The sequence below is a fragment of the Hemicordylus capensis genome, chromosome 4, assembly GCF_027244095.1.
Source record: "Hemicordylus capensis ecotype Gifberg chromosome 4, rHemCap1.1.pri, whole genome shotgun sequence".
Lineage (NCBI taxonomy): Eukaryota > Metazoa > Chordata > Lepidosauria > Squamata > Cordylidae > Hemicordylus > Hemicordylus capensis.
Window position 1 is genome coordinate 3,775,151 of NC_069660.1, and position 104,138 is coordinate 3,879,288.

At 47.9% G+C, this 104,138-nt stretch overlaps 1 protein-coding gene across 2 annotated transcripts; it reads right to left on the bottom strand.

Moving 5' to 3' along the window:
- Nucleotides 1-44,080: 44,080 nt before the first annotated feature.
- On the bottom strand, nt 44,081-99,115 carry EFCAB8 (EF-hand calcium binding domain 8). Of its 2 annotated transcripts, none has more exons than XM_053242955.1 (27): nt 98,988-99,115; nt 95,019-95,085; nt 89,433-89,625; nt 85,472-85,590; nt 84,755-84,858; nt 83,697-83,871; nt 82,031-82,136; nt 80,263-80,347; nt 78,904-79,016; nt 78,624-78,697; nt 75,798-75,928; nt 71,879-71,946; nt 71,460-71,608; nt 70,391-70,528; nt 67,335-67,430; nt 65,537-65,764; nt 64,775-64,845; nt 63,113-63,320; nt 62,063-62,284; nt 57,663-57,788; nt 56,173-56,394; nt 53,637-53,798; nt 50,474-50,642; nt 48,372-48,504; nt 47,614-47,818; nt 46,320-46,418; nt 44,081-44,523 (listed from the first exon to the last, which is right to left on the bottom strand). In XM_053242955.1, exons 1-27 carry the CDS (start codon nt 99,089-99,091, stop codon nt 44,317-44,319), a joined length of 3,774 nt encoding a protein of 1,257 aa, XP_053098930.1. In that variant the 5' UTR covers nt 99,092-99,115; the 3' UTR covers nt 44,081-44,316. The 2 variants fall into 2 exon arrangements, with proteins under 2 accessions (XP_053098930.1, XP_053098931.1); XM_053242956.1 differs by lacking the exon at nt 98,988-99,115 and adding an exon at nt 96,696-96,734.
- Between the last annotated feature and the right edge of the window lie 5,023 nt (nt 99,116-104,138).

Genomic DNA, 104,138 nt, shown 5'->3' on the forward strand with positions numbered 1-104,138 from the left:
GTGCTCTCCCACCTTCCTTTGTTACCTGCTTGCCCCGTCTCTCTAGAAGCAGATAGGCTGGCTGCTACTGCTGCTGCCAGAGGTGGTTTTTGCACAGCAGTCAGGGCTGCTCCCTCCCCCAAGTCTGAACTTCCTGCACAAATGCAAGTGATCGCTGAATATTTGTGTTTGTTTATTGAAAATATTTACAGCCACACAGTGGGAAGCAGACAGGTAGGCTTGCATCATATCTTGCAAGGCAGATGTGGAACAGCTTGGAGCCAGCATGCATCCTCCAGGAGTGCAATTCCTGAAGGAGGCCAGGGTTTTAGTCCGCCAGGATGGCTGTGGAGGTTGCTGGGATCAACCTAGGTTGCCGGGCAAATGGGAGGGGCTCCCATCTCCTGCACCTGGAGCTTGACAGGTCACAGCTTGATGGCCATCTGTGACATGATTCACAGTTTCAAAATGAAACCAAGGGTTCTCTATCCTCCGGTTTCATGTTACATATGGACCGGGCCAATAACTCTGCTGAAGGCAGCCGCCCTATATTCTACTTCCCCCCTCCAAATTTTTTTCAGACAAACCAATCAAAACAAACCTCTCTTCCCTCCGGAATTAAAACAGTAAAATTCTTCTCCCTCCAAAACCAAACTGTAGAACAGGAGCTGTGAACTTTTGACCCCTGTGCAGCTTTTTAACATAGGGAGTAAGCAAAGCAATTGCACTACAGAAATCTTACATACAAAAAGAGGAGGTTCAGGCCTCAGACCTTCACAGATGCAAAGAACATGTTTTGCTTCTCTGCAATCTCCTTATCCTCCTTAATAATCCATTTCACACCCTCATCATCTAAGGCTCCAACCACCTCCCTGGCAGGTTTTCTGCTGCTGGTAAATTTAAAGAAGTTTTTGTTATTCCCCTTGACACTTCTAGTTATATGCTCCTCAAACTCTCTTTCAGCATTCCTTATTGTCTCCTTGCATTTCTTTTGCCAGAGTTTAAGGCAATTCTCATAATCGCCAAAAATCAGGTTACGGGACCCTCCACTGCTTTCTGGAGACCGTGAGAACCACCAGGCTTGCAGTCAAGCCCGGTGGCCGTCAAGCATGTAACCTGCTAACAGAGCCCTCCCCTAAGCCAAGGTTAGTGATCGTGTGTTGCTGTGCAGTGGCTCTGCGCCATGGCAACACACAAGGAGACCCCTGCTGGGAGGTTAAAAGCAGCCTCCAGGGCTTGGGGGTCTCTCCAGCAAGTGCGCGAGGCATCCTGGAACATCTGGGGGCCATGGAGCCGGCAGTCATGTGGGTGGCCGATCCGGCTGCCCAAGGCTGCAGCCTGCCCATGTGTGGGGAGAGCGGTCTAAGCCCACTCTCCCCGCTAACCCTCTTGAAGCGAGTCTCACTGATCGTGAGACTCAACTCAACGTGTTCCTTCCTGTTCTCTTCATTTAGGCAGGACTTCCATTTTCTGAAGGAAGTCTTCTTCCCTTTTATAGCTTCCCTGACTCTACTTGTTAGCCACGCTGGCGTCCTCCTGAACTTGGTGGTACCTTTCCTCTTCTTGGTATACATTCCAACTGAGCTTCTACTATTGTGAATAATATGTTCCATGCTTTCTGGAGTGATTTGACCCTCCTGACATTCCCTTTCCACTTCCTTCTTAACCAGCATTTGGAACTACATATCCCAGGCATCCTGGGGGTAACATGTGTGTGTCCAAGACTGATCTGCTAACAAACACAGACCCACAAGCAAATCTACATTCTGAATCTGAGCTCATCTACATTCTGAATCTGAGCTCATCTACACCCTGAACTGCAGAAAAACGTGCCTGGATATCACTCAACTGAGCATTACAACAAGCTGACAGTATTCATTTTCAGAGCAGGTAACCATACATTAGCAGCAGCATCGGTTGCAGGTACTCAAATGCCAACATCCAAGCAAGATTTAGGCAGTTTAGAGCTCTTAATTGCAGTGAGCTTGTCGATTCCCCAACTCTGTGTTGGGAAACTTTTGGGAAAGAAGTACAAAGAACAAAGACTGCAGGCATGGAGAAGTCAAGACATTTATTGAACAGGTGACTTGAGGAAGAATCCAATGGTAGAAACAGGAATTGGGGAGGGGTGTGGGGGCTTCCTTCCGGCCAGCCTCTCTTTCCTTTGTGCTACAGAGGTCTCCTGGTGCCGTGGATCCTTTTGCTTATACACACAGCACAAGGGAATCCTAGGCAGGGAGAGAAAGGGGCCAACTATTTATTTATTTAACATATTTCTACCCCATGCCTCCAGGACACTACTGCTCTGGGCAACTAACAACATTTATAAAATAGTTACAATGTAAAAGCAGACTAATACAATTAACTAAATTAAGCTAAACAAGTTAAAAATCCAAGCTAAAGTCACAGTCTCCTTCGGTGTTTTCTCCGAATACATGGTGCCCCAGGAAGGAGGGGAAAGAGGAGGGAGATTCTCCAGGACATTCTGCCCCTCACTGCTAATCGCATTAACCGGTATACCCTACTTGCTATTACTAGTGTGTCTGCATGCCTCATCTCATTCATGGATGAGAAAGGAGCAAGACATGGTATTCCGTTATTAATGTGTCACTGATGTGAATTCGGTTCTTCCCTGGGTCCACCTTTTAGCCAATCAAACAGACTCAGTGGGAATTCCTTAGAGGCATTTTATTGCTACTGCAGATTAGCAAGGTAAACAATGGGCTATCGCTCTGCATTGAATACAAATTGGTTATAGGTGCATCTTATATTTATACAGACAATCTGAATGATGTTGACACCCTAGACATAGTATACGTGGCAACAAAATGGTGGACTAAGTATCTAGTACGCATGCAAATGATTCATTGTTCATCTGGTGATCACTCCTTATTTGGTTACATCCTGTTTTCTTTAACTGTCAGCAAAGAACAGTGAGAACCCCATGAGAACCAAGTTTCTTAGATACAATTTAGTGGAGAGAGATAATGACGTTGATCATGAGAGGCCATGATGGCCCTGAGCTGGGCTGGGGTTACTTTAAGTCAGACTGAGGTTTTCGAAGTAAAATGGAGTTACTTTGGTTTTCTAAAAGACTTCGGCTGAAAATCCAAAGTTGGCTGATGCCAGCTAAGCCAGTTCCTGGCAGGGCACCTTCAATGGAATTGCCTGGGCTGCCTACACTGGGGTGCTCAGGATAGACCTTGGGGTGGGGAGGCAGATCAGTGATTGGTTCGTGAAGTGCAAGATATTGCTTTCTGGATCACCATGATATTAACATGCAGCCATCTGACAGCTCCCAATAGATTCTAATGTGTTGGAGTTTTTTTATGTGGTGATCACACCTTCTTCACCAACAAATGTAGTTGGTGGCTCACAGAATTTAGAAAACATTTACATAAAATAATAAAAGCAGTTTGAGATTTTAAAATAGCCAGCTTGGTGTAGTGGTTAGAGTGCCGGACTAGGACCAGGGAGACCCGAGTTCAAATCCCCATTCAGCCATGAAACTAGCTGGGTGACTCTGGGCCAGTCACTTCTCTCTCAGCCTAACCTACTTCACAGGGTTGTTGTGAAAGAGACACTCAAGTATGTAGTACACCGCTCTGGGCTCCTTGGAGGAAGAGCAGGATATAAATGTAAAAATAATAATAATGATAAGAAGAAGAAGAACAAGACAAGAACCGAGCAGAAAAATGGAAAAAGAAGCCCCTGCATGGTCAATATTTGCACAATATAAGTGGGAAATCAGACATCACCAAGACCTGGCAATGGCTTAAGAATGGCAACTTGAAGAAAGAAACAGACGGTTTAATACTGGCTGCACAAGAAGAGGCACTAAGAACAAATGCAATAAGAGCAAAAGTCGAAAAATCCACAACAAACAGCAAGTGCCGCCTTTGTAAAGAAGCAGATGAAACCGTGGACCACCTAATCAGCTGTTGTAAAAAGATCGCACAGACTGACTACAAACAGAGGCATGACAAAGTAACAGGGATGATACACTGGAACATCTGCAAAAAATACAAGCTACCTGTAGCCAAAAATTGGTGGGACCATCAAATTGAAAAAGTTGAAGAAAATGAAGGTGTAAAAATATTATGGGACTTCCGACTACAAACAGACAAACATCTGCCACACAATACACCAGATATAACTGTAGTCGAGAAGAAAGAAAAACAAGTCAAAATAATCGACATAGCAATACCAGGGGATAGCAGAATAGAAGAAAAAGAAATAGAAAAAAATCACCAAATACAAAGATCTACAAATTGAAATGGAAAGACTGTGGCAGAAAAAGACCAAAATAATCCCAGTGGTAATTGACGCCCTGGGTGCAGTCCCAAAAGACCTTGAAGAGCACCTCAACACCATAGGGGCCACAGAAATCACCATCAGCCAATTACAAAAAGCAGCTTTACTGGGAACAGCCTATATTCTGCGACGATATCTATAACAATTGACAATAAAATCCAGCCATCCCAGGCCCTTGGAAAGGACTCGATGTCTGGATAAAACAAACCAGTCAATAACACCTGTCGGGGTGTTTCAATTCAGATCCAAATCAAAACACCAAAAATCCGAATTGCACACCCCTATCCTCAAGGAAAAAATTGTAAAGCACATAGAAGAACAGGCACTGCTGGGAGTGGCTTCCGCAAAGGTAAATCTTGCCTGACCAAACTTTTGGAGTTCTTTAAGAGTGTCAACAAGTGTGTGGATCAAGGTGACATAGTATACCTGGACTTCCAAAAAGCTTTTGACAAAGTTCCTCATCAAAGACTCCTGAGGAAACTTAGTGGTCATGGGATAAGGAGACAAGTACATGCGTGGATTGCTAACTGGTTGAAAGACAGGAAACAGAGGATAGGTATAAATGGAGAGTTTTCGCAATGGAGGAAAGTAAGAAGTCGAGTCCCCCAGGGATCTGTACCGGGACCAGTGCTTTTTAATTTATTCATAAATGATCTAGAAGCAGGGGTAAGCAGCAAGGTGGCCAAATCCATAACTGATTGGGAAGAGCTCCAAAAGAATCTCTCCAAACTAGGTGAGTGGGCGACAAAGTGGCAAATGTGGTTAGTGTTGGCAAGTGTAAAGTGAAGTGTAAAGTGATTGGGACGAAGAACCCCAACTTCAAGTATATGCTGATGGGATCTGATCTGTCGGTGACTGATAAAGAGAGGGATCTTGGTGTCGTGGTGGACAGCTCGTTGAAAGTGTCAACTCAATGTGCAGCAGCTGTAAAAAAGGCCAATTCCATGCTAGGGATCATTAGGAAGGGGATTGAAAATAAACCTGCTAATATTCTAATGTCCTTATACAAAACTATGGTGCAGCCACACCTGGAGTACTGCGTACAATTCTGGTCACCACATCTAAAAAAGGACATTGTAGAACTGGAAAAGGTGCAGAAGAGGGCAACCACAAACCCGGGCTAAGGGGTGGGCTACTGGAGTGGGTTAGCCGCTCCAGGGCCACCGGGCTCGGCTGCAAGCCCGGTGGTTCTTATGATCACAAAAATCGGGCTAGGATTTTCCTAGCCCGATTTTTGTGATCGTAAGAATAGCCCCAATGAGGGAGTGAAAGGGATTATTAAGGAGGATATGGAGGTTGCAGAGAAGCTAAATGAGTTATTTGTGTCCGTCTTCACCGCAGAGGATACTGAGCATATACCTGTTCCTGAACCAGGCTTTTCAGGGATGGCGGCTAAAGAACTAAGCCAGATAGAAGTGACGAGAGATGATATTCTAAACTGTCTGGAAAAACTGAAAACTAACAAATCACCAGGGGCAGATGGCATCCATCCAAGAGTCCTCAAAGAACTCAAATGTGAAATTGTTGACCTCCTTGTGAAAATATATAACTTATCCCTGCAATCAGGTTCTGTACCAGAGGATGGGAGTGGAGAGTAGTAAATGTAACACCAATTTTCAAGAAGGGATCCAGGGGTGATCCAGGCAACTACAGGCCGGTTAGCTTAACATCTGTTCCAGGCAAATTGATGGAAAGCATCCTCAAGGATAAAATTGTAAAGCACATAGAAGAACAGGCCTTGTATTGTCACCCACAGGGTTTCTGTGGAGGACTCCAGTCCACCCAGGTTTTCTAGCTTGTTAGATTCTATGCCTTCTTTAACATACAATGCTACTCCACCTCCAAGGCGCCCCTCCCTGTCCTTTCTATAGAGTTTATATCCAGGGAGAACAGTGTCCCACTGGTTCTCACTCTTCCACCATGTTTCTGTTATGCCCACTGTATCTATTTCTGTGTTAGCCACCAAGCACTCCAGCTCACCCATTTTGGCTCAGAGGCTTCTGACATTCGCATATAAGCACTTATACACTGAATCTCTCACCTGATGTACGCTATCTTTCTTTTGACTCTTTGACCATCTGGCACAGTCTCACGTCTGCCCTTTATGCAGTACTGCTCTGTCCCCTTCTGTTTTATCTGAATCCTTCGCACTTTAAAAGATGGCTTTTGCCAAACAAGATACTCCCATACTCCCCAGGCATCATTTTAAAAGCTGCTCTGCAACCTTTTTGATTTTAAGTGACAGCAGTCTGGTTCCATTTTGGTTCAAGTGCAGCCCGTCCCTTTTGTACAGGCCTTGCTTACCCCAAAATGTATCCCAGTGCCTAACAAATCTAAACCCCTCCTCCCGGCACCAACGTCTCATCCACGCATTGAAACCCCTCAGCTCTACCTGTCTCACTGTACCTGTGCGTGGAACAGGTAGCATTTCTGAGAATGCTACCTTGGGGGTCCTGGACTTCAATACGCTACCTATCATCCTAAATTTGGCTTCCAGGACCTCCCGACTACATTTCCCCACATCGTTGGTGCTGACGTGCACCACGACAGCTGTCTCCTCCCCAGCACTGCCTAAGAGCCTATCTAGATGCTGCGTGATGTCCACAACCTTCGCACCAGGCAGGCAAGTCACCGTGCAGTCAACACGCAGGTCACAAACCCATCTCTCTATACCTCTAATGATTGAATCACCCACTACAAGGAGGCCCCCACCCCCCAGAGGAATATCCCCTGTTCAAGAGGATATGGGCTCATAATCCATGGAAGGGGTCCCTTCTAAAGGAGCATTTCCCTCTTCCTCAGACCGATGTCCTCCTTGCCCGAGACCCTCATTCTCCCTGACAGCAGAGGAGCTAGCAGCCCTGGAATGGGATGTGTCTATCACATCCCTGAAGGTCTCGTCCACATGCCTCTCTGTCTCTCTGAGCTTCTCCAGATCCGCCACCTTGATCTCAAGGGAACGGACTTGCTTCCTGAGAGCCAGGAGCTCCTTGCACCAAACACACACCCATGACTTCTGCCCATGGGGCAAATAGTCATACATGTGGCATTCTGTGCAATACACTGGGAAGTGCCCCCTCCCCTACTGGCCTTCTATCTTCATACTGTTTTTGTTGGCTGTTTACAGTATTTAGAGATAGCTTATTAGAAGGATAGGTCTCAGCTGTAATGGTCAGGTATTTACTGTCCAAGCAGCCTTCCCAAGAATATGAGGAAGGGATTTGTACTTACGTTCTCTTCTCCACCAGTCTCCTTGTGACCACTGGGGCTTGTTCCAGGCTGCCCGGCACACTTCCCACTAAACTCCTGCAAAACTCCTATGTCCCGTTTGCTATTCCTGTCCGCTATGCTCTTGGCCCTAAACCTATTATTATTATTATTATTTTATTCAATTTCTATACCACCCTTCCAAAAATGGCTGAGGGCAGTTTACAAAGAGAAATAAAACAAATAAGATGGCTCCCTGTCCCCAAAGGGCTCACATTCTAAAAAGAAACAGGGACAAACAAGAAACACCAGAGTTACCTAACCCTTTCAAATTTTAACCCTTGCAATTACAAACACAGAGAGAGAGAGACTAGGACTTATTCCTTAAAGAGAAACCAGCCCCTGAAAATCTCCCCTCCTATTAGTTGGTTTGAAGGGGGGAAGGGCTAGATGCTTAGAAAAGCTGGCTCACCTCCCCAAGATGTGTCTGTTCTTCATAGAGTAGTCTTCCAACTCATGTATGGTTTCCTCATGTCTTTCCTTCCAACTCATGTATGGTTTCCTTTACCATACAGGCCAAGCAAGATGCCTCATCCCATTCATGGATGAGAAGCAGCACATCATTGTAGTCCGTTATTAACGTGTTGCCTTTCAGAAAGACTTTAGCTCAAAACCCAAAGGTGACTGATGCAGGCCAAGCCAGCTCCCGGCGGGTCGCCTTTGCCAATTCAATGGAAATGCCTGGGCTGCCTACAGTGGGGTGCTCACAATAGACCTTGGGATGGGGAGGAAGATCAGCGATTGGTTAGTGAAGTGCCAAGTATTGTTTTCTGGATGATGATGATGATGATGATGATGATGATGATGATGATGATGGAGAAAACATATTTGTATACTGCCCAAAACTTGTGTTTCTGGGTGGTTTACCATAAAACAATACAAGTAACAGAAAAAGTTAAAACTTTACAACAATTTTAAAAAATTTAAACCATGTAAAACTATTTAAACAGTATTTGATTAAAAGCTTGGGTGAACAGATGTGTCTTTAAGGATTTTTATAAAGCTGTCAGATATGATCAGATATGATGAGCAGGGAGCGCATTCCAAAGCTTCGGGGCAGCAGCGGAGAAGTCCTGTCCCCGAGTAGCCACCAGACGAGCCCGATCACAGTGAAATTAAAGTGGAGCCATCTGGCCGCTTCCAATAGTCTAATGTTGTTGTTTTTAAATGTGGTAATCACATCTCTGTGTTTCAACAAATGCAGTTGGTGCCTCTAGAATTTAGAAAACACGTTTACATAAAGTATTAATAAAAGCAGTATCAGTTTTAAAAAGCTAAAAAAACAGCAAGGTCTTCAGTGCAGAAGCCAGCAGGAAGCAGCAATTGAATGAAATCACCAGCTGGCCTGCTGACTCACTAAGTGCGGAGGCTCTCATGTGAGCAGCAGCCAGCACCAGCCACCCTGCTTCCGTGCTGCACATGCAAAAGCACAAAGACGGTCTGGAGCTTCTACTCACTCCAGAAGCACTCCGGAGTTTGACTGGGGGAGGTGGGCATCTGGCCAGAATGCAGGCTAAGAAAATGAGGGCACAGAGTTAAGGAGAATGGACCGGCCATCGCTCAGTGGTCGAGAACTGGTTTTGCATGCAAAAGGAAGTTCTAGGTTTAATTTCTGGCATCCTGGGGAGCTGATGTCAATCAGTGCAGGCAGTACTGAGTTAAATCAACCAATAATCTGACTCAAAAGGCAGTGTACACAGGACAAGTAGTAGGGATGTGCAAGGTGGCTCAGTTCGAATTGGAGATCAAATTGAACCAGCCCCCAAAGGAGGGGGCTGGTCTGAGTTTGAACCAGTCCAAAACCAGTCCAAACCAGTGCAGGGCTGGTTTCCGGCAAGGATTTCCCTTTACCAGTATAGCCCCTAACCAGCCCACGAACCAGTTTGGTTCGATTCAATGGCCAAACCGAACTGGACATTATTTGGCTGAATCCAAACCAGACCAGGCCACGACAGTTCGAATCCAGTCTAGATTTGAACCAAACTGGCCAAACCAGTTCCATGCACACCCCTAACAAGAAGGGAAACAGCAAATGCAGAGCAGGGGGGAGTGATCATTTGAGAGAGAAGAGCTAGGTCAGAAAGCATTTCCTTCCTATGTCAGTAAGGTTCTGGAGCCTTCCGACCCAGTTCCTCTCTCCCAGATGATCCTCTTCTCTCAGATGATCCTCCTCCAGCCCATCTCCTCTCTCCCAGATGATCGCTCCCAGATGCTTCCACCTCCTCCAACTAGAGATGTGCATGGAACCAGGGGGGCAGGGGGTGGCCTGAAGGTGAGGGGCATACCTTTAAGGGAGGGGGAGGGTGCCCTTACCCCTCTGGCCGCGTTTCCCTTGACGGCACTCTGTCGTGGCAGCAGTGTACCTCCCTGCCGCCCCAAGTCCTCTTCGGCTGGAAGTAACAGGAAGTACCCAGCACGGGTGCACATGCTGGGCATGAGCGAGCAAAGCGTGCGCATGCACACACGCGCCGGGTGCTTCCCATTACTTCCAGCCGAAGAGGACACGAGGCAGCAGGGAGCTACACTGATGCGCCAACGGACACTTTTAAAATAGAACACCAGCAGGGGGAACGCAGCAGCAGGGGTAAGGGCACCCTCCCCGCCCTGCCCCCACCTTCAAACCAGCCAAACACTCATTCATTCGAACCAGTTCGGAGGCCCTTAAAAGGGCTTCCGAACAGGTTCAGGCACATCCCTGCCTCCAACCTTGCTCTTTCCCTTGCACACAATCACAAAATGGGAACACACCCAGCTCCCAAACAGGGGTAGGATACTTGTCCTACTCCAGTTACAATCGTGTGAATGGCCTTCATATAAGGCAGCTTTTGATGTACCTGCGTTACGCGTTAACTTTTTAAAACTTCAATAACACGACCAACACCAGAAAGTGCTGGGATCTTAATTCTGTATTCAGACAGTCCCACAGATTCACTGCACTGTTCCCTTACAGTTTCAGGATTTTAAAGAATATTATAAATTGCTTTGGGGACCAATTGGTTAAAATGAGATAAAATGACTTTTTAAATAAGGAAACCAACACAGCCTATTTCCTATCTGTTTTTGACTTTTTGAATGTTGTAAACTAGACATTTTCCACGCACTGAGCATATTTTCTAGGGCAATGATGCTCCATGCCCATGCTATCCCTTTGAAGTGTTGCATTCACATTGGCTGGCCTCAAGGCTTATGAAGTTCTCCTCTAGAATGTGCAGCAAAGCCGGCCGGACCTCATATGTAGCACGACACACCTTTCGACAGTGAGCCGGCCCGGGGCGATGATGGGGCTCCCCACCACCGCGGGGCTTTGCTCTTATCTCATCCCCTGCAGACAATTCCACACAGCAGTTTTCAGTCACCCCCTTCAGTCTTGTAAAAAGCCAAGACATTTTGTCCTAATGAAAGGGCAGGAAAGGAGAAAAAGAGTCCTCAGGAACTCATCTGGCAGGTTTTTCTAAGTGATCAAAGTGAATGTCGAACAAATTGCCAGCCCAGCACTAAAACTGCTGGACATAAATCAATCTCACAGACAGGCAGACCAAGAGGAGAAAAAGCAGCAGAATAAATAATCTAAATGACGGATGCAAAGGTTGGGGAGAGAGAGGAAGAGGGGATGCTGTACAGAGAGGCAATATGGTTTTGGCACCATATAATGTATTGGCACGTCTGCTGGTGTCCTTCCCTGGAATGGACTTTCAGAAGATTCAGACTGACTTCAGGAATTTTAATTGTCTTTTGAAGATCTTTCAGCCCTGACCGAGACAGCAGATTCAAGACCTTGATCAGAGAGAAATCTTTTTTATTTTACTACTAATAGTAGTAATATACTGTTTTTGATGAAAGTTCTCAATGAGAAAGAGAAGGGGAGGAGTAGATGGTGGTGGGTCACTGTCCCAAAAGGACTCATAGTGTAAGAAGAATGTTGGAGGTTGCAATTTTTACCCCCAGTTAATTAGCAGAGCACTCAAGAAGCTACCCACTCCAGTTACAGAGTAGAATGCAGAGTTCAGTTGTTGCAGCTATTTAGAGAAGACACATGGAGATTCTTGTAGAATAAAATACTAAGTAGATGTATTGGTGAAGTACACCTTTGGATAGGAAAGACCTAATCCTAATCTATAAAACTGCATAATGAATAGGTAGGGAGAGAGAGAAATGTTTCCATATGCTCTCTACGAGGAAAGGAAGGGAATCTGCCTCACTACAGGAAGTACCTGAGGAGTCAAGGCAGGGATCATAGAATAGAGACAGGTAGAACAGCTATGGAGACCCTCACTCACTCTCTGTGCTCCCAATGCCCCTAGTGGTCATCGGGATAGTCGGTGCAAAAGGTCGATGCACTGGAAGTCCATCTGCAACTAAGAAACTCAAAGGAGACACCAACAGCTGTCACTGGAGGCATGCTGGGCTGGAGTTAAACAGGGCCAGTTGTTCTCTCCTGCTAAAAAGGGCTGACGGAAGTGTGGGCTTAGAAGGGTTTAAAGGGCCCCCGTGCTGCATCCCTACAACTTGTCCTGCCCTAATTATAACTGGACAAGAAGCAACAGAGACACTTCTAATTCCAGCAGAACTGGAACAATATTGATCCATTCTTGGGGTCCCTGCACAAGCTAGAGCCCTTGTGGGATGGCTAAACTTTGTCAAGATTGACTGGCATGAAGTGTGTGTGTGTGTGTGTGTGTGTGTGTGTGTGTGTGTGTGTGTGTGTGTGTGTGTGATGGCTCCATTTTCTGTATATTTGCTTGTTCTCCACTTTGTGTCATAGCTGCTTTATGTCCCCCATTTTGTGTTGTAAAGGGTTCTAAGTTCAAGATTGCTTTCTGACTGTTCTGTCTAGAGTTCATGAATTTTTGTCTGATTTTTGTTGGCCCTGATTGGATAACTCCAAAAGAAATGGGAGGAGAGTCCAGTTACATGTCCCTGTCTCTTTTACCCAGCTTATCGGGACCGGCCTCAGAGCAGGGACAGAGGGAATTGAATGTCACCCTGTGCCCCAGACTGCTTGTTCCTTGTGCCTGCCCCTCTCCGGGGGGCCCTGACACTCTCCACCAGCCTGCTTCTCACCCCCCCCCCCCGGCCAGCTCCTTATATGCCTCCTCACAGGCTATGCATCGCCCATCCCCAATTATGGGGCCAAAGCCCCTCTTTATTACCCGTAATTGATTACCCCTTGCAGCTGCTGCCAATGCCTCTCCCCCTTCTCCCTCCTCCTGCTCAGACCCCCTCCCTTTGGGAGGCATGCTGCTGATGCTATCCTTGCATGCCTCCCCTTCGGTCTTATCAGGGCTCTTCTCCTCCTCCACTGGAGCGGAGTCCCTGCCCATTGGCAGTCTTTCCTCCGTCTCTCCCTGGCTGCCACCCATCCTTGTCACCTTGGGCCCTCTCACCACTCCGTCCTCGGAGATAAGGACAGCCAGCTTCGCCGGACAAGGAGGTATAACTATAAAAGGGGAAGAGTTTTAGCAGCTGGTGGAGAGATGTTGTCCTGGTGTGGCTGAAATCACTGTTGCTGCTGGAGAGCTGCTGAAGCCATCAAGAGCATTTCCAGCCTGTAGGCTTTACTGCGAGTTTGAATTTGCCCCCCACCAAGACACAAAAACTGGAATGTTTTTAGCCTGGGCATAAATCGAGCTATGCTCTAACACGCAAAGAAAAACCTGGATCATGTCTGGAGTGCTCCCCGATAGCTCGCAGCAACTTCAGACTAAACTTATTTTATTTATTTAAAATATTTATACCCCGCCACTCCAGTACACTACTGCTCAGGGCGGCTCACAACAATAAAATAGATCAGTCTGACTGATATGTGAACGCACACCCTCCATTCCGGAGAAGGAGAACTAAAAGCCCCATCTGGAAGTGCTCCAAGAGGAAGAGACCTGAGCTGAAATCACTCCAGGGCAAAAACACTCTCAGAAGAGGCTGAGAGGAACAGTCAGGCAGTGCTGGAAAGAGAGCAAGGCCTGCTGCCGTACATAGAGAACGACAGAGCTGACTGCAAGGATGCTTCTGGTGAGATCTTGATTAGGGCACAGTATAAGCTGCAGGATAGCTGGATGTGGTGGTTATTCCAAATTTTATGTGTTCCTTTGTTCTGATATGGTTGCTTTTTTCCTTATCGTGTTTTCCAAAAGCCTCTGGTTTGAACAGAGCTTTGGAGGGCTGTTTAGTGGAGACAGCTGAGAAAGATAAAGAATGCTACTTGGCAGCAGTGATGCAGCTTGTCAGATGACGGAGCTGGCTGAAACCAGACATGACACTATACAACAGTGATTCATTACAGGGTGTCTCGCAAACTATTCTCAGCCTGGGCCCTGTAAAAACCAGAGATGCACTTGCCACTAAATATAAGAGAATCACCACTTTGAAGTAGGGATGTGCGGACCGGTCCGGCAGTCCGGTCCAGGGGTTTGGGGTCGAACCGAACCACACACACACACACACACACTCAGAGTTCCGCCGGGTCCAGTCTGGCTGGTCCGCGAATTTTTGGGGTTTTTTGTTTTTAAAATTAAAGTAGATTTTAAGTACCTTTAGCCCCTTCAGGGAGCTTGCTGAGGCCACGCCGGGGGTGGGTCTGCACAGGTTCCCTCTCCCCCCGCCGGCCTTCCTCATCACCACCACAGCCCACCATGGCCAGGTAACTGAGCATTTTCGGCCCTTTTGGGCCTCCGTACGAGCGCACGGCCGCCATTTTGGCGACCGCCACGCATGCACCAAAGCCCTCTGAAAGGCAAGCCCCCCAAAGGGGCTAAAGGTACTTAAAATCTACTTTAATTTAGGACCAGGACAGGGGGGTGGTTCAAACGGGGGGCCGTGCCGAACTGGCCCGGTTCCGTTCAAGGCCGGTCCAGCCTCGAACCGAACCAGGCCAGACGGTTCCATGCACACCCCTACTTTGAAGGGAGCCCCTTTGCCTAGTTAGCAGAGGAGGTTGTGCTGATGATGGCTGTAATTAGCACCTGCCATTCAATCCAGACTGATTGCTCAGTGCTTTTTAGTATGCATAGATGTCTCTCTTGCAACACCTGGCCTCCTCTTTGCCCAAGTTATTTGCCCTTGCCCTATATACATATGCTGATGGTTAGCCCTGTGCCTAGGGTCAGTTCACATGTCTCCTAGAACGGCCCTCTTCAGGTGACCATCAGCAGCCAATGGCCGTCTCAGGGGGAGAAGCCCCACCCCGGCCATTCAAACCCATGTATATGATAGTCCCTGTACATACAGCTGGGAAGGGCTACTAAGAGCTGCAGGAAGGAACTGGACTCAGGGCTCATGCAGACGTTTCTCTTTGGAGGATGCTAAACAGAGAAGGCTGGGAAGCAATGGGGAGGTCGACATCCAGCACTTTCCAGCATCTCTTCGCCCCACACTCGGCAGACCTGCACAGCTGAAACGTCACAGTCCTTTTCAGACATTCATATGGGGCATGTCAGGGAGCTCCCGGCTGATGTTACAATGAAGGCCCTTTGGCAGCGAACAGAACCTGCCACCATAAGGCTGCTCTCCCCTCCCACATTCATTTCCCCCAAAACAAACCTTTGAAGAGGGTTGGAGAGAAGACCTTGGCATGGCCAGGTTAATGGCTGCTGCTTCTCAGCAGGAAACGGGTCTCCTTGTGGGGGGGATCCTGTTGGAGTTTCCCTTCAGGCCTCCCTCTTTTTGTTTGGTGTCAGAGGAAGCACAAAGCTCTTGTAGAGAACATGATTCTGCCTTTATTTGAGTGCTTCAATTTCTCTTTCCAAACGGCATATTCCCCCCTGCTGCGTACCTTTTGGCTTTTCTAATATCAGCATCCCAAATATCTCAGATATTGGGAATGAAAATACCCATGCACAAGGGAGGCAGAACAAGCAAACCTTTGTTAGAAGTTTTCCGCCAAAGAAGAAACCTGATTGTTTTCTTTGTCGCTTCAAATACCAAAAAAGAGCAGGAGAGAGAGAGAGGAAAGCAATTGCACAGCAGCTGCTTAATAAGACTCTCCATGAACCAAATCCCATTACTTTGTGGCAAAGGCTAATCAATCTGTTTGCAAAGAGAGACAGCACCTGCTGGGGCAGGCAGAGCCCTTCAGGGCCCCCTCCCTTCCACCTCCACTGGCTGGGCCTCTCAGACTGATTGCTTCTGATGGTCTGCCACAGGTGTCACCCAACTCACATCAGGGACCACAGAACCAACGGAGGAAGGTGACAGGCCGGACCGCTCAGGCAGGGAAATGAAAGACAGCAGACCCTGAACCAAATTAAACCACTAAAGCACATTCTGGGCAGGAGAAGCCAAAGTGGGAAGGTAAAAAATAATCCTAAGTACTTTTTGCATCATCCAAACGAGACCTTAAATGATGCAACCTGAGGGCCAGTTCACCATCAAGAATGGCAACAGCCCCACATTATTTGTTGTTCAAGTGTCAACAGGCTCAAAGGCAACACAGTCAAGCAAAAACTACCCAGTTGCAAAAATGCACGTTGATGCACTACATTGCTACAGTAATTTGCCAAAGGAAATTTCCTTTGTGGGTATTTCCAGATAGAGAAATACTCTGAAAATGGAAGTTGTTCTTGCTTTTTAGCTGAACATCCAGATGGCGTCTTTAGCTATTGCACAATTTCACAGCACTACCTGCTGGCCATTCTCTAGGAATCCGTGTTGAAAATCTGCTTCTAAGGCAGTCTCAAAAGATGTAATTCTCATCACAGATAGGCAGCAAATGGCCAGCAGACGGCACTGTGAAATTGCATGATGGCCAAAGACATCACCAGAAAGCACAGAAGAAAAGCAGAAACAACTTCTTTTTTCAAATTGAGCATTTCTCAATCAGAAACCCCCCCCCCCCAAGACCTGCAGCAGAGCACCTTCTTTGCATGTGCAAGGTCCCAAGCTCAGTTCTTGGCATCAAGCCCATAGCCAGGGGGCTAGGGCAGACCCAGCCCCATTTTTCTCTGCCCCTCCTAAAGTTTTTACAAAGAATTTTTAAATTGCTATATTGTAATATAATGGAAAGCCACTAAAACCTGCCCCCCCTACTTTTCTCTGCCCCTCCCGAACCTTTAGGCTGGCCATGGGCCTGCTTCAAGGATCTCAGGCAGCAGAGCTGAGGAAGTCTTCCTGTATGAGACTTTGCAGAGCTTCTGCCTGCAGTGCAGGGCTAGGTGTACCAATGGGCTGACTCAGTATAAGGCCCTTGTGCAGGACTGAACTGGAAAGAAGTAAACAAAAATACTGAAGATCTGTGGAACTCAGGACACAAGCTTTCCCAGGAGAGATGGAGAGGGACTGAAGCGACTTGGACATGAGGCATGCTCTCCCAGCACCTCATTGTGGTCCACAGTTGTGAAGATGGCTGCATATCACACTAGCTCAGCTGATGTCCCACTTCACTCCTCTTCTGACCCGCTGTGTTTATACAAAAAGCAGAACACTTGGCTTTCTTTGCATTGCAGCTGCAGGAACTATCTGAGTAACAATATAATTAACCTGAAGTACTGAAATGTAGACCAGCTGGGCACTAGGTAGGCTAGCTTTCTTCCAGTTAAATTTGCTTAAATTCAGTTTCTAGTTTTGCTGGGTTGCAATTTAGTGTAGCAGAGGTCTTGCCTTGGGTTTTACTGCAACCTAGTGGCAGCAAGCAGAAGTACAGCAGATGAGGGACAATTCAAGAGCAACTTAAGCCAGGAGGCTTTACAGACAGGGCTTCTACCCTGAATCTCCTTCAGAAGAGAGTGTGTGCGTTCACACACCAGTCAAACCTACCCCGAAGTCCCTTCGAGATCCTTGGACCCACTCCATACACAAAGCGGGCTTTGACTTCAGAATTCTAGCATATCTTGATGTATTTCTGGGTTTTTAAAATGCTGGTTCTAAGCTACTTTTTCTGAAAACGCCGGAGCAAATAGAGAGAGGCACAGGCGTAGAATCATTAGCATGTTCAGAGGGATACTCTCTTTACAAATGCGGATGTAGCTCTTTAGTCATCTCATTTTGGCCAAAACCGCCATCCAGGAACCTGCAAATAACAAGGCTCTCCTGCATTTTGCATGCAATCTTGGGCTTGCCTTCAGGAAAGAGGCAAAATGAAACAAGCCCTTCAGTTTTAAATAATGAACAGCTGTTCATTATTACTACCTCATCTGCTTCAAAATAACCATGGAATGCTCTCCCAGTGACTATCCACTCTTTGACATCTATCGCTCCTTTTAAAAAACAACTCAAGACCTTTTTATTTGTTCCAGCTTTTACCTCTTAGGGGCTGCCAGGTCTCTCAGCTCTCCTGCTTCTGTTTGTCTTTTTTATGGTGGTTGTTTTTTTGGTGTTTTATTATGGTTTTTACTGTTTAACTCATTCTGAGGTTTTAAATGTGATTTTTGTGGAGTTTTATTGTATTTTAACTTTTGTAAACTGCCTTGGGGTGCCTTATGAAAAGTGGTATAAAGGTTGATCTCTCAATCAATCAATAATGTTGGGCCCTAAACTATTATCTTGGAGGTTATTTGACTCCAAAAGGGCAGTTTCATCATAATCCTGATCTGATGAAGAAACTGTAGTGTTCCATCCAGTAATCTGTTATGTCTTGTTGTCTAGAAGTTGGTCACAGATCCTACAGAGAGTGCTGGGAGTGGAGTCAGAAAGTAAAAGGGGAGGAGAAACCGGAGTTGTTTCTGAATAAACTCTTAATCAAATCTACATAAACTTTCTTTGTGTCTATGAGGGAAGCAGCTATAAAACATTTGGCAACAAGATTCTGAACCAGCTAAGCATGTGAGCCTGCAAAGCTTGTGAATGTCCCGGCCACTTCATTCCATTCCATTACTGGGCCTACATTTCCACACTGCTTTCTACTGTCGCTGCTGCTGATTGCTTCTCCAGCTGCACAACCCCTGAAGGTGCTTTTCCCTTCTCATTCCTGGACTCTGTTGTTCACTGGATGCCCACTGCAGCATGGCTTAGATCCCACCACCACCATTTTTCTTGTCCACCTCAGCAGAACCTCCTCTCTGGAAACAATGGCGGTCCTTTTTCTGCAATTACCTCCTCACTATACAGATCCCAGATTTTACTTGAGCAAAACAGGCAGCTATATTTCTTCACTGCCTGGGCCCTGAAGGCCAAAGAATATATAGCCCTTTGCCCTTTCCTGCCAACTTGGAAGGAGATGCCAATTCTTATGCAACTGCTCTTCAAGCCTTGTACGTTCATGTCCTCTCCATTACTGATTCACTACATGAGAAGGATGAGGCAAATGAACCACTTCCTGACAGTGTTTTAAGTGTGACAGAATCAGAGCCTGCTTCTCCACATTGTCAAGTTAAACAATTGACAATTCAGATGAAGGCAAATGCAATACCTATACAACACAAAGTGAGGAGCATTCCCACAGCATTGCCCCAACTCCTTAGAGAGGAACTCTTAGATTACAGCATGCTGTCATCATAGATCCTGTTGGTTCATCAGAATGGGTCTCTCTCCTATTGTTCTATGTGGAAACCAAATGGTGCACTTTGAATGTGCCCAGATTTAAGAGATGTGAACTTCAACATGGTAGTAGATTGTCATCCATTACCCAGTATCAATGAAAGGCTGCTTACTCTGAAAGAGGCCTCAGTATTCACAATTTTGGCCTTGTCTTCAGCCGATCATCAAATTCCTCTGCTCAAGAGTCCTTGTAAATACACAGCCTTCATTACCTCAGAGGGTCTTTTTCAATTCAAAAGACTGCCCTTTGGATTCTCATCTGCAGCTTCAGTATTGCAACCAAATAGGGATGTGCCCGAAACGTTTCGGAGGCCATTGTAAAGGCCTCCGAAATGTTTCGGCTCTGAGGCGGGATTCGGTTCTTCGGCACTGGCGGGGGTAGCACTTTAAGGGCGGGGGAGAGTGTACTCACACACACACCCCGCCACGTTTCCCCCACTGGCGCTCTTCAAAGTCCAAGCCCCTCGGGGCAGCAGAGTTCCTCCCGGCCACCCCGTTCCCCCCGTCGGCCGGAAGTGGCCGAAATTTGCGAGCACGCGTGTGCAACTTTTGGCCACTTCCGGCCAACAGGGGGGACGGGGCGGCAGGGAGGAACGCTGCCGCCCCGAGGGGCTTGGACTTTGAAGAGCGCCGGCGGGGGAAATGCGGCGGGTGTGTGTGAGTACACTCTCCCCCGCCCTTAAAGTGCTACCCCCACCGGTGCCGAAGAGTCTTTGGGCACATCCTTACAACCAGATGCATGCCATTTTGGGGACTACAGATGGCATCACTTACTTTCAGGATCACATTATAGTGTATGGCAAAACTATTGAGGAGTATGATGCTAAACTGAGAAGTCTTAAGAAAACTCCTACAACACGGACTTACTATCTCTGCAGAGAAATGTCAGTTTTGCACACACTCTGTGACATATGTGTGACACACAATTGGGTTGTGGGGGTGGAGCCGGTTTGTGCGGTTAGATCCAAATTTGGACCACACCACAGTCTGTGAACCAGTTTGGTCAAACTGACCAGCTAGTCCGGTGTGTCCGAACGAACTCACTCAAACCGGTCTGCTGATTCAAGCACCTGTAAAGGGGAATCCGATGAGGCCCATGTGGTGCTTCCCCCAGCCCCAATCATTGGCAGTGGCAGCACACAAATGGCCTCTGTGCATGTGCAGAGGCCATTTGCATGGTCAGTGTTTGCTGATGTCCAGTGTGTTGTGTGGTCAGCATGTCGCTGATCACGCCTCTAATGGCCTCCATGCATGTGTGGTCTGACCCACAATCTAATCGGTCAAATCAGCCCAGTTTGCTGCGGACCAGTTCGGCACACCCCTACAGGCAATATCTCAGAGTGATGGAACTCCCCAAACAGACTTGGTGAAAGCTATTCGGGAGGCACCAGAGCCACACAACATGGATGCACTTTGATCATTTCTAGGTCTCTGTGAGTATCACTGGATTTGCTAGACAATTTGCCTCCAAAATTGCTCCATTGCATCTTCTTTTTAAAAAGCATGTCGCATTTAACTGGAAGACTAGTTTTCAGACTATCAAACTGGCCATTTCTGAAAGCCCTGCTCTCACTTCTTTTGACACCAACAGGCACACTACTGTAACCACTTATGCTTCTAAATATGGTTTGGGTGCTGTCCACTCTTCCCTCTAAGGTGTGCACAGGCGCACACATGCACCAACTTCCAGGCCCCCCACGCAGCAGTTTCTGGCGGGCGAGCAGTCTCTGCTGCTTCTGCCAGGGGCGCTCAACTGCCCGGCACCCGCTTCACCCTCTCCCCGGCTGGGTTGCCACCGCCACCTCCTCCCTCTCACGAGACCTGCAGCCAAAGGAGGATGGGAGGGAGGAGGACAGGAGGTGGCGGTGGCTCCCACCCCAGGCGGCTCAAAAAGGTTTTTTAAAATTGTGCACAATAGTCATTAACTGGTGCGAGAGAGAGAGAGAGAGAGAGAGAGAATGTGCGCACACTGCCTTGATGCTACCACCCAGGACAAAACTCTTTCTGTTCACTGATTATAAAAATTAGAGGGAACATTGGTGCTGTCTTGACCCAACAAGAAGGGGACAGGGAAGTTGCAGTTGCCTTTGCTTCCAGAGTGCTTACTTCTTCAGAAAAGATGTATTCTGTCATGGAAAAAGAAGCTCTAGCATGTTTCTGGGCAGTGAGACACTTCAACAACAACCTTGGAAAGAAGCAATCTGTGAAACTCTGTGTGCTTATCAAACTTCTCCTCATTCCACTACAGGAAAACCACCTCTTGGATTGCTGGGAGGATGCAAAGCTACCACCAAATGTAACCAATGGCAACAACTGATAGGGGTTTCTGTGCCATCTCACTCTGAGGATGCAAAGATTCGTGACTGGGTAAGGGAGAAGCAACAAAAATACAAATTGTATGTGGATCAGAAACGGGGTGTGAAGAGCAAACATTTCAGGTAGGGGACGTTGTTCAAGTACGACTGCCTTATGAAGTGAGAAAGGGATGTTCTCGATATTCTGGACCAAAACAAATAATCAAAATCAGAGGAGATTCTATCATATTGGATGATGGAAAGAAATGGAACAGTTTGAGACTTTCCAGCATGCATACTATGAGACAAGAGGGAAGAGAGTCTGATCTCAAGAGAAGAACTGAAGAGGACTTTGATCTTGCCTCCAATTTTGACCTCTCAGAGGATGCTGATGAAAGTGATGGACAATCCTCGGTACCAGGGGGAAAAAAACATCACTAACAGCTCCTGTGCCAGACAATCCAAGGCACAGAAGAAGTGTGTGTGACAGGAGACCACTTCGAGACTGTCAATGAATTTTAAATTAATTCAATTAAGTTTGTTATAAAAGGGAGGGATGTGTTTTATTGTGTCTAGTAATTTTTTATGTTTTGTTGTTGAGAAGTTTGTCCCAGTGGGGATCCAGTAGAGAGTGTGGGAAATGGAATCGGAAAGAAAAGGGAGGGAAAGGAGAAGGAGAAAATGGAGTTGTTGCTGAATAAACTCTTAGTGGAATCTGACTATTGAGTAATCTGAGGATTGCTCCGATTACTTTGTGTTTGTGAGGAAAGCAGCTATAAAACAGAAAAAGGATTGCCCCTTTGGCAAAAGGGTAGCAGCTTCTGTTGCTGATCAACAGCTCCATTCTCAGATGGAAAATCTACAGCTTTGTGCAGGATCTTTGAAAACAGATCTTCGCTGAAATTTGTGAAATAGAATGTCTACTCCTTTTTCTTACTATAAAGCCGGTGTTGGTTGATGTAGCCACACTTGTATGCAAGTCAGCTCTCCAAACTGCACATCACACTGGAGCACAAGCAAGAAGCTTTACTGAACAATCCAAAGAACATTTACCTCAGAATAGGCCCCACTGATCACAGGGGCACTTTCGAAACTAGCTGCTCAACAGCAGCAAAATGCCTCCATTCAGGCGAATCACATTCGAAACATAAACAGGGGGAACAGTCTCGCGGAAATGAACAACCTGAAAAAGCAGCAACTTCCTTACGCCGGATATATGACGTCCTAGCTCTATATCGCAGTGATTAAATTCGGGACAAGGCACTGGAAATGTGAACGGCATCCTGCTGTCCGCATAGGGACACAACACAGGAAGTGTGGAAGCACACACTTCCGAGATCCAATGTGTCCCCATTGCAGGGTCTAATCTGGAATGCGCCAGGGAGATTTAAACTTGCATAGCATTGAGCTGCAAGGGAACTGATATTGGAAAGGTAAAGGGAGGTCTGACACATCCCCCTCTCCTTCCCCCCCCCCCCGCCCCGCCACACCACACAGATCTGAGCTTCAGGTGGGGAATAAGAGCGAAAGTTTTGCTCTGTTTTCTGTAGCCTTAGATTTGAATCGAGGTCTCTGTCTTGGTTTTAGGCCCCCCATCACTCTGGTTTTGAACCCTCACTGAGGTACGGACTGGAGAAATAAGACTTTATGTTTTGCACCTCTCTGGGATCTCCTTCTGTTCTGCAGCCCTTCCTGATAAACCACGGAAGCACACTTGTCTGCCCCTCATTTCTTCTCGCCTCCAGCCCTTTAGCTCACAGCACCGCCATGCATTTGAGAGCTTTGAACACCGTCTCCCCAACATCAAAGTCTCCATCAGGCCTCAGAATTTGAGCAAAGAGGTTTTTCTAATGTGCTGTCTGGTAAGTTGGCATCAAAGGAAAGAGCAGCCTGCAGGGAACTGCCACTTAACAGAGTCAGTTGTATGAAAAGTGGAAGTGAGTGAGAACTCCTGCATTTGATTAAACGGCTCATTCATACGGCTAGCAGTTCAGTCTCCATCAGAGAACAGAGGAAATTCTAGCTCCACTGGCAGCCATCTCTTCTGGTTCATTTAAATCTTTCTCAGTCCAGGACTGAGATGGATAATGGCATTTGAAAGCAATAGAGATGAAAGACACAGGTGTAGATTGCCTTCGGTTGCCCCCTTCCTAGGGAGATCAATGTATACAGTCTGCCTGGTTATGGATAACCAACCTTTTGTAACCAAGTCAGTTGCTTAAGTTTGCATTTTTAGCTTTTGGGATTCATAAATAATTTACATCAAACTGTTCATGGGCATGGGCTGTTGTGTTTAGACTTTGAAAACAGACAAGCATCCCTAAGTGTAAGACTTTTTTATTTTTTTGAAGGGCAGCCATTCACTTCCATGAAGGGGAGGAAAGGAAACACATCCATTTAGGGACCCTGTTTCATAAAATATGGATAGTATTTGTGTTGTGCGGGTTTACGTTCCTCACCATTGCATTCCCTCCTATTTTACAGGTGGGGAACTGAGGCTGTGATACAGCTACTCAGCCAACAGTATTTGGGAGGACTCTCCAGGTAAGCCTTTGCAGTGTTTTGAATCTCCAAAGCACTGGAGATCCCTTGTGTCGCTGCTAATACTTCTAAAAGTCCTGTAAGGCAGGTCTTTTCATACCTTTATCGCAGGTGGAAGAATGAGTTGGATAGCAAAGAGTTGAAACCCAGGGAAGGAGAGCTGGTCTTATGGTAGCAAGCATGAACTGTTCCTTTGCTAAGCCAGCTCTGCCCTGGTTTGAATTTGAAGGGCAGATTACATGTGTGAGCACTGCAAGATAGTCCCCTTAGGGGACGGGGCTGTAGCTCAGGGGAAGAGCACCTGGGGGCTCAGTTCCCCTTCCTGGTGTCTCCAGGGGGCTTTACAGACAAGGCTTCTATCCCGAATCTCTTTCAGAAGATTCACACAACTGCCAAACTTACCCCGAAGTCCCTTCAAGATCCTTGGACCCACTCCACACACAAGTCAGGCTTTGTGGCGGGTCTCATGACTGGTGAGACCCGCTTTTGCCAGGTTTGCAGGGAGAGCGGGCTAAGCCCGCTCTCCTCGCACACGAGCAGGGCAGGAGCCCTGGGAGGCCGGATCAGCCACCCGCACGACTGCCAGCTCCGTGACGGAGCCTGCGGGGGCTGGGGAGTTCGGGGGCCACGCGGCCCCCGGAAGCTCCAGTATGCCCTGCGCAAGCACGCAGGGCATACTGGAGAGACCCCCAGAGCCAGGAGGCAGCTTTTTGCCTTCCCTCCAGGGGTCTACTCATGAGTAGCCATGGCACAGAGCCACGCCACGGCTACTCACGATTTTAAAAACTGAGTTTGCGGAGCGCTCGCTCTGCAAACCCGGTTGGGGTGGGGGGTGTTTGGCGGGTTAACTGCCAGGAGGCCACCGGGCTCGTCTGCAAGCCTGGTGGCTCCCACAATCAGCCAAAATTGGGCTAGGAATAGGGAATAGCCTCATTGTCTTGCAAATTCTAGCTTATCTGGAGGTATTTCCAGGTTTTTAAAATGCTGGTTTTAAGCTACTTTTTGTCAGAGCAAATAGGGAGAGGCACTGACTTAGAATCATTAGCATGATAAGATGGATACTGTCTTTGAAATGCATATTTAGCTCTTTAGTAATCTCGCCCCCCCCCCCGCCCCCAGCTCATTGGCTAGAAGGAAAACAAGGAGGCATGCCATGTGAACTTGCGTCAAAAGCAAACCCAAGAGCAGAAGGGAGGGGCTGCTTCCCTCAATGCCACGAGTGTGATTCGATGTGGCTTCACTCAACATTTACCCTGCAGCATGAAGCCCTGTGCAAATACGTCCCAGGTAGGTCTGGAAGATACTCCTGCCAGTAACCTTGGAGAAGCTGCTGCCAGTCTGTGTACTGGGAGGAGAGCAGGTCTGGTGGTAGCAAGTCCCCTTAGCTAAGCAGGGTCCACCCTGGTTGCATATGAATGGGAGACTAGATGTGTGAGCACTGTAAGATTTTCCCCTTCAGGGATGGAGCCACTCTGGGAAGAGCAGAAGGTTCCATATTCCCTCCCTGGCAGCATATCCAAGATAGGGCTGAGAGAGACTCCTGCCTGCAACCTTGGAGAAGCCGCTGCCAGTCTGTGTAGACAATACTGAGCTAGATGGACTAAGGGTCTGACTCCGTAGAAGGCAGCTTCCTATGTTCACACATGAACCCAAACCCAAAATCCAGCTGGGAGAGGTTTTTTCCAATGAACTAAACGTTCTAACTGAAATTGCCAGAAATCTCTTGCCTGCCTGGAATCAAAGCCAAGCCCCAAAGCAAAACAGTTTTCAAAATAAGTGGTTCGGTGATCAGGCATGCAGCTTGCAATGGGATGAGTAATGTTTTGTTTTCCTGAGTTTTTTATCCCATTGGATGTATTATGTCTGGAGAACATTGTTTTAAAATGTTCCCCCTCCGAATAGTGATTGGCTCACCCAGGCACTAGGCAGAAGCGTTCGTTCCCACAGCAGAGAGTTTCCTGAGCTCCACAGTGCTTATCACTCAAGGGAGGTTTTGCCAATCTCTCCTTCTGCTTGATCTGCCCCTGCACCACCCCAAAATATATTCCTGAGAGCTGCATGGCCCTCAGGGACATATTTTCAGGTGGTACCGGGCTCTTCCAGGAGAAGGAGTGATTAGCAATAATCACCTCCCCATGAGTGATAACTGCTGTGGAGGCAGCTCCGGAAGTTCACAGCAGCAAGGACGTTTCTTCCTGTTGCACAGACACACAATGGTGCACAATACTGGCAGGCATGGTCGAATTGTATAAAATTATGCCTGGAGTGGAGAGAGGAATTTTTCTCCCTCTCTCACAACACTAGAACTAGGGGGTCATCCCGTGAAACTGAAGGCCGGGAAATTTAAGACTGACAAAAAGACTGTCATTTTTCACACAAAACATAATTAATCTATGGAATTCTCTGCCACAGTATATGATGATGACCACTAGCTTGGATGGTTTTAAAGGGGTTTAGACAAATTCATGGAGGACAGGTCTATCAAAGGCTACTAGCTGGTGGCTAGAGGCCACCTCCAGCCTCAGAGGCAAGATGCCTCTAAATACCAGTTGCAGGAGAGTAACAGCAGGAAAGAGGGCATGCCCTCACCTCTTGTCCTACACTGAAGCTAACGTATTTACGCTGAAATGTATGTTCTTTGTTGCAACTTTCCCCTTTTTAATTTATGCAATAAAAAGGTCTGGAGAGAAATATTGTTATAGTTATATGTTGTGAACAGTGTTATTCTCATGGGTTTCTAAACCAATTTAAAGGATCTGAATAAACTATTGTTTTTTAAGTTAGTTATCTAAACTGGAACAGAACTAGAGAATTTTAAAAAAATTCTAAGGAACCTGAATTGGAATGGAACCCAGATGTTTAATGATTCAGTTCCTGGCTGAGAGAGCATAGGTCCACAAGGGAGATTAGGGTTGAGCGGAGAGTAAAAGAGAGTCTGCCAGTTCAGAGCTGAGAGCCCACACTTCTCTTCCAGCTCTACAAATTGTATTTCTAAAAAAAAAAAAAAAAAAGAGGGAAAGGTGCATCACCGCGATCCCAAAATCAGGACAGGAAACCATAGGTCCGTTACACCTGTACCTTATCTTTTATAATGCTGAATTTCTGATGGTGACATTATCTTGGCCTCCTATCCTGGCTTAAGCTCTGGAATCCTGACAGATCTCAACATCAGCTTTGTTCCCAGTGAACCAAATCAACAATCTATATTTCAAGGTTGCCAGTTGTTAGCTCAGCAACTGAGAAGGATGCCAGCTGTTCCCTGTACGATTTATGGAACTGACACCATCATATTGAGGAGCAGCTAGGTTCAGAGCACAGATCTGCCTATCTGTTGAAGCGCGAAGGATACACGTTTATGGCTCTGCTGAACGGCCGTAAATTCTAGCTTAAGCCATTAGATTTGCATCGGTTTGTTTCCTCCCTATTAAAACAATCCATGTGTTTAGAATGACAAAATGGAGTGGGGTGCTGCTGGCCATTTATGGCGATTACCTGACGCTAATGGAGAATTTTCACCATGAAATGGAATTGGAAACGGTGGCATGATAAATGGAAGTATCAGGTGCTAGTCAGAGAAAGCCACCAAGAGCTCAAAAGTGTCTGCTTAGAAAAGACGTATATACAAAATACAGATGAGAAATGCTCCTAGCTGTAAAGAATACAAAATCCAGAACTCTGCATGGTCCTGGATCCAATAAGTCAATGTTAATTTATTCAACAAAAGATGCCAGGAAATTAGAGTCTAGGGTTGAAGGGTGGGGGTATTTTGTTCCCCTCGCCCCTACTTTACGGTGATCTTTCTTTCTACCCCTCTCTCCAGTCACTGCAGAGCTCCCCCTGAGTTATGCAAACAAATAGAGGGAATTTGCACTGCTCAACTCAGCTCAACTACATTATTATCAGAGATGTGGGATCAAATGGCTGAGAAAAGTCTGCCTCTTCTGGATCCAGCATGAGCTCTGAGCAAGAAGCAAGAGCATCCGAAATGGGGCAGAAGCTACACAGAGGAGGAAGCGGCTACTGACAGCCGCTGGTGGGGCCCCGAGAAGCCTCCCTAGCCCTTGGCCAGTCTGCCCTGGCCTTTGGCGTTCTGACAAATGGGGCCCCAAGTCAAGTCTGAAGAGGGCAGCAGGAGGGCAACACTGAACACACTGGCGTGGGGAAGGGCTGGAAGTGGCCTTGTTTGGATTCTCCATAAAGAGTGAGTGAAGAGTGACATTTCTAGACTTAAATGCTAGCGGGGAAGCAACTGGTGTGCACACCACGGTCCTGGCCATGTGCGAATGCTTCGAGCAAGAAGGAACGAGTGGAGAAAACCAGAGGCCCGAAGCAGTGACATAGCCGCATTTGAACAAATGTCCCTGAACACCGGTGGTGGGGGGGTGGAGTTGAAGGGCTCCACCACCAAGCGTGCCCCCCATCTGCCAGGCACCCCAGGCACTTCTTCATCCCCCTCCAGTGCCACTGCTGCCTATGTCAATGGGTGCCACTGCCCCTGGTGGTGGTGGTGGTGGTGGGCAGCCTGTCTGTCCCTCCTTCCTCCTGCTGCTGCTGCCACCAGGAAACACAGCTACCCAACCCCCCATCTCCACTGCCACTGCCAAGCCCACCCCATTTCATTGCCACATCCAGCCCGCCAGTGCTTTTTTGGCTGGGTGCTTCCTCCCCCTCCCTCGCTTGTGAGGCAGCAGCATAAAGAAGCACCCCACCAGACTGGCAGAGAAAGCACTGGCAGCTGGACAGGCCATGGGTCAGTAGCCCGCACCGGCCACAGCCTCTCCATCAGCATGAATGGGCCTGGCTAGCTCAAGGTAGGACACCCGGTGAGGAAGGGGGCGGGTTTAGTGGTGGCAACAGCAAGTGGGGCAGGTGCAGCATCCCCCTGCCGTCTTGTTCCAGGGCCACAGCCAGGCTCCCTCCTGCACTCCTGTCCAGAAGGCCTCACACATTCTGGATCTGGAAATGCAGATGGAGGACCCTTTAATGAAGCATTTTTAGCCTGCTTTCCAGTAGACTTATGAGATTACCTCTGTGTGTGTGTGTGTGTGTGTGTGTGTGTGTGTGTGTGTGTGTGTGTGTGTGTTCCTATCAACTTTGCAACGCCTGGACCAATATGAACCAAATTGTTTACAGTTGTAGGGACACACAGGCACAACTTTTGAGGCGCAAGTGAGCTAACCTGTGAACCGCCTAACCAATTTGAACCAAATTTGGTACAGCTGTAGGGGCAAATAGGGATGCCCAAATGGCGTGGTGTGTGATGATATCATCCACTCCAATTCAAGATCGTGGCTGTGTGAACATCTGAGGCACAAGCGGGCTAATTTGTGGACTGCCTAACCCACTTAAACCAAATTGGGTACAGTTGCAATGAGGGACACATCAACGGTGTAGTTTGTGATGATGTCATCCACACTGATTGAAGATGGCAGACACATACACTTTTGAGGCACAAGTGGGCTAACTTGTAAACCGCTTAACCAATTTGAACCAAAATTGCTGCAGGTGTAGGGACACCGCAGTGGCGTAGTTTGTGATTATGTCATCCACCCCAATTCAAGATGGTGGACACATAAACTTTTGAGGCACAAGTGGGCTAACTTGGAAATCGCTTAACCGATTTGAACCAAATTTGGAACAGCTGTAGAGACACATAGGGACACCTCACTGGTGTAGTTTGTGATGATGTTAATTTCAGCCTGTTAATTTCTAAGATATTTGCTATGTGGGCTTCAAAGTCTCCCCCTTCCTGCAGTTTGCTTTCACATAGCCTTTTATACAGGAGAAGAGCTGCGTTTTCAGAGACTTGGCCACATTGCTTTTTCAGTCTATCCCACGCTTCTGAGGCTAAATCAGTATCCCCCACATAGATCAATAAATCATCGCTTATACCCAAAATTAAAAGGCCATACGCGTGTTGGTTTTTCTTGTCCCAAGAGGCTTGAACAGCTTCATCTTGGGCTGGCCGTCTCTCAGTGAGCACTTCAAAGATTCCTTTTGTCATGAAGATCGCTTTCATCTTGAGGGCCCAGGTTTCGTAGTTATTGCCATCCAGTTTGGGAAAAGAAAAAGGCTTCTCTCTCTCTGTCTCTCTCTCTCTCTCTCTCTCTCTCTCTCTCTCACCAAGCCTCCTGCCCCATCCTTGCCCTCTTTATTTCCCCCTTTCCCTTCTTATCAAAGTGTAATCTCATCCAAAATTATGAGGAAAACTTCTCTAATTCTTTTCCTTACCAGTGCTCCATGTTAAGTGTGATGAATTGGCAGAGGTGGAAAGGAAGAACAATGCATTTTATTATGTATTTTGTACAGAATGTTTTGTATTTATTTTATCAGAATGAATTTTAATTCAGTTTTATATTAATTTAAATTAACCTTGGCCTGCCAGAACTTCAACCATTAAATTTTGATTAAATTCATTTTAATTAATTTCACTTTCATTTGATTTAATTAATTGATTGATATTAAGTGTTACTTTAATAATCAGCACCCTAAAAATTGACCTCAGCCCCCACGAGCCAAGTCACAGTTGGTTTTGGTCCACCAGGTCATTTGAGTTGTGCACGCCTGCCCTAAGGCGTGAGGGTGAACATGTTTTGGATGAACCAGAAGGGGACAGAGTAGAGCCAGGAGTTGAGCAGAAGGAAACACAGAACTGCTTGCCAAATAGGTCAGATGATGGTAAAGGGGATAGCACACGCCAACACCAGGTGAGGGATTCGGCGTATAGGTGTCTATATACCAGTGCCAGAAGCCTCCGAGCCAAGATGAGTTAGCTGGAGTACTTGGTTACAAATGAATATATAGATATAGTGGGTGTAATGGAAACCTGGTAGAACGGTGAGAACCAGTGGGACATGATTATTCCTGGACATAAACTCTATAGAAAGGACGGAGAGGGGAGGTTTGGGGGAGGAGTGGCACTGTATGTCAAAGAAGAGATAGATTCCATAAGCTAGAAAACCTAGGTGGACTGGAGTCCTCCACAGAATCATCATGGGTAACATTATGAGGACTGAAAGGAAATGTGTTACTAGGGACGTACTATCGCCCTCCAGATCAAAGCACTTAGAGTGAACTGGAGTTGGAAAAACAAATAAGAAAGATGTCAAAGAGAGACAGGGCAGTAATAATGGGTGACTTCAACTACCCACACATAGACTGGGTAAATTCACATTCAGGTAATGACAGAGAGTCCAAATTTCTAGATGTGCTAAATGACTGTGCCTTAGAACAGTTAGTCGTGGAACCAACCAGAGAGATGGCAATCTTGGATTTAATCCTGAGTGGTGGCCAGGAGGACCTGGTGTGAGATGTCAGAGTTGTAGAAGCGTTGGATAGTGGTGACCATAGTGTGATCCAATTCAGCATATATGCAAGTGGAGAATTGTCAAGGAAGTCCAATACAGATGTGTTGGACTTCAGAAGAGGAAACTTCTCAAAAATGAGGGGAATGGTAAGAAGGAAGTTGAAAGGGAAAGTCAGGAGGGTCAAATCACTCCAGAGAGCATGGAACTTATTTAAAATCACAACACTAAAAGCACAATTGGAATGTATACCAAGAAGGAGGAAATGTACCACCAAGTTCAGGATGATGCTAGCATGACTAACAAGTAGAATCATGGAAGCTTCAAAAGGGAAAAAAGACTTCCTTCAGAAAATGGAAGTCCTGCCCAAATGAAGAGAACAGGAAAGAACATAAACTCTGACAAAAGAAATGCAAGGAGTCAATAAGAGATGCAAAAAGAGAGTTTGAGGAGCATATAGCTAGAAGTGTCAAGGGAAATAACAAAAACTTCTTTAAATATATCAGAAGTAGAAAACCTGCCAGGGAGGCAGTTGACCCGAAAGACAGACAGATTGATTGATTGATTGATTGATTGATCTGAATTTTCTTATATACTGCTTCCTCCAAAGGGTGTGAAAGGGATTATTGAGGAGGACAAGGAGATTGCAGAGAAGCTGAATGAGTTCTTTGCATCTGTCTTCATGGTGGGGGATACTGACCATATACCATCTCCAGAACTGAACTTTTCAGGTTTAGCAGCTGAAGAACTGGGCCAATTTGAGGTGACAAGGGAAGATGTTCTAAATGGTCTTGAAAAACTAAAAATTAACAAATCACCAGGACCAGATAGCATCCACCCTAGAGTTCTGAAGGAACTTGAATGTGAAATTGCCCATCTCCTAGCAAAAATATGTAACTTGTCCCTACAATCAAGCTTTGTACCAGAGGCCTGGAAAGTGGCCAATGTGACTCCAATTTTCAAAAAGGGATCCAAGCAGGGTCTGGGAAATTACAGGCCGGTCAACTTAATTTTGATGCAGGGTAAATTTATGGAAATCATACTTAAGGACAAAATGGTTGAACATATAGAAGAACAGGCCTTGCTGAAGGAGAACCAGCATGGCTTCTGCAAGGGAAAGTCTTGCCTCACTAACCTTTTGGAGTTCTTTGAGAGTGTCAACAGGCATGTGGATAAAGGTGACATAGTATTCCTAGACTTCCAACAGGCTTTTGACAAAGTTACCCACCAAAGGCTCTTGAGTAAACTTAGCAATCATGGGATAAGGGTATCTGGAAGCTGGGGTAAGCAGAAAAGTGGCCAAATTTACAGATGACACTAAACTGTTTAGGGTAGTCAAATCTTTTACTGGTCTATGACTGAAATAAATAAATAGTACTGGGTAGTCAAATCCACAACAGATTGTGAGGACCTGCAAAACGATCTCTCCACACGGGGTGAGTGGGCGACAAAATGGCAAATGCAGTTCAATGTAAGAAAGTGTAAATTTATGCACATTAGGGGCAAAAAAACCCCCAACTTCACATATATGCTGATAGGATCTGAGATGTCGATGTCTGACCAGAAGAGGGATCTTCGGATCATGGTGGACAGCTCATTGAAAGTGTGTCAGTGCACGGCAGCTGTGAAAAAGGCTAATTCCATGCTAGAAATCATTAGGAAGGGGATTGAAAATAAAAATGCTAATATTGTAATGCTCTTGTACAAATCTGTGGTGCAGCCACATCTGGAGTACTGAGTACAGCTTTGGTCACCGTATCTTAAGATGGATATTGTCGAACTGGAAAAGGTGCAGATGAGGGCAACCAAAATGATCATGGGCCTGGAGCACCTTCCTTATGAGGCTAGGCTACAGCATCTGGGGCTCTTTACCTTGGAAAAGAGGCAACTAAGGGGAGACATGATGGCGGTATATAAAATTATGCATCGAGTGCAGAGGGTGTACAGAGAATTTTTTTCCCCTCTCTCACAACACTAGAACCAAGGACCATCCCATGAAACTGAAGGTCAGGAATTTTAGGACCGACAAGAGGAAGTACTTTTTCACACAGTACATAATTAATCTATGGAATTCCTTGCCATGGGATGTGGTGATGGCCACCAGCTTGGATGGCTTTAAAAGGGGCTTAGACAGCTTCATGGTGGACCAGTCTATCAATGCCCACTAGTCTGGTGGCTGTGGGCCATCTCCAGCCTCCATTGCATGATACTTCTAAAGGTCAGTTGCAGGGGAACACCAGCAGGAGGGAGGGCTTGCCCTCACCTCTTGCCTGTGGGCTCCCCAGAGGCATCTGGTGGGTCACTGTGGGAAACAGGATGCTGGACTAGATGGGCCTTCTTGGGCCTGATCCAGCCAGCGTGGTGTAGTGGTTAGAGTGCTGGACTAGGACCAGGGAGACCTGAGTTCAAATCCCCACTCAGCCTCATGATACTAGCAGGGTGACTCTGGGCCAGTCACTTCTCTCTCAGCCTAGCCTAATTCACAGGATTATTGTGAAAGAGAAACTTAAGTATGTAGTACACCGCTCTGGGCTCCTTGGAGGAAGAGAGAGATATAAATGTAGTAGTAGTAGTAGTAATAATAATAATAATAATAATCGAATCAGAGACGTTTCTACCAAAGCATAGAAGGAGAAACTGTAAGAAACCTAGAAACACCAAATAAAGAAGAAACAGTGCAATTCTGGCGGAAATTTTGGGACAATCCAATAGATTATAATAAAAAAGCAGGCTGGATGAAAGAGGTCAAAAAATTCTGCAAGTCCATCAAACAGCAGAGGAGGAGAAAAGAGGCCTTGAAGAATACATGAAGGACAGTGAAGAAGATGCACTTCCAATGGTCAATAACGAGAAACTATTCAACACCAATGAAAGAAAGCAGGCCTACAAGAAAGAACAAGTCAAGAACTGAGCAGAAAAATGGAGAAATAAGCCCCTGCATGGTCAATATTTACACAATATAAGTGGAAAATCAAACATCACCAAGACCTGGCAATGGCTTAAGAATGGCAACTTGAAGAAAGAAACAGAGGGTTTAATACTGGCTGCACAAGAACAGGCACTAAGAACAAATGCAATAAGAGCAAAAGTAGAAAAGTCAACAACAAACAGCAAGTGCCGTCTTTGTAAAGAAGCAGATGAAACCGTGGACCACCTAATCAGCTGTTGTAAAAAGATCGCACAGACTGACTACAAAGAAAGGCATGACAAGGTAGCAGGGATGATACACTGGAACATCTGCAAAAAATACAAGCTACCTGTAGCCAAGAATTGGTGGGACCATAAAATTGAAAAAGTTGAAGAAAATGAAGGTGTAAAAATATTATGGGACTTCCGACTACAAACAGACAAACATCTGCCACACAATACACCAGATATCACTGTAGTAGAGAAGAAAGAAAAACAAGTTAAAATAATCGACATAACAATACCAAGGGATAGCAGAATAGAAGAAAAAGAAATAGAAAAAAATCACCAAATACAAAGATCTACAAATTGAAATTGAAAGGCTGTGGCAGAAGAAGACCAAAATAATCCCAGTGGTAATTGGCGCCCTGGGTGCAGTTCCAAAAGACCTTGAAGAGCACCTCAACGCCATAGGGGCCACAGAAACCACCATCAGCCAATTACAAAAAGCAGCTTTACTGGGAACAGCCTATATTCTGCGACGATATCTATAACAACAGCAACAACACTGACAATAAAATTCTGGCATCCCAGGTCCTTGGGAAGGACTTGATGTCTGGATAAAACAAACCAGTCAATAACACCTGTCTGACTGTGTAAACAAGAAATAATAATAATAATTCGATTTCTATACCGCCCTTCCAAAAATGGCTCAGGGCGGTTTACAAAGAGAAATAAAACAAATAAGATGGCTCCCTGTCCCCAATGGGCTCACATTCTAAAAAGAAACATAAGATAGACACCAGCAACAGTCACTGGAAGTACTGTACTGGGGGTGGACAGGGCCAGTTACTCTCCCCCTGCTAAATAAAGTGAATCACCACGGTAAAAGGTGCCTCTTTGCCCAGTTAGCAGGGGTTAGGGTGCAAAGTAGACTGCAAAGTAGATTCTGTACACAGAAAGGCAGAGAAGAAAACTCCCAAATTTTAAAAAAATGACACAGTGATCACATTCGTTGCTTACTTTCAAACCACGCACCTTCTCCAGGCAGTGGAGTCGAACCCTCCGCCTCCTCCTCAGCCCTGTGTGCCAAATTTGCCACTGCTGCCATCCAGACAGAAGCATTGACCAAAGAGGGCAGCAGAACCTCCTCCCTTCCAAAGCGACTAAGTGTGCAGCCACCCAGCCACCCACCCTAGCGAGGCAGAGGAGCCTGGAACTCACTCCACAAGGCCTCCTGGCAAATTAGGGAAGCCCACTGCACTTAGTGGGCCCTGCAAGCCTTTCTCCCATCTGTCCTTTGTGGCAGCACAATCTGCAAGGACAAACGTAACCATTAGAATACTATTGGATTCCTCTGCAGAGCAGAGCCAAAGACCTATCTATGAAGTAGTTGGAAGTGGCCCAGAACAAGGCATCCCTCACTCAGGCCTTCTGTCTTCAGCACCAGGGAAATGAGAGGTGTTTTGCCAAACAGGCCAGTCTGGACAGCCATGCTGGCACTACAAGCCAGCTTCAGAGCTGTTTTAAGGGCATGGCTCACACAGAAGGAACCCTGGCAACTTTATAGCAATAGCACTTAGCAATAGCACTTACATTTATATACCGCTCTATAGCTGGAAGCTCTCTAAGCAGTTTACAATGATTTAGCATATTGCCCCCATTCTGGGTACTCATTTTACCGACCTCGGAAGGATGGAAGGCTGAGTCAACCTTGAGCCCCTGGTCAGGATCGAACTTGTAACCTTCTGGTTACAGGGCAGCAGTTTTACCAATGTGCCACCAGGGGCTCTTTTTAGTAGTTCTTTTTAGTAGTTCTCTTTTTTGTAGTTCTAAGAAAGACCAAGGGCCGGAGTTCTCATCCTTGGGTCTCCAGATGTTGCTGGGCCACCATGGCCAAAGGGGTGATGGAAGTTGTAGTCCATCAACATCTGGAGACCCAAAGCTGAGAACCCCTGGGCTACGGATCTGTCACCACAGATCTTCAGCCCCGTCAGTTCCTGGGGCTCTCAGGGAGAAGCCATGGCGGTTAAACCTATCTGGCACTGCTTTGAATCAGGATTCTGCATCACAGCAAGACATTAAGAGTCCAGCCATCTACTTCTGCAAATGCTATGGCAAAGGGCCACCGGAAAACAGGAGTTTCCTATTTGGGTTTGGGGTGTACGTGGCACGTGGCAAAAGATCTCCTTATAGTTTTCCAGGCCTTTTTTGGAGACTCTGCACCCACTGGTGCCCAGGGCCACATGGAATGAGAGGTGGGCACTCAGGAGGGCACTCAGAATGAAGAACCTCTTGGCCATGATGATCCCCACAGCAATCTGGAGACAGGAAGACCAAGTAAATATATTAATAGACCTCAGCAGGCGCTATTGGTTAAACACCACCTTTGTATCCCAGACTTCCTCTGAGGCATGGGGTGATGCCATCTTATCGCCATTGGCAACCCTGTAAGGTAGGTTAGGTGGAGCGTGGGGAAGGGACCCAAGGAAGGGACTCAGGCCAGCTTCATGGCTGAGCTTTGGACTTGTCCCTCTGTTGGGCGTTTTTATTTTATTTTATTTTTCGTTGGTTGGTTGTCTGGCTATGGCTAGATGGCTGAGCTGCAGGACAAGTCTATGTTTTATCACAGAAAACACACATTGCACCACACAAAAGCCAAGCTGCCCTTGTGGGGGGTGTGGAGGTGGTGGTTTAATTATGTATTGCTTCAGTCATAAGGCAGCTGACGACGAACAATCAGGCTGAAGCTCCATTCAGCCTCAGAGCTCACCAGGTGACCTTGGGACAGTCACACACGCTCAGCCTAGCCTACCTCACTGGGTGGTTGTGAGGATAATTGAGGAGGCTCATGCACTGTCCTGAGCTGCTCCTTCATGAAAGGGCAGAATAAACATGACATTCTTGTCTGTGCTCCTAAGGATCTTGTAATCCTCTGTGTGCACTAGGGGACTCGCGCAGAACCCGGGATGGGACAACCTGAGAGGCTCCTTGGTGGCTCTTTCTTCTCCCTGCACTTCTCATGTGTGGAGGAAAAAGAGACCCACCCAGCTAGTGAAGCGACAAGACAGACACCCAGCTGCCACCCTGTGCTTAACGTGCCTCCCAGGCTGCAGCCACTTGGTAACCAAAGGAAGGGAAGGGGGTGGCACTGAGGCCAGGGAGAGAGAAGCAGCCAGGCGAGGCCATGCCCACAGGCGGGGCAGGATGCCCGCATTCCCCCCCCCCCGTGATGCAGGTGCCACCTGAAGCCATCGCCTTGTCTCATTAGCGGACCACCCCAGCAGGTGAGCCTCTGGAGTCTTGAGGAGGGAAATGCCTGGCACACCGTCAGGGATATGAAGCATCAAACCACCTCTTCTTTCCTTCATTCATCTGATTCAGCTTTGGCCTAGTCCCTAGAAAATAATCTTCTTAACGGTCACCTTTTCACCTGAAATGGTATGTTTGTGCTTTGCAGGATGGTTTTGAGATTTCACTAGTTAATCATGTTTGTTTTCTGTTCCTCAAATATAGGATTCATGAAGGAATTAAAACTTACGTGAAAGAGGTTAATTATATTTGACTTAGGATAACAATAGAAGGTATCTACGTGCCAACTAGCTTTTTCTTAGGAGAGGACTGGAATGCTGACATTTTGCTCTTTGGATTTTCTGCCTGCGGATGATAAATTTTGGGATAAAGGCGGTGAGGGGAGTGCAGGTTGATGTCAGGTTTCTGTCTATCCCCTCCCTTGGTTCTTTTGATGTTTGTAAGTACTCACATTCCTTGGAAGCATCTTTCATTTAAAGCCCTTTGTTATCAATTATGTTTTGATGTCTTATACTTAGTCTATGTTTATGTTCTTTATATGCTGTTATGTAGACGTTATCCAAGAGGTATTTTAGTAGTAGTGTTGTTTCTTATTATTATTATTTATTATTATTTTACACAGTCAGACAGGTGTTATTGACTGGTTTGTTTTATCCAGACATCAAGTCCTTTCCAAGGACCTGGGATGGCTGGATTTTATTGTCAGTTGTTACAGATATTGTCGCAGAATATAGGCTGTTCCCAGTAAAGCTGCTTTTTGTAATTGGCTGATGGTGATTTCTGTGGCCCCTCTGGTGTTGAGGTGCTCTTCAAGGTGTTTTGGAACTGCACCCAGGGCGTCAATTACCACTGGGATTATTTGGGTCTTTTTCTGCCACAGCCTTTCAATTTCAATTTGTAGATCTTTGTATTTGGTGATATTTTTCTATTTCTTTTTCTTCTTCTTCTATTCTGCTATCCCCTGGTATTGCTATGTTGTTGTTGTTATTATTAATTATTAATTATTATTATTATTATTACATTATATCCTGCTCTTCCTCCAAGGAGCCCAGAGCGGTGTACTACATACTTGAGTTTCTCTTTCACAACAACCCTGTGAAGTAGGTTAGGCTGAGAGAGAAGTGACTGGCCCAGAGTCACCCAGCTAGTTTCATGGCTGAATGGGGATTTGAACTCGGGTCTCCCTGGTCCTAGTCCAGCACTCTAACCACTACACCACGCTACACCATTCTGTCCATATCTTTAATGCTCTGTACAATGCACTAGGACCATGAACTCACCAACTGGGGTATGCTCCAACCCAGAGCTTGAGATAATTTAAGGCAAATTGAAATACTGGGGTGTGAGAAGTTGTCTAACTGGGGGCAATCCATGACAAAGCAAAGAAGAGGGAGGCCATTCTGGGGATCTGGAGCAACATGACAGAAGGATGGAGACAGGAGTGTGAGAGAGGAGCAGAAGACAGCTGCCAGGAATGAGCCTGTGTGTAGAATGGAGGGAGAAGAGGAGGTTGGATGGTGAGACAAGAATGGGCAAAGAGATGGCCAGCCTTGAAGGAAGGATCAGAAGCTTAAGCAGCATCTCATAACACTGGGCCCGACTAACCTGGGTTACAGTCTAATATTGCAGCATCAGTGTTGGGACAATGATGCCTTCCATATGTGTGCCTCAAGAGCCAATTAAAACGTTAGGTGTGCATCTACATAGTTTTATGTGTACCCCTCTAGATGCAGCATGTGGATAGGACACTTGCATTTGTAAGCATGTGCACCATACCAATAGATGCATCGTTAGACAGGCAGAACTGGCTGCAGCTGGCTGCTGAGTGTATACACCATGATGGCAGACACAGGTGTGTTTCCACGCAATGTGTGAAACAGCCCTGCATGTTGGAACATTATATCCTGGACCGAAGCAGAGCTGGGAACTTCAGAATGCTTTTATATATAATGTATGTATGTATGTGTGTGTGTATATATATATATATATATATTCATGCTTTTGTTATAGCAATGCCAGTAAAGCACCTGCAGAGTATTGTGGGTTGGGCCATGAGTACTCTGTGCAAAGCGGACATCACCATTCTGCAGCCAGAAAATCTGAGTTTTGTGTCCTTAATAAATTCCGCAGGTTAGAATGTTCTTGCTTATGTTGCATACATGTATTCTGCTTTTTGCAAGGGGAACAGTACAGAGCACAGAAGGCCCAACCCTGAGACCACCCATCACATACATTGAGGCTATTCTCACAATTGGTCAAAAGTGGGCTAAGGGAGCCTAGCCCGCTTTGGGGCAAGCGTGAGAACCACCAGGTGAGCCCGGTTTCCTCAGAGCGGGTAACCTGCTGAAGTAGCCCTCACCTAAAATGAGGTTACGAAGCAAGCGCTCCATCAACCACGTTTTCTGGATCGTGTGTTGCCACGCCGCGGCTTCATGTCGTGGCAACACACAAGGAGACCCCTGCCAGGAGGCTGTAAGCAGCCTCCTGGGTTCAGGGGTCTCTCCATCATGCCCTGCACACTTGCATGGGGCATTGTGGAACATCTGGGGGCCACACAGCCCCCAATCCCTGCAGCCCCTGCCAGCTCCGTGATGGAGCCAGCAGTCATGTGGGCGGCCGATCCGGCCAGCCAGGGCTGCTACCTGGATTGTCTGCGGGGAGAGTGGGCTGATCGTGAGACTCACCTCATTGTGTAGAAGAGCCCTAAAAGCGAAGATGATACAGAAATCAGAACAAGACCAGGGAGTCACTCAAGGAGCAAGGAAAACCGTGGAATCTAAGAGGTTGCCAATGGCTCAGAAAAGACATCAGTGGCAATGCTTGTATATTGTTGCAGGGAACAGAACCAACTCATCATTTGTCTGGACTCAAAACAAACTAGTTCACACAGGCCCCTGCCCAGCCCATGATACTCGGCTGACTTGAGATATTGACAGGCCTGGTTGGTTTAGCAAAACTGGAGAGCTGAGTGGGGACTTGTTATTACAGAGAGAGCATATCACACAGGGAGGCACAAATCTCTCTGCCTCAAACTACAAATCCTAGAGTTGCCTGTGCAACCTCTCTCTCTCTCTCTCTCTCTCTCTGCCAGCAGCTCCCTGTTTCAATGCTGCTTTTTATCATCCCCAGCATCTTTCACGAGATGTAGACATCCCAGTTGCATAAACATGCTGAAGCACAATCTACCACTTAGCCACAAGCTCTTCCTCACAGTAACAGACTTGCAGGGCAGGGCCACCCCTTGACGCATAAGGCCTGAGGAAGGGTGCTTGTCTCTTCGCCACTCCGGCCCCCTGTCATGCTTGGCTTCTGCACAGCAACACAGCTCTATTAATACCAAGTTCTCTCCTATCGCCCAGTCTCCAAACCTCCTTACCTGCAGTTGCTGTTTGATCTGGGCTGGGTATTTGGTCGCTGCCTTGCCCAGCCCTCGTCCAAACGGGAACAAATGTCATTATATAGACCAGTACTCGAGGTGACTGGAGCCAAACGTTAGGAAGGCGTGTCCGAGAGAATAGCAACAGAGCCACATTAGAGGCACCTTGCTGCCAAGATCCAAGACTTCTTTATAAACGTGAAGTAGTGACATCCTTAGCTCTGAGCTATCAGTGCTGAAACCTTTGCCAGACAGCACCCTGGTGGCCCAACATGACCTCTTGGGGAAGGCATCTGCACCACAAAGTCCAACCTGCCTTGTCACAGAGCCCGGCAAGCATAACAGCCTATCAAGATGAACTCCCTCAAGCAGCTTCTTCCAGGGGGAGAACGGAGAAGGTCAGTGGCATTCCAGATCGGAGAGCTGGGGCAGGGGGTGCTAAACAGGGGCATAACTATAATAGGGCAAGGGGAGACAGTTGCCTGGGGGCCCACTGCCTTGAGGGGGGCCCCCAGAGGCAAGTCACATGACTGACTCATGCCTGGGCAGACTCCGCTGTGTTTTGCCTCTGTGCACTGCAGTAATAGAAGGGTATCTCTTACCAGAGAGAATTCCCAATAATAAGAACATAAGAACAGCCCTGCTGCATCAGGCCCAAGGCCTATCTAGTCCAGCATCCTGTTTCACACAGTGGCCCACCACAATCTTGGCCCCACCACAATCAGCACTTCTATCTTATTTGGATTCAACTTTAGTCTGTTATCCCTCATCCAGCCCATTACTGTCTCCAGGCAGGCATTTTGGGAAGTAGTAGTAGTAGTAGTAGTTGTTGTTGTTGTTGTTGTTGTTGTTGTTGTTATTTATTCAATTTCTATACCACCCTTCCAAAAATGGCTCAGGGCGGTTTACAAAGAGAGATAACAAACAAATAAGATGGCTCCCTGTCCCCAAAGGGCTCACAATCTAAAAAGAAACCTAAGACACACACCAGCAACAGTCACTGGAAGTACTGTGCTGGGGGGTGGAGAGAGCCAGTTACTCGCCCCCTGCTAAATAAAGAGAATCACCACGCTGTGGCTCCCCTGCAACTGGGATTGAGAGGCATTATACTTGCTGGGTGACTCTGAGCCAGTCACGCATCTCTCACATCTCTCAGCCTAACCTACTTCACAGGGTTGTTGTGAGAAGAAACCCAAGTATGTAGTACACTGCTCTGGGCTCCTTGGAGGAAGAGCGGGATACAAATGTAAAAATAAAATAAAATTATGCCTCTGAGGTGGGAGACAGCCCACAACCACCAGATTATCAGCCGCTGATAGACCGCAAATGTGTCCAAACCCCTTTTCAAGCCATCCAAGCTAGTGGCCCTCTGCACAATTTTGTTTAATTAATGCATACACCACCTGACTCCCAAGGTTCTAGGCACATCCCATCGGCAGAGAATTCCATAGGTTAATTATGTGCTGTGTGGAAAAGTAGTTCCTTTTGTCTGTCCTAAATTTCCCAGCCTTTGGTTTCATGGGATGACCCCCCTGGTTCTAGGGTTGTGAGAGAGGGAGAAATAAAATTCTGTCCACTCTTACTGCACCATGCATAATTTTATAAACCTCTATCCATCATGTCTTTCCTTAGGTGCTTTATTTTTCTGCTCCTAATCATCCTCTCTTTTTACAAAGCAAAGCAAAGCAAAGTTGCAGAGGCAAACTAAGTGCTTAGCACAACATGCCGTTTGGCTCTCACAGGTCAGAGTTTTGTAGGCTCACGGAAGGCCAGTGGGGCTCTGGCAAAATCCATCCTGGGCCAGAGGGAGATGCGTCTTCTTGGGTGAAGTTTAGTGCCCTACTACTTGGGGTAGGCACACCAGTCACTACTGTGGGGTCCCGTTCCCCCACCACCACCAAACCAAGAACGTCCCTGCATTGAAAACAGCCTCTCATTCTTTGATGGAAGCTGAAAAGTCACCGGTGTAAAAGGCTGGTTTTTAAAAATAAAAATGTAGAGAAGGAGACAAGTGCGGCAGATGCGGAGTGCCCATCTAGGCCCACCCTGGCTGCAGTGCTGAATGAGAGACTCATGATCAGAGCACCTGATCCTTTTGTGCTTCTGTTTTTCAGGTGGTCATGCCAGCAGGGATGCCCGGAGTGAGGCACCAAAGGTTCTGCCTCCTCCTGTGACCCAAATGGGGGCCAGCCCCTTTCCAAGCCAACCCGTGCAAACGTGGAAAGCGATGCCGAAGGGCAGAGGCACTCTTACCCCTGGAGTGAGGGGGGGCCTCCCAAGGCCTTGAGGTCCAGGCTTCAAAATTACCTCGGTGCACCTCTGCAGAATGGTGGGGAGCTTGCCAGGAGCCTCCTCTCCTCATGCTTCTTGCAAGCTTGCAAGGGTCAGACACGGTCCACTGAGGCTACTGCCTCCCCTTCCCCTCCCCCCCGGCAGCATTGAGCCCTGGGGGAGGGGGCTCAGCTTTTCCCCCAGTATAAAGTGACCCTGTAAAGCTGCTGGTTAACCCTCCCGGCAGGTAGTCAGAGAAGCACCCTCAGTCTTTCATGCCTGCCTTTTCCCCCCAGTCAGCACTAATAGCAACTTTGGGGAAGGGCCATTTAGATCAGGAGAACTGCATGGGAGGAATCGGATTGCCATATTCCAAATATTCCAAAGCAAGCTTCTTCTCCCTCTAAAGGCATGTCAAGAATCTTCAGCTACTGATTTGCCAGTCATTTCCTCTTCCCTGATTTTCCAAGATTGTAGTTCGGGGAAAGGAGAAAAGGATCCCTAGCAGAATTCTCAGCACTCAGTACCTGGCTAGATCAGGAATGGCCGACTGCAGCTAGGGATTATGAGCAATGTTTTTGGACTACAGTTCCCACCATCCTCTGCCACAATGGCTGATAGTTGGGGATTAGGGGAGTTGTAGTCCAGCATCTGCTGGAAGGCCACAGTTATGGAGCCCAACCACAGTTGAACAGCCTCAGGTTGACCCACCCTGGCCCAGATGAATCAATACCCTGACAGCTTCATACGTTCATCGGACAGTAACAGCCCTGACCCTCCAGTTGACCAAGAACTTCCCTCTCCAAAGAGGAATAACCCCAAGCAACACATTCTTGACAACTATATTTATTTTCAAGCATTAGACACTTCTCTTTTTCAAATACCAGTGCCGAGGTCTGGAAAATGAACCCACAGCCTGAAGATTTCTTTCCACAATCTAGAAAATGAAGACTGGGACTTGAATGGTTTTTGAGCGTCCCCCTTCTGATTAGAAGTCCTCTGCCCCTCTCGCAGGTCATGGGTCTTGGCTGCTGCAGGCGTGGCAAGGGGCTCCCCCTTGGCAAAGTCATTCCTTGGTGCGCTTGCGCGTCAAGAGGGTCTTGAGGGTGGGCTTCATGAGGAAGCCAGTGACTGCAGACCACTTGCCCCTCTTGACAAACCGCTGTGCTTCCAGGGCCTGGTATCGTTGTTGCTGCTCTATCACGGTTTCGGGGACCTCAGTAGTAGGCAGCCCTTGGAGCTCGGTGTACTGGATACAGTGGTAGATCCGGGCCTGCAAGCAACACACACAAAAAACTTTAGGCTTGACCGCAGTGTCCCCTCTCACAGGGATCCGCAGTTGTTGACTACAACTCCCAGAATCCCCAGCTGCAATGGCTTTTGCTTGGGGATTCTGGGAGTTGTAGTCAACAACGTCTGGGGATCCCTGTTAGAAGGAACACTGGGTCTGAGCGTGAATCATTCTGATCTTGGGACATCCTTTAGTGCTGTCAGGGTGGGCACGTTCTTGCTGCATCCTGCCCTCCACACGTGAGCCAGTGGATGCTCGGCCAAACTAGCTCTCAGACATCATATTGTGTGAGCACACCAATGTCTGCACAAAACACATATTTTTGTGTGAACAACTGTACCTGGGTCCTTTTTGAAAAAATGAACCCTGCTGGTACAGGTCCTTCAGATGCAGTGTTCAACATAACATGGTACCTGCATAAAGATCTGTACACTCGAACGAGTGTTGAACATAATGTCTGAATGGGGTTAGAGTGAGCCATCCATCCCTAAGGCATTCTTAAATAAGTCTAATGAAGCCAGCAAGAAAGAACGGATTTCTATCAATTAAACCATTAGAAATATTGGCTTCTACTTGGAAAGATTATTATATCAGAAATTAGAAGATATTAAAATAATGGAAACATAATTTGAGGAGAGGCCAGAGCTGAGTGGCAGCGCCTCCAGCTTTGCATGCTGGGGTTCCTGTTGCTCCTGGTTGGGAACTCACTGGCTGACCTCCTCTGCAGCCTCAGGAGGACAGAGTCGGAGTTCCCCCTCGCATGGAGCAGGGCGCTTTCCAGATTAACCCCTGCAATGTATCTGCTAAGTGTGCTTCCATACTTCCTGTGTGGTGCCACCGCAGTCCCTACGCAGGGTGCTGTTCACATTTCGGATGGCTTATTTGAATGTTATCACTGCGATTTAATCCTCTAACGTTGTATGCCCATTGCAAAAAAGTAGCTCTATTTTCCACTGTAGATTCTGGGGATCGTTTTCAGTTCGATCCTACCAAGCCAAAACATTTTCCCACAGTTCTAGCGGGTAATCTGGAAAGCGCCCAGGTAGACCAGCTGCGTTCAAAGTTCACAGCACAGCATGCGGAGAATGAGACTGAGGACACCATTTTTGCTTCTCTCCTTGCCCCCCATAAAAGCCCTTTTTTCTCTACTAAGCACATATCCCTGAGCACTGTGCTGCCCTCAGGACATATTTCTACAAGCAAACTGGGCTTTTACGGAGAAGGGAGAGAATAGAAAATCACATCCCCAGCCCTGCATGCTGCCCTGTGGTGTGAGCCTTGGGCACAGCTAGTCTACTCCATGCTTGCAAAAGACTGTAGAGCATCTCAGTTATTGAGTAATTGCCCCTTGAATAGCCCGTCTGAATTGCCCCGTGACAGTTGCTGTTCCATGAGCGATCTTCCATTTTTCCTTTCCTTTTCTAAATAGCTAAATAGCTCCATTTGGCTATAAAGAAAGAAAGTTTAGAACCTCACCGGGCCTTTGAGCTGCCATTGCTTGGCAGGGCAGCAGCGCTAGCTTAAAGGTAAAAGTAAAGTGGTGCCGTCGAGTCGGTGTCGACTCCTGGCGCCCACAGAGCCCGGTGGTTTTCTTTGGTAGAATACAGGAGAGGTTTCCCATGGCCTCCTCCAGCACAGTATGAGATTATGATGCCTTTCAGCATCTTCCTAGATCACTGCTGCCCAATATAGCACCAGCGGGGATTCGAACCGGCAACCTTCTGCTTGTTAGTCAAGCATTTCCCTGCTGTGCCATTAGGTGGCTAGCACTCGCTTACCAGCTCCTTATTGGCCACACAGGCCTTCACCTCAGGGAGCTGCTTCAACAGCGGGCGCCGCATCTTCTGCTTGTAGGCAAAGCCCAGGATGTCACTCTTCTGTGCTCGTTGAAACAGAAAGCAGAGAAAGGTCACTCAGGGGGGCCTCCGCTCCTTCAGCTCTAGGGCCCAGTGAGCCATCTGAAGGCCCCCTGCTGCCCTGAATGACTCTGCCCTTTCTCCATTCCTTGCCCCTTATGCTTGGGACTCTCACAGAGAACCCCCATGCGATGCCGCCTCCCTTTCTCAAAACAGTTCAACAGGTGCAGTTCGACAGGTGTGTGCTGCAGAAGCAACAGAGATAACTGTCAAGGGAGAAACGAGGACAAAGGGGCCCAGGCTGACGGAGAATCACCTGTGAGATGAACTGTGCAGGAGCGGTTCATCCTCATGAGCTGTGTGGGTGCCCAAGGAGGCACAGGAAGGCACTCTGCTTCCCAGAGCTCCGTTTGCTCCTCCATCTCCTGCCCTGGCATTAAGGAGAGTTGAGCGGCCTGCAGGCTGGCCATTCATCAGATAGAGCTGTACAGTTAATCACACAGCTCCACCTGACAAATGGCCAGCCTGCATGCCCCACAGGGCAGGAGGAAGAGGAGCAAATGGAGCTCTGGGAAGCAGAGGCAGCTGTGCCTCCTTTGGTACTCGTACACACACACACACCCCTCTCTCCTTTCAGGGCTGTCCTGCCCTAAGGACAGCCCTGCACGCTTCATTAGGACAAGCCGCTCCTGGAACTATGTGTTTCTTGGAAAGCATCAACTTTTGTTTTGCTTTTGTGAAATTATAAATCCTCTTCATCATTAAAGCAAATGGGCTTTAACTCTCCTGATCCCTGACCATAAGAAAGCAGCAGCAATCACACCTGCTCACCTGCAGCTTTTGCTTGCTTCCCCTCCCTGTCCCGCCCTGGTCCTCCCCCCTCACCCCCCGCCGGCCGCCACCAAGTTCTTGGATGTTCAAAATCAGAGGGCCGTCTTAAATTCAGAGCCCTCGTCCTTTGGGGCAGAGATAGGTATAACCTGTATTTAACCGCCATTTTTAAAGCAGCTCCTCTTAAATTCAGATTCATCTTGTATTCGGGTAAATGTGGTATCTGTTTCCTTTTGTAGTTGTCTTACATAAGATCTGTGTTTGTTTGGCTGCTCTTTTAGGTAGAATAGTGGTGTCAAACTGCTTAGAAGAGTGGTGTCATTCACCCCTCCAAGGCACCACAAGCCCTCCTCCTCTTCCTCCTCCTCCTCCTCCTCCTCCTCACCTGCTTCCCAAACTCCTCCCACTTGCGGAAGGAAGTCTCAACTTGGTCCTCTGTGTAAGTGGCCATCCGTGTCTCTTTATGGATCATGTCCTGCATCCTGCTGGCTGCATCAGCGCTGAGGCCCGACTTCACGTGCAGGAAGTCCATCAGCATGGACTGCTGCCTCCTCTGCTGGCTCAGCGTTTGGACGATGCTGCGGGTGCTCCTGGGTGCAACAGTGGGAGGGGTGGCAGAGAGAGGGTGGCAATTAGCCCAGACAAGGTCAGCACCTTCCAGCTGACCTTTCAGGGAAAGCAGGGCTAGGGAACTCAAAAGGCCAAGCTCCCACATGCATTGAAAGCAGGTTGAAGATCACCCCTTAGGAATCTTCCCCCACTTCAGCTCCTGCTATGCATGACTGCCATCCAGGGGTGTAGCTGAGTGAAAGGGTTCAAAGGACCTGGGGCCCCCAGCGCGACCCCTCCCTATTTTCTTCATTATCTCCCTTCCTCTGAGGGGCCACCGGAGAGAGGGGTGAACACAGGTCCCCTCTCCCCTAGCTGCATCCCTGCTGCCATCCACAGTTTATGCTTCTCCGACCTGAAATGTCAGCACACCCTGCACCATTTCCTGCAAAGACGCTTCCCAACTGCTTCCTTGCTGTTTCTGAAAGGGGGGAGCAACTGGCCCCTGCCCCCACCACCAGCCAACTGAAGGCATGTATGACGCACCAGCCACCACACCCAGAAGCGGCTTGCGGGACCCTTCCATTTACTCACTCCCAGTGGGGCTGTCGGCCTCCATTCAGGACCTGGAGGGTGTGTAGGGAGGCCACGCGGCGGATCTCCTCCGACACTTCCATCGCGACCATCGGCTGCACGTCCAGCTTCCAGAGCATCTGCCCAAACGTCCCTGCGAGTCAAACCAAGGCCAGATCTTGTGGGAGCTGGAAGAGCAGAGCTGCTGCATGGTCACTACCATCTGCTGAGACTTCCCGCGTTGGGATCAGCCCTGGGCAGCCTAGAGTGATCCTGAGCACCCTCATTTCAACCCAAATCCCTCCCATGACTCTGAGCAGGCATTGTGGATGTTCCTGCCAACAGAGCAAAGAGGCACCTTTTTAAAGTGGCGATTCACTGACATTTAGTTGGGCCTTTCCCAGACAGCAGGCTTTACGCCGGGATTAAGAGGGGTGAAGTACTGGGAGTTACGGGGCATATCGGATATTTTGAATTGCCAAAAAAAACCTACGCAAAAAGTGGAATTTTTTTGCCCCGGACATCAATCAGGTTATGCTCCAATGAGTAATGAAAAACCCAAATTGTGTACGGAGTGTTCCCCAATAGCTCACAGAGTCTCTGACATAAATCTGGACGCACACCTGCCCTTCCCACAGTGAAGCAAAGTAAAACTGCCATCTGGCGAAAGGCCCGGGAGGGTGGGTAAGCAACTGCCCCCTCCAACCCCAGCACAGCACCCCTCCGGTCACTTGCTGGTGGTGTCTACCTTGTATTTCCTTTTAGACTGTGATCCCTCAAGGAACCATCTCATTTATTATTTATTTTTCCTATGTAAACTGCTTGGGGCACTTTTGTTGAAAAGCGACATGTTAGCAGAAGCATTCCACGATTTGACACAAGCAACGCCAGGAAAGTAACTGAATTTGATACTGGCTGTGGATTCAGAACTCTGAGGATCCCGGCCATAAAAACTATCAGCTTCTACCCTGGAAGGCCACCAGATGGACCATGAAGTATACAGGGATGACTCTGAAAGGAGATGGGGCCTGAGCAGCCCTTCCCGAAGCCAGCCCTTCGACACCAACATGCTTCCATGCCCTCCACTGCCAGCCCCACCTCATCTCCCAGCTGGCAGAATACAGTCTGCAAGCTAAGGGAACACCCGTAATTTATGTGTATAAGGAGATTGTACTCCTGCCGTTCAACCACCAAAGCAGCACTCGGGGCCGCGAGCAAATCAGATTTAGAGTCACATTATTTCAAAGAGTACATGTCTGCTTGGCCCAGGCCTGTCTGAGGATGTGAGCTTTTCTTGGTGCAGAATGCAGACAGCCTTGCCCCTGAGATTTGCGGGGTGGAGAATTTTAGATGGCGTGGGTGGGGGGAGGCACAGCTTCACTGACTGGACTGGAGCTCATCTGCAGTGACAGACCCCAACAGAGAGAGGCATAAAAAGAGACCAAGGAAGGAAAGTCAAAGCCGAGCCACAAGAAAGCAAATCCTGCACTCCCGGAGTCACCAACTAAGGGTACATCAGTGCAGCTCCAGTTTGGGGATCTGGGTTTGCTAGGTCTCGGCACTTTCCCACTCATGGGAGGAGAGCTGGTCTTGTGGTAACAAGCATGCATAGTCCTCTTTGCTAAGCAGGGTCTACTGTGGTTTGAATTTGAATGGGAGACTACATGAGTGAGCACTTTAAAACACTCCCCTTAGAGGATGGGGCCATCGCTCAGTAGAAGAGCCCCTGCCTGCTTGCATGTAGATGCTTCCAGGTTCCCTCCCTGGCAGCATCTCCAGATAGGGCTGAGAGCGACTCCTGCAACCCTGGAGATGCCACTGCCAGTCTGTGTAGACCAGGCCTGCTCAACTTCGGCCCTCCTGCAGATATTGGCCTACAACTCCCATAATCCCTGGCTATTGGCCACTGTGCCTGCTGGGGATGATGGGAGCTGTAGTCCAAAAACAGCTGGCGTGGGGGCTAAGTTGAGCAGGTCTGGTGTAGACAATACTGAGCTCGATGAACTAAGATATGATTTAGTACAAGGCAGCCTCCTATGTTCCTAAAGTCACAGCACACTGACAACATGCCCCAAACCACCCTCTACAGTGTTGCTACGTAGAACTCAGAAGAGATGCATTACCTATGTACTGCCCTGAAATCATCCAGAGCTTGATGGTGCAATCGTGGCTGGAAGTGAGAATCACTCGGAACTTTTCCACGTATTTGATGCTGACCACTTTCTTCAAGTGCCCCTTCCAAGAGTTCAGGCAGGGTGGGGGGACCAAGCTGGTGACCCAGTCCTGCAGGACCTGACAGACAGACGAGAGCATCATACTGCTTTCCAAAGGTTGTGGACGTGCCCTGCAGCATCATTCACAGAGACCAGAGCCATGACTTGGGGTCCCATAAGGGATGCAGTGCTGCCAGGAGCAAGCACCAGACTTCCTAAAACAGCAGGTGTGGGGAGCTGCAAGCACCACCCCAGCAGCAGCAGCAGCAGCAACCGCCCCGCCCCCGCCCCGTTATGATCAATTTTCTTCATTTATGTTGAGTCTCTAGAGCTGCTTTCAAACATGAAGAGAAGCTCCCAAAGAGAGTAACAACTAAGCAGAACAGATTATGCAGAAAGGAACCAAAACAACAATCAAGTGCACATGTTGATTTATCATAGCCCTGGCCAAGTAGACGGTGCTCTCAAACAATATGCTCTACAGACGTAGAACAACATCAAAACTATGGGATATTCAGGACAAAACCAACCAGGTATCATGTAACAAAACCATTCAAAATACTTGGAGAGTTATTCTTAAATATGCCTTGCTCTGCCACTGCCAGGCAGATCTCCAAGGGGGAGGGGGACTTAGCAGCCAGACACCACCAGTGAGAAGGTCCTGTCTAGGGCCAGTGGGTTGTGGGGCAAGATATAAATACATAAATCAATTCTATTGATAAGAAATCTTTTAACTAAAGTCACCACTCAGTGTTGCTAATGATGGCTGTTTCCAGGTGGAAAAATACTCTGTTTCAAAGCGGGAGTTCCCCCCACTTCTCCACTGGGCATTCAGAGGATGTGGCTGGGCCATGGAGCATTTTTACAGGGCCACTTGCCAGCCATTTCCTACCAGTCCATGATGAAAACAGTCTTGTGAGACTAGAAAACTCTTGATTCTTATCACGCGTTGGCAGCAAATGGCCAGCAGATGGAGCTGCAAAATTACACAATGGCCAACAATGTCATCTGAATGCCCAGTGGAGAAGAAGTAGCAACTTACATTTTCAAATCAAGTTTTGCAAAGTGAATATTTTGTATAAGGGCACCCCAGATGATGAAAGAAGGTGTATATTGCATTAGCAAAACCCACTGAAAATTCTTCCCTTTTAAAGTAAATACCACTGTTCATCACATGACGGTGCATTCCAACATAACTTGAACTGTGCAGAACTAATCTGAAAAGCCATCTCCTGGTGGTTGTACCATGTTAAACGAATGCAGAAACTAGGTATAGGCTCTACCTGCCTGCACTAGTACAAATAAGCAGGTTGTTATGGGCTTCAGACACACATTTGTTTCTGAGGAACTTACACAATCGGTGCTGCACTGTGGGCTTGGGGCAAGGGAGCTCAATTGTACACAGGACCTGGGTGAGCTTTCCAGCCCAGAGCCTTCAAGACCACACCAAGTGCCTGAAGATGGGCTGAAGACACCAGGTACAAACCTGGCATGTCTACAACAAACCAGTGACCAAGTTCTATTTTTAAAAGTAAAAGTACTTCGTTTTTGTCCTGAAACCCCCAGCCTTCCGTTTCAGGGGGTGACCCCTGGTTCTAGTGTTGTGAGAGACTACCCACACCATGTCTTGATAACAACCTGGAAGACTGCAGTGGTGCCGTCTAGGTTGCAACACCGGTCAGCTGACCCAAAGGGCCCATCCCAGCACACCAGGCCCAATACATACTGAGCACCAGAAGTCATTCCTCAGTCTGCACAACTGGTCAGTACTGTGAAGACCCTGCCTAGCTCTTGCTCCAATTTTCCCAGATGCTACCTTAGATTGTAACCCTTGCAAGACTTGACCTCAAACCCTGCTCTTTCTTCTCTTGGAATTCAACCTAGCCTGTTCTGGATCACACCCCTGTCTCTACCAACTCTCCTGGGTCTCAACATCCAAGAGCACAGACAGACCCCTGCTGCTGTGGGACAGGAGGAAGTGAATTCTTTGCTGGCAGAAAGTTATATCTGAGTTAACATACCCCTGGCCAAGTAGGCGGTGCTCTCAAACAATATCTTGTCCCGTCCTAGGACAATGGGATTTAGTTCTACGATATCTGTATCACTTACAGTCCCATCTGTGCCTATTCTGCACCAACACACAAGGACTATTTGCACAGGCATTTTGTAAACAGGAATGCTGCTGTACCAGGGGGCAGGGGGAGAGGGGCATGCACCAACTAATCCCACTCCTCAGTGCCAACCCATTCCATGGCCAAACCCCCTGCTCTTTCCAGGTTCAGCACTTGCCTAAGGAAGGCAGTGCTAAACCTGGGAACTCTCCCACTCTGCACAGGTTAGGACCCAGGGCGTTCTGGGGTTCTAAGTCACACAGAGGGATTGCCCTGGGCGGGCTCAGCACTGCCCTCCACAGACAGACAAGCACAGAGCCCAGGGATGCCAGAAGGCATGTTGGCATGGAGGCAGAGCTGACTGGCGCACTCCTCTGCCACCTTTCTTTGAGTCCGGCATGCCAAAGCAGATGGCTCTAGGGCTACGCATGCCCAAAATATACACAAAGAGATCTGCTCTGGTCCAAGAGGAATGCATGCTGGAACATGTGGCCATCTTTTAAAGACGAATTTGTGGGAAGTGCTTTGACCTCTTCAGAAATACTATGAATTCTGAAAGAATTAGGAGGGGAGGGCTGGGCTGGTCCCCTTAGCTAAGGAGGGTCTGCCCTGGTTGCATTTGAATGGGAGACTAGCAGTCTGAACACTGGAAGAGATTCCCCTCAGGGGATGGAGCCGCTCTGGGAAGAGCAGAAGGTTCCAGGTTCCCTCCCTGGCAGCATCTCCGAGATAGGCCTGAGAGAGGCTGCTGCCTGTCTGGGTAGACAATATTGAGCTAGATATTGTCGGTATATACTGACTCGGTATATGGCAGCTTCCTACGTTCTTAAGTGCCCAGATGTCATTCAGTGCACTTCCTCCTCCATTAGCCCCTTCTGGAATCCTCTGAAAGTAACTCTGACCCATGAGGGACATCTGAACCCATAGCGATTTCAGGGTGAAGTGTCTACAATGCTACTAACATTCTCAGTTACTCCACATGTCTCGAATCTTGCAGGAAATCTGCAGTAAGCAGGGATTAAGTCACAAAAATAGTTCTGCGATGCAGGAGAAGGGTCGATGGTCATTTCTGTCACAGAGTCTTTTGCCTCGACCGGTCTGCAGTAATTCATGATGTCCCAGATCTAGAGAGTGAGGGAGAAATGATGCTCATAGTAACTTGTCTTGGATTCAGCTGAGGCATTTGCCACTTTGTGTTTTCCCAGAAAGCAGGAGGATCAGTCAAAGCACCTCCCAGTTCTCACTGCCTTTCAAGAATTAATGCTTGTTACTAATATTAACACTTGGCACTCACACTGAGCTTTTTAAGTGTTCCCTTACCACATCCAAACTCAGTAAGGTAAAGGTAAAGTGTGCCGTCAAGTCGATTTCGACTCCTGGTGCCCACAGAGCCCCGTGGTTTCCTTTGGTAGACTACAGGAGGGGTTGACCATTGCCATCTCCCGCTGCGCAGTACGAGATGATACCTTTCAGCATCTTCCTATATCACTGATGCCCGATACAGTAGCAGCAGGGCCTCTGGAATTTGTCAAGCCCGGTTTACCCTCAGATGGGTGGGCTGGATTCAGAAGTTAAGAACGTGTGACTGCTAGACTATTTGATAGGGCTGTGCATCAAGTCAGAACAATAATCTGATTCAGTTTGATACAGTCGCTATCACAATGTTTTCATCATATCCGTTTCAATGCAAACTTGCTATTGTCATTGCCCGATACAATCTTTTCTGTATCGTATCAGGCTGTATCAAACTCTATCTAATGATTGGATGGCTGTTCTCATGCTGCTTCTCTCTGTTGCTGATGTCCCCAAATGTGCTTGTTATTGAATCTGGTGATGCGCCACATATAGGAAATGGTGGGGTGGGGACGACGACAGAACAGTTATGTAACTGACAACCCTGGTTCAAATCCATGCCTCTTCAGGACAGCAGTTGCTCAAAGTATGCTGCAATTGGTTCATCTCCCTTGCAATCACAGTGCCTGAAGGGAGGGACATCGAACTGTATATATGGGGTGCTTCTGTATCTGTGCTCTTGGCACAACTGCTGCTTCTCCAGAACCACACTCCTCCATTGCCCTGCCTGCTCTCTTCTCAGGCACTCTGCCACATATCTTTTTTAAAAAATGTTTTAAATATTTTTATGCACCCTGCCAGATATCAAGCTGCACTTTCGGGGCCAAAGTCCTCACAGGCAGGGTTTGCCTCCAAGCATCCAAGCAAAGTGATGATCTAGCAAAGCAGGAGTGTGAAAGGGGGTATGTTTGCCTGCTCCTCAGAAACCCTGGCACTTCTATATGAAATGAGGGTGGTATCGAGCCCTAAAAATGGCCTACCATCCACTCTAAGAAAGGTCCACCACCAAGCCTGCAAGTTTCATCCCATTCTGACTTAAAATAATATTTTTATAGACATTTAAGTTATTTCCCATTATTTCCTATAGGCCATTCTTTCCTATGAGCCGATAAATCAACCCGATACCAATGAATCAAACAATTTGATCTGGGTAGTATAATTCTTGATTGCATCAAATAAGATCCTACAATTTTTCTGTGCATATCCCTGTTTTTTTATATTCCAACCCTATTAAAGATTCTGGGCCAAATCAGTCTGTCCACCCACCCGCCCCAATCATCTGTGGAACTTGCCCCGTATGTAGCATTCCTGGGGCTTTTCCAGACCAGATTTTACTGCAGGCTTTTTAAGGCATTCACAGTAGTTTCCCACAGGCTCCTACGTCCACTCCAGACGCTTGCATTGTCTTTCAGAGATCCCCCCACTCTCACTCATAGTGTGTTTTGATGCTCTGGCCACATACTGATGATGCACCTCATGTTATTTCCACAGCACTGTGCCTAAGAACATAAGAACAGCCCTGCTGGATCAGGTGCAAAGAGGCCCATCTAGTTCAGCATCCTGTTTCACACAGTGGCCCACCAGATGCCGCTGGAAGCCACAGACAGGAATTGAGGGCGTGCCCTCTCTCCTGCCATTACTCCCCTGCAACTGGTACTCAGAGGCACCCTGCCCTTGATGCTGGAGGTGGCCCACATCCCTCTGACTAGTAGCCATAGTAGCTGACTAGCAAACCCATATCTTTGCATTAACACTTATAGGTCTGCTGACTATCTATGTTAGGAAGGGAAGAAAACATTTTGCCATGCTGAAATCCAAAAGCAGTGGAAGCTGATAGAGAAGCCACTGCTGAATTCTAGCCTGTTGGAAGAGGGTGGCTACTCCTCCTGCCAACTGGGACAAAGATCCTGCCTGTTGGAGCAACTGACAGAGGAGGTAAACCACCCAGGATGTCATCCTCCACCGGTGGAGACTGGGCACTTTGGGGTGACTTCACATATGGTCAACTTTTCACTCATTCACAGTTCCATTTCTCTGCAAGCAAACTGAGGAGGAAACGCTACATCCATTCCGACCCTGCACAGAACGACACGCCCAGCACCTCCAGGGGAAGCATCAATCCAATTTGAAAATGGGGAGGCTGACCTTAATGTAGCCCAGGGAATCTCCAGTAAAGAGGACCAAGTCATTCTCGTCCGTGGACATGGTGCTGACTACAATTTCCCGGGAGATGCCATGGGCTCCTCGGAACTTGCCCATCATCCCACCTTTGTTGCCGACTGCCCAGGCATAGATGAAGCCATCTGAGGAGCTGCTCAGCAAAATGGCCGTGTTGGGTTCTCGCTCACGAGTGTTCAGGAACATAACCTAGAAAGGCGAAGAAGGGTGTGAATAAAGGCAGGGCCCTGGAAAGGTTGCCCTTGACAGGGTCAGGTAATCCAGGGTCTCTCGGATCCCCAGGTGTTCTTGAACTACAACTCCCATATGCCGTTGTGTCCAAGGATGATGGAAGTTGTAGTCCAACAACATCTGGGACCAAGTTTGAGAACCCCTGGGGTAAACCAACATTTGCATTCAGCTGGTAACATGACCAAAAATCTTCTGTGAGAACCCCTGTTACTTCCAAGCAGTCAGAACTGGAAGGCTTGAGGGAGGCTCATCCCAGGGGGACAGGCATATGGGGTAACTTGCTAACTGAGCAAAGAGGCACCTTTTTAAAAGGGTGGTTCTCTTCTATTTCGCAGGGGGAGAGCAATTGGCCCTATCTATCCTCAGCACAGCATCCCTCCATTGGCTGTGGCTGGTGTCTCTCTCATGAGCCACATAGATATAAATATAGATATAGATATAGATACACACACACACCTCTACCTTTGTAAACCATTTTTGGAATTTTGGTTGAAAAGTGGTATAGAAATATTCATCAGATTTGTATTCTCCAGTTGGAATGCCATCACAGATGCTAGTCCCAGGGTGTGCAGGAGGAAAAAGGAGTTTCACTTCCAATCACAGAAGCGCCCGCCATCATGGGTGCGGTGTTCACTTCTTCAGACCAATGGCACTTTAACCCTGGAGTGGGCCCCTGACAAGGTCAGAGCAGGACTTCCAGCCCTGTTTTACATGCTGTACTCACATACAGCACTGTGCATCAGGGGCGTAACAAGGCTGGAGTGGGCCCAGAGACAAAATTTTAAAATGGGCCCCTCGCTGATACACACACACACACACACACACACACACACACACACACACTTACTTCACAATATATAGTCATGTGACTTGCCTCTGGGGGGGCTCTCGAGGCATGGGGGCCCCAAGGCAGCCGGCTCCCCTTGCCTAATAGTAGTTACGCCCCTGCTGTGCATCTGAAGAGGGAACAGAGCCTTTTTCTTTCCCCCTTTTTTTTGCACTTTCTGGATTGTGAAATAGGTGTCTGTCTGAAGTGGGGATCAAGAATGTTGCATTTGTATCTGTCCGGATGCCCTTGGCTTTGTCTTCATTTCATGATAAATGCTTTGCTTGTCGGATCCCCACAGAGTGAAAGAGTTTGGCTATTTTTACCTCCTTCAGATGAGAGTTTGATTTGCTCCAGGCCACCCATATCAAGTCCCTCCTACCACAATGGCACCACTGACCTGCTCCACGGCCACCTGGGAAGCACTGACTTCTTCCTGCCAGGTTAGTGCATCCTTTTTCAGAAAGGGGGTTTCCGGAGTGACGGGGTGAGCACCCTTCTTGCCTCCAGCAAGGCACCAGGCTGACTGCAAAATCACAGAAAGCATCGTCATCTGGCCCTGCCTAGCCCAACACTGCAATTGGTCACGTCTATCATACCAGGAGCCCAGTCCACCCATTTTCCTGGTAAGGGTCTAGCATTTTCCCCAAACGCTTGATCTAATTCCACGCACGCAAATCCAATCTAATTGACTCTCCTTAACTTTCAGTTAGACTAAAGTCCTGCATTTGGCAGAACAATGATGGTCAGGAGAACAAATTGAGTTCTTCTGAGCCTGAATCTGGTTACGCTTGATCTGAAAAGATTGTGTGTGCTTCACCCAAAGAAGAAAACTGGGCTGCTGATGGGAGCCTTAAAATAATGGAACATTTCAGGCTAAAGCAGCAGCAAACTTCCCCCCAAAAAATAGGCCTTGGGTCTACTGGAAAATCTGCAACATTCTGAGTTTCAGTCATGGCTGGGAATGGTGGAAGTCGTAGTCCAACAACTTCTGGGGACCCAAGGTTGGAGACTCCTGTTCTAAGAGCATGTCCTCAGAAGGGTTCTGAGTCAATCAGACTGAATTGGTGTGTATGATCAGCTCCATCTTTCTGAGCCTAGGACCAGGTCCTGGGATTGTATCTTGCTTTTGCAGGGTGTTTGTTGGGTACTATCATTCCTCCTGGCCTCGGGCCTGGGTCATGTGACTTGGGGACAGACAGAACCTAGGAACCTGCCATAGACTGAGTCAGACCACTGGTCCGCCTAGCTCAGTATTGTCTGCACAGACTGGCGGTGGCTTCTCCCAGGTTGCAGGCAGGAATCTCTCTCGGCCCTCTCTTGGCCATGGCCACTGGGTCACTAGCAGCTGATGCCACCTATCAGTTTAGTTATTCACAAGTCCCCTCATTCAAATGAGATGCAACAAAGAGATCAAGGAGGGGGCAGAAATGGTGGCCCATGTGATGGGGAGCCCTCCACCAATGGCCAGGACCCACCAGGGCTGCCCCACAGCTGAAAAGGCAACCCCAAAGCTGCTGCTCTCGGGCAGCAGCGCTGCAGAGCCCCTTCCCTTGTTTCCAGAGCCAAGAGTGCAGCACTGCTGCCCACAAGTGGGGACTGTGTTACGGCCATCCCCACCAGCCCCACTGCTACACCATCAGGGCTGCCTTTGAAGTGGGGCAGCATCCCCAGCACAGACGGAGGGCTCCCCATCATGTTGGCCAGCAATAACAATGGGGGGCTTTGACTGCCTTCATATTGGCTGTGTCAATGGAATTTCAGGAGGGGAAAGATGCAACATTTCTAGGTACCATGAGTAAGGGTGCTTTAGAGAGACTGCTGCGTGGATCTGGATGTCTCTCCTTATGAAAGGCCTGCTGTCACACATGTTGAAATAAAAAGCACCCTTTCCTCCACTTTATTTATTTATTGGATTCACTTGGGCCTGGGAAGGACAGCCATCGTACATGCAGACTCTTCACCCGGAACTTTAGGCTTGTGTTTTTCATAGACAGCTTTCACTGAGTCATCTGTTGGTCCCCTGCAATTTGTTCCCTGCTCCTCAAATGTAAGGATTAGGGAAGGAAAGTATACATCTACATGAAAGGAGTTAATCAGATCTCTGAATTAGCACAGCAATGAAGGAAAAGCAAACAATTTATACCTGACAGCAAGTTTTCTATTAAAAGAGGATTGGAATTCTAACTTTGTCTTGTCAAGATTTCAATATACTACTACTACTACTACTACTACTATTACTACTACAAATATTTGTATTTCTTAAGATTTCTATATAATCACAAGAAATTTTGGTAAGAAATAAGCTGCCTACTCTCCTTTCACTATAATCTTAATTGATAATTACAGTCTTCACACAAGTTAGCTCACTTCCACCTCAACATTTCATGCATCCATCTTGAATTAGGGTGGATGACATCCTCACAAACGATGCCATTGAGGTGTCCCTCACTATAACTGTACCAAATTTGGTACAAATCAGTCCATGCATTTCGAAGTCGATAAAGGGGGACAGACACACACGTCACGGACTCAGACACAGCTGGGTGATCTCCATAAGCTTACTTTCCTTAAGAAAAGTAGACTAAAAAGGGTAGATCCCAATGCAGATTTTGGGAGTTTTGTTAGCACTTCACCTGGCCAGGGGCGGATTAAGTTTTATGCCACTCATAGGCAAAAAGGCTTTTGCCACCTTTTTACCTTAAACAAAAAGGTTTGCCTTTTTTTAAAAAAAAAAAGGTAAAGGGGGGGGTGTCCTTTCTCCTCACCCACTCCACCCTTGCTGGAGCCACCACTGCCCACAGAGAGGGGTGGCAAAATTTGAGGAGGGGCAAAATTTGCTGCTCCTCAAATTTTGCCACCGTAGGCAAATGCCTCCTCTGCCTCTCCGTTAACCCACCACTGACCCTGGCTCTTTTGTGAGTACAACTGTTCTGCTTGGCAGGGTTCTGCTTGGCATTATCTTTCATATAATGCCCTTTTAGTGAATTATAATGTTGTACTAGTAGCTATATAAAGAAACTAGTATTTTTGCATCAGCTTTTCTCTTAAGTACTTCTCTCATTCTAAGCATTGTCATTACGATACCCTCACAAACTCTTTCAGCTGAAGCCTTGCACACACTCTGTGGACAGAACTTCAGGCTAACCTAAATCTTGGGTGTGAGAAGCAGAAGTCCTCTGACTAGAAGCAATCCACTGCATCCCAGGCTGGCCTGAAAAGCCTCGTGATGCTGACCTAAATCTAAACATTTCTAGCTTGGGCCCTGCAGAACCTTCCCTGGGAGGAAAGGCTGTGGAGGCTTTTTTCATTTCAGGGGGGGGGAAGGGAAAAAAAAAGGCAGCTGGAGAGAGGGCCATCCTAGAGGTTTGAAACATGATACTTATAGTATGGGGAAGATTTTCTCTCTCTCTTTCACATCATACTTAAATTCAGAGTCACTCCATCAAATGGTCTGGCAGGAGATTCAAGACAGTCAAAGGACAGTTCTTCACACAACACGTAATTAATTTATGGAATTGATTACCACAAGGCATGGTGATGGCCACTAGCCAAGATGGCTTTAACAGGGAATTGGTCAAATTCAAATTGGAGGAGGAGCAGCAGAGGTCTAGCAACAGCCATTAATTACGATGGCTTAATGGAACCCCCAAATTCAGAGGAAGTCTACCTCTGAATACCAATTGCTGTGGGAGCAGACAGCAGGAGAGACCTGTTGCCTTCCTGCCCTGCAGGTGGGCTTCCAGAGGCATCTGGCTGGCCACTGTGAGGAGGGGCGGACTGGATGACCCCCTTGAGTCTGCTGGGCATTTACTACATTTGCTAAGGTAGAAAAGAGCCTTGCACACAACTGAACCCTGGAGTTTATCCAGCAGCCCAACCTCTTGCTTTTTAACAGTTTCCTTGGGGTGGCACTTGGGATCACTCCACCACAAGCCCAAGTCCGAGGGACTGATGGACAACACAAAAGCAAGCAGAGAGGAAGCAGCCAGCCCTGTGCCCGCCAGATGGGCAAAGCTGCAGGCCTGGCAAGACCTGACTTGGCATCCGCCAGCACAGCACAACGCAGAGGCTCCACTTCCATTGGCCTCAGTCCCAAGCCGTGATGTCGTTGCAAAGTGAGGAGTGCAGGCACTCTCCGTGACAGCCCCCACAGCCACACCCACTCTGACAGCCATGCCCCATGCCAACTTAAATATATGCAGTTTCGGGGATTCTGTCACAATCCATCAAGGATCATGCAGATTCTAGGCCATTGGCCATTTGGAAGGAACCACGGCATTGCAGTGGGCATTCCCGTCATTCGTTGTAGGATGTCCTGACACTAGTCCGCCATAGGCCTTGCATGCTGACTCTCCCAGGTTCACTCCCTGGCAGCATCTCCAGGTAGGGCTGGGAAAGATTCCTGCCTAACACCTGACTGCCACTGCCAGTCCGTGTAGACAATACTGAGCAAGATGGACCAATGGCCTCTGACTTGGATTAAGGCAGCTTCCTATATTTCTAAGCAGAGGCACCTTTTTAGTCTGTCCCGGGTGGTGTGCTGGCGTTAAAAATACTCTGTGTGGAGGTTGGGGGGTGCTCCAAAAGACTTTAGGTCCAAGCTCCAAAATTACCTAGGTGCACCTCTGTTTCTAAGATGATAGGAATGATAATGCAATCAATTATGCAACCAGAGCAGCACATTGTCCCCATGTAGAAAGCAGAGGGCTTTGCGTCCCTGCTGAGACCCTGCCAGGAAAAGAGTACTGGGACTGCATCCCTCCACTGCTGCTCCCAAGCATCTTCCTAGGGCCATACCTGGGGCTGTGCAATGTGGCCTCCAGGCTGAGCAGAAGCTGGATCCTTGTTCTGAGTGGAAGACACGGGCGGGTTGTTGGCACTGGCAGGTCTGGTGTAACAGGTGGGTCTGGAGCGGGGCACCGAGTAGGCCCAGCGCCTTTTCCTAGCTCTGCCCGGAGAACTGCCGGCCTTCTTTGGACTCTCTCTCAGGCTGGGACCCTCTGTGCCCACGGAGAACTCCTGATCAAAGACAAGGCCATTTTCATCCCAGGATGCGCATTCCTCCTCGGAGGGCAGAGCAACTTGCACCGATGCACTGAAAGCTGCCGTTCATTCAAAAGGCATAAAGTGGAAGGCTTAGGCAGGAGGTCACATCTCAGAAGCAGATATAAACAGGGCAATTAACAGGACAACTGGAGCAAAATGCACATCTTAGTTATTCCTGTAGACATTCGTGGAAAGCGGAAGTAACCGATATCGGAAATGATTATTCTGAGTAGAATCAAGGAGAGCAGAGCTGGCGAACATTTAGCAGGCTCTGGAACAACTTCCAGAAATGTTAACCATGTATGCAAGAATATAGAAGAACAGAATATGCTTTGGAAAACACTTAATATATATGCATTTTGTTATTTTATTTTTTAAACCTGGTGGGGGAGAGAGTTAATAGGGCCAGGGTTGTGCTTAGAGAGCCCTGGCAGGGAGTAGAGCTTGGGGCAAATCAGCCAATGTGGGGCCCCTTCCAATTAAAGTCCATGGGGGTTAAAAGAGCAGGGCCTGGGGCGGTCACCCTGCCCTAAGGACACCCCTGAATGGGGCAATTTATTCCATTGTTGCTTCTCTTAGTGCTCCTTTAAGGAACGCTCTGGTCAAAAGAACATCAAATCTACCTTCTGGGATATATTTGTTTGAACAGAATTTTATCACAGCAGGCAGAACTTGCTAGAAAGGTTCCTGCTTTCTGTACAAGGGGAGGGGAGAAGGGGAGGAGTTTCACTCCAAATCTTAGTGAAGTTCCACTTCCTTCCAGGTGGAATTGCAATGCATACAGAGCCTCCCTGAACTTACTCTTTGAGGAAGGAGCACAAGAGGACTCTCTGATGAATTAAAGCGGCAGAAGGCCTGCCCAGAATGGACGTTCCAGAGCACGATGTCTCCGTTGCAGGAGGCAGTCACCAAAAGCTTATTGCTGTGAGTATCCATACACAAGATGTCATCGGAGTGGTACGACTTCCAGTGCTTACACTCGATCACCTTGTCCCTTACTTTGGGGTCTCTGGGAAGAAAGGTTAAGCAGTCCTATTAAAGCCGGGCAAGGAGAAAGGGGGAAATAGAGGCAGGCAACCCTCCACCCACCCACCCCCACTGGATAACCTGCTGCATTTCTCTCTCTTTTCCTATAGCAGACACAAACTTCTAGATCTCTTTGAAATCTGTATTATGAAATAATTTAGACACTTTAACAGAAGCGACTCTATAGTAAGTAGTGAGCGCCTCTATAGCCATTTTTATTTATCTATTTATAACTAGGTAAACCGCTTTTGAAATGTTTTGTTGAAAAACAGTATATCAATATTCGTCGTATTCATAAGCCAAGTAGAGGAAGTCCACAAGGCACAATCCACTGAGAAGTTCAATTCACTTCAGAGGGGCTTGCCCAGGGTCCACAACTGGGAGGAGATGAGCAGCCATCCCGGAGTGTCTGCTTCAGGCACCAAAAAGCCTTCGTCCCGCCCTGCACTTGAGATGCGACGACAGAGAATTGTGTTCTCCTTTTTTGTTTTCTTTTAAAGTTAAAAGCAGCCACAGGCAGGCAAGTGAATCCAATCAGGCCTCTGGTCCCGGGCGGAGGGTGGGGTTGGAAGTTCTCCAAAAAGGGAGGGGGGTCTCTTTAATCCAAAAGAGAGGACGTGGCATGCCTTTGGCCTGTAATGTATAGCTTGACTCTGAGTGCAATTAAGCCTTGAACAAAAGGATTAGGCAGCTCCTTAACAAGTTTATGATCTACACTACAGGCTTTATTTAAAACTAATCTGACTTCCCTTCTCTTCCCAGGGAATCCTAGGACCTGGAGTTTTGGGGTGTGGAGTTCCCCTCAGCTACTGAACACCCTCTGCTAAACCAAACAACAACCAACCATATCTTCAGTCCCCAACACATACTTTTCTCTGCCCAAACGTGCCATTCGTCTCACCCCCCAACTCCCGCAAAAAAAAAAAAAATTCAACATCCCCCTCTGTCTGCACCCCCCTGTGACTAGGGATCTCTAGCAGAGTTTTCAGAATCCCCTCACCAAGCCACAGTTCCCAGGATTCTTTGAGGCAAGCTATGACAGTGAAACTGGTATAAAAGCCAATCTACATTTGAAGTACAAAGCGTTTGGCAGCTCAGCTGTGACACACGCACACCAATGGATACAATGAACAGTGATCAAAATGGCTCGCTAAATTCTGCCCTGCCCACAAACTTTCCATAAGAGGCCCAATTATTTGTGTTTTCTTGAGGTTAGGGCTAAATTAGACGTGATCTTTGTGCAGCTTTCTGGACACGATTTCTCTAATCGCAGTCAGAGATAGCCCCAGATCATGGGAAGAGGGCCCTGGAAGTAGGGGAGGGTCGTTGCTGTTCTTTAGACCCTTTTCCTCCCACCGATGGAACCCCACCCCACAAATAAGCTGCAGAGTGGACAAAAGATTGGTACTAAGACAGCAAAGTTTGCTCCTCACTTACAGATACCACGTCACTCTCTTACTCCACCCAGACACAAAAATCTTGTTATTCATATACGAAATACAGCTGATCTATTGGAAATGCACAAAAACAACAAGGAAAGAAAGAAGCTGGTTACATCAGGGGTTCCTAACCCTGGATCCCCAGATGTTGTTGGACTACAACTCCCATCATCCCCAGCCACAGTGGCCTTTGGCCATTCCCTGTTGCAGGGAAATCAGTAGTGCTTTAATTACGTAGACTGTGGCAATAGCATGCATGTTTGCTTAAACATGTCCAGAGAGGAGAGCTGGTCTGGTGGCAGCAAGCATGACTTGTCCCCTTGGCTAAGCAGGGTCTGCCCTGGTTGCATATGAATGGGAGACTCCATGTGTGAGCACTGGAAGAGATTCCCCTTGGGGGATGGAGCTGCCCTGGGAAGAACATCTAGGTTTCAAGTTCCCTCCCTCCCTGGCAATATCTCCAAGATAGGACTGGGCGAGATTCCTGCCTGCAGCCTTGGAGAAGCCGCTGCCAATCGGCAACACTGAGCTAGACGGACCAAGGGTCTGACTCAGTTAATAGCAACTCCCTATGTTCCTTATGTTCCTGTGTCCAAGCTTCTTTACTGGCTTCCTGTGGGAGTTGAGCATAGGGAGTTGAGCATAGGGATTTATGCAGAGTTCCAGATCTCTTAACTCTTCCACTCAAGCCTAAGTGAAAGCTTAGGCCGACTCCAGGTTACCCAACACCTTCCATCCTTCTCTTCCGCCCAGGGCTGACCTCACTCTTTTCCAAGAACGGCAGCTCAACCAGACAGGCACCGTTGTTGAAGTTCCATAGCTTGATGATCCCATTTTTCAGACTGGTGATCAGCCGCCTCTGTGGCGGGTCAAAGATCATGGCTGTGATTTCCATGGGTTGCCCAGGGGAGGTGGAAAACTCCATTATCTTCTGCCCAGTCAGGATATCCCACACGCAGATGAGCCCATTGTAGCAGCCGCTCACTGCCTGCAGTAGAAAGGGGGCCAGGGGAACTCAACGCCAACAGTTTGACCTGCTCCCTGGAGGTTTTACAGACAGGGCTTCCCCACCCCACCCCACACCCCCAAATCCACTCCTGATTGGGGTGTGCCAGTCCACATATTTGCTGGATTTAACCCGACCTCCCTGCAGGCTATCAGGGACCAGGATAGACAGGGCTTTGTTCTTCTCCGAAGGGAGGCTGCGAACTCTGGCTTAGCCCGAGTTATGTCCTGGGTAAAAAAAATCCTCTATTTCCAGCAGCTTTTGGAAAAAAACTCTGGGGTTCTGCTTTCTCCGAAGATGTTGATGGAGATGTTGATGGCTATGCGAATGGTCCATCTAATCCCTTGAATTAAAATGCCTCAAAACTGCTGCAAAGCAGATTCGCTCTTCAGATATCCCAAGGCATAGAACCATGTGTGAAAAACCTCCGGGTGGTCTTTGTTTGCAGGTTTAAAAAGCAACATGTTTGTTTGCTTAAAACAGTTACATCCCATCTCTATGCTTTTTGAGGGACTCGCAGATTGTCTAAAAGCTTTCCTCCCAGAAAGCAAGTGAAATCCCACCCACTCATTGAGTAACACTGTTTTTCGTGCACAGCCTGCCAAAATACATGACCTTGCATTTATTTCTAGAATGTAATGATCAAGTACATTGCTGTACTTCTGAGAACTCATTCCAAAGCCTAGGGGCTACTGCAGAAGAGGCCCTGCCCCATCCAGAAGAGAGCACCTTCTTCTGCATGATTCCCACCGCATGTTAAGGTCATCGGAAGAGGTCCGTCTCCAGTTATCACTGGTATGTCTGGTGGCGACTCAGAGACGGGCCTTCTCTCTAGCTGCTCCTGGACTGTGGAAGGCGCTCCCTGAAGAAATCCATCATTTGGATGATTTATTGGCCTTCAGGAGAGCCCTCAGAACCTATCTGTTTGTCCTGGCCTTCCAGGGTTTTTAAATGGTTTTAATGTTGTAACCTGGTTTTCCAAGGTTTTTAAACTGTTCTGACTGTTTAATTGTTGTTTCATGGTGCTTTAATTGTTTAATTGTTGTTGTTTTATAATTTCTGTTTTAACTGTTAATTGATTTTAATGGTTTTGTTTTAATTGCAAACTGCCCTGGGCCATTTTGGAAGGATGGTATAGAAGAATTGGAATAAATTAAATAAATAAATAAATAAATAAAATATCCAGCCAAAGGCCTAACCTCTCGGTATGATGCCAGGTGGAGCAGAGTCCTGTGCTTGATGAAGGACGTCTTACTAGGCATGACGGAGAGCTTCTACAGGGAGAAGCTGGCACTCTCCAAAATATGCAGACCTAACCAAGCCATGAATGGTTTTAAAGGAAGTGAGGAGACGCTGCCAAAATGCGCCTTCCCCAAAGGCTTCCCTTATCAGTGGGAAGGATGAACACCTCTTCAGCCATGACCTGGCACCCTTTTAAATATTTGAAAACCATGCACGTTGGCCCTTCATGCCCCTTCTCCCCACCCCCAAGACTGCCCTTTGTTATTTCCTTGGGGCAAAACACCTTCCATCTTCCAGCAAAGCTGCGCACCTGCTTAAAGTTCTTGTTATACAGCGTGCAGCATAGTGGCTGCTCATGCGACTTGATCTCTGCGTCGGAGGACTCTGTACCAAAGAAGATACCAATCTGTAGCAAAATGGGACAGGAAAAGGTGTGAGTCGTCTAGAGACGTTCCCCAAAGTAAATGAGCACCAACTGAGACAGCAGCCATTGTCAAGGCTGCCTGTAGGTAAGAGGCAGCAGCGACTGGTCCTAATGAGCGGGGGGCGTCCAAGGAGGCAGCTCCAACTGCCCCTCTCTCTGCTGCCCCACCCAAGAGCCACACTGCCTGCAGGCTGGCCATTTGTCAGGTAGAGCGGCACAGTTAACTATGCAGCTCCACCTGATGAATGGCTGGCCTGCAGGCAACCCAGGAGAGAGAGAGAGAGGAGCAACCCATGCTGCCTCCTTTGGTGCCCCCTCCCGGCTTATTAGGACAGGCCACTACTGATCACAGAGCTGTGCAGTCGTGTTGGTTCAACAGGCCTGTCGGATCCGATACACTCCGTCGGACATTATGGGAATGAGTCCAGACAGGGCAGCAGGGAACCCCAACTTCTGACATCTCCGACTCTGTTCCCCACTGTCATGTCTGAACTCCGGCAGCCCCGTCCGACCAAGGCCACATCAAAATAAGCAGATGACAAGGACCAGACAGTTTCCCAGAATGGAGGCAGCGGGGTTGTGGAAATATATATTTTGTACTGCTATTCATGAAAATGTCATTTCAGTCGTTTGCAAAAAAAAAAAATGCAAACAAAGGAGCAGTAAAACCCGAGGAGGAGGAGGGAGGGAGGGAGGGATCATATCAGGCTCCCTGTAGCAGACCAGCCAAGAAAAGTTCTGTGCAGAATGAAAAGCTAATTAGTGTGGGGGAGAAAAGGAGTGAGGAGGATTTTGCTACACATGAAATACTTACAGAGCTAAGGTACAGGGGCGTAGCTATAATTGAGCGAAAGGGTTCACAGAACACGGGCCGCCAGCCCCTGAGGGCCCTCCAGCTCCACCCCTCCCTATTTTCTGCATTATCTCCCTCACTCTGCGGGGCTGCCAGAGAGAGGGATGAACACGGGCCCCCTCTCCCCTAGCGACACCCCTGCTAAGGTAACTAATGTTGGTTATTTCCCCGTATTAAAGTTGAGCAAAAAGGCACCTTTCAAAGTGGGGACTCTCTTCTCTTGAGCAGGGGGAGAACAACTAGCCCTATCCAGTTCCTCCCCCCCCTTTTTTTAAATTATTTTTTTTTTAAATTATATCTTCTAGGTACTTCAGCTTTTTATGATTTTCAGTTTTAATTTGATCCTAATGATTATGGTTTTTAATCTGACAACTTTTTTTGTTTGTTTAATCTATTTAGTTTTATTACTTTTAGTGTATCTCGTGTCTATCTTATTGTTGTGAGCTGCCCCGAGCAGAAGTGCACTGGAGGAGGAGGAGGGTATAAATGTTTAAAATAAATAAATAATATCCAGCCCCAGCACAGCACCCCTCCAGTGGCTGCTGCTGGTGTCTCCCTTGTGTTTCTTTTTCGACTGTGAGCCTTTGGGGACAGGGGACAATCTTATTTAGGCATTATTTATTTTTCTATGTAAACCACTTTGTGAACTTTGGTTGACCAATTCGAATCCCTGCCGGTATGTTTCCCAGACTATGGGAAACATATGAATTGGGCTACAGCAATATAGGAAGATGCTGAAAGGCATCATCTCATACTGCGCGGGAGGAGGCAATGGTCAACCCCTCCTGTATTCTACCAAAGACAACCACAGGGCTCTGCGGTCGCCAGGAGTCAACGACATTGACTCGATGGCGCAACTTTACTTTAGTAGTACTAGTAATGAAGGCAAGAAGCCAATCTGTCTACAACTTACTTCGGCTCATGAGACCTTTTTTTTAAATACCCACAATAGTGGGTATTAACTTACCTAACCTACCTCACAGGGTAGTTGTGAGGATAAAGATAACTATGTACACCGCTCTGAGCTCCTCGAAGGAAGAGTGGGATATAAATGTAAATAATAAATAATAATAATAAATAGTCAAGACCCTTAACTGGTCATTCATCATGTGGTTCCTCAGGCAAGAACATGAGAGCAACCTGTTGGGTCAGGCCCAAGGCCTATTTAGTCCAGCATCCTGTTTCCCACAGTGACCTACCAGATGCCCCTGGGAAGCCCAAAGGCAAGAGGTGAGAGCATGCCCTCTCTCCTGCTATTGCTCCCCTGCCTCTGGTATTCAGAGGCACCTTGCCTCTGGGGCTCGAGGTGGCCTATAGCCACCAGACTACTAGCCATTGAGAGACCTGTCTTGCATGAATGTATCTAAGCCCTTCTGAAAGCTATCCAGGCTTTGGGCTGTCACCACATCTTGTGGCAGAGAATTACATCGGTTGATGATGTATTGTGTGAAAAAGTACATCCTTGTGTCAATTCTGGGTAATTTTTCACTTGTCAAAAGCATGAGAATGTTCTTTCACATGATTTATGTATTTATTTAACACATTTGTAGACCGCCCAAAATGCAAGCCTCTTGCTGCAGGAATACTCACACCAATCTGTTCAAGATTGTGTGGCTGGGATGGGAGGGAGGTGACGGTCAGGCCAGCTGAAATCCATCGGGGAGATGAACCGGCCCCCCACCCTGCTGCCCACATGGTTTCATCCAGGCCAGTTCCTGGCCAAGAAGGAGGTTCAGGGGTTGGCCTGGCTCCTGGGGGGCTGGAGGAGCCCCCTGCCTACCAGGCTGCACTGGCTTCTGCTGCTTGTTTGGAGCAGAGGAGAGAGTGGATGGGGCTCCTTTAAACAGTGGAGGCCTCTTAAAGTAGTGAATTCAAGCCATGGGGCCATAGAGGGCCGATGCCTGCATGGTGCGACACTTTTCTGTAGAGCTCCAGTCTGGTGTATGGGCAAGCGGGAAATATTTTGGAGAGCCCTCCCACGACCCCTTGGCGTCAACCCTGGACACCAGACCCAGGTTGTGGGAACCTGGGCCCCAAGTCAAGACCCAGGACTCCCTTGCCTTGCCCTCCGTCTCACAAACCCCCTCACCGTGTATGTGGCACAAACCAAGATATTGCTAGGCTGGTAGTAGCAGACGGCTGAAATGGGCCAGTTCCCCAAGGGGACGTTCCTGCCATGGATCGACTGCAGGCAGAAGTGATCCAGCAGGTCCCAGATGCGGATATTCTGAAGGCGGCAAGAGGGGAAGCAAAGCGTTGAGGGCTGGGGCAATGATGGAACCCAGCACGGCCGCGATCCCTGCAGAAGTAACCAGACAGGCTCAAGAGCTTCCCGTATTCACCCAGAAGCCTGCAGAGGGGAAAAGCAGCCGTGGACGTGCGTGTGCGTGTGAGAGAGAGAGAGGAGTCCTCACAAGTGTGGGGGAGTGCTTCAAAATGCAATGTGGCTAAATCCACTGGTGGCACAGAAGGGGCAAAGTGCATTTATGGGTGGGCGAGCGATGTCCCACATGTTCAAATTCTGAAGCAGAAATGAGGGCCAAGCAACTTATCAGAGGGGATACGTGCTTCCCCTCCTCCCTCCGTCCCCTCTTGGAGCCACCCGTGGCTAAATCCTTACCCCAAAGCCATGTCCTCCAGCTGATTTTCTCCCGTTTGAGTTTTAGAGACTGAAAGTAAATCCCTGTCAGGAGAAAAATTTCTGTCGGGGCAGTGGTTACAGGAGGGAAAGTATTAAGGGCAAAATCTGTTTTGCTCCAGGGTGAATTCAAAGGAGCTCCAGCCCACCCTCAGCAGAAAACATTTGCTGACATACAGACACAGGCACGTGTGCATATCCTCCAACTCTCCCTCTTCCCCAAGGATGGCCATTTTCTTGTACCAAGCAGTATTCCCTCTAATGGGCATTCTCAGATGTTGTTGACTACAGCTCCCATAATCCCCAGCCATAGACCATTGCAGCAGGGGGTGCTGGGCAGTGTAGTAAACAACATCTGGGAATCCCTGTTAGAAAGAACACGGCCTCCAAGGACGCGCCCAACTCTAATCTTCTCTTATTCTAATCTCCACACACTTCCAAGCCCCACCCAGGGGGATGACGAGGAGTCCCCACCCAGACATGCCCTCCCTGTCTCCCCCATCCCCATCAAGCGCCCTACTTTGTCCTTGGAGATGCTGACGATGGTGCTCCTCTTCCCATTGATCATGATGTGGGTGACCGCAGTGGCGTGGCCTTTCATCTGGGTGATGGGGCTACTGGTGACATAGGGGTTCCAGACCTGAATCAGCGGCTCGAATCCCCCCGTCACTGGCAAGAGAGGGGCAGGGGGGAGGTCACATCCCAACATGTCAGCCGAACGGCCAATGCTCCACCACCTTCAGGCAGAGCTTCTCAAACTGGGGTCACCAGATGTTGTTGGCCTTCACCTCCCATAATCCCCAGCCCAGAAGGGCCAATGTGTGTGTTGGGGAGATGCTGCCAGTCAGAACTGACAATATCAGGCTAGCTGCACCAGGGCCAGACTCCACTGGGAGGCAGCTTCATTTCTTTTAAGTAGCGGTTTCTAGGAAAACATACCAAGAATGTTCATGTCGGGGGAGTAGTCAAAGCAGAGGATGCCTTTCCTCAGAACAATCACGGCTGATCTGGGACAAAGAGGAGAGAGAAGGAGGGTGATGAATGCTTACAGGCCTCTGTTTTGTGGGGGGGGGGGCGGCGGGATTTCAAGCTTTGCAGAGAACGGAGTCGGAAAAACATTCACTGAATGCACGACAAATTGCAGAACCGCCACCAGAATGTGTAGACTGAGATCCAGAAGTGCCCATGCAAGAGGAATTGGACCAGATGTCTACAGCAAGTCAGCTAGTCCAGAACGGCCCACCCACCAACCCTTCTGGTGCATCCAGCCAAGGAGGCTCATGCCACCATTCAGTTGCTGGCTATTCAGGCGCCACAGAACTCCCCCCCCCCCCCTGAGCCCATGCTCACGACCGGAGGATGGGCTCAGACGAGGCACGGGGAAGAAGCCACAAAAAGCGGGCCTCCCCACAGACGATCCCATCCATGTTGCTGGGTGGCCAGATCAGCTGTCAGTAGCAGGGAGGGGGCCAGGAGGTTGGGGGGCCCGCAGGCCATAATGCACTGCACAAGTGTGTCATGCACTATGGAGAGCCCCCCCCCCCGCCCGACCTGTGGAGCCAGACTTGTGTGTAGGTGCCACACGAAGCCACATGGCACTGAGCATTTAGCCCACTTTGGGGGCACCCTGGCACCCAAAACCCGGGCTAAGCAGCAGGCTCCCTAAGCAGGCTTGCTGCCGCCAAGGGCCACATGGCTCCTGGTGGTGCAGACATACACACACAAAACTGGACTGGGCTTCCTTAACCCAGCTTTTGGGCATGCATGTAAACAGCTTCCCTGTGTTCAGAACAACCCACTTGTGGGCAAAATGCAGTGCAAGTGCACCCTCTGCTGGCCCATTCTCTGAACTGCAACCATGAGCCATTGGAATACAAAACCAACCTTTTGTATTCCCAACAAAGGGTCTTGTTAGATCTTGGAGTCTAACCCATTTCTTTTGCAGAACACTTCATGGACTGTAGCCCACCACAGCATCTGCTACACGAAATGTGTTTGACTCTAAAGTGCCACAAGAGCTGCTGTTCTTGCTGCGGCAGCAGCTATCGCAGCTCTCCCTCTGGAAGTGCTCAGCATTTATAGAACAGTCTTGAGCACTGATGGCATTTTGTATTGCTCTGCCGATGGATGGAGGGATAGATTCACTGTGATCCATACAACAACCCTGTGCGGTAGTTCAGTAGTTATCCCCATATGGGGAGACTGAGAGAATAGTGGTTTGCCTGCAGACCCATTCACACATCATGTTCGTCACTCGTATGAGCGTATAGTGTACAAAAGTACAGATCTGTGTACACAGGTACAATCATTTACATGATTGTAAATTGATTGAACTCAGGTACAGAACTACACTTCCTATCCGTAGCATGCATATGAAGGGCCTGTATCTAGGTTCACTTTTAAAAACAAGCACAAGTACAGTCATTCACACATATATGAGCGTACTTCTCCATCTGCAAGCTCACTCTCTTAGGGTCAAATTATGCATTCCATTAAGTACAGTACTGGTGGGGGGGAGTGCTTTCCCCCCTAAAAAGTAGCCAGATGCAGGGAGATCTGGATTGGGACCACAGCAAGCAGGAAAGGAGATTGAACCCTTGCCACTGACAGCTATTTGGAGGACAAATAGCAGCTGCAATCCAGATCAGGACTGTGAAAGAGACAATGTGTGAAATCCCCTCTCCTCATCGCTGAAGTCCTGATCTGGATTTCCCCCACCCCACCCCACCCCTGCTGTTTAACAAAACAAACACACCAGCACCCATAGTATGCTTAATGTAACATGCAGTTTGGCCTTTGGCAACTATCGTCCCAGACTTCCCAAGACAATCCTGCAAAGTTTTCCCAACCACTGCATATAGTTTCCTGTGCCCGCCCCTTAGAGCAGGGTAGGAATGCCTTGCTGCAGAGAAGACAACTTTGCTTTGTGGAGGAGGGAGTACAGCTATTGTGCCTACCTCCCTTTAAAAAGCAGGGTGGGGCTAATTCATGTGCTTTCCCATAGAAGCAGGAGGAGAATCTCCTTGATTTCCCACCCCCAAAGGAAGCTTTGTCCGTTTCACCTCTGCTAGCCGCAGGGCAATGAAACCAACTGCCAGGCTCCTCTTATCTCCACCTCCACCACAACAAACTCAGTCAAGCCTCAAAACAAAGTCTGGAGAAGCTGCTTAATTGGGTTCCCTGCTGAGATGCAATGAAGTCATCCTCCAAGACTTGCTTTTAGAGTTTAGTGAGCTGGTTGCCAAGTAGAAGGCAAAATGATTCTTCTTGGTTTCCTTTTCCCATCCTGGATCAGAGCAGAAGCAACCAGCCATGCCCCAAATCCACAGTCCTAGGAAACCCTTTTGTGGGTCTCCCGTAGGTGTGGGAACACACAGAGGCCATTTTCAAAATGTTTGGAGGGAGGGGGTCGAAGAGGAAATGACCACCGCCTGGTTCCTCTCCAGTTTGCTCTTCGGACTTCATAAGCTCCTCTTCACAGAGGGTGCTGCAGTGTGTGCCTTTTATACAGGGTATACCCAGTCCAACTATTTCTGCACATCAGATGGTGCTGGAAGGAATCCAAGAAGGGGGCCAATAAATCCAGAGGCAGAAAATGACTTCTTCTGGATCAGTAGCTCCCTTGCAGCACCATGCAGGCAGTGGAGTCAGGACAATACTCTCCCACACCTGTAAGCCAACCACGCAGAGTTGGATGATGATATCTACTACATCCAGCTTAAAAGGCCCCACAGCATTCCACAATGGGTCTGACGTCCCGCCAGTGCTTCACTCACCCCACCTCACCACACTGCTCACCCTTACAGCAGCAATCTTCTGAAGAGGTGAATGCTGCCTGTCACTGTGATGGAAGGCATTTATCTAAATAATAGGAACATAGGAAGCTGCCATAGACTGAGTCAGACCCTTGGTCCATCTAGCTCAGTATTGTTTTCACAGACTGTCAGTGGCTTCTCCAAGGCTGTAGGTGGGAGTCTCTCTCAGCCCTATTCTTGGAGATGCTGTCAGGGAGGGAACTTGAGACCTTCTGCTCTTCCCAGGGGAAGAGGCAGGAGTTCTGAACGCTGGATCCCCAAACAATGCCAGACTACAGCTCCCTGATGGGAAGGGTAAACAACAAGGTTGGAAACCTGGCGTCATGCTATTTGTTTTTGGTAAACACAGACACACTTGTGTTATTCTTTCAGTCGGACACATCCAGCTCACTTCGGACTTTCAGTTTGTAATGCCCAATTCATTTTGAGGTCTCATTCATTCACTCACACACAATTTTATTTATTCATTTTTCTTTTACAGTTTTTGCTGCCTTACAACCATAGATCTGCTGCACAGCCACATCTTCTTGAGGAAGAATTTTTTTTATTTACCAAGGCTGACTCCTTTTGGTTTCTTCCTGCAGATGGGAGCCCTGTGCCAAATGCTGGGTGTATATTCTAGGCCTGGAGGTCATTTTCCAGTCTCTTGCCCATCCTAAGAGTTTCCAAACATGTCCTCGGGCACTTGATTGCCCAGAGCCCTTGCAGGCACTGGGTTTGTCACTTGAAAGGCTTTCTGGGAAATTGCCATGTAGGTGATACAGCCTCTATCTCACATCCCTGACATACCTTTACCGTGATAAATACCTCTTTTGAAGGTCTGGCCCAATTTCCCTCTTGCTGGGGGAATAGTTGAGTTCTGAAGCTTTTAACCCCTTAATGTAGGATTGCTCAAAGGAGGTTGGACCACCACTGCCTTCATCCTCAGTCATTGTAGCTGGAGACAATAGGAGTTGTGGTCCAACCACATCTGGGGACCCAGCTTTGAAAAGCCCTGCTTTAATGTTTGATTTACGGAGTGGAAAGGGAAAGGCCTCTCTTACTGGGTTTTACCAATGTTATGCAGCGGAAGAGACGTCAGTGCCATGGCGCTTTTTTCAGCCGGTGTGCAGGAGGCAACGACATTGAGCTGGGGGATATACATGATCTGCTGACACCAGTCCCCGTGCAAAGCCTGAAGAGGAGGAAGAAGGAGAGGAGGGACTTTGTAAGAACAAAGGCTGCAGGGGTGGCAACCTGTGCAGGGAGCAAGGTGAGAAGTATTCCGTCTCCATGCAAGCCAACTTTTGGAAATCCAAAGAGAGGATTGGGTCACTCTACCTGACTAGCACAGTGCAGTGCTTAGAGTGCTGGACTAGGACCGGGGAGACCCGACTCCGAATCCCCATTCAACCATGAACCTCTCTGGGTGACTCTGGGCCAGTCATTCAGACTTAACCTACCTCACAGGGTTGTTGTGAGGATAAAAATAGCCGTGTACACCTCTCTGAGCTCCTCAGAGGAAGAGTGGGATAAAAGTGTAAGAATAAATAAATTAAAATAAAATAAAGTATCAATCCTCTTAGGAAGAACCTGAGGCATGCAACAGAATGCAGAATAAAATATTTAGCTTAATATTTTAATTGTGTCATTTTTACAATCTTGTTTTTAAATTCTGCTATAAACCACCTTGAGATGTTTTTAATTAAAGGCGGTATATCAATGTAACAATAAATAAAATAAAAAATAAATAAATAAGAATGTGCAATAGAATGAGGTGTCAGCAAGGAAAAACTCAAAAGCTCTCGTGTTGTTTTTTAAACTCTCTACAAAATGAAAACTAGCAAATCAGAGCAAAAGTTTCCATTTGCTGGGCTAGTTTGAGTATTTATTTATTTATAAATAAAAAATAAATAAATGTTTTTATTTATTTTATTTATTATTGATGGGCTAGTTTTTACAGTATTTATTTATTTCTACATAGGTCAACATGTAGCTAAATAGGTCAACCTCTCTGCTAACTTGGCAAAGAGGCACCTTTTAACGTGGTGACTCTCTTTATTTAGCAGGGAGAAAGTAACTGGCCCTATCCACCACCAGCACAGGACCTCCAATGACTGTTGCTGGTGTCTATCTTGTGTTTCTTTTTAGATTGTGAGCCCTTTGGGGACAGGGATCCATCTTATTTATTTATTATTTCTCTGTGTAAACCGCCCTGAGCCATTTTTGAGAAGGGCGGTATGAAAATTGAATAAATAAATAAAAATAAAAAAGCATTCAAAATGAGGTTTCCCCCAGCCACCTTGTGGAGGAATACCTGTCTATCCCACCGCTTGCCACCACGAGACCCTGACAATTACTAGTTTAACTGCTGCCACCAAGTAGACCTTTGTGCTTTGGGCTGAGTCTACCACAACAGCCTTTCAAACTTCTGTTGCAAACACAAACTTTGGTAGAGTGATAAGACCCATAGGCGTGGGGTGGAGTAAACAGAAGCTACATTTAAAATAAATAAATAAAGATAAACAAATAATTTTACTTTGCAAATAGTTCAATTTTAAATCAAAAGTTGCTTCACAAGTTTAATTAAAAAAAACCATTAACCAAAAGATCATAAAGAACAAACAAAATGTGGTCAAAAACACACCCACTGACCTGACTCTCACTGAGCCCTAACTTTGGGTCCTTGATGAACACCTTTAGCAATTCTGGCTTTTCCTCAATTCTGCCTCAGGTTCTGTTCTTTTCCAGTTCTGTGTGATTTCAGCTCTGCATAGATTACATCTCTCTGCCAGTGATTTTAACAGATCTCTGCCAGAAATCCTTCAGTTCTGTAGTCTCTCTCCAGACTCCAGCTTCACTTCAACTCTTTTTTCTTGGCCATCTCTCAAAGCTTCCAAACCCAACCAACCTGCCTCACTGAACACACCCCACACAGTGCTCTAACAGTTTTTTAAACAACCCAATCTGTGTAACACAAAGTTGCCTCCATTTTCCAAAACTTCCCTTCCCTCCAAAACCAAACTGTCAAACTGATATTCTCAAAGTAAAATTATGTTACTGCAGGCATGGACTCTTGACCCTGCCAGCATTCTTTACAACATACATGGGCACTCTACAAGCATTTTTACATGGAAATCCTATTTACAATAGTGAAGTAGTTTGGGAATATCCATTCAATTCAGAATATAATACAAATCACTTCACACACCTACTCTCTGAAGTCTTCATTCTACCACTTCAGGACTCTGCCATCTCGTTTTGGCTGAATCCATGAGCCAGCATAGCGGTTAGAGTGTAGGACTAGGACCGGGGAGACCCAAGTTTGAATCCCCATTCAACCATAAAACTCACTGAGTGACTTTGGGCCAGTCATGTATCTCTCAGCCTAACCTACCTCACAGGGTTGTTGTGAGGCTAAACATAACCATGTACTCTGAGCTTCTCAGAGGAAAAGTGGGATATTAATGTTTTAAAAAATTATCTTTTTAAAATGGGAGTTGGAGCCCAAACAAAAGAGAACCATCCCTCTTTTTCTGCTGCTCACAATGAGTGCTGGCATCCCAGTTCCACCCAATCGGTTTTCCAACTATGTTGTGCCATCCAGGATCTTCAGTCGGCTAACTTGACCAGCAGGGCCAATGTGAGGAGCAGGGACTTGGGACAGTTGGATGCCTCCAGGGACCAATGCATACTCAGCTGGACTCAGCCTTTGTGTGTGTGCTATGGACAGAGGATTCCACAGGTAAATTGGGGCTGGGGATGATGTGAGTTGTAGTCCAACCACATCCAGACTTGGGAACCCCTGCTCTAGAGTTAGGCTGATGTTCTGTCTGGTGCCCTCTTGGGAATCTCTGCTCCAAACCAAGCAAGTTCATTGCAAGACTCACAGACACGGTGAAATTCCTGTATAGCGGGGTCTTTCCTTTCATCAGGATTTGCACAGGCACTCTGGCTAAGCCACCTGGAAGGAGAAGGCCAAAGGTGTCCATTGTGGGTCAGCAAATTCCAACTCCTCCAAAACAGCATTAATTAAATAGTGGGTCATTTCCCAGCCCTTTGATGGCATTCCGCACGGTTGCTTAAGGCAGCGGCCTCACTCTGCTGGGCAGGAAGGTTGCCCAATGCCCGTTCCCTGCCCCACTGTACCATACCCAGCCTTGGGCTCACCTATGTAGCTGCGGACGTTGAAAAGTCCGTTCGTCATAACATCCGTCGAGGTGAAGATCAGCACGTTCCCCTTCACGTCCCCAACACAGAACACCCCTTTCAATCCATCTGTCCTAGTTCAAGTAGGAAGAGAAGAAGGGAAATAGCCCCCTAGACCCTGTAGCCACTGGCCAAGTTGAAACCTGGCCTAGCTTGGAAGCCAGCCTGGAAGCCACAGACAGAAGAACAGCTGCCTCTTTGCTTCACAGTTGGGACTAGGAGACAAATCCCCTCCTGGGTGAGGGAGCGCAGCACCGCAGTGGCAGAGGAGCTGCTTGGCATGCAGGGGGCCCCAATCCAGGCAATAACAGCTGTGGCTGGGAGTGAGGGCAGTTGAAGTCCAGCTACAGCTGGTCTTGTGGTAGCAAGCAGGACTTGTCCCCTTAAGCTAAGCAGGACCCACCCTGGTTACATATGAAAGGGAGACTAGAAGTGTGAGCTCTGTAAGATATTCCCCTTGTGGGATGGAGCCGCTCTGGGAAGAGCATCTAGGCTCCAAGTTCCTTCCCTGGCATCTCCAAGAGAGGGCTGAGAGAGATTCCTGCTTGCAACCTTGGAGAAGCTGCTGCCAGTCTGTGTAGACAATACTGAGCGAGATGGACCAGTGATCTGACTCAGTATATGGCAGCTCCTTATGTTCCTAACATCTGGGGACATAGGAAGCTGCCGTATACCGAGTCAGACCCTTGGTCCATCTAGCTCAGTATTGTCTTAACAGACTGGCAGCGGCTTCTCCAAGGTTGCAGGCAGGAATCTCTCTCAGCCCTATCTTAGAGATGCTGCCAGGGAAGGAACTGGGAACCTTCTGCTCTTCCCAGAGCGGCCCCATCCCCTGAGGGGAATATCTTACAATGCTCACACTTCTAGTCTCCCATTCATATCAGGGCAGACCCTGCTTGGCTCAGGGGACAAGTCATGCTAGCTACCACAAGACCAGCTCTCCTCTCCCTAAACTTAAGAAGCCCTGAATTAAGGAATGTGTTTCCATAAAACATTGTAATGGCCATGAACTTAGAGATGGCTTTAAAGGGGCTTAGGCAAAAGCACGGAGGATGCTGGGCATATCAACAGCTCTTATTCATGGTACCTAGAAGGAACATCCACATGCTGAACAACAGGAGAGAGTGGATAAAGAAGGCTGTTGCCTCCACACTCTGTCAGGATGGCTAAGCTGGACTGCACAACTGGGGAGGGCTAACTGTCCCTGGTCTCCAGCTTCCCCAGCACCTGAGGAACTGCAGGCAGTGGGGAGGGGGGAGAGAGAGAGAGAGAGACGGAGAGAGAGAGAGGAGTGCATAGCCCACATGCCTGTTGACATACCAGTAATCCATGGCTGTGACACACCCATCGAGGTCCACGAGGGTAAAGAGCCGGTCACATTTGTTACCACCGATATCAAAGAACTCTGCGGAAAACCAGAAAAGACACCATAGGGATTGCAGAAACACGACTTGATTCCTCACAGCAGCTGCACATGTGTAAGCCAGATTCCACTGAAATGCGTTAGGAGGAGAGTAGCAGAGCTACAGCCCCTGGCATCTGCTCATCCCCACGTACCCCATATGGCTAGGGAGGGCCTTTGTCCGAGAGCCTGGAGAAAAGCTGCCAGGCTGCAGAGATGGGTTGCACTGAACTGCCAGTCAATACAGACCGACAGTGGATGGCCCAGTTCAATAGTTTCAGACACTGTGATCTGAGAAGCTCGTGGAAGTTCCAATGGTGGAGTTTCACCTCTGATGTAAATTTTCTTCCCACAAAAGCAGCTTTGGGGAGGGATTTGCATCCCGGTCCAACTTTTTTCTCCCATACCACAGCTCTGATACAAATCCTTCCTCCAAAAAAGAAAAAAGAAAAGAAATGCTGCTATCAGCATTATATGCCCATAAGTTTTCCCCTCTGACTAACAGAGCTCTCCTTCAGGGCACAACAATATGCAAAATACACCAGTTAGAATAATAAGGAATAGATATAAAATCAGAAGGACTATATGAAGCTAAATAGACATATCGCAGAAATTAGAAGAGAGATAATTATAACCTTATAAAATAGAAATAAGATAAAACCTCTCGTACAAGGGCAAAAAAGCTAATGCTAAATAACTATCTTGTTTCTATTTGTTTTCCAACATAGGAAGCGGTCTTATACAGAGTCAGGCCCTTGGTCCACCTAGCCCAGTATTGTTAACACTGACTGGCAGCAGCTCTCCAAGGTCTCATGCTCAGAGGTCTTCCCCAGCCCTACTTGGAGATGCCAGAAACTGAACATGGGTCCTTCCGTATGCAAAGCAGATACTCCATCACTGAGCTACAGCCCCTTAGGAACATAGGAAGCTGCTATATACTGAGTCAGACCATTGGTCTATCTAGCTCAGTATTGTCTACGCAGACTGGCAGAGGCATCTCCAAGGCTGCAGGCAGGCACCTCTCTCAGCCTTGTCTTGGAGATGCCAGAGAGAGAACATGGGACCTTCTGCATGCACATGCTCTTCCCAGAGTGGCCTCCCATCCCCTCAGGGGAATATCTTACAATGTTCAAATGTAGTCTCCCATTCAAAAGCAAACCAGGTCAGACCCTGCTTAGCAAAGGGACCCATTCATGTTTGCTACCACAAAACTAGTTCTCGCATAGGCCCTTCCCCTAGAAGTGGGAGGTAAGGGTGACAGCATGGGTTAGGCAAAAATGTTTCACAGCAGATCTATCCATGAGGATTCACAGCTGGCAAAAAAGCACAGGACCTTATGTGAAGCCTTAGGGCACTGTTTACTTCACAAGAAGAGAGTGCCCCAAAGCATGTGCAAAGGGCTTTCAATCCAGGTCCCTACCAAGTAACCACACACTCCACACCACCACCACACAGCCTGAGTCTGGGATTATATGGGAAAGGACTCCCAGCCGGAGAGTACAACTTCCAGGAATCTAGAGGCCAACTTCTCTTCTGTGATGAATGAGGCACTCCAAAGGGTCTCCAGCCGAATTCCTCCCCCAAGCCCATCCCTGGGAATGACATGAAGGGTCCTCTTGCCGCCTTGCGAATGGGACAACCACCCCCACCCCACCACGCCGCCCACCAGGCAGCTGCAGCGCTTACCGATATCCTGGTCGGTCGAGGCAACGGCCAACAAGTTGATGTTGGGCAGGCACAGCATGTCCATCGCCCAGAGCTTCAGACTGTGGCGCCGCTTGGTCTGGTCGAGCTGCAGAGGGACGGGGGAGACCCATGGACATCCCTTGGTGGCCAAGTTGTGTCACACACCCACATCTCTCCGGCCTCTTCATCACACTGGTTCAGAAGGCAGCTAACAATGCAACAAGACCACCAAACCAGGAGCCAGCAGCCTCGGCTCTCCAGTTGTTGTTGGAATCCAACTCCCATCATCCCCAGGCACAATAAACTGTGGCTGGGGTGATGGGAGTTGTAGTTCAACAACAGCTGGAGAGCCAAGGCTGCAGGGCCCGCCACAGAACAATAAAGTGGGAGCAGGTAAAACAATCAGAATGAACAGAGGCAAGAAATGGCGGCAGCTTGAAAGCCAGACTGGGTGTTGTGAAGAAGCTCTGTGACTCTGGGAGCGCCCAGTGGCTTGTTCTTCTACCAGACCATCCTTGCACCCATGAACGTTCCACTCCACAGCCAGCAGCAAGGCATCTGTAGGACGGCCACGGCTCAGAGGGAAAGGGTTAGAGCCTCCCGTTCTCCTGCACCACAATCCTGACCCAAAGCACACACACACCCCACCAATGGATGCTTTTTACTTCCGGCCGTTGGCTACCCGTTCCCAAGAGTTGCTGAGACCGAGTGCCACTGAGTCAAATGGCTAAGGCAGGACTGCCCAAACCTGGGTCCTGAACTGTTGCATGCACTACAACACCCATCATCCCTAGGCACAATGGCCAAATCTGGGGACCCAGACATTCATGCCCGAGAGGGTCCCTTTCCTTCTGGAGAGTGCCGATCTCCGCAGAGGCTTCTTCCAGCCGCAAACGGAGGCAGCTTTAGTGCTCTCTGCTGCAGGAGTCTGCTGTGGCAGCTCATCCGGACAAACCAGGAGGGCACCAAAGGAGGCCGCTCGGGTTGCTCTTCTTTCTCCAGCCTGAGAGCCGTGCTGTTTGCAGGCTGACCATCCGCCAGGTTAACCACACAGCTCTACCTGACAAATGGCCAGCTTGCAGGCCGCGTAGCTCCGGGGTGGGGCAGGGAAGAGAGGAGCCGCCTGAGCTGCTGCCAGGAAGCAGAGGCAGCTGTGCTTCCTTTGGCGTCCTCCTAGCTCTTTGAGACAAGCTGCTGTAGTTGGACTGCAAATCCCATTATCCCCAGCTGCCATACATTGTGGCTGGGAATGATGGGAGTTGTAGTCCAACAGCTGGAGAGCCTCTGCTTGGCCGCCCCTGCTCCAGACCCTGAAGTACAGGTGAGCCTTTTTTGATGCATCTCTAAATATAAAGAACACCTGGAGCAATTAGGATATTCTAATCTCCACCCCCTGCATGATCTTCTTGGAAGAAGAAGAGGCACTGCCGCCCCTGACCCTTTCCTCCCCACCCCCCAACCTGGAATGAATTACAGCTACAGCAAGAGGCTCTCTAGAGTATGGAGGCAGCGGCAGGCATGAGCCCAGTTCTCGCATCTGCTTGAAAAGGAGAAGAGGTTGCTGGAGCCCCCAGGGCCCCCTTTCCAGGGAGGACCCAGAGGAGGCACCGCCCTCCTCCTCCTCCCCCCCCCCACCCATCTGGGTGCAGCTGACCAAGCCACCTACATAAACTGTCCGAAGCATTTTGAAGGAGTCGCTCCAGTAGTGCAGGATCCCATCCCTGCTCACACTGAGGAACCGCCCAGGCGGGGACCGGCTGGCACTTTTCCTAGGTCTCTCCGTATTTGTCCTGCTCTGGTTTGGGAAAAACTGGATCTTGACAATTTCCTCAGAGTGAGCCCTGGAGCAGGAAGAGGAGGAGAAGTGAGGCAGGGCGATCCACAAACACTGAGCTTCTTTCTCAGGCCACTCCAACTTTTAGAAAAGTTGTCTGAGCTGAACTAAATCCGTAGCCTAAATGTTTTTTGACAGGGGCAGCGGCACACACACAAAAGGTGGGCAGGGGGCAGGTTTCCCATCTTCCAGTACATTACAATATAGCAGTTTAAAAATTGTTTGTAAAAACTTTGGAGGGGCAGTTAAATTAGGAGGGTTGGCCCACTCTAGGCCTTGCCCCACCCACCAAGGTACAGGTCCGGAGACTGAACATTATCCTCTTCAAGGCTGAGCTGGGCTCTCCACTGAGGCAGGGATTCAAGAGCAATGTGGATGTCAGCAGCTCCAAGGGCCAAGGATTCAGCACCTCGGCTAGCTCTGGGGACAGCGACACACAAGCAGTGTTGCTCCAGAGGCTTCTTGGAGTAGGCTGCCAGTTATTGTGGCTGCTGCTCCGGTCGAGTAAAGTGGCCCCTAGGGAAACCTTTGCTCCTTAAAGGAGCCTTGCCCAATTTTAAAAAACATTTACACACCAGCTGTGGCAGCACTGGGAGGCCTCTATTAGGACTGGCCGGTCCTTGGGGGACTTGTCCAACAGCAGTGTTGCTATGCTCAGGGGAAGTGGGCAGTGCATTGTTTCATGCAGAAACACGGGGATTTGCAGATCAGCCAAGCAAGAGATGTGGCTGGCATTCCTTGCTCCTGGAGACAGGGGACGGCCATTGATGTCTGAATCTCAGTTGTGCAAGCTGGCCCCCAAAAAGCGTGTGGAACTGTATGGCACCCACCACCTTAGCTTCACCCTCCCCTCCTCCTCACAGCGTGACGGATCAAACCGGGCCTCTCACACTGGGACAGGCTTCATAGTCGCCTGGAACTCAGGAAGCAGCTGACTCTTCAGCATGTCGTCCTTCCCTCGGTATTCACGTAGCATGTAATTCAGATATTCTTCCTGGAAGTGGGGGTGGGGTGGGAATTTCTTGTTATTCTCATACCATCTCTTTGCATGGCACTTCACAAAATGCAAGAGGACAGGTCCCCGCCCCAAGGGGCTTACAGACTACAAGTCAACACAGGGGAGACAACCAAGGGAGGAAAATGGAGGACAGACAGGCAATTACCCATGAAAAGGCTGACTTGTGGGAAGGAGAGGAGGTGGAGAGCAGAGAACTATTTATTCTGTTTTGCAGATCCAAGACCTGGGTGGGGCAGGGATGCACTTCTCAAGGTGGTGAGCAGGGAGAATACACCAACTGGAGCAAGATTAACAGGTGAAGTGAGGTACTCCCCTGATCAGTAGGACTTAAATTGAGTAATGCATCTGGGGATGATGGGACTTGTAGTCCAACAACAGCTAAAGAGCCTCCAGTTGGGCGCCCTGCTTCATAGAGACCAGCTCATAGAGCTAATAATCTAAATCATCAGCTCAAGAGAAGAAAGGATTTCCCTGTTTTGTAAAGCAAAGATGCAACTGCGTAACCCACCTCTAAGTCTGGGAATGTGGTGGAAAGGGGCTTGAACTATATATATATATATATATACACCCACATATATTAGAAAGTTACCCAGTCGACAGAGCCATCACAGTTGGTGTCGACCTTCATGAAAATGACATCAACGTCTTCATCAGAAATATCCCCCATGATCTTCTTCATTGCCTTCCGGAATTCCTCCATATCCAATCCTAAAAGGCAATGAAATGTAGGCACTGAAAGGGCCACTTCCAGGCACAGGAATGGAGCATTGGGGAGCTGAGAACAGACCCAAGGACAGGCACTTTTCAACCCAGGACACTCATTACAGGGAATCCAGTGTCAGCTGCAAGCACCAGTGTGGCTGAAGAACCCCACAGATCCGGCCTGTCAGGGGTGTGGTCCCTCTCAGATTGCGATCCTCACAAAAAGCAAGCACCTGACATGATGTGGGAGAAGAAGCAGTGCCAAGACCTCTTCTGGTCTATGCTATGCAGCACCCCCTCATTTACAACACACAGGAGAATCAGCCCCAAATAGCTGAAGAGGGGGTTTCAGTATGTATCTAGGAAGGCTTTAGGATGATGATGCGGGGGAGGCTGTTGTCCTCTTTTGCTTCTGACCAGCCTTTCAGGAGGGTGGAAGACCAGTGCCTCAACAATAACAGATGCACCGAAAAGGCCACATGGTGGCGCTCAAGAGAATCGCCCACAGAAATGCACTTGCCCCCTCAGAAGTGACCTTCACTGCACACCCAGACTCCGCCCCTGACCCCGCCACTTATCACAGCCCAAGAGCCAATGGTCTGAGGGCAAAAAGGAGGTTATGCTGAGGGTCCCCAGCTCAGTGGCAAAGCACCTGCTTTCCATGCAAAGGGTCCCAGGTGCAATTCCTGGCATCGTCTCCGGTTTAAAAAGTTCTTAATCAGCCAGGCTGGGAAAGCTGCTATCAGTCAGAGTGGATGGCCCTGAGCTAGGCAGACCCACTGGTAGGGATGTGCACGGTCCGGAGAAGTCCGGACCGGCACCGAAGGGGGGCCTTGTTTTTAGGGCGGGGAGGGCTTGCTTAGCCCTCCCGCCTCCTTGCCCCCACCAGCGCCCGTATTTAACATTATAGGGGCGCTGGAAACCAGCCGCCCCCCCCCGCCGCCGCCACCACCGCCGCCGCCGCGAAATCACTCTTAAAAACATCCAGCCCTCCCTCCCTCCCAGCTAGCTGCCCGCCCGCCCCCCCACCCCCCCACCCACCCACCCAGTCGCTCACCCGGTCGGTAGATACTAAGCGAGAGGAGCTCCGGCACAGAGCTCCTCTCGCTAGGAAGGCCTCCGGGAGAATGGTGGCTTGCGCGCGCATGCGCGCGCCGCAAACCACGCCGTTCTCCGGAGGCCCGGTCTACCCGCCGGGAAAGGGCCGGGTAGACCGGGCCTCCGATCGCTGGGTAGACCGGGCCTCCGGCGATCGGAGGCCCGGTCTACCCAGCGATCGGAGGCCCGGTCTACCTGGCTCTTTCCCGGCGGGTAGACCGGGCCTCCGGAGAACGGCGTGGTTTGCGGCGCGCGCATGCGCGCGCGCGCAAGCCACCATTCTCCCGGAGGCCTTCCTAGCGAGAGGAGCTCTGTGCCGGAGCTCCTCTCGCTTAGTATCTACCGACCGGGTGAGCGACTGGGTGAGCGACTGGGTGGGTGGGGGGGCGGGCGGGCAGCTAGCTGGGAGGGAGGGAGGGCTGGATGTTTTTAAGAGTGATTTCGCGGCGGCGGCGGTGGTGGCGGCGGGGGGGGGCGGCTGTTTTCCAGCGCCCCTATAATGTTAAATACGGGCGCTGGCGGGGGCAAGGAGGCGGGAGGGCTAAGCAAGCCCTCCCCGCCCTTAAAGATATACCCCCCACCCGGACCCGAACCAGCCCAGTCCGAACCGGTCCGGCAGTTCGGCCATTCTTTGGAATGGCCGCCGGACCGGTTCGGGCACACCACTACCCACTGGTCTGATCCTGTGGGCTCTTCCAGTCAACAGTCAATGGAGGGATCTGCAAAGCTTCCATGCAAGTGCTTAATGCCATCTTCCTCACAGTCCACACGCTCACGTAAGCTTCCACACACCCTCCCAATGCAATCTTACTCTCTGGCCACACACCGAGCAGGGAGTTGGCGCAATTTTCACAGCACCACCTGCTGGCCAGCTCTGGCATTCTGAGAACATAGAAAACTGTTTATACTGAATCAAACCATCAGTCCATCTAGCTCAGTACTGTCCACACTGACTGACAGCAGCAGTCTAAGGTTGCAGGCAGGGGTTAAGGCAATGTAGATCGTCTACCACTGAGCTGCACCCCCATGCCCACTACTTTTGTGGTAACTGGGGAAAGGGACAGGTTCTTCTCAGAATGCAAGAGCTGGTGGTAGGTGGCACTGCAAACATCACACAAGGTCCCTGCTCAGCATGGGGCATGCCGGGAAGGAGCATGAAAATCTACATGAGCCTGTGGACAACGAGTAAGACAGCACTTGTGTAGTGATCAGTCACTGAACAGCCCCTCCTTTCCCCGAAAGAGTGAACTGGAAGTGAAGTGTGAACCCTGTCCTGACTGACTGGCGGTGACCTCTAGGGATCAGCCACTCAGCACATGGTGGGTGGGACCTAGAGGGCCATGAGGCAGGAAGAGAGAGTTCTTTGTTCAGATTCAGAAGCAGCTAGGCTGGAGGAGAGAGCAGGACATGCAACCAAGGGAAATGGCTGCAAAAGGGATGGCTGCAACCCTTGGAAGATAGAACTGCAAGGGCTTGAATTCTCAATCCCGGAATTTGGGTTGAGTTCAAGGGAGAAGGAAGCCAGGGCTTTCTGGCTTCTGGAAATTTAGCCTAGGGAACTGTTTGCTAGTCAGTTTGCATCAGAAACATATTTTTTGTTTTTGTGTGCCTTGCATATCTTTACAACTGTTTTGTGGTTTTATCTGTAATGCAAGTAAGCTAAGAAACGCAGAGCATGCGCCATTCCAACAGGGCATTGGAAAAGACTAATTTTTTAAAAGTGCTTTTGGATTTTCCTACCTCCCTGTTCTTTGCAACTATGGGTGCTCTTTGGAGGTAATCTTGTAACCTACTGAGTGTTCCTTTTATCTGTAACTAAAAGCTGAGAAAGCCTCAGATGGAAACAGGCTGTAGTATTTTGAATAAAGTTTTTTTCCTTTTCTTTTGCTCTTTGCAACTTTAAAAAGCCTCTCTGGGTGGATTTTTAATACAGGAAAGGTGGGTCTGGGAAAGGGCTTGCTCTGATGCAACACGTCTCAAGTTTGGTTGCCCAGCAACTCTACCAAGTTTTCTCACCAAATGTAAGCCTGCATATGGAGGTTTTTGTGTACTTTTCCAATAGTAAAGAAGAAGAGTGTTTCCCTGGAAATTAACCCAAGCCAGGGGGGAATGAGCTCTTGATAAGTGGGTGTGGTGGCAACATACTATCTACCTGGAAGGTTTGGGGGAGCAGTCTTTGTGAATGAAAGCAAGAGGGGATGATTCAGCATTTTTCTTCCCCTCACGTGAGCTTGCTCTAAGACAAAGGCTGGGTTAAATCCGCTACAGCTTGGAACCTGTGCTTTGCACATGTCACATTCTATTGTCATCTGGAAGAGCCCCAAATCTGACAGCTTTGCATAGCGTAGTTTAACTTGTGGTCACATGCTCAACGTTAACATGCTGGTTTGCCTTTGACTCATTCTCTTTGCCCCATTTGTGGGTTTCTGGACATAAATCCATCAGTGCTAAGAGGAAAGGGAGGATTTGGTCCATGCTATGCATCCAGGGAGGCCTCACTAAGAGCTTAGTACCATCTGTGCCAGGGTGCTACTGCCCTCCCCCACAAGGACTTTTCCTGGACCTCTCTACTAAGCAGAATGGACAGGGCCGCCCAGTGAACCATGCATCGCCTGCCTATCCTCCAATGTCTATTGAAAACTATGCAGATCAATCAAAGCTCCCAGCCTGCTTTATAGAGATGCTATAAGAGAAAAGGAGAAGAAGGAGCCCACCATGGGGTCAGGACAGGAAGAGAGTCAGCCCCTCACCTCCTCCTCCATCAATGTCCGCTTCACGGAACATATGCTCCAGTTTCCGCAAGTGGTCATAATTGATCAGATCCTCCACCTGCTTGGAGCGAGCCTCGTCGTAGGAGTCGGCCATCTTCATCAGGTACTTGTGTGAGGAGCACAGGCGGCCGGCCTTGCTTAGAAGCCCAGGAAGCTTGGCATGAATCTGGGGCTAGGAGAGACAAAGCATCAGGCCAGGGGGGCCATCCCCAAACATTCCTCTATTTATATTGCTTCATAGCCCCACTCCCTGGAGAAGTGGTAGGATAGAAACACAGGAAGTTCCTTCTAGGAGGCAGATCACTGGTCCATCTAGCTCAGTATTGTCTACACCAGGCTTGCTCAACTTCAGCCCTCCTGCAGATGTTGGCCTATGACTCCCATAATCCCTGGCTATTGGCCACTGTGGCTAGGGATTATGGGAATTGTAGTCCAAAACCGGCGGAGAGGGGGGCAAAGTTGAGCAGGCCTGGTCTACACAGAGTGGCAGCAGCTTAGGAACATAGGAACATAGGAAACTGCCATATACTGAGTCAGACCATTGGTCTATCTAGCTCAGTATTGTCTTCACAGACTGGCAGTGGCTTCTCCAAGGTTGCAGGCAGGAATCTCTCTCAGCTCTGTCTTGGAGAAGCCAGAGAGGGAACGTGGAACCTTCTGCTCTTCCCAGAGCGACTTCATCCCCGAGGGGAATATCTTGCAGTGCTCACACATCAAGTCTCCCATTCATATGCAACCAGGGCAGACCCTACTTAGCTATGGGGACAAGTCATGCTTGCTACCACAAGACCAGCTCTCCTCTCCTAAGGGGAGCTTCTTCAAGGTTGCAGGCAGGAGTCTTTCTTAGCCCTGCCTGGAGATGCTAGGGAGGGGACTTGGAACCTTCTGCATGCAAGCAGGCAGATGCTCTTCCCAGGGTGGCCCCATCATCCCCTAAGGCAGGCTTCCCCAACCTGTGTCCCTCCAGATGTTGCTGAACTACAATTCCCATCACCCCCAGCTACAACTTATTGTGGCTGGGATGATGGGGATTGTAGCTCAGCAACATCTGGAAGAGCCGCAGGCTGGGGAAGCCTGCCCTAAGGGGAATAGTTTACAGTGCTCACACATGGAGTCTCCCACTCAAATGTGAACCAGAATGGACCCTGATTAGCAAAGGGGCCAATTCATGCTTGCTACCACAAGACCAGGGCTCCACCCATGATGTCCTGCTGCAGGCTCCCCCCCCCCCCCAAAGACCAGTTTCAGGCACCTAGACAGTCAATGCTGTTCCTTAAAGCAGGATTCCCAAACTTGTGTCCCCAGATGTTGTTGGACAACAGCTCTTATCATCCCCAGCCACAATGGCTGAAAGGCCATTGGCAGGAGGTGATGGGAATGGCAAGGGGTGATGGGAATTGTAATCCAACAACATCTGGGGACACAGGTTTGGGAAGCACCGCTTGAAAGCAACATCAATTCCACCCCATTATTATTATTATTATTATTATTATTATTATTATTATTATTATTATTATTATTATTATTATTTTACACAGTCAGACGGGTGTTATTGACTGGTTTGTTTTATCCAGACACCGAGTCCTTCCCAAGGACCTGGGATACAAGAATTTTATTGTCAATGTTGTTGCTGTTGTTATAGATATCGTCGCAGAATATAGGCTGTTCCCAGTAAAGCTGCTTTTTGTAAATGGCTGATGGTGATTTCTGTGGCCCCGATGGTGTTGAGGTGCTCTTCAAGGTCTTTTGGAACTGCACCCAGGGCGCCAGTGACCACTGGGATTATTTTGGTCTTCTTCTGCCACAGCCTTTCAGTTTCAATTTGTAGATCTTTGTATTTGGTGATTTTTTCTATTTCTTTTTCTTCTATTCTGCTATCCCCTGGTATTGCTATGTCGATTATTTTGACTTGTTTTTCTTTCTTCTCTACTACAGTTATATCTGGTGTATTGTGTGGCAGATGTTTGTCTGTTTGTAGTCGGAAGTCCCATAATATTTTTACATCTTCATTTTCTACCACTTTTTCAATTTTATGGTCCAACCAATGTTTGGCTACAGGTAGCTTGTATTTTTTGCAGATGTTCCAGTGTATCATCCCTGCTACTTTGTCATGCCTTTGTTTGTAGTCAGTCTGTGCAGTCTTTTTACAACAGCTGATTAGGTGGTCCACGGTTTCATCTGCTTATTTATAAAGGCGGTACTTGCTGTTTGTGGTGGATTTTTTGACTTTTGCTCTTATTGCATTTGTTCTTAGTGCCTGTTCTTGTGCAGCCAGTATTAAACCCTCTGTTTCTTTCTTCAAGTTGCCATTCTTAAGCCATTGCCAGGTCTTGGTGATGTCTGATTTTCCACTTATATTGTGCAAATATTGACCATGCAGGGGCTTCTTTTTCCATTTTTCTGCTCGGTTCTTGACTTGTTCTTTCTTGTAGGCCTGCTTTGTTTCATTGGTGTTGAATAGTTTTGCATTATTGACCATTTGAAGTGCATCTTCTTCACTGTCCTTTATATATTTTTCAAGGCCTCTTTTTTCCTCCTCTACTGTTTGATGCACTTGCAGCATTCCTCTTCCACCTGAGCTGCGAGGGAGGTAGAGCCTATCGACATCACTGCGGGGGTGCAGAGCATGATTGATGGTCATGATTTTCCTGGTCTTACGATCTAGCGTCTCTAGCTCTGCCTGGGTCCAGTCTATTATTCCTGCAGTGTTTCTGATCACAGGTATAGCCCAGGTGTTTATGGCTTGTATGGTGTTCCCGCCATTGAGTTTGGACTTGAGGATTTTTCTAACTCTCCTGATGTATTAACTTCCTATTTTTCTTTTAACTTCAGTGTGTGCGATGTTATCAGCCTGGAGAATGCCCAAGTATTTGTAATGTTCTTTCTCTTCCAAGTTCTTGATGTTGCTTCCATTGGGCAGTTCGATTCCTTCTGTTTTTGTTATTTTCCCTCTGTTCATTATTAATGCAGCACACTTGTCTAGTCCAAACTCCATTGCTATATCGCTACTGAATATACGGAAAGTGTTTAGCAGTGATTCAATTTCTGACTGGGACTTTCCATACAACTTCAGATCGTCCATGTACAGCAGATGGTTGGTTTTACTTGATGTTTTAGATGTTTGGTATCCGAGGCCTGTTTTGTTTAGTATTTGTGAAAGTGGGGTCATGGCGATTACAAACAACAGAGGGGATAGTGAGTCCCCTTGGAAAATGCCTCTTCTAATGCTAACCTGTAAAAGTGTCTGGCCATTGATTGTTAACTGTGTACTCCACATGCTCATTGCTTTTTTAATAAATATATGGATGTTTTTGCTGACACCAGTTGTTTCTAAACATTTTAGTATCCATGTGTGAGGCAATGAATCGAAGGCTTTCTTGTAGTCAATCCATGCAACACTTAGATTGGTTTTTCTTCTCTTGCAGTTTTCTAAAATCATTTTGTCAATCAGCAGCTGGTCTTTTGTGCCTCTGGTGTTCGGGCAATTTCCTTTCTGTTCAACTGGAAGCTGTTTGTTAGTTAATAAGTGTTGCATGACTTCATCTGCTATTATTCCAGTTAATAATTTGAACATGGTTGGCAGACAGGTTATCGGTCTATAATTACTTGGAACTGCACCTTTTGCTGGGTCTTTCATGATGAGATGAGTTTTCCCAGTTGTTAGCCATTGTTCAATATCACCTCCTTGCAAAATGTGATTGAACTGTTTTGATAGTTGTTTGTGAAGGCTTGTTAGATGTCTAAGCCAAAAGCCATGCAGTTCATCGTCGCCTGGTGCAGTCCAATTTTAAATTTTCTTTGCTCTTTCACTTATTAATTCTGGTGTTATTATTAGATCTTGCATTTGTTGGTTACATTTTTTGACCTCTTTCATCCAGCCTGCTTTTTTATTGTAATCTATTCGATTGTCCCATAATTTCCCCCTGAATTGCAATGTTTCTTCTTTATTTGGTGTTTCTGTGTTTCTTGCAGTTTCTCCTTCTATGCTTTGCTAGAAACGTCTCTGATTCGACTGGAATTGGAGATTCTGCCTGTGTTGTGTAGTTCTGGCTTCATATCTGCTAATCTTCTTTGACACTGCTGCTATTTGCTGCTTTATTATTTCCAGGACTTCTCTAATTTTCCTTGAATCTACGTGGTATTTTTGGATCAGATACTGCTTGGTGTTTTCATTCTTCAGCTTCTTGTCTTTCATATCTTTCAATTTACTAGCATCTGATCTAAGCCTGGAGATTTTATTTTCTAATCTAATCTTCCATTTAGGTGATGTACTACTTTCTTTTGTTTACAGGTCCACTGATCTTATATCCAAGCTCTTGTGTTGTTATTGTTGCTGCACTGTACATTAGTTGGTTTGTTTCTTGCAAATTCTTGGTTGTTATTTCTGCAAGTGCAGCATTGACATCTTTTAATACCTGAGCAAGTTGTTTTTTGGCAACTGTTTTTAGAGCTGGAAGTCGAACCCTGGTGGTTGTTTGGTTCATGTGCTGAGTTATTTTTTGCTTTAGTTCTTGTTGCTTTTCTGTTAAATGGCATTTGGGTTTTTGAGGTGAAGGCAAAGGGGAGGTTGCCTGGTTTTGATTTTGAAACAGTTCAGCAACAGTGGTATCCTCTATTTCCAACACCTCCTCCATGATTTCTATACTGCCCTTCCAAAAATAGCTCAGGGCAGTTTACAAAGAGAAACAATAAATAAATAAGATGGCTCCCTGTCCCCAAAGGGTTCACTTTCTAAAACGAAACTAAGATAGACACCAGCAACAGTCACTGGAGGGATGCTGTGCTGGGAGTGGAGAGGGCCAGTTACTCTCCCCCTGCTAAATAGAGAATCACCCCAGTAAAAAGTGCCTCTTTGCCCAGTTAGCAGGGCCCCATATCCCTAGCCCCGCTTTTGATAGACACACTGGCAAGAACTCAGAGAGACCACCGGTGCAAGAGGGGCAGACTACTGGGTGCCGACTGGAAGCAACCACACCATGTTCAGTTCGAACATCTTTATTCCTCTCTGGTTCAAGCTTTGGCAGGGGAGAAGAACGGTTCATCAAGAGTGCAGCAGAAGTGTATGATTTAGTTATTTATTTATAGCCATGTCTGACCTTGTCATACAAAATCCCTAGGCGGCTAATAAAAGAATTAAAATGCACTATACAAAATGCGATGCCACAAAGTGTAGGAAAATAATTTTAAAACCTGGAACACACACAGCATATCACTGCCAGCATGTCACAAACCCCGCCAGCCTCTGGCCAGCACAGGAATCATTGGCCAAAGGCGCTGGAGAACAAGACTGCCTTTGCTTGCCACTGAGAGGCAGGCGAGGTTGGGAGGATGCAGCCAGCTATGTGCCTTCAGTTCCAGGAGGGAAACTAGGTGGGAGGATGCAAATCATTTAAATAAATGCTTGCACAAATATTATAAAAAGAGGATACATACAAATATTATATTTTAAGTAATATTTGTACATGTATTTATTTCATTCAGTTCAACCCAGTCCTGCATATTTAAATAGCATTTCACATCTTGCCGCAGGAAATTATCTCAGATCTCTGTTGATCCATGACTTACTTTCCACTGTGGAGCAGGGGGCTGTTCCTGCCTACTCACGAGGTCTCCTTCAGAGTCCTTGCCCCCCCTAAGAAAAGGAGAAAAGAAGCCAAAATCAAGAAAGACACTGAATAAGCACATTTGAGTGGTGAACTTTCAGCCCTTGAATTTGCGATGAGAGACAACACAGCCCCATTGGCAGCAAAAGCAGTTTGGGCTTGGGTTGACCAGCTGCCTCAGTAACAGATCATTCACTGGGGGATGCAAGCTGGGCCTACCTTACAAGAAAGATGTGAGCTCACGCCAAGCACAACCTTGAGCCCTTAGGAGCAAAGAGCAGTGCCAGCAGCCTGCGATGGGAGGAAATCTTTCATTTTCATCCCATGCCTGGCCTGAGCACAAAGGCATTTCTAGGGTCTTCTACATGGTTGAAGGCTCCCCAGTAAGTGAAATGAGAGACTTTGCATGCACAAAACCCAGACAATTCTGAGCACAATTAATCCAAAATTAAACCCTGGGTCTCTTTAGAGACATGAGCACAGATTAGAATGAATCCTCCCCATTCACATGTGGAGCTTTGGTACATTGTTATCATTGGTTATGTAACAAAACTGAAATCCTTGCTGGAATTTTGTTATTTTGTTTAGTGAACTGAATTTTAATTGATGGACTGAATAGCTATTGAATTAATCAGTATGTTTTGCGGGTGTGTGTGTGCTTGCACTGTTGATGTGTAGATATGAATGTGGAATGCTGATCAAATTGCTGCTCGCTATTTCATGGTTATATAAGCTGTTATCCAGGCATTTATTTTATTGTTTTACTGTTTGCTTTGGGTTCCCTTTAAAGAAAAAAAAAGATTACAAATATTAAAATGAAAAGAGAATGAAGTTGGGGGGGAAATAGCCCTGCATAGAAAAAAAGGAATCACTTTGCCACTCTGACTGCCAGCTTCAGATTTGAAGGGACCCTGGATAAAGCGTCCTAGTGGGTCCCATCCTGCACTGGTGGCTCCCAGGCATCGCTGAGACCAGCACCACCACGACGGGCCATGGCAAGTGGCAGCCTCAGAGCCAGACATTGGCAGTGGGTGCCAGGGGCATAGGAAGGGAGAGGGAGGGCCTGGGCTTGCCCCCGCCCTGCCAACAGAGAGTCGCAAGAAGAAGAGCAAAGATCAAGGGGTCACACAGTCGACGGGGGGAAGATGGGACTTACAACCACTTCCCACCAGGGGCGAGGGGCCCCTTAGAATGGTCTGCCCGAAGAGGTTATTGGATCCAGTAAGATTCTAAGAAGCCTTGGAGGGATTCAGTGTTGGCTTTGCCAGTGATCCTGTTGATGCCCTGGTTGAGAACTGGAACAACTTGCTCACCAGGGCAGTAGACACAATTGCCCCCAAGCGTCCCCTCCGACCCGTTTCAAAACTGGCCCTTTGGTATACAGAAGATCTGCGGGGGCTGAAGCGGCAAGGTAGGTGACTGGAGCGCAAGTGGAGAAAGACTCGACTCGAATCCGACAGACTACGATATAGAGCACATTTAAAGATCTATGCTCAGGCAATACGTACTGCAAAGAAGTGTTTCTTTTCTGCCCGTATTGCCTCTGTGAGTTCACGCCCAGCAGAGTTGTTCAGGGTTATGAAGGGACTGGTATCCGCCCCTCCCCTCCCTTGAACCAGAATTTGGAGTCATCAGTTACCTGCTGTGATGTGTTTAAAGAGTTTTCGCAGATAAAATCTCTTGGATTCAGGCCGATTTAGATGGAGACTCCACAATTAATTTGATGTCTGAACTGGAGGTGTCCAGCAACTCTTCTTGTGACTCCTGAGGATGTGGACAAGCTGCTTAGGGCCGTGAGGCCTACCACTTGTTCTCTTGACCCTTGTCCAACATGGCTTGTTCGATCTAGCAGGGAGGCTGTTGTAGACAGCCTGGTAGAAATCATAAATGCTTCTCTGAGGGAGGGCAGGATGCCTCCTAGTCTTAAGGAGGCAATCATTACACCTCTTCTAAAGATGCCTGCATTAGATCCCTCCGAGCTGAGCAATTATAGGCCTGTTTCCAACCTCCTATGGCTGGGCAAGGTAATTGAGAGGGTGGTGGCCTCTCAGCTCCAGGAGGTCTTGGAGGAAACTGATTACCTAGACCCCTTTCAAACTGGTTTTCAGGCGGGCTACGGGGTGGAGACTGCCTTGGTCGGCCTGATGGATGATCTCCAATTGGGAATTGACAGAGGAAGTGTGACTCTGTTGGTCCTTTTGGATCTCTCGGCGGCTTTCGATACTATCAACCATAGTATCCTTCTGGAACGTCTGAGAGTGTTGGGAGTGGGAGGCACTGTTTTACAGTGGTTCCGCTCCTACCTCTCGGACAGATTCCAGATGGTGTTGATTGGAGACTGTTGCTCTTCAAGATCTGAGCATAAGTATGGCGTCCCTCAAGGCTCCGTACTTTCTCCAGTGCTTTTTAACATCTACATGAAACCGCTGGGAGAGATTATCAAGGGATTTGGAGCTGGGTGTTACCAGTATGCTGATGACACCCAGATCTATTTCTCCATGCCAACTTCTTCAGGAGCTGGCATATCCTCTCTAAATGCCTGCCTGGAAGCAGTAATGGGCTGGATGAGGGAAAATAAACTGAAGCTGAATCCAGATAAGACGGAGGTACTTAGTGTGTGGGGTCAGAACTCCAGAGACAATTTTGATCTGCCTGTTCTAGATGGGGTCACACTTCCCCAAAAGGAACAGGTTCACAGTCTGGGAGTACTTATGGATTCACACCTCTCCCTGGTTTCTCAGGTTGAGGCAGTGGCCAGGGGTGCTTTCTATCAACTTCAGCTGATACGCCAGCTGCGTCCGTTTCTGGAGATCAATGACCTCAAAACTGTGGTACATCTGTTGGTAACCTCCAGACTGGACTTTTGTAATGCACTCTACGTGGGGCTGCCTTTGTATGTAGTCCGGAAACTTCAATTGGTTCAGAATGCGGCAGCCAGGTTGGTCTCTGGGTCATCTCGGAGAGACCATGTTACTCCTTTACTGATGGAGTTACACTGGCTGCCAATAGGTTTCCGGACAAAATGCAAAGTGCTAGTTATTACTTACAAAGCCCTAAAAGGCTTAGGTCCTGGGTATCTAAGAGAGCGTCTTCTTTGCTATGTGCCCCACCGCCCATTGAGGTCATCTGAGGAAATCCGTCTCCAGTTACCACTGACTCATTTGGTGGCTACACAGAGACGGGCCTTCTCGGTCGCTGCCCCGAGATTGTGGAATGCACACCCTGCTGAGATACGATCCTCCCCATCTCTGACAATTTTCAAAAAAACACCTGCAAACCCATCTCTTCACCCAAGCTTACTCAGCATCCTACATTTTGGGAGTTTTTAAAATTGGTTTATTTTAAAATTTAAAACCTGATTTTGAGGGTTTTAATTGCTGTAATGGTTTAATTGTTGTTTTAAAATGTTTTTAAATGGTTAGTTATATTGTTTTTAATTTGTTTTAGCTCTTTACTGTTTTAGTGGTTTGTTTTAACTGTAAACCACCCTGAGCCATTTTGGAAGGGCGGTATATAAATCAAATAAATAAATAAATAAATAAATAAAGATGGGGACAGGGATGGGGACATTTGTTCCCCGCTGCCCTGTCCTTGTTCAGTTGTAGCTATGTTCCTGATGGGTGCCCCACATTTGCTGAGTTTGAGCCCACAGGCTGTGTGTGGCTAGTCTGCCAACAAGTGGCAGGCAGCACTTGTTAGGCGGCACTTGTAGCAGAGATGCACCCCCCCAAAAGGTGTTAATGTGGTCCTATTCCCTGCACTCAGCTAGCACTAAATGTGCCCGACCAAAATATTGCTCAATCACTTAAGAGGCTCAGGAGCGAAGAATAAAATTTGAAATGTTATATTGACGAGAATTGGTACAAGGCAGACATTGTGAAGTCAATGCACCTGTTTGAACTTAGTTCTCACGCCTCTTCCCTGCACTTACCAGGTGACGGAGGGGTGGATACTCAGCTTCCGCGGAGTGCTCCCCATGGAGCTGGAGGACCTCCCGGAGGCAGACCTGCGCTCTGCTTGCACCTCTGGCTCCATTTTCAGCCAGAGAGGGGGACTCAGCACAGCCCCACTTTCAAATATCCAGCCTGAGGAGTGCCAGCAAACTCAACTGTGATGTCAGGCCTTGGAATGGTGACCTCATCCCCACAGAACCTCAGAGAAAATGCCCCCAAGCCCTAAATGCTCACTGAGTACCAACACACTCCAGACACAGGAGTACCACACCCCTTCCCCCAAAGGTGAATGGAATTTAACACATTTATATATGAACACTCGTGCACACCAGAGGGAGCAAAAACTGAATACATAAAGAGCAATTAAGGGGCAACTCATCATTAAATTCCCCAGCTGCAAAGACCTGAAAAGCAATGAGACAGGCTGAACTGTAGTTACCGTGCAGCTCTACCTAAAGAATGGCAGCCTGCAGGCAGCACAAAAGTAGTGGGTGAGTTTCTCTCAGAATGCAAGAGCTGGTGGCAGGTGGCACTGCAAAAAATTACTTACTTTCTCGCCATCTGGAAGCACCCACAAAGATAGACTCTTGACGCTTTCCCTCATAAGCTTCAACTCCACAACCATTTTAGCTGCCCTTTTCTCAGGAAGGCCAATAAAATATTCCTGCCTGTGACCAGCTGACTAGCTACTTCATGTTTATAAGAGCATTATTGTTTTAAGGTAGGGGTGTGCAGAACTGCTTCAAATCAAACCGGGTTAGATTCGAGCCAACCCGGTTGGACGGGTTCAAACTTGAACCAGACCAGCCTAAAAAAAAATGGCAGCCAATTAAAGTGCCAACGAAACTAGGCCTGGTCTGCTATGGACCCATTTGAACCAGTTTGACAGGCTATGCTTGCAAAGGGGAATCTGGCAGCCGGGGTGGGGCAGCTAGAGGGCACTTTACCACCAGCGGCTCCTCTAAACCCCGGCACGCTCCCCCCGCCCCAGCAGCAGCACGGCCCACACAGTGTCGGTGCAGTTCTGCCCGAGGCTGTCCTCCGAGACGGGAAGCTCGCTACCAGTGGCACCAGTAGTAAGGTGCCCTCTCCCCACTGCCCATAGAAGCCTTTTAAAGGCAGGATTCGCCTTTGCTTGTCAAGGAGAACCCTCACCGGATTGCCCTTTACAAGCATAACCCCTCAGACCGTCAAACTGGTTCTGTGCTGTGTACACCCCTATTTGAAAGGGACAAAGCATATATTTCCTCCTGCAGCCCATATGCCCCAATCAGTGTGGAGGGTTTGAGGCTTGCAGTTCAAGATTGATAAGGGGTTGGTCAGGAAATGGTAAATGAGTTCAAGTCTTTAATTGCACCCTAAGCTACTAAAAGAATTTGCTGATGTATTCTCAGAATTTCTGGCCACATTCGCACGTAACATGCAACTGCAGTTGAATAGGCCTGCAGTTCCACGGACATTACCTCCAAATGTGGGGAATTGGAGTCCAGCACAGCAACAAAACCAAGGGTTCAGATTTGGAACTCCAATCTGAACCCTCGGGTTGTAGTGAGTTTCATTGCTGCAATCTGAGGTTCCAGGCAGCCTGCAGAACGTCCAAATTTGGAACTGTAGGCTGCTGCCCATGAAGTCGGAGTTGCGGGAGGAAGCTCCTCCCTCAACTCCAGTGTGATTGGCTGTGTGGGATGTCCTTCAAGAAGGAAGCCATGCAGCCAGCTCCCTGCCTGTTTGCAGTCTCACTGATTGCAGAGACACTGCTCTCCAGTACATCCGAATTCAGACAGGAGAATGAGGGAAGGGGAGATGCGGAACCACAGATTGGACCCACAGTTCCGCGTTACATGTGAATGTGGCCTCTGTTTATCACCTTTGAGAAATCCTGGAGAACAGGCCACAGGATGGGAGAAGAGCTAATATTGTCTCAATCTTCAACAGGCTGGGCGACTACAGACCATTCAGCCCGACGTCAGAATCAAATAAGACACTAGCACAGATTATAAATAACTCAATCTGTAAGCATATTGATAACTCAGGGATTAGTATAAAAGACAGTATGGAATTGTCAAAAATAAATCTCTCTTTTTAAAAATCAGATCATGGCAAGGATATACAGCACAGAAGACGGTATCATATTTGTGTTAACAATCCAATTTCCTTAAGGAAACTCATCGAATTTCTAAACTCATTGAATTTCTAACTCTGTGTCTGGCAGCATCTCTGCCAGACACAGAGGTATAATGCATGCATGGCAGTACTTATCATAAGCACAGAACTATGTATAAACCAGTGAGTCAAGGGCAGTGCAGAGAATCTATGGGGTCTGGTTAAATTTGAAAACTAATTTAAGCCGCTCTTTGCCAGATACAGTGGTCCCTCGACTTACGAAGTTAATCCGTTCCGAACGCATGTTCGTAGGTCGAAATTTTCGTAAGTCGAAAAGCGCACCCACGGAGGTCTGGAAACATTCGTAAGTCGAGGAAACCGCATCTAAAAATTCGTACGTCGAGGAAGCCGCATCTAAACCGGCAACGACTTCTGGTCATTTTTGTCGTTCATAAGTCGAAAACTTCGGATGTCGAGTAGTTCGTAAGTCGAGGGACCACTGTATATGCACCTAACATGTTCACTTATACCTTGCCAAGAAGAAAGAACATTCACCATGATGAATAATGAGGAGGCCATGAGTTTACACAAAAGAGGACATGAATTTACATAAAATGTGCATGTGCTGATTTTTATATATGGATGCAAATTAGTGTGCTTTACATAATTGCTGTAATTTAAGTACAATTAGAGCCAGTGCCTGGCCGTGGCTGGGCCGTGTGTGTGTTGTTGGCTGTTCTGGCCCAGGCAGAGAGGAGTCGTCTTGGGTTTGGACCTGCTCCTGCACACCCCTTACACAGGACAGTCTGTACAGAGGACCACCTTTCAGACAGAGGACTGTCTTCTATAAAGGAGGACACATGGCCTCGCTAATCTACATTGATGCTTTAAACAAGTCAGTGAAGCTGGGAACTAGCACCCAATTGAGTTTCATGCATCACCTTATGTATTGTTACACAGAGATTAACAATGGAACACTTTCCCAGGGAGTGGACTCACCCTCCCTGAAGGCCAAGCGCAGCCTGGACAGTCATTTGTTGGGGGTGGCACCAGCTCTGGATTGTTTCCACTGGGTCAGAGTAGATGGCCTATAAGATGCCCTCCCCTACAATCTAAGCTCCTGTACCTATAACATCCCAGACAGGGAACAGATATGATACGTGGGCATTGCAGGTCAGAAGGCAATTATGGTTGAAGCCTGAAGCCAGAGAAACGCTCATAGAGCAGCTTCTAGGGAGGTCAGCCCCTTCCTGACTTTCAACCTCAACCCCACTTTTTGGGAAATCCAAATTTTAATGAAGGAAAAGAACTGCCTGTACAATTAAATGCCCAGGACTACTTACACTTTGCACATGCTGGTCCAGATGCCAGCTGTGGAGTCCGCATCTTGAGGGCACATCTTTGTAAGCATATTTCTGTGGGGATGGACGTGCCCTCCTGGGGCATCCCATTCTTGCAAACGCCACCCACCCTCACTGAAGATCATCGGAAAGGGCTCTGCTCCGTGTCCCTGTGGTGAAAGAAGCTCAGCTGTCGAGCACGTGGGACGGGGCCTTCTCAGTCCTTGCCCCTGGACTTTGGAATGTTCTCCCGACTGGCATCTGCTTCTCAGCTTCCACCACAGTTTTCAGGAAACCGGTAAAGACGTGGCTCTTCACCCAGGCTTTTAAATATTAGTTTCAATATTTAAAAATGCTCTATTTTTTGTTTAATAGGTTTAATTTTTAGAGATAAAAAAGAACCATGTACACCACTCTGAGCTCCTCAGAGGAAGAGCGGGATATGAATGTAAATAATAAATAAATAAAAATACTTCTTGTATTATAATTGGGTGTCCCTTTAATTATATTGTAAACTGTTTTCTGATATTTTAATGAGCAGTATATAAATCAAATCAATAGATAGAACACAAGCATGTGCTTTCTGCCCACCATCTGCGATTCAGAGAGGAAAGACTGGGCTCGTGCCTGTGGCTTCAGTGCTCCATGTGGTAGGCCTGGAGAGATCCTTGTTTCTGCAGGCTCCATAAAACTTAAGAGGCATCCTTGTTTTAGAACAGTATGGCCACGTGCAGAACAGTACCTGCATCACAGCTCCAGGGTCTCCTATACGGGGAGATTTCTTGATTTGGTCTGACAGCTTTCTGCCTGATGCTGGTCTTGCGGACTGAACAGTTAGTTGAGCTGCAATTGGTGACAGAGGCTGCAGCCGGGCAATCAGTATAAGCTGCAACAGTGGTACATTGTTGGTGCTGTTACACCTTTGTTGCTCATAGGTAAACAGAGAAAAACAGCTAGGAAATGTGGAGTGAATGAGCTTAGTTTCATTAAATGAATATTTTTATACTTTATTCAGTGCCATCGTATGATGTTGCTCCTCCCTCCACTTGCAAAGGGGCAAATAGATCGGGTGGATCAGAACTCCACTGAGTTAGGATGCTTCATCCTCCAGCAGAATTCTTGCAGGGGGAGAGGGAGCAGATGGGGTAGGACTGCACTGTGCTGCCTATCGGCCAATTAAGAGGAAAAGATAGCTGCTCTTGTGACAGCAAGCATGAATTTCCTTTGCTAAGCAGGATCCAGCCCGGTTTGCATTTGAATAGGAGACTACATGTCTGTGCTCTGAGACATTCTCCTTAGGGGATAGGGCCAGAGCTCAATGGCCAAGCACCTACATGCTTGCATGCAGAAGTTTCCCAGTTCCCTCCCTGGCAGCAGCTCCAGACAGGTCTGGGAGAGACTCCTGCCTGCAACCTTGGAGAAGCCGCTGCCAGTCTGTGTGTTGGATTGGCTTGGGTTACTTCCTGGAGGAGAGGTCTATCAATGGCTACTAGTCGGAGGGCTGTGGGCCACCTCTAGCCTCAAATGCAGGATGCCTCTGAGTACCAGTTGAAGGGGAATAACAGCAGGAGACAGGCCCTGCCCTCAACTCCTGCTGTAGGCTCCCAGCGGCATCTGGTGGGCCACTGTGTGAAACAAGATGCTGGACTAGATGGGCCACGGGCCCAATCCTGCAGGGCTGTTCTT

Coding starts and splice junctions, on each gene's coding strand:
- EFCAB8 (XM_053242955.1), bottom strand. CDS start 99,091: ATGGAGCCAGAGGTGCAAGCAGAGCGCAGGTCTGCCTCCGGGAGGTCC. Junction 82,137..83,696: donor AAATGCTTCGGACAGTTTAT/GTAGGTGGCTTG, acceptor GTCCCTCTGCAG/CTCGACCAGACCAAGCGGCG. Junction 71,609..71,878: donor CCCCGACATGAACATTCTTG/GTATGTTTTCCT, acceptor CTCTCTTGCCAG/TGACGGGGGGATTCGAGCCG.